General features: G+C 45.2%; 1 protein-coding gene and 1 pseudogene across 1 annotated transcript; both read right to left on the bottom strand.

Annotated features, from left to right (window-relative positions):
- Positions 1-8758: 8758 nt before the first annotated feature.
- On the bottom strand, positions 8759-88545 carry LOC124544633 (dual specificity protein phosphatase 14-like). Its single transcript, XM_047123239.1, has 3 exons — positions 88035-88545; positions 37025-37265; positions 8759-11936 (listed from the first exon to the last, which is right to left on the bottom strand). The coding sequence occupies exons 1-3, from the start codon at positions 88148-88150 to the stop codon at positions 11610-11612; spliced, it is 684 nt and encodes a 227-aa protein (XP_046979195.1). The 5' UTR covers positions 88151-88545; the 3' UTR covers positions 8759-11609.
- Positions 84524-84641, bottom strand: LOC124546148 (annotated as a pseudogene).
- Positions 88546-103473: the final 14928 nt, after the last annotated feature.

The following is a 103473-nucleotide window of genomic DNA, read 5'->3' as shown; positions in this document are numbered from 1 at the left end:
ATATGACGGTTGAGAGTGCGTGCATCTACCACCAATTTCATTCCACCTACTAAGGGAGTATTATAGACACTCATACTCCATTCTATTATATCTTGATCAATCATTTTATTAATCTCCTCCCTAACTGCTTCTTTAAGACTTATAGGTATAGGGTACGGTCGGCAAAAAAAAAAAAAAAAAAAAAAAGCGGTGTCATGTCCTTAATCTTAAATTTGCAAACATAATCGCTAACGGTGCCCGGATTCTCTGAAAATACTGAATGGTATTTAGGCAAATCCTCACTAAATCCGTTTCCTGTTCAATATTTAACACTTCAGATTCACTTACCTTTTTGTGAAAGTCGTCTCGTGGACATGCAATATTAGTTATCTGTATCTCTGGAGACAACCGAGCTGACGCGGTTAATTGGAATCTTTGGTGTTCAGATGTTTGTTTATACACATCGCTGTCCGTCACAAACTTAATGCAATGTTTGTTCTCGGGATCCCCCACATAAATGCAGTTCTCGTCGAAATTTAGTATAACATTAAAATCGGTTAACCAGTCTATACCGAACAATACGTCTCTATTTATGTCTTCCACTACCAGCAATGGTTGTCGAAACGTCATATCACTTATACGGCAGTGTGCCAATGTTTCGTATTTAACAATCTTACATTTCTTTCCAGTTATACCAACTATGTATACCCCAGCTACTGGTAAAACAGGTAAATTACTTTTAGTTTCTAATGTATTAAAGTATTCCTTGGAAATAAGAGATACTTCACTACCAGAATCGATGAATATGTCTACTTTGTGGTTTTCTGTCTCTCCTGTTATAATAGGTTGTGGTGGCGTAGTTATTTTGTTCGTTTCCTCCAGCAGTAGCCCCTCCTTGGTAGGTGCTTCATGCATAAAGGAAACCTGTACCCTCTTATTTAGGCCTCTCAATGTACTTCGACGAGCTGGGCCCCGGCCCTGGGTTCAGATCGCTCCACGTTTTCCTCATGGGTAGCAACCATGGGACGATTTCCAAACGTTGGAACTGCGTTACCCCCTGTTCCACAGCTGTTGCTGGGCACGAATTCCTGCGTAGTTACCGGACCGAGGTTGGACGTTAATGGTCCTCTTGAGCAGCCCCCTCTATTTACATTCCTGCTAGGTCGGTGGACTCGGGCAAGATTGGATTCATAATGCTTTGACTGATCCTCCTAAAAAAATGGTTCAAATGGCTCTGAGCACTATGGGACTTAACTTCTGAGGTCATCAGTCCCCTACAACTTAGAACTACTTAAACCTTACTAACCTAAAGACATCACAAACGTCCATGCCCGAGGCTGAATTCGAACCTGCGACCGTAGCGGTCACGTGGTTCCAGACTGTAGCGCCTAGAACCGGTCGGCCACTCCGGCCGGCATTCCTCCTAAAATTTGGATTTTCTTGCGCATGCACGTTCTCGTTCCTGTTTTTATTGATTGCATCGAGTGCATCTACAAAGAATAACAGTTCCTCCACAGTTTTCCACCCACTGCATAGAATATCTTTTCTAGCGTAAGTCTTATTAAAATTCTAACTAATCCTCTTCCTCCATTGGTCGATCTAAATATTTCGCCCTTGTCCAATGCCAGTCAAAATACTTGTGCAATTTACCCCAGGCATTACTATAGTACACTCCTGCAAATTGAAATAAGAACACCGTGAATTCATTGTCCCAGGAAGGGGAAACTTTATTGACACATTCCTGGGGTCAGATACATCACATGATCACACTGACAGAACCACAGGCACATAGACACAGGCAACAGAGCATGCACAATGTCGGCACTAGTACAGTGTATATCCACCTTTCGCAGCAATGCAGGCTGCTATTCTCCCATGGAGACGATCGTAGAGATGCTGGATGTAGTCCTGTGGAACGGCTTGCCATGCCATTTCCACCTGGCGCCTCAGTTGGACCAGCGTTCGTGCTGGACGTGCAGACTGCGTGAGACGACGCTTCATCCAGTCCCAAACATGCTCAATGGGGGACAGATCCGGAGATCTTGCTGGCCAGGGTAGTTGACTTACACCTTCTAGAGCACGTTGGATGGCACGGGATACATGCGGACGTGCATTGTCCTGTTGGAACAGCAAGTTCCCTTGCCGGTCTAGTAATGGTAGAACGATGGGTTCGATGACGGTTTGGATGTACCGTGCACTGTTCAGTGTCCCCTCGACGATCACCAGTGGTGTACGGCCAGTGTAGGAGATCGCTCCCCACACCATGATGCCGGGTGTTGGCCCTGTGTGCCTCAGTCGTATGCAGTCCTGATTGTGGCGCTCACCTGCACGGCGCCAAACACGCATACGACCATCATTGGCACCAAGGCAGAAGCGACTCTCATCGCTGAAGACGACACGTCTCCATTCGTCCCTCCATTCACGCCTGTCGCGACACCACTGGAGGCGGGCTGCACGATGTTGGGGCGTGAGCGGAAGACGGCCTAACGGTGTGCGGGACCGTAGCCCAGCTTCATGGAGACGGTTGCGAATGGTCCTCGCCGATACCCCAGGAGCAATAGTGTCCCTAATTTGCTGGGAAGTGGCGGTGCGGTCCCCTACGGCACTGCGTAGGATCCTACGGTCTTGGCGTGCATCCGTGCGTCGCTGCGGTCCGGTCCCAGGTCGACGGGCACGTGCACCTTCCGCCGACCACTGGCGACAACATCGATGTACTGTGGAGACCTCACGCCCCACGTGTTGAGCAATTCGGCGGTACGTCCACCCAGCCTCCCGCATGCCCACTATACGCCCTCGCTCAAAGTCCGTCAACTGCACATACGGTTCACGTCCACGCTGTCGCGGCATGCTACCAGTGTTAAAGACTGCGATGGAGCTCCGTATGCCACGGCAAACTGGCTGACACTGACGGCGGCGGTGCACAAATGCTGCGCAGCTAGCGCCATTCGACGGCCAACACCGCGGTTCCTGGTGTGTCCGCTGTGCCGTGCGTGTGATCATTGCTTGTACAGCCCTTTCGCAGTGTCCGGAGCAAGTATGGTGGGTCTGACACACCGGTGTCAATGTGTTTTTTTTTCCATTTCCAGGAGTGTATTTAGGATCCCACAAATCTAAAATCATCTTCTATTGTGCACTTGAAGACCAATATTTTTCTTTAAACTTTTCAATATTTAGTGTGCCCCATTCTGAAGATTCACCCTCCAAATAACCTACCGCAAACCCTATTTTCTTAGCATCCTCCCAACTTTAAAGGTATGTCTTAGTTAAACCGTTTTAAGAAATGGATGGGTTGAACCTCCCCGTCTGTTTTGCATTTAGGAAATTGTCTCGACAAGCCTGAGATTGATCCCCATTGCAAATCAGTTATCATGTCCTTATATAGTATAATATTTTGGGAAAATGTGCCTTTCTCTAGTTTCTCCTGCATAAGCTTGAATTCTTTCCTCAAAGTTTCTAAGTCTTTCTTGGTGTTATATAAATCGGAAGTTATTATAGGCGAAGAGATATCAACAATTAGTTTCTCTTCAGCCTTTCGTCCTATTAATTCTTCTACTTGTTCTTCTAAGCCATTCAAATTTATAAGCTCTGCAATCATTAATTTTTCTTTGAAGTTCTGTTCTACGGTTTCCAACCGTGATTTGACCCCTGAAATTTGCGCATCTACTAGGGGGAGCAACTTATCTTGTTTCTGGACATTGGCTTTTATCGTAGTTAATTCTCGTTCGACCACATCAAATGTAACATTACATACATTTTTCAAAGAGTCTATACAGCTTAAGCGTTTTCTTTGACTTACTTGTTGAAGAATGCTGGTTCTGCTTTCTTGCAGCGCCGATGTCTTCTGCTAGCACCGGACGCTTCTCCGAAGATTTCACCGTTAGGAAGGGGAAATTTTCGCTCTCTCGCTCTCTCTCCTCTTCTTATTTAAAAAATACGCTAGTCTTGGAATAACATTCAATGCGCCAGAACATATTTAATTCCAATTTGTACAAAAAAAAAAAAACAACTAAACTCTATGACGTAAGCCCACACATTACCGGGCACCCAGAATCAGTTAATTACACATTTATGAACACAATTAATACATAGGCATTTATCGTGGCTAACTATCCACGTCCAGTCCACGTACTCTCAACAGCAGTTCAGTGTCTAATAAACAGTCACTATTTCGAGCCTCACCACTTGTTTTTTAACAATACAATGCTACATTACTCTTTGCAGTCGGCCACGGAGCTTCCGGGCCGTATTTGCTTATTCTTGGCAGGTCGCGCTGAACACTTGCCAGCGCCGACGAATTATCTCCCTTCCAGTTTCACCTGCACAAACAATAAATGGGTGCAGTATCCCATGCTCATCCTTAAGCCCTGCTTTAAAATTACGCGTGTTCTAAACGGCTGGAACACTAGTGTCTCCAGACTTTCGTAAGATTCTGGGGCGCTACAGTGAGTCACCCATAAAGTGGCTCCACGGGCCTCTCTTTCCCGGTGGCCTGCCCTCCGGTGGCTATTGAATGGTATTCATACTTATTATTATTATTATTATTGTTGTTATTATCATCATATGCATCAATTACAGTAATACACATTTAGCAAAACAAAGAAATACGTATATATAAACATGAACATGTGAAATTATATACACTACACAAGTTTTAAAACTGCTCACACTACACTCGAAAGTTGATGGACTCGATCCAGCAGAGTGCCTCATAGGATGCTTGATGGTGCTTCTCGATGCCACCACAGAAGCGTCGAATTGGATATTCATTCACAATGCGGTTCATTGTTTGGTTGTCACCACAGTCACACACACTGTCACTTGAAAAGCCCCACTTGTTCTTGTTGTATTTGCACCTACCCTCTTCAGTAAGATATCTGTTTAACTGCTCCCACACCTTCCTTGGTTGGTGGAAGCCTGGAACTGGAACTGTGGGACTGTCTACAAGTTCGTGGTTTTGGGTTCTTGTAGCTTGCCACTCACGTTTCCACTGCGTCCTGGTCGAATCCTGTGGATAGCATCTGGACTCCCATTTTATATGCTCTTCTTCTAGATTTGAGGCGATTCCTGGGCAGTGATAGCAAATTGTCATGAAGAGGGATGGAGTTGTTTTCAGAAACTTGCTGACAGAAGTTGTAAAGAGCAGTCTTTCGACGGAGGTCGGGTGGACAGATATTTGAAAGCACTGGTAGCCAGCAAGTCGGTGTAGACCGAACTGTACCACCAATTGCTCTCATAACTGAGTTCAGTTGGACGTCTACTTTCACTGCGTGAGCGCTTCGGAGCCAAACTGGTGTGCATTATTCTGCTGCAGGGTATACTAGTGCAAGGGATGCTGCTCGGAGGACTGATGTGGTTGCTAGCCATGTACTGCCTGTCAGCTTTTTCACAAGGTTCTCTCGTGTTCGTATCTTCTTGGCCAAGTTGTGTATTTTGTATGTTAAAGTTCTGTCCAGAGTGACTCCCAGGTATCTTGGACTTTCGTTTTATCTGACTGTGCCAAGAGGGCCGAACTGTGGACTGATCCTTGCTGATGAAAGGCGATTAGAGAAGTGGAAAAGGCTTACCTCGGTTTTAGAAACACTTGGTATCAGTCGCCATCTCAAAATACTCATAAAGTGTAGTAAGGTTGGTCGTTAGGTGTTCTTCACATTCAGAAAGGTCTTCACTCTGATATGAAATTGCCAGGTCATCTGCATATTGAAATTTTCGGCAGGTCAAATTCGGCAGGTCAGCTGTGTAGAGGTTGAATAACACAGGAGCAAGAACAGAGCCCTGAGGTAATCCGTCGTTGAGTACATGCCATCTGTTTTCTCTTCTCCTTGATGTGCTTTAAACCGCCTATTGCTTAACATGTTACTTAAGAAGTCTGCCTAGAGTTTTGGAAGGTCCTGCTCTTAAAAATTTCAATAATAGCATCACACCTTGTCATAAGCTGCTGACAGGTCAATGAACACTACTCCAGTTTTAAGTTTCTTTTGGTATCCAGATTCTATATGTGTAGTCAAGGAGAGCACTTGTTCGCAGCAGCTTCTATAAGGTTTGAATCCAGCTTGTTCAGTTGGTATCATAGCATTAATTTGACCTTGGATTCGGTTTAGAATCATTCTTGTGCTTGTAAGCACAGCTAAGTAGAGATATTGGGCCTAAGTGTTCTGCAGCTGTTCCCTCTTTCCCTGGCTTTTTGATAGCGATAATTTTTGCTCTTTTAATTTTTTTTTTTTTTTTTTGGTAATGTTGCTGTGCATTGAATTTCGTTAAAAATGCAAACTAGCATCTTGAAGGTAATTCATGTTGATATTGTGGGTCGGTTTCTTAACTCCTTTTGGCTTGTAGAAGTTCATTCTTTCTTAAAATTTCTTAATATGGTTTGTTGACCATTCACATGCATGTTCGCTATGGTCATGCCGTCTCAAAGTGTTTTTTCTTAGAAGGATTGCCATATACACTTTTGATGGACAATGGCCCACAAGTTATGTCTCAAGATTTTCAAGATTTTTGTACAAAGAGTGGCATCTGGCATGTTACGGCCCTTCCCTTTAATCCCCTGTCCAATGAAGAAGTGGAGCAGCTGATCCATACATTGAAAACCAAGATGAAAAAATATATCACTCAATCTTATCCTGAGGAAGCCCTAGATAGATTCTCGAGTTCATACAGGTTCACTCCAGTCAGCAAACGAAGCTGTTTCATGAATGCAGGCCCTGTACGTTGCTTCATCTGCTCTGGACGATGCTCAGTCACCCACTGCCGCCCATCTCACAATGGTTCCACCTGCACTCCACCGTATGGCCTCGAAGATTGGCCATCGCCCTAAGGGTATACCAGTAGTCGTCTGTAGCAATAGAGGCCACTACCTCTGCATCATGTGCACATACAATTGCTTGGTGTGAGGAAACTATGACCAGCTCCACTAAATCCATCTAAATATGATCGACAGCATACTGGAGAGTCCTCTGACCCACAGCCACCTCTGTTAAGGGCGCTGGCCCTGCAACACAGTGAAGGCCTAATTTCATTCGTGCACTGTCTTTTCTCCGGGTGCTGTTGCTGCCGTTCAGAATAGTCGGTGCTGGACCACTTCTATCTCTGCAGCCCCGGATGCTGCCGCCATCTTCCCCACTGCCTCCATCCCTTACATGGACACTGCAGAGGTGTCACAAGTGCTCCCTTACAGCCTCTCACTGGTAAGTGGACACAGCACCTGCCTGCAGCTGCACCTCCACCACTATTTCTTGGTCTCTATAATGCAAGTTCGTTCTCTTCATCAGGTATGTAACCTAGACAATCAGTTTAATTGAAGTAAGTTTTGTTCCTTTACTTATTTTATGCCCTCAATAAATGTGGAATTTAACTAAAGAAATTACTGTATGCGCTATTTCTTTGTCACATGGCATTTGGTATATTATATTCGCTTATACACAAGCACACGTGATATAGTCTTATGTTACCTTCCTTACCTGTCTTACCCTCACCCGTATTTTCCTCCCCACATCGTGAATAGAGTGTTGCACTTGCCCATTCCACCTCCTGTAATTACAGTATTCCTTTTATAGCCCGTGGCGCTTTTGGGCACCCCTCCCCCCACTTCACCTCCTCCACCCGCCTCCCCAGACGCTTGGTTCCGTTACTGTGACAGCTTTTCCAATACTTACCTGGTATCTTCTCCACCACTTCATCTCTGATTCCATGTCATCCCCTTACCACGTCCCACTCCCTCCTTTTACTTGTTATAGTTATCCTTGACAACTTTTCCAGCACTTTCCTAGCACAAGTCCCACATGCTTTATTCCTGATTCCATTCCACCCCCTTCCCTGCCCACCCTGCCACACAACTCTGCTCCACATTTATTAACATCCAATCATTATTTGAATCGTGCATTTAATACCTTATATTTCATGCAGTATATATCTTCTACAACATATTGGTTACGCTACATAATATTTTAATGGAAAAGTTCAGTAATTTTCTGTACCATGATTATGTACGACACATAGAGTTACTTTATAATAAGATTCGACAGATGGTTGTGTTCTGTTGTGGTTACAATTGTTCTGTAATTCTTTGATGTGTGGGTCTTGCTCGTTTGACATTGATCTTTTGGGACTGAAGGTCGCCGTAGTGGCGTCAAATTGAATGACGGGCACCCGGTGAAAGGTCTGCCCGACGGGGGGTCCTAGCCATACGATTAAATAAATTAATGTAATTTCCTGTTAGATTTTTAGCTATTGTGTAGTTATAGTCTGTATATTTTAACACTAAATTTTTCAGAATCGTTACGTACTAAATCTTATGTGTTGTATGTTTCTGTGGGGAAGTAGGGGTGTAAGTAGTGGAAAAAGAAATGAGCGTCAGATCTCTACATTTTCCTTTTTTGCTTCTCCACAGTCTCGAATCACCTTAGTATTATCGCTGATGATCTCTGTGACGAGTGTCCTTATACTGGTAACTACCAAGCGACAAAGGAAAGTTAATGTTTGTTTTCATTATCTGAACCTGTATACCATTATCGTATCTTCACTGTCTCATTGCGAATGTTAGAAATTTAATAATTATTCAGTAGACAAACATTATTTCACTACAAGAAAAAGTCAATATATTTCGTAAGCTACATTCTGTCTTCTGAAATGATACATCACGAGAATTTGAGGCTGGATATTTTTATTCATTCGACATTCTCGTTTCTGGGATCACTACGATTGTGTACTGCATCAAGGAGCAGCAGCACTTCAGTGTTTCTGGAGGTTTCTTGCATAAATAAATCAACACCATGACAATAAGCAGCTTGAAGAAAGTATTAATTTATTGTAATTAACATCACTTATAAACTAAACAGAAATTAATTTGTATTTTTTGTTAGAATACAAACAAATGTGAAAAAACTTCTACAACTGGAATACCAAATATTATTAGTGTCTTATAATAACTACATCATGAAGTAGATACCTCGGAATGTGCTTCTGCCAAATATTGGCAAATCACTTGTATAAGATAAAAAAAAGCTACAGTGTGCCCACAGAGGCCATTAGAAAAAGAATTTCAGAAAATCTGTGAAGGAACACCTCTGAAATTCTTTTGAGTTATAAAAATAACACACCACTCTTGCTTACTGGAGTGCAGATGCTTCACTAAAGCCAGTTTCAGTTTCGCTCAAATATTCACTGAAGGTCAATCGTTTATGAGAGTATCCTTGATTACTCCCATCACAGGCAGAAATGTTTCGCTAAAGATGGTTGCCCATCAGATAAAGTAGTAGCAAATGAATCAGTCTGTTTTGCACGGACACAAAAAGATTCTGTGGTTGACTTACTCTGGTAAAATGATATCAAAATGCTTTATGTAGATCACATAAAATGTGTAAAGTAACAGGAGATTTATTATATTTCTCTTTCGACCTTTTGTATTTTGTTACTGTCAATCTTTAGATGCATGTTTATGACGACAGAACTCACTGTCTTTTAGATCCAATGGTGTTAACTAGGCTGAATTTCACGTCATACATTCTAAACGCTATTAATGATTTGGCTCAACCAATTAAAAAATATTGGACATCGTGAATCTACATTCAGTTTGATAATACATTTGTCAATGATTCAACAACACGTTTCACAGAAATTGTGTATATATATATTTCTTAGTTCATATTAAAAATTCGAACAAGCAGAAAAATGAAGGCACATTCTGCTAAAAAAATGCACATTATAACTTTCATTTGGTTGATAAAACCGATTGCCTAATAATGCGGATCAGGGGAGACAATGCCTCTCAGATGTTACACTGAAAATGGTGACACACTTCGCTAGAAATGTCTTTTACGTGACTAATCTTTTTTCACTGTCTTCATAGCATTTTAATATTGGTGTCGTAGTTTAGTGTTGTAAATAGGAGGCCTAGCATCACCCTAAGAGAACAAAAGCTGAAAAAATGAGTACAAGGTATAGCTCAAAGGTATATTGCTGTGGGTAGCGTCTGTAATCAGTGCTACCTGCTGACAGTAATTCAGTCATCTGAAATAAAGTGATTATTTTAACAAGATCTTATGACTAATTTGCGTAGTATTTCTCTGTCACACGACTCCGATGTACGTGGCTGATCGTGATCCTGTAAGATGGATCAGACGACAATATTATTTTACGCCTTTCCCCGTGATTTCGTCGATGGTTTCTGATATGTAGTATTTCACTTTCCAGTGAATTTTACGGGATGCAAAGGTCTAAAAGACATTCACTGAACCTCGTGGGTCGGAATGAAAGCTTTCTGCATATACAGGATGTAATGAGTATATAAGTGCCGATTGTTTACATGTGCCATCTTAATATCAGCGTGTCGGCTGTGTGATTTTATTTTTTCATCGATCAGTCTTCCCACAAGCATGTTTGCAAACTTTACGACCTGATGTTTTCTGCACGGTCGTAACTGAGCCTGTAAGTGGATTACGCCTGTCAGTATAGACTAACCATTTTGCGTCCACTGTGCAGGGAAAAATAAGCGTTAATGGTTGGCTCTTGCCTCACGTACATGGTGGTACTAACGAAACTAAAAACACACGACTTGTAATGGCTATAGCTGTAAGACTTCAAATGAGGTCAATACAGATATTTGCTTCAGTATCCAACAGAAATACCAGCACTTATTCCCGTTACCCTTGTATTACAAGCACACAAACCATGAAGTTGGTGCTAAGTGGAAACGATTTCACCCGGCTGGGATGAACACAACATTACATTAATAGACATTATGGACAGAGAAAGCACTTCCTCTCCATTGATTCGAGTGCTGGAGTTTGCCACTACTGAGGCGTTACTTGACTGAGAGGACATTGTAGATATCTTCGGTTGCCAGAATAGGCGCATTGTGGGTAATACTTTGGTGAGAGTGCTGGCGGAGCCGTGGCAGACCCACTCAGAATAAGAGTTCCCATCCCAACCGGATTCATCGTGCACAGTGAGTCGTTCACTAGTGCGACTGGAGTATGGGAACATATTACATTGCCGTCAATAGTGAACATAAGTAGCACGTTCTCATCAATACCCATTGCTCGTGGTGCCTAATACGGCAACGAACAGGGCTCTGCTATAGATGTTAGGTACCACGGATGGTCAGAATAAACACTGCCTAGGGAACAGAGTTGACTTGTCAGTGGCTAGTACAGTACTCAGTCTAAATAGTAACAATATGTTAGGTACAGTGAGCTTAAAGAATAAATACAACAATTTCAACCGTGCACACTGTATGTTGGTATCATAGTACCAGTATTCCTGGACAGAATAACCAAAGCAGAATTGGTATTCAGTTAAGGTTCGGTCTCCAACGATTTCATTGTACTTCGTTGGCATTGCACCGCTGATACTCGATCAGGAGACTGCTGTAGATCCCTCAGATATTGAGTAAGTCCTCCCTGACGGAAAGTAATGTTTAAGGAAGTCATAGGCCCCGTCATGGCGGGTACTGGAGGTACAGACAGGTAGCCCTCAGTTCTCGACACACCCTCCGGGTGTTGTCGGTGGGCACTGCTTCAGCTGACGACGACACTAGGCCTCTCGGACAGTCAGAGTGAAGGCGCCGGCGACACCTGCAAGTGTCTGCCACGCCTACGGAGAGGCTCCGGCGCGGCTGTGCTGCGCGCTCGGCGTCAGTGCCTGCCGAAAGCGCGGCCGGCGCAGTGCTGCTGGAACCAGACGGTGTGGCGGTAGTCGGGCTCGTAGACGTCGGGGATGAGGGCGCCGGGCGCGGCCGGGTGGCGCACCATGGCGACGGAGGCGGCGCCCAGCGCGGCGCGCTCGAAGTCGATGAGCTGGCGGAAGAAGGCGGCGCTGGGCCGCGCGGCGGGGCGGCGGGCGCGCAGGTGCGCGAACGCGGCGCGCAGCGGCAGCCCGCAGTGCTTGACCAGGTGCGCCAGGCACAGCGCCGCGGACCGGCTCACGCCCGCCACGCAGTGCACCAGCGTGCGCCCGCCCGACTGCCGCTCCTGCGGGCACAAGAGCGGCGCGTCCAGCGAAACTACAACTACAACATACTCCGCAATACACCTGATCCTGTGTGGCCGAGGGTATTTCCGGTACCACGTTCCTGAAATTTCAATACCAAATACACTACTGGCCATTAAAATTGCTACACAAAGAAGAAATGCAGATGATAAACGGCTACTCGTTGGACAAATGTATCATACTAGAACTCACATGTGAATACAATTTCCCGCAATTTGGCTGCATAGATCCTGAGAAATCAGTACCCACAACAACCACCTCTGGCAATAATAACGGCCTTTATACGCCTGGGCATTGAGTCAAACAGAGCTTGGATGGCGTCTACAAGTACAGCTCATGCAGCTTCAACACGATACCATAGTTCATCAAGAGCAGTGACTGGCTTATTGTGACGAGTCAGTTGCTCGGCCACCATTGACCAGACCTTTTCAGTTTCTCAGAGACATGGAGAATGTGCTGGCCAGGGCAGCAGTCGAACATTTTCTGTATCCAGGAAGGTCCGTACAGGACCTGCAACATGCGGTAGTGCATTACCCTCTTGAAATGTAGGGTTTCGCAGGCATCGAATGAAGGGTAGAGCCACGGGTCGTAACACATCTGAAATGTAACGTCCACTGTTCAAAATGCCGTCGATGCGGACAAGAGGTGACCGAGACGTGTACCAATGGCACCCCATACCATAACACCGGGTGATACGCCATTATGGCGATGACGAATACACGATTCCAAAGTGTGTTCATGATGCTGTAAACACAACCTGGATTCCTCCGAAAAAATGACGTTTTGCCATTCGTGTACTCAGGTTCGTCGTTGAGTACACCATCGCAGGCGCTCCTGTCTGTGATGCAGCGTCAATGGTAACCGCAGCCGTGGTCTCCGAGCTGATTGTCCGTGCAGCTGCAAACGTCGTCAAACTGTTCGTGCAGATGGTTGTTATCTTGCAAATGTTCCCATCTGTTGACTCAGGGATCGAGACGTGGCTGCACGATCCGTTACAGCAATGCAGATAAGATGCCTGTCATCTCGACTGCTACTGATACGAGGCCGTTGGGATCCAGCACGGCGTTCCGTATTACCCTCCTGAACACACTGATTCCATATTCTGCTAACAGTCATTGGATCTCGACCAACGCGAACAGTAATGTCGCGATACGATAAACCGCAATCGCGATAGGCTACAATCCGACCTTTATCAATGTCGTAAACGTGATGGTACGCATTTCTTCTCCTTACACGAGGCATCACACCAGGCAACGCCGGTCAACTGCTGTTTGTGTATGAGAAATCTGTTGGAAACTTTCCTCACGTCAGCAGGTTGTAGGTGTCGCCAACGGCGCCAACCTTGTGTCAATGCTCTGAAAAGCTAATCATTTGCATATCACAGCATCTTCTTCCTGTCGGTTAAATTTCGCGTCTGTAGCACGTCATCCTCGTGGTGTAGCAATTTTAATGGCCAGTAGTGTATCATAAATGGTTCAAATTGCTCTGAGCACTATGGGACTTAACTTCTAAGGTCATCAATTCCCTAGAATTTAGAATTGCTTAAACCTAACTAACCTAAGGACGTCATACACATCCATGCCCGAGGCAGGATTCGAACCTGCCTCCGCAGCGGTCGCGCGGTTCCAGACTGCAGCGCCTAGAACCGCTCGGCCACCCCGGCCGGCAGTAGTGTATCTCCGTGATGCACAAGCCTTTTCTTGTAACGTTTGCCAGTGGAGTTTGTTTAGCATCTCCGTAACGGTCTCTCGGCAGCTAAACTATCCCGTGACGAAACGCGCCGCTCTTCGTTGGATCTTCTCTCTCCCCTCTATCAGTCCTATCTGATAGGAATCCCAGATACATGATCAATACTTAAGAATGGGGCGAACAAGCGCCGTACAAGCCACTTCTGTCGGAACTACTTGGTTCGCTACTCGGAGAAAGAACAGTTAAATAGTAAGATAATTGGGTGTTAAAGCACATTTAAAAAACGTATAACACGAATCACTTACCAATACGATACTTAAAGTTAAATATAAGAGACAAGCATCTCAACCATTTGAAATAAAAACGCGTTAAACGATCATTCAGCATAGTGGACGTCCATTAATTACGCTAGCTGAGAATGCGGGGGAGGAAGGTGGTATAAAGCAAAATCTCACCAAATCTCATTTAAAACGGAAGGAGACAATGAAAATCTCACATCAATTCACGGAATATAGGATACAGCATATCACTTGGTTTTATGTAATTAATCCCGAGCATACGCAGTACGGAACTCTTTATGGCCTCTCTGGACTGGACTGAGCTCTTCACAAACGCGCATGCCTCGGATTCCCCGATTTGAAACAAGCATCTTTCGAATTCACTCGTGGAATTCTCTCCCGCACTGATCGAACTCAGTGCGTGTCAGTCAACCAGCTATTCGTGACATTCTGCAAAGCATGTAATGCCGATGTTATAATGCTCAACACCAATTTGTGTCAAAACTTTCACAACGCGTCTGTTAAGCCGCTTGGAGCGCACACGTGCAAACAAGAACTTCGTCATTTGTGGAAAGAAGCGAAGTGAAGTTCACCTACAAGAATTCTCTTAGTCACTATTCAAATTAAGGGACTGGAAACCTACATAATCATACAGTTCAAAGCAAGGTACAAACTGTGTTGTCTTTCTTCTGTAAAGTAAGTAAAGAATCAGTGACATGTAATGGATATAACATACCAATAAAAGCTCAACTGTTTAAGGAATCCGTCGAAAGGTTAAAACTTTTTTTCGTACAGCCTTCTTGACTGTCTATCCGCCTGTCTGTATGAATATTACTCAGGACTGGCATGTTTAAAATGCTATTTTGAATCACGTGTTAAAAACACTGGTAATACACTGCGTAGTTTTATTAGTCTTAATAAATGCTTGGAACAAATTTTAAAAATTTTATTCTTACGTGTCTTTACCCACCTACGGGTATACCTCACATGAAGGGGATGGGTGAGGAGTACCACCACACCTCATCAACGGCGGAGGGGCGCTCCAGATTTTAAGAAAACCTCTCACATAGTTAATGGACGTCTCATTATCATCTTTACTCTTTAACTCTGCTTTACAAAAAACTTTGTATTTACTATTTAACTGTCTTTTGTAAAAATATTGCATGCATCTGACATTTGGAGCTAAGAAGTAACAGAACTGCACCAGTAACTCTGGCGAGGAAACCAAATGAAACTAACGTAAACTGCGTCGCTTTTTCAGACGATTTTGCGCTACTTTCAGAAAATACTACACAAATAGTTACTCAAAGAAATCTTCAAGAAAAACAACAAATACAACTGCTCTGAAAACTTCAGCTGAAAAAGTAAAATTCGTGACAACATAAAAAAAAATGCTCAACAATTCACGGAAACACAAATAAACAAACTGGAATGGGTTAGTTAATTTAAACCTTGGTGAAACTAGACGGAACAGGAAAATTAGCAATAGATGCAATAGATGCAAGAGCATATAGTTTGATCAAAAATATCTGCAGCAAGAAATGCGTATCCCGAAAACAGAACTAAAATATTATACCGCTGTGTTAAGACCAGGATTTTTTAAGTGGTGTGATACTTAACGATGAACCATATGCCGGACATAATAGAGGCGCTTTAGTGACGGATTATTAGAAAATTACTGGCGCAATATAAACCACAGTTTGATCAGCATCTGGTACATTGTATAAGGAAGACAATGTATATTCATTAACACAGCTTGGGCTACAACATTTTGTGCTGATATATGGGAGTTAAATGTAACCTAGGAAAGAACTCCAAGGAAACCGATGCACCATTTAGCACTTTAGGCTTCTTTGTCTGTTCACAGAGCTGCACCCAAACTCAGATTGAAACATTGATAACTAACGTTTAAGGAATGGGTTAGATTGTGTCCAGCAAACGGAACCTTCACGGTCACTATGGGATACTGCCCCACTATGGGATACTGCGCAACTCCAGCTACAACACCTGTGTTACGTATGAAACACCGTGTCAGTATATAGGGTGTCCCAGAAACGTTGTGGAAAATTTCGAGTAGTTGTAGGGGATGTCTTGAGGACCAAAATGAGGATAGGAACCGGTGTCCGGAAACATCATGTAACGACGCTACATAACGTAGACGTATATGCGCCTGCGCTTGCCACTAGGCTATACATTTGTCAGCAAACGTAATCATAGGAGACGAGGGCATTGTACACAGCAGCTAGCTCCATCGTGGCAATCGGTAGCGATCACTGAATAACAAACAACACTGAGAGACGTTCCGTCTACGGTTCGTCAGCGTACAAAGTCACGTTTGTTGCGGAACGGGCGGCTTAGCGGCAAGCGCCGCCGCCTATAACGTCGACGCTCTGTACTGTCTTGCATGGCGTTTCTGGACATCAGTTCCTATCCTCTATTTGTTCCTCAGGACACCCTCTAAAACCTCTCGAACTGCGTCGCAACACTTCTGGGACATTCAGTAGGTATGTTAATTAGCAGAGTGGGCGTAACAACCTTGTTTCCGGAAACGAATCGAAGATTCTATTTATTCTGACGAGCCTTCATCAGTGAGGTCTACTGATTTTGGTTTTCCCTCAACAGAACGCTCGTCCGTCCTGCTTCGACCAGCCGTGTATCTTATGAGCTGTAGGCCCACTATTTTGCAATTAAAATATCTTTATTGCTGCCAAAGGAGTTGACTATGGGTGTTGAAAAAGGACAGAGAAGCAATTCCGCAAAAAACAGATCGACAGAGAGTTAAATAACAAGAGCTTTGCTCGACAGTGAAGTGCAGGCAACGCAGTTGTTTCGACACTTCCAGTGAGTGGCGTCATCAGAGGCGACGTAACGCTGTGCCGCTGCCACAAAGCGGCGGGTTGCGTCAGCGGGGCAAACGGCGGTCTTTCAGTAATTTGCCGGCAGTCATTTATCTGGCCTGGCGCTGCCCTCACACTGCAGTGCGCGGCTACTCTACTTCTGTTCCAGCACGGCCGTCGCCGATGGCATCTCCCCGCGCTCGTACCAACACTCTGGAAGGAACTGTTGCCATACGAATCTGTTCACTTTGGTTATTTGCCTTTCTACACACCAAAAATGAAATGGACTGCCTCAGTTTACTCGTACTACTGTGTAACACTTCCTCAGTAGAACATATGGCAACCGTCAATTACATAATTACATTAAATGTATGCATATCCGAAGAAACATTGCATCGTATTCAGAATAACTGTGATACTGTAATATCGTAATTATATGACTGTGTTTTTACCTTCATCTACGATTAATTTTCTTTTTCAGGATGGTGATTTATATTACGAGGTTTGACTGAAAAGTAATCCCTCCACGTTCATAACCGTTCAACAGTTGGCAGCATTGGTATGCGACAGGTACTGGCTTGTTCCGTAGCCCCATCTCTACATCTCCAGTTGGCGAGAAGCCTTACCATTGAACGGTAGGAATATGTTACAGTGTAAAGTATGGAGCCATGCGCAGACGGTCGGTCAATGGGATTAAAGCAACGTGCAGTCATTGAATTCTTGAGAGCAGAATGTGTAACCCCAAAGGAGATTCATCAGAGATTGAAAGCAGTTTATGATGATTGTGTTGATGTAAGTACTGTGCGTCTTTATTCTCGTAACGCAAGAGGAGTTCCTGGCAAATTTCAAGTCTGTGCGCTTTCATTTCAGGAGTCACCATTCGGGGTACCCATCGTGCACAGATCTTCCGATAGCCAAGCAAAGCAATAACGTCACCCACACGTTCCTGTGAAATGCCGATTGTGCTTGCAATTTCTCTCTGAGTGATACCACCATCGTCCTGAATGAATCTGTCAATATTTTGCCTGTGGGACTCGGTGGCTGCTGTCACAGGACGTCCAACTCTTTGTCACGTAGGTCAGACGTTCGTGCTTCAACATCTTTAAAATTACTCCCCCAACGACGCACAGCCATGCGTCAGACCCCTCGACTAACCAGGCGGGCTTGTGGCGGTGTTACTTTTCATCAGTCAACCCTCGTGTATCCAATGCCTGCCTCTGTCTCTCTCGTTTTCTCTCTCGCTCTCTCTCCCTCTCTCACTCATTTTCTGTCTCTCTCTCTCACCCACTAAAACACACACACACGCGCGCGCACACACACACACACACACACACACACACAAACAAACACCTCCCCCCGCGCGCAGACACACGTACTATAAAGGTGTTTAAAAAAGTGTCACATATTCCTACAGAAGGTAGCACTGGTCAAACTAGAAGAAAAGTTCCTTTAATGACATGTCCGTAAAAAAAAAAAAAAAAAAAATGGCTCTGAGCACTATGGGACTTAACTTCTGTGGTCATCAGTCCCCTAGAACTTAGAACTACTTAAACCTAACTAACCTAAGGACATCACACACATCCATGCCCGAGGCAGGATTCGAACCTGCGACCATAGCAGTCACACGGTTCCGGACTGAGCGCCTTAACCGCGAGACCACCGCGGCCGGCGACATGTCCCTAAACAAATACCTGTTCAGCTATGGCCGAATCTGTCCTCCTATACCTAACTGTCTGCTACACAGTAGTAGACACTATACATGTGGCTACTACCCATCCTGCCACATCCTTCAACCTTCCTCAGCAGTGACTCACGCTCTCTGTCAAATACACCTGGCTCTATTCGGATTGTGTTACATATATTACTATATTACTCGCACGTGCCTCCAACATGTGCATACTGCCTATGGGCTTAGAATACACGAACGCCTTTAAATATCGCCATAGCTATAAATCCAACGGATTCAGCTCTAATGAACGGGGGCGGCAGCGCTGCAGGACATCTTCCGCCAATCCATCGCCCACGAAACTTTGCGGTGAGGTTCTGTACTGCCGCAGGGTGTGGGTGGGGTGGTGGCCCGTCGTGCCCAAAGCACAGTCGTTGTCTCTCTGCCAGGGAAACACTCATCGCGCACAAATCATGGTACACAGCACCTTCTCAATCTGTTTTCTAAAGTGGATGGCAGTATGGATCTGCCATCGACAGTTCCAACCCATATACTGGTAGTCAAGCAAACCTGATGTCTCATCTCAATGACTTGCATGGGCCCACACGTGCGTGTTGTGGTAGTTTACTATGCCGTCTCTTGTGAATGCTGCCTACACCACCGAATACTACACATTTCTTGTCGGAAGTAAGATGGCCTGTACCTCAACAGGTACTGTTTTCCAGGCGTATCACTACAGAAACTTCCTTTCCAGGTTTGATTAATACTACATCCTGCAAGAATATGTGACACTTTTTAAACAGCGTGTATAGTTTGTAATTACTGTAATGATGGGTGTGTATTGTATATATTGTCAGGTTATGAGACACGTAACTAACTAATGTTATCTGTTCCATATTTAATTGGCACTTGGAGTGAGTTCTCGTGGCAATCATGGGAAAACAGGAAACTAAACAGGCGCCTCAGCTCCAAACAACAACCAAACAAGACCAGCATCAACTCATATCTTCTCTACACATTATAAATTAAAGCCTCTGCCGTATTTTTTGTTGTTGTCAGTATGTGGAAGATTACCGTAGGAACTACTGTAGGTATTTTGACACGGTTACACTAATAGAATGATTCATGAGGAAGGTACGTGCGTGTAACATAATACCGTTACCCCCAGACAAGGCGTTCTGTCACAGATACGAAGCGTCGCCACTATATTGACATATTTTTTAGTGTTCCGTATTTGAATTGGTAAAAACGCAACCCTTATAGGATCATTGTGAGTACGTCACCTTACTAACTAATTTTTCGCCAAAAGCTATATATATATATATATATATATATATATATATATATATATATATATATATGTCAACACAAGGAATTTTTAGTAAATATATGGAATTGTCATTGGCAATCTGAAACATCACAGAGATATAAAATTCTACAGTATATGCTGTGAATAACTTATTATAAGGAATATGCGTCTTTTGTGTGATACGGATGCCGTTAATGATGGGAAATGCCCGGAACTTCTCCAGTGAAGTGAAACACTGCAACAAGCCAGTTCTCGTCGAAAAATTAGTTAGTCAAGCGACATATATACAAATGGTACACGCTGAAGAGCACGACACCCTTACACTATCACTTTGTTGTCCGTCCGTGTGCTACGATCCCTTTCCCTAAGAAACAGGCAGGGCTATGAAGTTGGATATATATATATATATATATATATATATATATATATATATATATATATATATATATATATATATATATAGGGTGTGTCACCTAACGTTACCACTGGATATATTTCGTAAACCACATCAAATACTGACGAACCGATTCCACAGACCGAACGTGAGGAGAGGGGCTAGTGTAATTGTTTAACACCAACCATACAAAAATGCACGGAAGTATGTTTTTTTACACAAACCTACGTTTTTTTAAATGGAACCACGTTAGTTTTGTTAGCACATCTGAACATATAAACAAACACGTAATCAGTGCCGTTTGTTGCATTGTAAAATGTTAATCACATCCGGAGATATTGTAACCTAAAGCTGACGCTTGAAACCTCCGACGTTCAGTTGCGTGTTGTAACAAACACAGGCCACGGTCGGCGAGCAGCATCTGCAGGAACATGTTTACGATGACGACCGTGTTTACGAGTGTGGCTGTAGAGCACTGTTGTGGTTTGAGAGAGAGAGAGAGAGAGAGAGAGAGAGAGAGAGAGGAAGAGAGAGAGGGGTGGGGGGAGAGAGTGTAAACATTAGTAAAACCAATGGGGGACTAAAGGTTCTACGAATATGTGTCCGAAAACGCTTCGTTGCCACGGTAGATGGCGCTGACGGATGAAAGTTCCTATGACCATGTACCATTTGTTCCTTGTGTGTTGCAGGTTGTGTGATTGACGCATCGTACTGTAAGGAGCAGAATTGTCCGGTATTGATGTCGGCACCAAGTCGAGATGATGTTTGTGTACTGCAAAGCAGATGGTAACGATCGAGAGGCGGTACGGCTATACCAAAACAAGTGCCCTCATGGACAAGCACGTCACACAACATTGCAAGACGTTTTTGGGCGTTGTGTGATCGTGGGTCCTCTCTGGCAGGTGAACGTGCGCGGATGCGGTGGACTATGAGTGCACCAGATGTGGAGGACCGGGTTCGACAGGATATTGAGACGAACCCTAGCACAAGCTCCATGTGAGTGGACAGCTAACGTGGTATAAGTCGAATTACGATTACGTGTATCATGCACGACAATCGCATCCAATGGAGGTCACCTTAATCATCTGTTGTGACGTGGATGCGATGCAGCTCTGTACCCCGTGCCGAGAAGATTTGTTGTTGTTGCACACATTTCCGGTCACATGTTCATAGGACCATTTTTCCTCAATTTCCAGTCAGGAATCCTTCCCTGCAGTTTTTGGGTTTTATTAATGTTCACTCCGTGTATTATTGCTATTACAATACATTTTACCCTTAAGACAGTGATGTTGAATATTACATGTTTATTCAGTTTTCCCCTTTTTCGCCTTCTTCTTCTTTTTATCTTCCGAAAACCTCTTTGTGTTTCCTTTGTTCTGTCCATATTTTTCCTGGTCTCTTCCTTCCTTTTACTTCAAATTTAATGTTCATAATGTTGTTTCTGAATTTCTCTCTTTCATCTATCATTTCTTTATTGATACCTGCTTTTTATAGGTCTTCTTCTATTTCATGAAACCAGTTGGTTTTTTGATTGACTTATTGAATACATAAAAATTCCTCTTTGTGAGTCTAGTGTTGTTCAGTCTGTGTATCTCCCCAAAAAATGTTAATCGACGTTTTCTGATTATGTCTCTGAGTTTGTCTGTATGTTCATATAGTTCTTTGGTTGGCCTCTTCATCGATATATCTGTATGTACTGCTCCAAAAATTTTTCGAAGGATTTTACATTGTATCTTGTCTGTGTCTGTGATGCATGATGCCCCGGTTGTGGTCGTTTCTGATGCAGAGTGGGCTTCAGGTAGTACAACTGTATTGTACTGCCTGAGTTTCGCCTGTCTTGAGATGCTTCTTTTATTGTGGTGCGTCCATGTAAATTTGTACGCTTTCTGAAGTTTTTCTGTTCGTTCCGTATTGGATGCCTTATTTGATCCTCCTGTTTGTATGTATTCTCCAAGATACTTGCATTTTTCCACTCTGTTAACCAATCTGTATTTTGAGTGCGTGTCTTATGTACTGTTGTTCTTTTTCTCCACACATTGTGTTTTCTCGTTTTAGCAGAGACTTCATGTAAATATTTCAGGGCATCTTCTCAATTGTTGCTGACTGTTGCCAAGTCATCTGCAAATGATATGCGTTTTATGATTGTCGTCTTTGCACATGTCCTTCGTAACTGAATTACTTTTACTTTTTGTTCCCACTGCTCGATAATTTTGTCTAGGACTATGTTGAATAGAAGTGGTGAGAGACAATCTCCTTGTCTGACCCCTGTATGTATCTCAAATGGTTCTGAGATTTCCCCAATAAATTTTTTTTTGGATGTGGTATCTGTGAGCGTCTGTCCTATCAGCTTCCTAGTTTTTCTGTCTATTTCATATTGTTCTAGTGTGTCAAAGAGAATCTGCCTATCAATAGAGTAATAGGCATTCTTAAGGCCCACAAGTGTAACTACAGTGCTGTTCTCTTGTCTGACTTCCAAGGGTGTTCGCAGGTTCCAAATTTGTTCAATACAGGACATTCCCTTTCGGAACCCTGCCTGCTATTCACCTACCTTTGTATCCACTTGTGGTTCCCGTCTGTTCAGTAACACCTTGGACAGAATTTGGTAAGTGAAAAAAAATGGCTCTGAGCACTATGGGACTTAACATCTATGGTCATCAGTCCCCTAGAACTTAGAACTACTTAAACCTAACTAACCTAAGGACATCACACAACACCCAGCCATCACGAGGCAGAGAAAATCCCTGACCCCGCCGGGAATCGAACCCGGGAACCCGGGCGTGGGTAGCGAGAACGCTACCGCACGACCACGAGATGCGGGCATTTGGTAAGTGACCGGTAATAATGAGATCCCTCTTTATTTATTAGGGTTGTCCTGTCTCCCTTTTTGTGGTGTGGGTGAATCAGTGCGCATCTCCATTCCCGTGGAATTTTCTCTATCATATTTCCAAGAGAATTTTATGAGTTTACATATATATGTATTATGGAGCCACATCAACTTCAACTTGTCCGTTTGTCTCCCCCTTGAAAGTACCGTAAGCTTTGGTATTGTAGTATTGTTTTTACTACAAGGTAGCTTGGCCATGGCGAAGATGGCGAAACTTGCTAATCGCTAAGTTGTGTAGTAAGGTACGTTCCTCCCCCCCTCCCCCCTCCCCTGGCCGGCTGTCGGCAGCAGGTGCGCGATGCAGCCCCGCCCACAGCAGAGTACTGCCCAACAGCGCGAAGGCGGGCTGTAGAGGCAGGCGTGTGTTTGGCCGCGCTGTCCGTCAGCCGCGACCTCGGCCAACCTGGATGCATCAGCGGCTCCGAAATAGCCGCGCGCCGCGTCGCTCCACTGCACCCCTCCTTCTCTACGCGCCCACTACCCGAGCAGTTGGTCGGCTTCCAGGTCGTTAAACCGCCGACCGGAAGCGCCCGCCGTTTCTGCAAACAGTGCTACTCATCAGCTGTCTCCCATCGGCATTCAAATCTGAAACAGTTTACCCATCTGCGTTCGGCATCCACATGTGCCACAAGGCGGTGGCACGGTTCTCGTTTTTGTCCAGTGAGTCAGCTGCCGAGAAAAGCCCGCACGGAGTTTCAAAGTGAAATCGAGGCGGTTGTCACTGTCGCTGTGCACAGAACCGACATTTGGCCGACGATTCCGGGAGCGACGGCCTTGTCAGCAGGGGCACGGCAGCACGCCACTGCCTTTGAGCAAGTTTCACTAGGAATAACGTTTCGTAATGACACTTGCACCAGGTGTTTAGAAAGTGTTGTCTACATAGTTCCGCGTAGTCAGCGCGTACACAACTTTCCCAATAGAGCGCACCCCGCTAAGCACAACAGCGCAGGCGCAGCGCTCGTCCGTCTCCGCACTACGAGACGGCGCTGTCTTAGAGACGGACCAAATTCTGCTTCCGCCGATCCGCGTATTAATATGTAACGCAGCCAATGAGATTGCTGCTAACGTAGAACCTTTTCTCCTCGCGGATCACACTCGCGCAGTGACACATGAACGCGCGAGGTATTGTAAGGAGTGTACAGACCTCCGATTAGTCAGTCTGCATTTGTCTGCACCAGTCTGCATTTGTCTGCATTAGTCTGTACCAGTCTATAGTCAAGTTTCAGTCTGCGCCTAATAAGATTACCATATTCCTGTACATAGCCATGAAGATCAATGTATAAACACTTTTGTCAAGTATCAGAATACCAAAGGAACTTCAGATTGTCAGTTGTAAATAGTATCCAGAACCAAGTTAAGTAATTTTTATGCTTGTTATTATTGTAATAAATGTGTGTGAAAATTAATCAAGTTCTGTTTAAAGTTGGTCACCGTCAATCTGCTACTCTAAGCGTGAAAGTGGCATTTCTATCGTCTGTCCCAACGGCAGAAGATAAACACGCCACGATAAGACCACGAGACATATTGCTGACACTCGCCTACTTCGTTACAGCGAGAAGTCAAATAATCTGATGGTGTGTGTACCGAAGGTCTTACAGTACGCACACCACAAAAAGTAACCATACAGTTCCATGTTATGGTGTGCTAAGTAATGACTGACATGATTGTCAATTATTAATACAACATTTTCCATTGTTTAACATATTTCAACAATAATTGACGAGGTATTTATATTTGGCCGGCCGGGATGGCCGAGCGGTTCTAGGCGCTACAGTCTGGAACCGCGCGACCGCTACGGTCGTACGTACGAATCCTGCCTCGGGCATGGATGTGTGTGATGTCTTCAGGTTAGTTATGTTTAAGTAGTTCTAAGTTCTAGGGGACCGATGACCTCAGAAGTTAAGTCCCATAGTGCTCAGAGCCATTTGAACCATTTTTATTTGTTCGCAAGTGCGGTTTGATTGACATCATTGATAACATTGTGATCCAGGTCATCATGCTGACCATTGAAAGGAGAGTGTTTCTCGAGGGCATGGGTTCCTCAATGGAGACAAGTTTACGTCAGCAGTAGAAGCTGCATTTGCAGGAATGTTCCCAGGAATGAAGATGCCTAACCGCAATGCTGTGCGGAATCTCATCACCAGGTTTCGAAAGGCCGGAAGCATTCATAGTGGTCCAAAATCAGGCAGGCCATCCACATTGACATCCGAAGAGAAGATGCTGCAAAGTCCAAAGAAAAGCAGGACCACGTGTCCGTCGGTTCCGCTTACAAGATTCTCCGGAATTCACAGTCCGTGTATCCGTACAAAACGTAGGTCGTGCTTGGACTGGGACACACCGATCGCCCGGCGCGTGTGAACTTTTGCATCTGTTTTCTGTCCTTCCTGCAGGACAATGGTGAGGGGATTCTCGACACAACGTTTTCCACGCATGCGGCATGGTTTCACCTCTCCATTTACGTGAATAGCCAGAACAGTCGTGTGTTGACTACGGACAATCTGCATAAATTCAAGGTGTTCCCACTGCATGATCGAAAGGTTCGTGTTTGGTGCGCGGTGACTCGTAAACGCATCATTGGACCGATCTCCTTTCAAGACACCATCAATGCAGAACGGTACCGCATTTGCAATCGGGCCCTTCCTAGGTGAACTGAATGAGAACGAAATTGAGAATGCCTGGTTCAAGCAGGATGGAGCAACTGCAGATACCGCCCACAAGGCGATGAACTTTCTTAAGGACATCTTCGGTGACCGCATCATCTCTCGACGACTCTGGCCTCCGCGTTCGTCCGACTTGTCTCCACCGGATTACTTATTATTGGGTATGTTGAAGGGAAAGGCCTATGAAGGCAATCTGCACACCATACAAGAACTCCAGGCTGCACTCACACGTCACGTCCGGGACATGACTCCCGATGTTCTGCACAACGTCTTCAAGAACATGCAGAAGCTTGTGTAAGTATGTCTTCAAGTTCAAGGGGGTCACTTCCACGACTTTAAAATGGCAAGTTACGAGTTACATAGTTATTTATTGAACACCCTGTAGTATGATGAGCAGTTTAGCAGATTCTCACAGCAGATTCTATTCACGGGTGATCTGTTGCTGCATAAAGGGCGGAAACTTTTATCAAACCATATCAATAAGCTTAGCGATCTAAAATCGTGAGTGATATTGGAGGTGAAATGGACGTACTTCAAGCTACCGGCTTGAGAACCAGAAAATATGTTTAAGTTTAGCGCTCACTTACCCTTTGTTTGAGAGGCTTATTTTGAGGTCAAGAAATGTCACTGACATATTCCGAAAGTCTCCCGTGTGATTTATGTTGTAATGCCGCTCTAAATCGAATTTTATATTTTGTATTTAGTGGGACATAAAAAACGTTCCGATAAAAATATTGCAATCGGCAAAAATATAGAGACGTTCTCATGTGGCATTAATAATAGTTGGGGCTGGCGATCTCCTAACGGAGCTGCTCGCTTAGCCATCCGTTATTTGATAACATGTTCCACAGGCCATGTGAATGATTCTTTTATCTAAGCGTCAAGGAACGAGTCTGTTTAGGGGATTCGTATGTATCATTATTATAACCGTCAGAGAACGTATTACTTTTTAGTGCTACTCATGGAACTACACATAGAAACTAGCGATTTGTTTTTACACGCATCCTATCTTGAAATACAAATTTGTCCACGGTTTGTAAAGATCTGTGAAATGAAATGATTTGAGGTTAGATTTAAAACTGGTTTTGCTACCTAGCAGACACTGGACATATGGTCAAAAAAATTTATTAATTAAAACTTCCGGCCTGAATTGCCGTGGTCCATATATAAAACTGACGTTTCGTTGCCTACTGCGGGTAACATCTTCTATGGACCACGGCAATTCAACCCCGAAGTTTTACCTAATGAAGACGCCAGCCGTGAAAGCTTACATGTTATGATCAGAAATTTTTGTTGCTATACACTGAACTCCTTTCTAAGCCGGCGACAGGGGGGTGATAAAGGCCAATTTTTCCCTCTAGTTTTGTGCATATGGACATCATTATCTTTTTAAATTGTGATGGATTGTTTATGACGGATTTTACAGCGAAGATATGTACTGTGATGATGCAATTAAAATGCCCAACTCCAGAAGAGGTACCTCCATTTCGTACGCAAGTGATCACTACGTATCTGAAAGGTGCCAGGCCGTACGGCTTCTCTCTTTTCACAAAGTATTTATAGTTATGCAGATTCATTGCGAAACTGGTAATCAGTATGTTGCACAGGTACTGAATTTTTAGGAAGCAGAGAAATTATTTATTCGCATTACTCTGGTCGGACATCTCATTTTTATTGTTTCTAATTAACACACTAGAACTTCGTTCTAGGCATTTCTTTTGTTTGTAGAGGCGAGTGCTGGAGAGTTAGAGAGGAAGGGCCTCGCTGGTCCGTGAAGGAGAAGACTGCCCGGCCAGCCTGCAGTGCAGTGAGTGCTAGGTGTGCAGACCGCAGCACGGCGCGCCAGCTTCGCCTACAGCTCTGTCAGGCGCGAGAGCACGCGTCTTTCTGCGACGGCTACTGTTTCAACTGGAGTCTCCTTCAGTGCCGTACTCCATCACAACCAGTCACGGCGACGCCAGTCAGATCATATGAGGGAGAGGATTAGTCCAGCACCTGCGTGTTAAAGAAGGCAGGAATTAAAGTTTCCTCAGACATCGTAGGATGCTAATTTCAGTGTATCAGCACGTACTCAAACCCATGGGCTCATTGATAGCTTTTTATTGCGGTCTTCCAATCACTGTAACAATGTGTACGGGACACTAGCAACGCTCACACTTTAAATTCGTAATGAGCAGTAAAATTCCAATTCCCTCCCATTACTTTGTCAATCGGTAGCTTCATTAATGATTTCAGGTGCTTGTTTTGCAAATCGACATTACTCGAATGTTATGTTGATTTGCATGTTCTTTTATGTGATGCAGATTTTGTGCTAAACCAACTATTTCATTTAACTTCCTTTTGAAATGATGTGCATAGCCACCTCCTCACTTCTATTTTATGCTTTTGTTTAATAACAACGTGTTCCCCCATCTAAAGGCTCACTGCTGGAGATGCGACTTTCATAGCGTTTAAATCCACTACGCGCCTTTTTAGCAGCACGGAATCTTACGGGTCTGTCTGCGTTATGATAAGGTCTAGTTCAGTTAACTTCACTTATCTCACACAAGGGGGATTTCGCATATTATTCTTACTGCCGCTTTTTTGCAATCAGCACGTTCTGAAAAAGTGATTTATTATCCACGAAGATTATTATATAAGAAATTATTGAGTGGAAATATTGAAGGAGGTTCATTCACTTTTTTCCAAGAATGGGAATTATACGAGGATTGTATTGTATTGTATGTTAACCGGGGACCTAGAAACGACGGAGAGGCTCCGTCCCCGCCGCAGCCGCAGTGGTCCACTTCAGGGAACGTCTCACACCAGACGAGTGTGACCCCTATGTTTGCGTGGTAGAGTAATTGTGGTGTACGCGTACGTGGAGAACTTGTTTGCGCAGTAATCGCCGACATAGTGTAACAGAGGCAGAATAAGGGGAACCAGCCCGCATTCGCCGAAGCAGATGGAAAACCGCCTAAAAACCATCGACAGACTGGCCGGTTCACCGGACCTCGACACAAATCCGCGCGGGCGGATTCGTGCCGGGGAACAGGCGCTCCTTCTCGCCCGGAAAGCCGTGCGTTAGACCGCACGGCCAACCGGGCGGGCCTATGCGAGGATTAAAAGTAGCTTAACGTAAATATTTCAGCGGTTCAGTAATATGCTTCTTCCAATTTTCTTCAGTATCGAAAACCAAGAAATTTACAGCATTCGACTGTTTACTGACTGCTGTTGGTATGCTACATAAGTTATCGGTATAATTCTGTTCTTTCGTACAAAACTGAAAATAGTGCATTTTCCCAAAATTTACGGAAAGTCCCACAGCTTTTATAAATCGTGGAAATTGTAATTTGTAACACCTTAACATCGAAACCGGCCGCTCGTAAAGAAAAAGTGAAATGCAGCTTAAGGTAATTTATTTAGTTGAAAGTGTTCGTTATCCAAGATGACATGGTAGGTGGAGGAAACAACAGGACGTTCAGGAGAACGCCTCCAGGACGCTAAAGTCGCCACCTCTTCCGCGGCCGGATCTGCCGTTACGGGGAACTGGTCGGTTTAGTGTGGCACCACGGACCAGCTCCAGGGTCATGTACATACTCGTGTTTTCTTACACGCATTGCTTTACATCTGTACGTTGTGCTAACTTAACCTATGCGAACTAATCTGACCTGACCTAAGCTAATGTAACAGAAGCCAGAGATAAATTCTGCCGAAATTTTTACAAAGGTACAGACGGTGTTTAGAAAGTATAGAGTGCATGCAACCGGTGGTGGAGTGTTCGTCGCTGTTAGTAGTAGCTTATCCTGTAGTGAAGTAGAAGTGGATAGTTCCTGTGAATTATTATGGGTCGAGGTTACACTCAACAACCGAGCTAGGTTAATAATTGGCTCCTTTTACCGACCTCCAGACTCAGCAGCATTAGTGGCAGAACAACTGAGAGAAAATTTGGAATACATATCACATAAATTTTCTCAGCATGTCATAGTCTTAGGTGGAGATTTCAATTTACCAGATATAGACTGGGACACTCAGATGTTTAGGACGGGTGGTAGGGACAGAGCATCGAGTGACATTATACTGAGTGCACTATCCGAAAATTACCTCGAGCAATTAAACAGAGAACCGGCTCGTGGAGATAACATTTTGGACCCACTGATAACAAACAGACTACAACTTTTCGACTCTGTATGTACAGAACAGGGAATCAGTGATCATAAGGCCGTTGCAGCATCCCTGAATATGGAAGTTAATAGGAATATAAAAAAAGGGAGGAAGGTTTATCTGTTTAGCAAGAGTAATAGAAGGCAGATTTCAGACTACCTAACAGATCAAAACGAAAATTTCTGTTCCGACACTGACAATGTTGAGTGTTTATGGAAAAAGTTCAAGGCAACCGTAAAATGCGTTTTAGAAAGGTACGTGCCGAGTAAAACTGTGAGGGACGGGAAAAACCCACCGTGGTACAACAACAAAGTTAGGAAACTACTGCGAAAGCAAAGAGAGCTTCACTCTAAATTTAAACGCAGCCGAAACCTCTCAGACAAACAGAAGCTAAACGATGTCAAAGTTAGCGTAAGGAGGGCTATCCGTGAAGCGTTCAGTGAATTCGAAAGTAAAATTCTATGTACCGACTTGACAGAAAATCCTAGGAAGTTCTGGTCTTACGTTAAATCAGTAAGTGGCTCGAAACAGCATATCCAGACACTCCGGGATGATGATGGCATTGAAACAGAGGATGACACGCGTAAAGCTGAAATACTAAACACCATTTTCCAAAGCTGTTTCACGGAGGAAGACCGCACTGCAGTTCCTTCTCTAAATCCTCACACAAACGGAAAAATGGCTGACATCGAAATAAGTGTCCAAGGAATAGAAAAGCAACTAGAATCACTCAACAGAGGAAAGTCTACTGGACCTGACGGGATACCAATTCGATTCTACACAGAGTACGCGAAAGAAATTGCCCCCCTTCTAACATCCGTGTACCGCAAGTCTCTAGAGGAACGGAAGGTTCCAAATGATTGGAAAAGAGCACAGGTAGTCCCAGTCTTCAAGAAGGGTCGTCGAGCAGATGCGCAAAACTATAGACCTATATCTCTTACGTCGATCTGTTGTAGAATTTTAGAACATGTTTTTTGCTCGAGTATCATGTCGTTTTTGGAAACCCAGAATCTACTATGTAGGAATCAACATGGATTCCGGAAACAGCGATCGTGTGAGACCCAACTCGCTTTATTTGTTCATGAGACCCAGAAAATATTAGATACAGGCTCCCAGGTAGATGCTATTTTTCTTGACTTCCGGAAGGCGTTCGATACAGTTCCGCACTGTCGCCTGATAAACAAAGTAAGAGCCTACGGAATATCAGACCAGCTGTGTGGCTGGATTGAAGAGTTTTTAGCAAACAGAACACAGCATGTTGTTGTCAATGGAGAGACGTCTACAGACGTCAAAGTAACCTCTGGCGTGCCACAGGGGAGTGTTATGGGACCATTGCTTTTCAGAATATATATAAATGACCCAGTAGATAGTGTCGGAAGTCCCATGCGGCTTTTCGCGGATGATGCTGTAGTATACAGAGAAGTTGCAGCGTTAGAAAATTGTAGCGAAATGTAGGAAGATCTGCAGCGGATAGGCACTTGGTGCAGGGAGTGGCAACTGTCCCTTAACATAGAAAAATGTAATGTATTGCGAATACATAGAAAGAAGGATCCTTTATTGTACGATTATATGATAGCGGAACAAACACTGGTAGCAGTTACTTCTGTAAAATATCTGGGAGTATGTGTGCGGAACGATTTGAAGTGGAATGATCATATAAAATTAATTGTTGGTAAGGCGGGTACCAGGTTGAGATTCATTGGGAGATTCCTTAGAAAATGTAAGGTGGCTTACAAAACACTCGTTCGACCTATACTTGAGTATTGCTCATCAGTGTGTGATCCGTACCAGATCGGGTTGACGGAGGAGATAGAGAAGATCCAAAGAAGAGCGGCGCGTGTCGTCACAGGGTTATTTGGTAACCGTGATAGCGTTACGGAGATGTTTAACAAACTCAAGTGGCAGACTCTGCAAGAGAGGCGCTCTGCATCGCGGTGTAGCTTGCTCGCCAGGTTTCGAGAGGGTGCGTTTCTGGATGAGGTATCGAATATATTGCTTCCCCCTATTTATACCTCCCGAGGAGATCACGAATGTAAAATTAGAGAGATTAGAGCGCGCACGGAGGCTTTCAGACAGTCGTTCTTCCCGCGAACCATACGCGACTGGAACAGGAAAGGGAGGTAATGACAGTGGACGTAAAGTGCCCTCCGCCACACACCGTTGGGTGGCTTGCGGAGAATAAATGTAGATGTAGATGTAGATGTAACCTAACCTAATCTAATCCAACCTGTTAATGTCTGCTAAAATTTTATTCCAATAGTTCAAGTACTAGTCGATGCAACGCTCTTCGTTTTTTGACCAATTAATCATCATATCAATATAATAAATGTCATTCAAGACGAAAACGACGTGTTGCAACTGATTTTTTAACTCTTTACACTTCAACCAAAACCACTGTTTAACAAGTACATAGTTAAATGTCACTCGTGTTGAGTGGCTGTTTTTAGTAGGTCTTCTACGAGGTCTGATGACCGTCAGACCGTGGGGGCGAGTTTCGTCTCGATTCAGTCACAGGTCACTCCAGTGTGCCGGTTTGCTGGTGAGGCACAAATCAGAATGTGATTATCCGGTCTCATCTGGGCCCTTATGGGCTGGACTAGTGTTCCCGTTTACTAACAATAATATCATGAAAACATTACAACACTAATCCATAGCTACATTTCAGCGCTCATAAATCCACTCTATATGGAGCAGAAAGTGACAGTTAGTGTATAAAACGACGAAACTGAAGCGTGGGGTATTGAAAGGGGTGTGAGAAAGTATCGCCGTATGTCACAAGCATATTTCGTTATACATACTGAAAACGTAGTCTGTTACGCCTTGCAAAAATAAAGACGGCTTACAATGGGAGGAGAAAGAATAAAACCTATCAAATACGTTGATGATATGACTGTCCTTGCAGAAACGGGGGAAGAGCTGAAAGTAACAATGCTCCATAAGCTGGTCAAGTAACTAAACCGTATCATTCGTTTGGATTAGAAAGCACAAACAATTAATGTTACAAAAAAATTGGGCAGTGGAGGTGCGGGGCTGTTGATAGCATGAGGCTATCAGTACGTGGTGCATGAGCTACACGGATAAATCACTGATTAAACGTCCGAAACCATTCACTTGGCCAACTAAAATGGTTTTCCCCAACAGGATATCAACTTAATACAATAGCCTCATATCTACCTCGAACAATTTGCGAAATCAAACATATTAACAGTTCGAAAAAAAAATAACTTAGTGTTTTTCTGGCGCATTTCTAATTGAGTATTGTCAAATGTCCACCGGGGTCACTTCGTAAGCTGCTCGCGATATCTCGGCAAGCACACTCATTGCCATCTTCTGGTAGTTCCCTTTTTTTGCCTCGGTTCATTCCTTCCGCTAAAGGAGGAAGGGAGGCTATTCCAGTGCTTCACTGCATTATTCACCCAAAGGCTATAACTAGTTTACTCTGTTGGGATACAATTTGGTTTAATGTGTTGCCAAGATGAATAAAGTTCTTCAAGTCCCAGTTGGCAATGGTTCCTGATGACTGCGTCCTATACACATGGACCGCTAGCCCCCCGTCAGTCGGCTGCCGTGGCCCTGGGTGGTGGTGGGGGTGAGAGCCGAGTCTCCTCGATATCGCCGGTGAGCGCGGGCCTCACTGCACGGGAACTCTGCGCTCTTCCTCGGTTGCGTGAAGGGCTCCCTGTCTGGGTGCTTGGAAGGCCGCCGTCTTCCTTAGTTGCACCGTCATGGGTCGAAATTTCAATGACGTCTTTAATAATCACGGAATCCCAGAAGCTGCAAGACTGGCTAAGTACGTCGGTTCTGTTGTACATGACAGAGTGACCAGTTTTTATTGGGGCTGCGTAAACGATACGCGCTTTCGACATAGCCCAATATTTCTCGAAACGCCACTGCGTTCGATACAGCATAGAGCGTATTCGAACAATCATCAAACGTTTGACTTGGGTAGTACGTGTGCAAAGGATACGCAAGCAACTACGCATTAGCCACCACGATACGCTATGGCACTGCATAACTTTGACGATTTGGTGAAACTGTGGAGGAAACAGCATTAAATCCAAACACAGCAAATACTGTTGCCTTTGAGCTAATTTATGAGTTCTCACACAGTACCGTTATGTATCTATGTATAAACGTTTATGCTGAATTGTAAGTGAAGGTAACAGACAAAGACAAAAATTTCGTCCAAAGAATATTGCTCACCTGAACTCAGTATAATATTTCGTTCGTTTATGACAGGCTTTACGAAGTAGGTGGTTAATGAGCAATTCAATCCCTGCTCACATATTTGATAAAATCTTTACCGCATTTTAATCAGTCTGAAAACAAGAAGACAACATTCACGTGAAACAGTTGAGACAATAACTCAAGAATTAAATGCGGAAGATAGAAAATGTACCGTAATAAACTGACTACTTTTTGTCGAGAGAATAAATTGCAGCGGATTCACCCCTCTTCCACATAGTACCGACACAACTAAAAAGCCCGCGGAACGAGCAAAAGCTCGAGCATCGCACAGAATAACGATTTCCATCTTTTATTTATTAAGTAATTGTGATTGCTACGCGTAACCTGCACGCAAGAAGATATTTCAATCCGCGTTTCAGTTATTTTTATTGTTAAAGTCCACACTGCATTAAAAAGGCCGAGACAGGTCATTATCATAGTACCAGCGAAACACACTAGATAGCAGGCCGATCAAAAAGTGGAACAAAACCCGAGACTACCCGATCTGTGACGGAAACTGCTGGAAGAGTTGGAATCTGTTCCGGCGTAGAAGTCAACCACAGGCACGCCTGTAGGCAACGTTAGAGCAGAGAGGGCTGTGAAGAAGATGTCAGCCAATAGCACACGGACCGACCTCTTTCTACACTACTGGCAATTAAAATTGCTACACCATGAAGATGACTTGCTACAGACGCGAAATTTAACCGACAGGAAGAAGATGATGTATATGCAAATGATTAGCTTTTCAGAGCATTCACTCAAGGTTGGGGCCGGTGGCGACACCTACAACGTGCTGACATGAGGAAAGTTTCCAACAGATTTCTCATACACAAAGAGCAGTTGACCGGCCTTGCCTGGTGAAACGTTGTTGTGATACCTCGTGTAAGGAGGAGAAATGCGTACCATCACGTTTCCGACTTTGATAAAGGTCAGATTGTAGCCGACTTTGATAAAGGTCGGTTTATCGTATCGTGACATTGCTGCTCGCGTTGGTCGAGATCCAATGACTGTTAGCAGAATATGGAATCGGTGGGTTCAGGACGCTAATACGGAACGCCGTGCTGGATCCCAACAGCCTCGTATCACTAGCAATCGAGATGACAGGCATCTTATCCACGTGGCTGTAACGGATCGTGCAGCCATGTCTCGATCCCTGAGTCAACAGATGGGGACGTTTGCAAGACAACAACCATCTGCACAAATAGTTCGACGACGTTTGCAGCAGCATGGCCTATCAGCTAGGAGACCATGGCTGAGGTTACCCTTGACGCTACATCACACACAGGAGCGCCTGCGATGGTGTACTCAACGACGGACCTGGGTGGACGAATGGCAAAACGTCATTTTTTCGGATGAATCCGGGTTCTGTTTACAGCATCATGATGCTCGCATCCGTGTTTGGCGACATCGCGGTGAACGCACATTGGAAGCGTGTATTCGTCATCGCCATACTGGCGTATCATCCGGTGTGATGATGTGGGGTGGCATCGATTACACGTCTCGGTCACCTCTTGTTCGCATTCGATCCCTGCGAAACCCTACATTTCAGCAGGAGAATGCACGACCACATGCTGGAGTTTCTGTACGGGTATTTCTGGATACAGAATATGTTCGACTGCTGTCCTGGCCAGCACATTCTCGATATCTCTCACCAACTGAAAACGTCTGCTCAATGGTGGCCGAGCAACTGGCTCGTCACAATACGCCTGTCACTACTCTTGATGAAATGCGGTGTCGTGTTGAAGCTGCATGGGCAGCTGTACCTGTACACCCCATCACAGCTCTGTTTGACTCAATGTCCAGTCGTATCAAGGCCGTTGTTGCGGCCGGAGGTGGTTGTCATGGGTACTGAATTCTCAGGATCTATGCAGCCAAATTGCGTGAAAATATAATCACATGTCAGTTCTAGTATGATATATTTGTCCCATGAATACTCGTTTATCATCTGCATTTCTTCTTGGTGTAGCACTTTTAATGGGCATTAGTGTAGTACGAGAGCCTGACGGCAACGCACTCGACACGGGGAGGACATATGCGCCGGGCAGCTTGGTCGGCGCCCAGTTGAAGACTAGCAATTGGCCGACTTCCATAGCGGGATCAAGAACAGGCACTTGTATAGCACAGACTTAGGGACGGTATTACTTCTCTTGTATTAAGAACTGTATACACTGGAGAGAGTTCTTACTTGTGTCTCACCGTTTGCTTGCGACACATCGTTGTAAATTTTCCAAAATTATTGTCATTTATTTTCAGTAGGAATTCCATATATGACGGGTGGGCAGGACACAACAATATCGTCTTCAAATACAGCCCTAATTTTTTTACCAAAGTCGGGCGCGGCTGCTCTGGCGTCTGTTTTTACGGCACCTTTACAATTTCACACTGTGCACATTGGCGCAATGGTCCGAGAAGGTCTAATTAACAACGACGGCGGCCTAGAGCTCAGTCAGGTGTGGAGTCCAGTTCTATGCCTAGCGCATTCGGGAGGACGACGGTTCAATCCCGCGTCCGGCCATCCTGATTTAGGTTTTCCATGATTTCCCTAAATCGGGAAAATGCCAGGATGGTTCCTTTGAAAGGGCACTGCCGATTTCCTTTCCCATGCTTCCCTAATCCGATGCTTCCCTAATCCGATGAGACCAATGACCTCGCTGTTTGGTCTCTTCTCAGAAAATCCATCCATCCATCCAAGCCTAGAAAACTAAAAGCGTTCCGTGCAGTGAGGTCCGCTCCCGACGGCGATAGAGCGGGTACTGGGGACCGCAGTTAGCAACCGGGCGTCGCCACACCCACCGACGCCGATACATACACACACACACACAATCAGCTGCCGCTGCACTGACAGCGAAAGGAGCGGAGCCACGGAGGGTGTAGAGCAGTGCGGCAGTCATCACGAAACACCTGAAGACGGCAACGAGTGTATTTGCCGCAACATCGCCACAGACGAATGCCGGGGCAGGTAGGAGCGGCAGCGGCGCGCACCTGCTCGATGGCGTCGGCGGCGGCGTCGAGGTGCGGCGCCAGGTCCTCGGAGGGGGCGTCGAGCAGCGCGACGCGCTGGAAGGCGACGCCGGCGGGCAGCGGCGTGTCGGGCAGCTCGGGCGCGGCGCTGAGCACGCGCGTCACGCCGAGGGCGCGCACGCGCTCCGGCCGCACGGCCGCCGCCGCCGCCACCAGCAGCCAGGGCAGCACCTCGCTCACGCCCGCCGCCGCGCTGCAGACAACACGAGCGCGTGAGGCCGCCGCACCGTCTGGCGTCGCGACGACCGCTGCCGCACACAGACAGTGAAACGTCCGGAAGGGAAATGGAGCTTCCCTCGTTGACGGTGTACGTAGCGCTATTTTTGTGGTTACAGAACAGAATCAAATTTGCAAAGAGCTTGTCAGTGTGAGCCCAGTACGACAAGTATCCTGGACACACGCACTGATACGGTCGCATCCTCTTCTCACTCAAGTTGACCCACAACTGTTGTGAACGGCCCTCCATATCGTGGTTACTAGCGCTGAGGTTTGACGTCCGAGCTGGTACCACACACCTATCGCGGACACGTCTCAGGTTCGTTGCTCGCACCGAGGACACCTCAGCATCCCACGGACAGTCCGTAGAGACACGGGTCACTTGTGGAGGACAATTGTACTCTCGCAAAATGCCACCACAATGCTGTCGTCTGTGACGAAATACACGAGGACGCAGTATTTCCTTCACGTACTGTTGTTCCATCGTATACGTTTCCACTGCTTCCACCCCGATGCTTTGTTTGTAAAGCCCCATCTTGAACACACAAATTTTACCGTTCATAATTACCAATATCGGCTACTGCCATCTTCAGATCTATTACATGTACAAAAATGGTGGTGTAACCGGCGAAGTTCAATTAGCTCAAGGAAAACCTATAATAGGCCTGCTGATACATAAGAAAAATAAAAAAGTATTTACATTACTGACAGTCATGCATACTAGCCATATATACCATAAAATATTCTGATGTAGATATCGTCAAAATCCATGCATATAGGTACATAGTCAGTGCTGGATGGATACATCTGCTGCCGGCCGCTCTTGCCGAGCAGTTCTAGCCACTTCAGTCCGGGACCGCGCTGCTGCTAAGGTCGGAGGTTCGAATCCTGCCTCAGGTATGGATGTGTGTGCTGTCCTTAGGTTAGTTAGGCCTAAGTAGTTCTAAGTCCAGGGGACTGATGAACTCAGATGTTAAGTCCCATAGTCCTCAGAGCCATTTGAACCATTTGATACATCTGCTATTTATGCAAATAACTGAGGCCAGCAAAGGGCACTATAGCTGTGACACGAGACTAATCAGTATTCTTAATTGACACTTAAAATGCAGTATGAGTTCTTAATTAAAGTTGCTTCGTATGGCACAATGAGCGTCTGACAATAAAACGTGAAATGGATACAATATGTGGATTTAGATCCATTGTTACAACCTACATAAAAAGTGTAATGAGCAGTGATGGGAACCTCTTAGCCTCGCAAAGGGCGTGAAAATCCAGAATAGAAACTTTAAAAATAACATCACATACATAAATCGAAACTTTTCACCATGACAAAACAATTAAACCAAAACCTTAACTCTAAGGCAACTAATAAAACAGTGACTATTAATTAAAAACTCCCTAGTCGATAACACATCCTGAGTGGGATCTCAGTGGTGCAGCCTCGCGGCTCCTCTGTATGAATTTTTTGTTTTCCTGTGGCGGAGCTGGAAGAGGAAGCCCCACTTTCAAATGGTTCAAATGGCTCTGAGCACTATGGGACTTAACATCTCAGGTCATCAGTCCCCTAGAACTTAGAACTACTTAAACCTAACTAACCTAAGGACATCACACACATCCATGCCCGAGGCAGGATTCAAACCTGTGACCGAAGCGGTAAGTCCCACTTTTCTCGTCGCTGTAATCGATTATCGTGATTTCCATTAGTAGTCTCTGTTTTGTTGATTGTCTTACACTGGCGGTTATGTTTAACTGTTTTGACAAGGTGAAAGTTTTCAATTTATAGATATGTTACTTCTAAAGTTTTTATTATTGCTTTTGCAGAATTGTGTTATTTACTTTGCCAGGCTAAGAGCTTCCCATTACTACTCTTTACGCTTTTTTGTGGATTTTACGTACGGATCTCATTCCACATATTGTATGTCAGTTCATGTTTTATTGTCATACGCTCATTGGGCCACACGTAGTAATTTTAAGTAATGACTACGCATGCTGCATTTTAATTATTAAATTTACGAAATTCGTTACTCATATACTTCACCTATAGTGCCCTCTGCTGGCCTCAATTACTTCCATAGATACTGGACTCACCCAGGCCTTTAGGAACACTTAGTATGTACATACGTGTATAGATTTTTACGTTCATACTACATCAGAATATTTTATGGTATGTATGACTGATATGCAAGGCTGTTAATCACCTAATTTTTTTTTCACTTTTCTTATGTAGCACTAGTCCAGTTATAGATTTTTCTCTAGCCAATTGAACTTAGTTGCTTACACCAGTGCTTTCTTATTTGTAACACAGTCAGAAGGGTGTAAGTTGGAGTAGTTACTTGAAGATGAAGAAGCTTGCACAGGATAGAGTAGCATGGAGAGCTGCCTCAAACCAGTCTCTGAACTGAAGACCACAACAGCAACAACAGATCTGAAGATGGCATTAGCCGAAATCGATAATTACGAATTGCCAAATTTGTGTGATCGAGACGGACCTTTGCAAACAAAGTGCCATAGCATTTAAAGACTTTATCTCTTCAATTAATCATGGCTCATGGCAAGATACAGTGACGCCAAGGCTAACACCACTGTGCCTCTCCAAAAGATTAGAAGAATGGGACCTGTCGTTAGAATGCCGGCATACTGACAGTCGTCGAACATCCGGTGTAGTGCAGAACCGCGACTGATTGCCGATCACAATGCGTTGCCGTTCGTCTACTGTCCACGCTCCCCGGTAACAGAGCCAGTTCAGACGCAGCCGTTTGGGGTTGTGGCATTAACGGCAGCCTCCGCATTGGCAGTAATTCCCTAACTCAGCTCGTGCTAGTCTATTCTCTGACCAGTGCTGAGGAATGATAGAGTGTCCCAGGGAGTTAGTTAGTTGTTCCGGTGAGAGAGGGTCAGATGTGAAGGAGTGGATAAGATGTGCTTCGGGCACAGTACGGCGAACGTTGCTTATGGTGCTCGTACGTGATCGACCTCAACCTCGACGACGACTATGACCACTCTCACTTTCCCATACGGTCCTGTCACATTAGGACGCACCATGAATCTGGATATTGCACGACATATGGAGACTCACAACGAGGCTTCTTTCAAACTCTGGCAGGTGCTGACATCGCTTTCTCACACGAGTACGCGGCATCGCCGCGCCCGTCGCCGGCATCACTGTGCATCTGGCGCTGCTCACGGCCCTTACGTACCCCGCCAACCCGGCAACAACTCTAAAGCACTCTGACGGGCGTTCTACGTCACAGAGAATTTCAACACTAATCATATTCAGATCTTGTCGGTGCTGTATACGCTCATTAAGCTACATTCAGCCAGACCATGTCTTTCGGGTGCTTCACATTCTTTTGTAAGGCAGTGGATCTTTACGAAACAAAATAATGGCAGATTCCATGTGAAATTTATAAATGACAAAAGCGAGCTGATATTTTTCCATGAATAATTCAATTCATACAAAAGTGAGCCACAAAGAAATTGGTTTCTCTCCATTTTCTCTCAACGCTATGATACTGTGTTAAGCGTTTCAGAAGTACAAGTATTATTAATTGTTAGGCAGTGGAAATAGGCAAATAATTCAGTTCAAGGGGAATTGAAAGTTAATAACACAGAAATTCTGCTACCTTGATTGTGTGCTATACAATAATCGTAGATTTTTCATGTATTGTTGATTTTCACACGTTTAAAACGGTATTAAAATTCATTACAGAACACCTACTAAAATTCTCTGCTTACAAGAGCCAGCAAATGCGATGCTAGAAGGCCGAGAGCATGGTTAAAGCCCTGGGATAATTAGGCAATTAGACGTGCAGTACAAAGAGGAAAACGTACCGTGATTTACAACTATATTTTCACGTTGGCAGTCTGTGGAAATTTGTTGCTGCAATGTATACAAGTCCTGTTTACAATCCTGAAACCAGCTTAAACAGCAGATGGATGGAGTCGTGAAAGAGCCGCGGTCCATGCTATCCGAGGGAAGATCTGGGCCAGTAGCCGTTGCCAGCATGGGACAGCTGCCGACTCCACAAATCTCATTCCAATAGGCTGCCTCCCCGGTCTTATCGCTGGACATCAGCATCCATATCCGCTACACTGATGCAGCGCTGTGCACCCAACAATTCGAAACATGTGTGATCGAATTCCGGTAGTGAGAATGAAACACAGTTGTGAAAGACGTAAAACAGATGACACGTACCTGCGTTTTCATCTTCTCACTTAACGCAGCATGCGACCCTAGAACAATATCTCTCAGGACCAATGCAAGAACAGAAATAAAGCGTTGTATATTTTGGCTGATTTCCTACTCCACTCCAATCTTTCAGATATGCACTGATTAATACATCTCTGACGCGCTAGGTGGACTGTTTCATTTTTTCCCATCCGCAATGATATTTTTGTTACGTGACCCTAATATCATTAAGCTGCTACTCATACTAACATATTACACTCCTCACACCGTTTGAAGATTAATAAATACCAAAAGGCTTATTTGGATTTAGCGAGTGGGCGGTAGTATCGTAGAGTGTTGAACTAAATAGTTATAACGACTCCGCGCCGCGATGTTGAATGCGACCTGCTTGCGATGCAGACTCGCTATAAAGGAGGTGTAAAGCACTCCGTCCTCAGGCCACGAGTGGCCCATCGGGACCATCCGACCGCCGTATCGTCCTCATATGATGATGCGGATAGGAGGGGCGTGTGGTCAGCATACCGCTCTCCCGGTCGTTATGTTGGTTTTCTGTGACCGGAGCCGCTACTATTCCGTCGAGTAGCTCATAAATTGGCATCACGAAGCTGAGTGCACCCCCAAAAATGGCAACAGCGCATGGCGGCCCGAACGGTCACCCAACCAACGCTCGACAGCGCTTAACTTTGGTGATATGACGGGAACCGGTGTATCCACTGAGGTCAGGCCGTTGGCTAAAGGAGGTGTGCAGGTTGTTTAAAAAAAAGTGTCGAATATTTTGAGAGGCGGTGGTACCCAAAAAACAAGGAAAAAAGTTTTTAACACCATGAAATAGCGGAGCAGTGTGAATTGGCAATCTTTTTCACGATGATAGGTCTAGCGAATGCGGAAATCCACTAATAGAGGGCACTTCGTTATGGCACTGCATGTCTGAAACAGCGAAGTTAGGCAGGTGTTCGCGTGGAGACCGGGGGCATGCTGTGTAAAACAGGACGGGCGACTACCTGTGGCAGATGCGACGACAAACGTCGGTGCGAGGATGACTCTTTCGGAGCTGACCGTTCAGTGCACATCGTCGAACATGGAGCTCCACAGAAGACGACTCGTACGTTGACCCTACACTATCAATTACGGTAGTAATCAGCGTGGGGATCCCCGGGATTGGAATGAGGCTGAATAGAATCGTATCACCTAGTCGAACGAATCACATTTATTGTGCTGCACGGAGGCAGGATGGTGGGGGCAGTACTGTGCTACAGAGGTAATTCACCTGGCTTCCACGGGGCATAAGGAACTAATCGAAGGCACTACGGCACCTGTGTACTGCACGACTGTTATTTCAGGCCACCTTCGGGGCTGATTTGTGTAACGACGGCGATGGCATCTACCAACAAGATAGCTGCCCACGTCACACAAGAGTAGAATCGTGATACATTGGTTTGAAGAAAGTGATAGTGGACTCACGCTGAAGTCTTCATCAAATTCGCCCGATAGGACCCAGATGGGCAAGTGGGACGCTGCTCGGTGCCGGCTCTGAGCCCGCAAACCACCGGCCTGCTAATTGTTTGTCCTGTAAGTAGACGTGGCCACGTACCTCCGAGCAGTTACCAAGCACTAGGAGAACCCAGGCCATGCGGAATAGGCCCTCTATTGCGAGGGGCGTTCATTAAGTAGAGCAACACTTTCTTATCTCGGCCAATTTCTGTTGGAAACAATGCGGAATTTGTTCTGCGACGTCGTGGAACATTCTCGCTTCACCCCAAAAGCATCATGAAGTTCAGATAGGTGGCGGCGCTATAGGTGGCTTTCAAAATGACGTCAGTAACGGGGGTGGGTCCGAAGCAGAGAGCTATCACTGAATTAGTTTTGGAGAGAAACCAGAGCATCGCAAATATTCGAAGGCGCTTCCAGAATGTCGACGGAGAATTGGAGATGAACAAAAGCACGGCGAGTCGATGACCGATGCGTGTGTCATCATCGCAAACAGGTCGCGCAACTCTGTCCGATCTTCCGCGTGCCGTATGCAGCTGTGACTCGTGCACACAGTCTCATCTGATGTGATCGACAGATCACAATCAAACACCTCACTGCTCAACCGGACGTCTCAGTTCGTAGGGCTGATGCACTCGTCCACCAGTTGAGGCACTCGAAGGTGCGTAGCACCTGGGTTCCTCGCCACCTAACAGAAGACCATAGAGAGCAGCGGAGTTCCTCGAGCATTACGAGGCTAATCGTAACAGCTTTTCATCCAACATCGTCACAGGTGATGGAAGATGCGACCATCACTTCGAACGGCAGTCCTCCAAAGAAACAGTCAAACCTGCACCCTCAGCCGGTGAAGTCATGGCGACGGTCTTCTGGGACTCTGAAGCGGTTGCTCTGTTTGACGTCTTCATGCGGAACTCTGGAGAGTATTGTGCTACCCTCAGGAAATTGTGTTCGTAGCCATAGAAATGCATATGAACTTCTTCGTGACAACCCAAGGCCTCTCGCCAGTATGTGCAGCCGAGAGGAGAACACAACTTCACTGGACTCTTCTTCCTCATTTATCTTACAGCAGTGATCTCGCACCGTTCGACTTCCACCTGTTTGGTTCCACGAAGGATGCACATTCACTCGACGGGGAGCAGTACGTACATGGCGCAGCAGGATGATGGCTCCGACGTCGGCCAGCAGAGTGGTACCATGCGTACACACAGGCCCTCCCAGTTAGGTAGCGTAAAAAAAAAAGCCCGTCGTATCAAACGGAGTTTATGTTGAAAATTAGGATTTTGTAGGCAAAAGACCGGGGAACGGGGATTATGTCGAAAAATAAGATTTTTTCGGAAAAATAGTAGGGAATGATTTGGTCTGCTGGAATCCTGAGTAAAAACAACACTGTTTCAGAAAAAAATTGTGTTGCATTACTTATTGCACACCCCCCGTTCGTTCTAAAGGTGGGTCAAAACGCAACTAAGCAGACTTTGATAACAGTTCTATCAGTGTAGTCCTTACGTATACAGCAATAAAAATTGCCTTATTGCCACTATATTTCACTCGACGCACAGCGATAATCCACGAATCGGTTGACGTCGTAGGGGACGACTGGTAGACTTTAATGCAGCGCATCTAGACATGGGCAAACTCGTTCATTCTTGGGAACTAGTTCGCTGCTGATCGTTCTTTTTTGGGAACCGTTCATTTTTACTCGTTAACCGTTCATTTGTGCTTGGAATATGGTTGTTATGAAAAACTGAAAACTGGTAGTGTAGGTGACTGAAGGATGGAGGGCACCAAGAGGGGGCTCTAGCCTCCCCCCTGCAGTACAGAGTTTTTATTCATTACAGAATTATTACACACTTTTAGAAGTAATTTCTGTGATTCTCTCGTTTAGCCAACTGTGGCCTTGTGTGGCTGATCGCAGGGAAAGAATATAGGGTGGCGAACGGAAAACCGGCCCCGAGTACAGACTGCTCGCCAATTACGGACGATGTGTTGCCCCTTACGAGCAGATACAACAAACAGACATACATATAACAATTAGGCAGTGAAGAAATAAAAGGCTAATGCAAGCAACAATTGCGAAACAATCGATGGCGATGTGTAGAGAGCTGGAGAAGAGATCATGAAAGTCTCACGCGACGCGCATGGACTATAGCTTATGTAGTCTTGTAAAGCTGTTGGTGGCTGTTCCTCAACGTAATAGACCACAAGTGTCTTGTATAAAATTCTTCGTTTCGACTTCCACTACATAGCTACGCTACGTTGTAAACAATAATCGTTTACATCCTATATATACTTCACGTTGTGTCTGAGTTCGTAGGTGAAGTAGATACTTTATGGAAGCATAAAATAAAGTGCAGTTTTATCATACTTGCGTCACACGCTTAGTAAAAATTAGGTTTTTATGTTACACTATTGAAGTTAATGCAGCAATAATATTAATAATTAAGTTCGCAATAATAAAGTTTTTGCGCCGGCCGCGGTGGTCTAGTGGTTCTAGGCGCGCAGTCCGGAACCGCGGGACTGCTACGGTCGCAGGTTCGAATCCTGCCTCGGGCATGGATGTGTGTGATGTCTTTAGGTTAGTTAGGTTTAAGTAGTTCTAAGTTCTAGGGGACTGATGACCACAGAAGTTAAGTCCCATAGTGCTCAGAGCCATTTGAATAAAGTTTTTGGTCTGAGAGCTCCTTCTGAACAAATGTTTTTGAGAAAATGAGTAAATACGATTTTATGGCAATCTATGTCTTTTCAAATGGAGAGGCACCGCTTTTCCTACTGAGCCAAAATGAACCACAACCCAACTTTTTTTTTTTCAAAGAAACCAAACTAGGAGGTAATGCAAATTGGAAACAACCAAACTTAAAAATAATTAGAGCCTTCCTAAATGTAATGTTTTGTATATGAAAGCTACACGAAAACCGTTTTATATGAATTTTCTTACACTCTAAATTAAGCAAATTATTGAAAGTTAGTTGCTAAATCAAGTCGATGAATCCAAAAAATATATGAATAACAAAAAAAAGAACATGCCTTTTTATGTCTTCTGCTGTTCATCGATATAATGAAATGATCTGATATGCCCTTTTGTTACCTGAAAAGACGTACCTGTTACATACAACGCAATTTTTATGTAATTTACGTAACTATAAAAGAACGAAGGGCAAGAACAGTTTGGAACACATGTAAAATGGGCGTGTGCAGTGAACGAAACGAACAACTGGATACTGAACTAACTAGGAGCAGTCGGCAGTGGAACTGAGACAGGTGGTCATGCGAAGAACGGCGAGTGCGGCCGAGGGAGACCGGGACGGAGACGAGCACGCGACCGAGGCTGGAACGAGAACTGTCCAAGTGACCGCCGCGATCGAAGTGAACTAGTGAACTATGAACCGATCGTCCCTCGTTCCCGGGAACTATAAGTAGACCGCCGCGACCGAAGTGAACTACGAACCGATCGTTCCTTGGAATTCGTTCCTCGGTCCTTTCGTTCATATTGGTGAACCGTTCCTTTGGACCCGTTCGTTCGCGAACTACCCATCTCTAGTCGCATCGCTTGGCGTCCCCGTTCAGACGGCGCGGCCCTCGCCTAGTGGCAGAGGCGGACTGGACGGCGTCCAGAGGCGGCCGTATCGGAGCGGCATCTCGCGGCACAGCCTCGCCGGCCCACGAAACGTTGGCGCAGGCCAGCCGGAACGACGGCCGAGCTTCCACCATGCACTGCTGCAGCCGTCTGCCTGCTGACACTCGCACAGGGACAGCTTAGCTGCACGTCGTACAACTTTGTTACAAAACTGCTACGTTCATCAGCTGCACGTTGTCTGTCTAACAGCTTCCAGGGGCAATAAAAATTTAAGTCACGTTTCCACCTGAAATTACTTTAAAATCGTTAAGCACATTTGTAATCTAAACGAACAGCAAACTAGTAGCTCACGAAACAAGTAACAATGCATCTTGAGCGTATTTTTCTTTCTGTCGTTGCACCTATAAAAATTTAAGCATCAGTGCATTCTTGCAACTTCATTAATGACCTAGAAACAGGCATCCGCTTTTTTTTGTGGAACTACAGAAGGGTCCAGAGAAATGTAGACACACTTTGGAGGCCGGCCGGCTTGCCCGATCGGTTCTAGGCGCTTCAGTCTGGAACCGCGCGACCTCTACGGTCGCAGGTTCGAGTCCTGCCTCGGGCATGCATGTGTGTGATGTCCTTAGGTTAGTTCTAGGGGACTGATGACCTCAGATGTTAAGTCCCATAGTGCTCAGAACCATTTGAACTACTTGAATACCCTTTGGAACAAAATGACACTTCGTTGCAATTTTGTGCGGTAGCATAATTTGAAGGCTGCATCGTGGAAAATGTACATTTCAAGATCGCTGCGCGCTATGAAAAAGAACGACCCGGAGCGAAGGACGGAGTACTGCGAGTGTCTTGAAAACATGCTTCACGAGGATGGACGGTTTGTACGGATGGCTAGTCCGACGGGGCGCAATTCAAACTGAACGGTACTGTAAACCATCACAACTGCGTGTAATGGGCTCCTGAAAAACCTCACTTTCACGTGGACGAACGCGTTTCTCTACCGAATGTTAATGTGTGGTGTAGTCTGTCATCGTGCGGTTTGAGTGGCCTATTCTGCTTTTAAGGTACTGAACTGGTCAGGTGTACCTTCATATGCTGCCATCCGAGAGACGTTTGCAGATGAAAGATTTTATCTGCAACAAGACTGCACTTCGCCTCACTACCACATTAATGTCACAGCCTACCTTGACGATGGACAGGTCGCAGGGGGTCTGTTGAGTACCCACCGCGGTATCCAGACCTAACAACTCCTCACTTCTATCTATTGGGGACTTTGAAAAATGAAGATTATCAACGTCTACACTGAACGTGCTACGAGAAACCACCGAGGCGTCTTGTGCGGCAATTGCACCGGCAAAACTGACAGCCGCAGTTCAGCGGCAATTTTGACTGGTAATGGGGGTCACTTTGAAAACATAAGATAACCTCGCCCCGTGCACGGATTGTAAAGGTATATCACTTTGTTCCATTAAAAGCTTCTACGCTTTTCTGTCGATGGGACAAACACGGCGTAAAAGTACACTGAACATTTGAATATTTGTCCTTTCGTCACATGTCTTTAATGGGTTAAAATAATTTGAGGCGAAAAAGTTTTTAAGTTTATAATTCTAGTTGTATTTCACCGAACATAACACGTATAGTGGTCGTGTCGGCCGCGGTGGTTTCGCGGTTCTAGGCGCGCAGTCCGGAACCGTGCGACTGCTACGGTCGCAGGTTCGAATCCTGCCTCGGGCATGGATATGTGTGATGTCCTTAGATTAGTTAGGTTTAAGTAGTTCTAAGTTCTAGGGGACTGATGACCACAGCAGTTGAGTCCCATAGTGCTCAGATCCATTTTTTGTAGTGGTCGTTCAGTGAATATATCACTAGTGAAACGTTCTATGCATTTTGGCGAAGGTTTGTATCTTTCTGCATAGCATAGGCTGCACTGTGTGATTCTCAGTTATGAACGTGATCGTCGACAACTCTGATCTGACCCATACTGTAATTTCCTGAACAGTTTCTCTCACGCTGTAAATTTACGGACTAACTCTTTCGACAGAAGCCTCGGAATAATCTATACTTGTGCCGGAATGAGCATCTGGGACAAAGTTGAAATCTTGTCGTACATTGTTGTGGTTCTTCGTCTTAAGAGGTAAAATTACGGTGACCTAAAAGGCGTCTACTGTCTAAATGTGTAGGATGTGCGTAGGTCGTAATATGTTGTATTCCGTTTTGATGTGGTCAGTTGAGGTTACAGAGTTGTTGAAATTTAGGACCGGGATTCCAAGGTAATGAAACAAGGTTTCCCTAAGTCAATTGTGTAGAACGTAGAGTGGTCCCAATTTTTCTTTTTTTTTTCCATCGTGACCACAGCTTCCTTCCTTGTACGGACATAGTTTGCCCTGTGTTGTCTCCGCGTCGACGGGATGTTAAACTCGATATGTATTGTTACTTGATGTCTAAATGTGCCACTGTTGGCACCACACGACATTCCTGAAGAATTGTGATAATATGGTATAACAGTGACATTCTTTTCTTGGGGATCTCGTAAATGGCAATGAAGTCTTCGTTGCTAGTTATCTACTGGTGCACCACTTACATTCAAGTTCCCTCCAACACAGGCTGCAGCCGCTTCTTCGCTCGAGGCCCGTGGTCACGCGCTGACGTACCCGGAAAGTCTGCGAGCTCAACTGTCTCACTCAGCGCAAGTTGAGTGTATTTAGCACTTTTCACATTCTCCAGATTTGGCACTGGAGACTTCTTTTTGTTTCCTCGCCTTAAATTACCCCTGAGGGGCTCACAGTTCGCAGACATTGCACGTGACGACAGTGCTTCGAGCGATTCCACAGGAAGCCGTTGCTGGCACTTTCCAACTAGAACCAATGCCACAACTGTGTTGTAGCTAATTCTGATTTCTGTGAAGGCCAGTAAAGGTATTTTGTTTTTGAATCTTGTTCTCTTTAATCTGTGAGATCTTCCAGTCAACTTTCCAGATGCAAGTTTCAACAAATGCCTAAATTAAACTCCGTCCGAACAGGCTTCGGAAAGCCCAAAGCTACCGACCGACCGCCGTCTCATCTTCAGATGATAGGCATCACTAGATGCGGATATGGGGGAGCATGTGGACAGCATATCGCTCTCCCTGCCGTTGCCAGCTTTCGAGACCGGAGTTTCTACTTGTCAGTCAGGTAGCTCCTCAATTGACATCAAAAGGGTTGAGTGCACCCAGTTCTGCCGACCAGAACGGTCACCCATCCAAGTGCTAGTCAGTCCCGACAGTGCTGAATTTCGGCGATGTGGAATGAACCGGTATTATCACTGCAGCAAGGGTGTTGGCTTAACAAATGCCTGGGGAATTCTTTTACATGTTAGAAAAAGTAGTGGACGTTTCACATATGGATGGTCTCAATTAATCTATTTAACATTGATCAAAGGCTCGACACATTTATTGGTCAAAAATGGTCAAATGGCTCTGAGCACTATGGGACTCAACATCTCAGGTCATAAGTCCCCTAGAACTTAGAACTACTTAAACCTAACTAACCTAAGGACATCACACACACCCATGCCCGAGGCAGGATTCGAACCTGCGATCGTAGCAGTCCCGCGGTTCCGGACTGCAGCGCCAGAACCGCTAGACCACCGCGGCCGGCATTTATTAGTCTTACTAGTATTTTGCTTTTGGATACCTGACAACAACTGTGGACAGCGTCAGTATCTTTTCGAAGTCCGAGACTGATTACCCGAGCGAAAGCAGCCCTTACATAACGCACACATATAGCGCAATTATCCAGACCATCAGGTTACGCGCACCAAACAGACGATCGCGTTCGATGTAGGTCCCAGCAGGAGCCCGTTACATCTATGTAACCATTCTGCACTGATGAGAAGACCACTTGGTTGTGTTGATCCATCCGTGGAACAGAATACATCACTTATTCTCCGTGGCATGGATTCGACAAGTCCTTGGTAGGTCTTCAGAAACGCATGTCAGCAGATGTCAAAACAGAAGTCCCATAATTGTCATAAATGATGGCCGATAGTTTGTGGATGTGGGGCTGGTGGTGTCCGATAGCGCCACGAAATGTATTTCACTGGGTTCATATCAGGCAAATTTCGTATCCAAGACATGAACGTGAGTCCACTCTCATGCTCCGCAAATCACTTTAGCACGATTCGGGACCTGTAGCATGAACAGTTGTCCTGCTGGAAGATGCCTTCGCCGTTGGTGAAAACATCAACCATGTAGCTATGCAGGTAGTCCGAAATAAAGTTCACGTACTCCACAGTTGTCAGTTTGCGTTAGATTACTACAAGAAACGTAATTCGTCTGAACTCGTCATACTTTTCCGTTGATCCTGTGCCCAACCACATTCATCCCGTAGCAACTGTAACGGTAACTGACGATGTCGTTAGGTCAACATGGGAATATGAAGATGTCGTCTGCTGGGGAACGGCACGTTCAAGTATTGTGTGCTGAACGGCGTGGTGCTAAACACTTCTGCCTGCATCAGCACTGTACAGTGTCATCAGATGTCACAGACCGCGACCTATCCCACTTTACAGAGGGCATAATACTCCGGCCTCCACGGACCTTGTCGTAGCGTGGACGTGCAACATGTTGTCGCCTATTCGTGGTTTCAGGCTCATTCAACCGCTTTCCGGGCATCCTCACAACAATAGTAGGCGAACAGCATCGGCGTTTCGGAGATGCTGGTTCCCAGGTGCCACGCCATAGCAGTATGCCCTTACTCAGAGTCGCTTATGCCAGTGGAATTCCCCCATCTGCGGTCCATATCGTGGCTCGAATGATTCCCCATTCGTCTCTGCTCCTATACTTCCCTTACTGTGTCAACTGCCTGCAACGCCACCAGGTTGATCTTACTGAAATATGCCAAAGCTATTACGAAACAGTTTCCAGAAATTAACAGGCTATGGAATGCAGTAACAAATTATAGACGAAGGCTGACTTTTCAGGAAAACTTCGGTTCCTGGTGAGTCACCCAGGTTAAAATTTTCCATGACTTCGCTAAATCGCTGAAGCTGAATGCTGGGCTGGCTTTTCGAAAGAGAAAGGCCGATTTCCTCTCTAATTCTGGCCTACTGCTAATGTGGTAAACGGGACGTTAAGTGCTAACCTGCTGCATCGTGGGCTTACGCCTATTCTACCAGCAACACGCATTGCATCCGTGTTACACGGAGAGCTGGCTTCTCAGGAGACGAAACACAAGGACGCCGACCTAGCGGGGACAGAGCTCTCTCCTAGACCAGCCACGTGAGAGGAAGCAAGAGCCGCCTGTATCTGGGGCCCGTGGGCTGTACTTGGGTTGGTGCACGGGCACTGGGAGGTCAGTTCACTCCGTGTGAACTTCCCAGGTCAGGTGCTGAATGCACTCGCATTTCATCCATCAGGAACTCTCAGCCGGCAAGCACTACACTATCACCGCAGTCTGTACCAGTCTCCTCAACCCGGCACCTCCGACTTGGCATTCCCGACAAATGACGCAGACACTATCGCCGGGACCGGCCTTTGGGCTCCGTAATATTTCCTCCTGTTAACCACTGAGACCACGCCATATCTTGCGAACATTGACTGCGGCCCGTTCTCTAGGGTCGTTAGCCAAGCACACGTTTCTTAGTGACAGTGGCAGTGTGATTTCCGTACTAGAAGTGCTTGCACGCGACGTTCTAACTATCCAAGATACTGCGTCAGTGGCAATGACCTAATTTTCTTTAATTATACAACAAGTCTCTTGGTTCCGTAAGTGTATCACCACAAACTTACGTGAAGATAGTTGCCGGCATTGAGCCTTATGTTGTTCTGTTAAGCGAACGTAAGTAACTTATTGAAGTCAGTTTGTTCATTAACACTTAGCGTGCTCTGGCGTAATATTACTGCGCTTGCGGGAAATGGAAATGTGCGGCCGACGTTTCGTAGGCGTTAGCGGACGTTCACGTTCTCTTTGTTTCGTTCGTTTCGTGTACTTTTGTGTTGATTTTGTGTTGAAAATGTGCAATGAAGAAGAGAAACGTCTTTACATGTCTGCAGATGATGAGAACGAAATATTTGAGTACGATTCAGATTAGACGTTTATCGTATTACTTTCGGAGTCTGTGTTGCTATGAAGCATTTTCCTACGGGTAAATCAGGAAATCAGACCGAGAATATGATTTCAGTGAATCTCTCCATGTTTCAATTTACATAACGCTGTGCTTCACAAAGAACGCTAAATTTTGTTTTATTCTTGTGTTCTTTAGATGTAAATGAGCTTTAAAAGAAATTTAAACAGAAGGATCACTTGTTTTCTCTGAATACCAGAACATCTTGTCAGTTTCTTTCAGCCACATTAAATTGAAGTTCCTCCTATGGATTCAGACTTAACACTAGCAACACCAGAATACATATAATTAAAGCGCAAAGTCCAATGAACGCAAAAATATTTTGAAATTCCAACTACATACTTGTACATACGAGTTGGTACTCCAAAAAAACGATATATTTTACCCAGTCCATAAGTAATGGCAGCTACGTACTTGAGCAGCTCTGTAAGTGTTAAATATCCAAGTCTTACAACAATGAAAGTCAGTGTTTTTGTGTCAGATACATATTCGAGGCTTCGCCTTATTGAAGTACGTGTATTCAATATTCCCTCAAAATTTTTTGAGTTTATAAAATTTTTGAGCTTATTCTGCCTGGGTGTGATTTATCTGTGCCGCCTTCGGTGGGTGAATAATAACCCTTGTCCCTAATCGGGAAGAGACCCTTACGTATCCAGTCCTGTAATGTACGCACTAAGCGCTGCAGCAGTGACCACGTCCTACTCCCCCCACTTGGATACTCGTCTGAACACTGCTGTCTGTCGACTGTTACTCCTGTCAGAAGAAGCCGAAATTACTCCATTACTCAGCGGCAACATTTCGAAAGGCAGCTGCAGAGCTCCTTTTAACCTGAGGAAATTGCCACAAGCTATGGGAGTATTTCGGGCCGCGCACCTGTCGCTGCCAGGAGAGAAGACGTTACGGCGGGTGAGCGGCCAGAAAGTCACTCACAGCGAAGCGGCCCTATTGTCGTATACGGCTTAAAAAGTACCGCACAATGGACGGCACGGCGCGCCGCAGCTGTCCCGCTAATCTGCTGCTGCTAATTGCGGTCAATTACGCCCACCTGCGGCGGGACGGGATTTAGTGCGCCTACACCTGCCAGCAGCGCCCGCCGGCGTCTCCTCTGTGACTGCCCGGGGCGGGCGTCGAGCCTCGGCGCCTGCATTCCGGCCACTGAGGAGCCAGCCACCAGCCGACTGAGCACGTGTGTGTGCCCCAGGACTGAGCCTCCGCAGTGTTTACCACGTTTCACGGTAGGACCTGTAGGAAGCAGACCACAGTGTCGCTCCGTTACGACCGCCTGTTACAGTTAGAGCTGTTTGGAGTTAGTCGAGGCGAAGGTGACACAGTCAAGCGCTAACAGGTCTTGGCTGCTTTCCTGACTCTTGCTGTACGCAATACTTTCAACAACCAGGGTAGGTTCGGGAGAGCACAGACGGACCAGTGGCGTTTTTCACAAATGCGCCGCTAGAGAGCAGCTCCCTCTACTTGCGAGGAAGCTCTTTCGTGAACAAATATATTACAGGAGTGTTGCTGTCATTTTCGAGTTCTGCAGAAAAGTCACTTTCTCTGTTCTGGTAGGCCGAAAAGTTTTATCATGTAGTTTCATAATTTTAGTATTAACACCTAGTTTGTACAACACTGATGGAGTATTTTTACTACGAGCTTGACAAGTGTATAGGCATGAATGTAACCTAAAATGGCCACTGAGTTGTCTACGTATAGAAGTCGGAGTGGTCCATCTCTCCGAGACAATCGGCAGAGATCGACCACAATTAAATTTAACTTCAAGGCATGTGTGATAATCCCACTGAAGATGGTCGCAACAACATACTATGCTTATTTGTTGGAAGATACGTCTCTGCCAAGGAAATGGAGAGCAGAATCTCATACACTGGCTGAGCAACCACTCCAACCTCATCAAAAGACCTACTAAGCACGAGCACATCAAACGAGCAGAATTACCTGTACAAGTCAAATTCCTTCACTTACACAAATTCTGACGCCGCTTCTTCTAAACGTAAAACTCCTGATTACCATCCAAAACTAACTGCTCGTAATCCAATTTACCCAAAACTTTTGGATAAAAGATCACCTGTTTCTTTTGTTGATAAAACCAAAATTTTAAAAGGGAAGGCAGCAGTTGTATCTAAATGGCTACACTCTGCTGAAAATACTGAGGCTATAAAGAAAAAGAGCCGTAAGAAGACAGGAAACAAAAAGTGCACGAAAAGAGCACCAACAGGAAATATTAGTGAAGAGAAAAGTACAATGAAGAATCTAAAAAGGAAAAATACTGCAAATACCTCCCCGCTTTCATCAGACGCAGACATTGCAGAAGATTTCGAAATAACTTTGCTGAATAGGATGAAGAGTGTAAACTCTTTCATTACTAGCGACCTGCCCTGGCTGTGCACAGACACAGGCACCAGCCCGCAGCTGTAAGTCTCGTTCACACCCGTCCCTCCAAGCAAGCTGCCCTTTCTCACACACTCATTCGGCCCCCGACTCATTGTAATTATATCTCTGTCTCACCCTGTGCTTGTCTCCTGTGTCATAAGCACAGTCCCATTCATCCTGACCTACTGCTACGGTCACAGGTTCGAATCCTGCCTCGGGCGTGGATGTGTATGATGTCCTTAGGTTAGTTAGGTTTAAGTAGTTCTGGGGGGCTAAAGACAGATGTTAAGTCCCATAGTGCTCAGAGCCATTTGAACCTGACCTGCTACTACAATCTCTTGTCGCTCCCTCTTGCTCTCTCCTACTGTTACTATCTCATTCCTCTCTTCCTAATGCTGCTGTCTCTTCTCGCTGTCACTTCTTCTCTCTTCCTCATTGTACTGTATATGTCGTTGTCAACGGCTATGGCCTACTTCCATTTTCTGGTTCTCTCACTCTTTATTCCTCCTCCCGTCTCCTTCATCCTTTTCCTAGCACTATTCTGTCACTCTCAACTGTGTTCCAGTGACAATGTGCTCCTCTTTTTTTCACACTTTACAGCATATGTCTCCGTACTACGCCACTTCATAAACTACGTTTTCGCCTCACACCGGATTTTACGTGTATTTTACGTGTAGAAGAAGGGTAGTTTTGAACTTCTGTATCTCGGAAACGAATAGGATATGAAAATATGTTTTCAAAATAGCTCGATGTCGCGATCTTAGAAACACATATTAAAAATTACAGCCATTTGCTGTACATAGCCATCTCGGAACTCGCGGTTGAACTTTGATACCAAAACAACATGTTTTTGGGGTGTTTCTATAAAAGGGTGAAGATATTTCAAAACGGGGAAACGATTCTTCTAGATAAATGCCTAGAGAATATACCCATTTAAATTTGATCAATTTGATCTGGTTATTTATTATTTAGATCTTGGCTCAGACCTGATTTTACGTGTAGAAGTAGGGTATTTTTGAATCCCTGTATCTTGGAAACAGATAAAGATATCAAGAAAATTTTTAAGGTAGTTCGAGATCGGAAACTTAGAAATACATCTATTGTAAAAACGTCATTCATTTGCTGTGCACAGCCGTCTTGGATTCTTCGGCTGTGTTCTGGTGCACTGCTGATGTAAAAATGGCAAAAAGGTTTTTATGAATTTTTCCGAGGAACTGCCCATGATCTGATGGTACCCTATAGGTTCTATCAAGACCACCATGAACCACATGAAATGGAAAGAGAATCCACCGGTTTCCTAAATTTGCCTAAGTAGGAGGAGGTTGTAATCGTCATAACTTGACCATGTACTTTAGCTTAGTGTCACAGAGACAATCGTTCTGTCGAATATGCAAATGGTCCCTAGTCCAAGGGCTATCCAAAACACGTGACCCTACCTCTTACTCACCAATAGAACCTGAAGTATGAGCACCGGAAAATCCCGTTTTTATGCACGGTATTCTGGAGCATACACTGACGGAAAAAAATCGCCACACCAAGAAGTTGTGCGACATAACCGAATACTAGTAGGCGTTTTTCTACATCTGAAAGATGATGGCTGTATAAATTTCGCTCCAGGTGCATAAGAGTGGTCCTAGAAGTGCTAGTACGAGCATACGGAGCAGGTTTGCTTTAAGTACACGTTGTAACGCTCGTGATGTGATGTTAGGAGTGCCTTTAAGGTGACAAAGACACCACTGTCAACATCTCACTGAGTTTTAACTGCGACGTGTAATAGGCCTACTGGTAGCTGGACGTTCCCTCTGCCATACTGCACAAAGACTTGGCAGGAATGCTGCCGCTGTACATGATAGCTGGCGGCGGTAGTCACGAGAATGTAAGGTCGCAAGAAGACAGAGCTCCGGAGGGCCACGTGGCACTAGGGAGAGGGAAGACCGCCGAGTTCGGCGCATAATACTCCATCTGCAGCAATACTCTGAGCAGCAGTTGCAACCACAGTGACGCAACGAATTGTTACAAATCGGTTACTTCAAGGGCAGCTTCGAGCCAGACGCCCTGTAGCACGCATTCGACGACCCCAAACTACTCCCATTCGCGACTTCAGTGGTGTCAAATGAGAGCTGATTGGAGATATGTAGTGTTTTCTAAGGAAAGCTGGTTCTCTCTCGGTCCCAGTGACGGCTTGTGTTGGTTTGTAGGAGGCCAGCTGGGGGCCAGCAACCAACCTGTCTGCGTGCTAGACACACTGAACCTACACCTGGAGTTATGGTCTGGGGTTCGATTTCGTACGACAGCAGGAGGACTCTCTTGGTTATGCTATGTACTGCATCTCCAAATTTGCACGTCGATCTGGTGATTCGACCCGTGCTGCCGTTTATGAACAGGGAGAGTTTTCCAGCAGGATAACGCTCGCCTATGTACCACTGTTGCAAACCAACGTGGTCTAGAGAGTGTTGTCATTTTGCTCGTCCAGCTCGATCATCAGGTCTGTCTGTAATTCAGCACTCGTGGAACATCGTTGGACGACATCTCCAGTATCATCCACAAACGGCACTAAACGTTCCTGTACTGACTGACCAAGTTCAACAGGGATGGAATTCCATCCTAGAATCTGACATCCAGCGCCTGTACAATGCATGCACGTTTGCGTTCTTGCGTTCAGCATTCTGGCTGTTAAGCCAGTTATTGATGTAGCAGGATTTCGCTTTTGCAGTGGCCTATTTCACGCTTACATTAACCTGTAATCTTGCAATGTTACCGAGACAAATGTATTCCCGAAATTTCACTACTGTACATTAATTGCTTTTTGGAGTTGCGATTTTTCCGTCAGTGTATTAGTGCTCTCCGAGGCATACCAATACACAATTTAGCATCTCAGCTCGAATAACGTAGCAAACGCACCAGCAGTAGTGACAACTTGCGAAGGTTAGGTTAGTGTGGTGCAGCAGTGAGAGCTGAGGGCCCACCGACCTGCCACCGGCTGGCGGACTGCGCGCTCATCGGCGGAGGTGCAGCAGCGACAGGTAGAGCAGCGAGAAGGCGGCGACGGCGAGCACCAGGCCGGCCGCCAGCCCGGCCGCGCTGAGGGCGGGGCTGTGCTGCTGCGCGCGGCGGCTCCTGGGGCACATGGCGGCGGCGCGCGCGTCGCCCCTCAACTGCCGCGGCCGCCACCCGACGCCCTGGCGCACCCGCTGTCGCTAATGTTAGCCCAGCGTCGCTCCTGAGCGGCGCCAGCTACAGCGCAGAGGCGGTGCGCCGGTACCGAGAGGGATCCTACCACGCTAATCCACTCGGAGTGAAAAACCGTTATCCGTTCTCCCACTTCCCAGGTGTGTGGCGATTATTTCACTAAATACGGGATCACTGAAAAATCCCTTAACGTTTCCTTGAAACTGCTAACCGATGCTTCTAATTTTTTTGCAGATACTCCTGAAGAATGCTCACAATTGGAGAAAGAATAGCCGTTGTTTCGTCTCGACTGAGAGCGGTTGATATACCGAGAGGTCCAATGGGACTGCTGAGGGAGTTCGGAAAGTCAGGTCCATCTAGAGAAGCTGTCAGAGATTTTGCGAATAAGTTCAAAAGAACAGGCACTGTTGCTGATCGAGTATGTTCTGGGAGGCCAGTAACATCACCAGAGTCCACAGACGCCATACAGAATCCTAACAACCACAGTCCAACTGCCTCAAAAAACATGTTCAAATGTGTGTGAAATCTTATGGGACCTAACTGCTAAGGTCAACAGTCCCTTACACACTACTTAACCTAAATTATCCTAAGAACAAACACACACTCCCATGCCCGACAGAGAATTCCAACCTCCACCGGGACCAGCCGCACAGTCCATGACTGCAGCGCCTTTGACCACTCGGCTAATCCTGTGCGGCACCAACCGCCTCAACAAGACGGATCAGTAGGGAGTTAAATGTCCCGTGAACGACTCTGTGGTAGACAGTGAATTCTACGTTGAATTTACCCTGAAGACAATGCTGCTCGTGTTGCCATGTGTGCAGACCTGCTACAAGCAATTGGGGACAAAAATTTAATAAAAAATGTTCTAAGCAATTCACATTTCACACGTGTGGCAATATGAATTGTTGGATGAACAGCCAAACGCAGTTCAGGACTGGGAAAAAAAATCGTTCAAATGGCTCTAAGCACTATGGGACTTAACATCTGAGGACATCAGTCCCCTAAACTTAGAACTACTTAAACCTAACTAACCTAAAGACACCACACAAGCATCCATGCCCATGGCAGGATTCGAACCTGCGACCGTAGCAGCAGCGCGGTTCCGGACTGAAGCGCCTAGAACCGCTCGGCCACAACGACCAGTTGGACTGGGAAAGTGAGACACCTAAGTGAATCTGTGGGAACACCAAAAGAAAGGTAAACGGATCTTTCATGTTAGCCAAAAAGACAATTACAGGGACAAATTATCCAGGCACTCTTCAACACTATCTGCAATTACAACTGGAACTGGATGGGATAAAAGACTGTGTTGTTTTCCAACAAGATGGCGCACCTCTGCACTTCGCAATCGTTGTTCGGGAGCAAGCTCGTCCACAACTGGTCTTTGATATCCTGAATACCAGCACTGGGCTGAACTTTTCGTCCGAGCTGGCCCCACTTGTGTTCTCTCAGGCACAGATCTGGGAATCCTATTAGGCACTGGAGGGTCACAACGTTAACTCGTGTTCCGTCAGAATTTACTCAATTCCAGCCAGTCGTAAGCTGAAACTGGAAGTCGGAGACCTCTGCCAGGTCGTCACTACACTCGCCGACAGTGGCCAACCGCGTAGGGCGGCCAGGAGAGCGGTTAACCGCTGTGCACAACGCTACGCCGCCCGTCGTCGTTCTATACTTCCCAGACGAATCCAGTTGTGTTGTAATTTTAACGGTAGCTTACACGCGCAGCGGTAATTCTTTAGTCTGGTTGCTGACAATCTCTGACCAGTGATGTAGGATGATACAGAATGTTGCAGGGAGTACTTGTTCTCAGATGACTCGTCCAGATGCGAAATTTTGCGACTCTTCGCTGTGGCGGTAAGATACAGTCGACTGGAACCTTGACGACGCACATCCCTTCCCTCACGTTTCCATGCAGTCCAACATTTGGCTACTGTCGCATCTGAATGGCGCGTAAATCTGGACATTGAACGATTCGACCAGATGGCCAAATGAAGACGTGCAGTGAGGTCCCTTTCAGACTCTGTCAGGTCCTGATAACAGTGTCTCACACGAGTGCACGGCATCTCTGTGTCATTCACACTGATCATTCAACATCTGACGCTGTTCACGTCCCGTATGTAACTTACCAAGCGTGGTAACAACAGTACCGCGACGAACCCTAATGTACTCTGCAGACAATTCTACCTCACACACAGGATTGCAAGACTAGTTATTTACATATCCGTCGATGGTGCGTACGTGTACCATGTTGTATTAACATCTGGCCATGTCTCCTAGGTGCATCAATTTTTTTTCTCAGGCCGTGCATTATGACCTGACATGACATGGAACCTTTTAGATATCGAGAAACTATAAATTACTCAAGATTCTTACAGTATCGCGAAAGAAGGACGACAAACAACAGCAAGAAAATTTGTTAAAAATAATGCTGTTAATGGGATAAAGAATTTTAACTGTGTAACGAGGTGTTGGGACACACGCAGACAGAAATAGCCTCAGAATACCAGCAAAGACTCGCACTACCAGTGGTGCGGAGCCGTACGTAAGGCACCTCAGTGACTGGTGTAAGAACGCGGGTAATGACTGCTGCCGGCGCCATAGGGTCGGCCCAGTCCAGGCTGCTGGCGCGCCACAGAGTGATGTCGACGCCCACGCAGTGCCACAGCCGCCACTGACTTGACTTAACGTAACCACTTGCTGATAAATGTAATGCACTGCAACACTCCCGTAACTGTACAAAGGCGACCCTTATATGATTTTTAACACAGTGGCCACATTACTTTTCATTTTTTTTTCTATGTATACTGAAAACCAGCATTATTTTTCTCTTGTAATTCTCTACCAATATCATATGTCATAAAATCCCCTTTCCATTTGAAAATCACGAATTGTAGCCAAGATGGCGGCTTCCAAAATGGTCCCCATCATGCCCCCCCCCCCCCCCCCCCTCACCTTTCCAGTCTCATACCGCTTCAAATTTCGGTTTTACAGTGGTGCTGCCACATCTATGTACCACAGTATACATGAACGATGTATCAGGTAGGGTCAACAGTAGTATCAGATTTTTACTGACTAATATTTCGCCGAACGATCGTGAGCAAATGCAGACGGAATTGGACATAAATTACGGTTGGGATAATGAATGACAAATTGATGAAGGAATGTAAGCTCCAAAACAAATGGAAATAAATCGAAAGAGTCCGATTTCAAGATTATCGGTGAATACCTGGAGGACATCACGTCGTATCGACATTTAGAAGTATTTGACTTTGTACATCTTGACGTAGCTCTGATTGCAGACAAAATTACTGGATTTCAAGTTCGCCTGTCATACAAACAACTGTTTTAAGAGGAAGCCCCGAAATCCAGTAGTTTAGCAGTAAAAGTGAGAGGCGATGTGAAATGGGACGATCACATCAAATGTATAGAAAGAAAGGTGAATGGAAGACATAGTTTGTTGCGAGGGATTCTGGGAAGGCGGGAAAGCGTACTGGACTGTACAGTAATACACAAGGCGGGGGAGAACCAGTCATACAGTATAGCTCCAGCATATGCAGTTCTTATCAAGAAGGCATGAGAAAAGATATCCAGTGAAGTGAGAGACGCGCTGTTGGGGTCGAAACGGATCGCAGCAGCCCGTACGAAAGTGTAGCACAGATGCTCGTGGAGCTGAGATGAGAATCTTTGGAATAAACCTGACGATGATGCTTATGAAACCCTGTTGGGTAAATTTCCAGAAACTACTGGTACATTCAAAAAAACACTGAGCGACGATTCTGATTGAAGATCGTACATGTCACGAAAAATAATGAAAATAAAATTAGATGACTACAGAGTAATCCCTTAGAACAATACGCGAATAAAGTAGAATAAAAAATAGTTAATACTGGTTCTAAGTGCTGTCCCCTACGCAATCAACAATGACTTGCGTATTGTAGATGTAGATGCATGTTGTCCATACCAGTTATCAGTTGTTATTTATCGCCGAAAGGAGTATATTGTCTTCGAATCTCAAAAATTGGATTTATTACCCTCATATCACTATCTGAAAATTTCTTTCCTTCTTCGTACTTCTCCTTCAGCTCAAAATGCAAATAAGCGTTACAAAAATGTGTAATCCTGTCTTTCATAGTTATTTAAAAAATAAATAAGCACATAATTTCTTCGGTTAACTAATTCCATTTTTGATTTATGTAGCTGTTGCAGATTTCTCACCACTGTCGCTGTCATGTGTCGATTGTTTTAAGTGGAGCAAATTGTGTCATTCCATCTTTATAGAAAGCTTAAAATTTTAGTAATTTATTTTTCTGGTAGCTGTACTTGTTCAGAATTAAAGTGATGTTCTTCTTGTTTTCTTCAAGTTCTTCTTTTTCTATTATTCTCATTTTAGCTCGCAAATTTGAAGCTCGTTCATTCATTGTCTAAAACGGCCGCGTGTCCTCAAAGAGGCGTGTGTGTCCCCAGGACGCACGTGGCGATCTCCAGGATAAGGTATCACCGACTGTGACGGCTAATTCCACCAGTCTACAGTGAGGTGTCAGGCTTGCAAGGCATTTTTGTGTGTTTACTTTAAAGTTTGGAAAACTATTGAAAACTGCGTTCACAAGATTTCGACTGGTCGTAATCGAATTCTTTTGGAGAATGAAAACTACGAGACACAAAACAAAAATCTTTACAGTAAGGAAGGTAGCAAGGCTAGGTTTTAATAACCCCTTGACGACAAAGTCATTAGAGGTGGAGCAGAAGATGAAGTTGGGAGTGATGGGAAAGGAAATGACACTTCTTCAAAGGAAACATCCACACATTTGCCTTGTGTGATCTAACAAAACGATGAATGGCCAGTCCATTGTCTAACCATTGCCTCAGCCGCCTAACACCTCACAGGTGTACCCACATGCTGTCATCCACAGCGAAGTAAAATGCGACGTAAATTAATTATTGAATAACAGCAGGGTGTCACGTAGAATTACTGTAACTGTTTGTGCTACACCGAGCGAGGTGTACAAACTGATCAGATGTTACTTGAGCATTACTCTTCGCAACTCATTTTTTTTCCTACCGCAAAATTTACGGAACGTATACTGGGTAAATACACTCCTGGAAATTGAAATAAGAACACCGTGAATTCATTGTCCCAGGAAGGGGAAACTTTATTGACACATTCCTGGGGTCAGATACATCACATGATCACACTGACAGAACCACAGGCACATAGACACAGGCAACAGAGCATGCACAATGTCGGCACTAGTACAGTGTATATCCACCTTTCGCAGCAATGCAGGCTGCTATTCTCCCATGGAGACGATCGTAGAGATGCTGGATGTAGTCCTGTGGAACGGCTTGCCATGCCATTTCCACCTGGCGCCTCAGTTGGACCAGCGTTCGTGCTGGACGTGCAGACCGCGTGAGACGACGCTTCATCCAGTCCCAAACATGCTCAGTGGGGGACAGATCCGGAGATCTTGCTGGCCAAGGTAGTTGACTTACACCTTCTAGAGCACGTTGGGTGGCACGGGATACATGCGGACGTGCATTGTCCTGTTGGAACAGCAAGTTCCCTTGCCGGTCTAGGAATGGTAGAACGATGGGTTCGATGACGGTTTGGATGTACCGTGCACTATTCAGTGTCCCCTCGACGATCACCAGTGGTGTACGGCCAGTGTAGGAGATCGCTCCCCACACCATGATGCCGGGTGTTGGCCCTGTGTGCCTCGGTCGTATGCAGTCCTGATTGTGGCGCTCACCTGCACGGCGCCAAACACCCATACGACCATCATTGGCACCAAGGCAGAAGCGACTCTCATCGCTGAAGACGACACGTCTCCATTCGTCCCTCCATTCACGCCTGTCGGGACACCACTGGAGGCGGGCTGCACGATGTTGGGGCGTGAGCGGAAGACGGCCTAACGGTGTGCGGGACCGTAGCCCAGCTTCATGCAGACGGTTGCGAATGGTCCTCGCCGATACCCCAGGAGCAACAGTGTCCCTAATTTGCTGGGAAGTGGCGGTGCGGTCCCCTACGGCACTGCGTAGGATCCTACGGTCTTGGCGTGCATCCGTGCGTCGCTGCGGTCCGGTCCCAGGTCGACGGGCACGTGCACCTTCCGCCGACTACTGGCGACAACATCGATGTACTGTGGAGACCTCACGCCCCACGTGTTGAGCAATTCGGCGGTACGTCCACCCGGCCTCCCGCATGCCCACTATACGCCCTCGCTCAAAGTCCGTCAACTGCACATACGGTTCACGTCCACGCTGTCGCGGCATGCTACCAGTGTTAAAGACTGCGATGGAGCTCCGTATGCCACGGCAAACTGGCTGACACTGACGGCGGCGGTGCACAAATGCTGCGCAGCTAGCGCCATTCGACGGCCAACACCGCGGTTCCTGGTGTGTCCGCTGTGCCGTGCGTGTGATCATTGCTTGTACAGCCCTCTCGCAGTGTCCGGAGCAAGTATGGTGGGTCTGACACACCGGTGTCAATGTGTTCTTTTTTCCATTTCCAGGAGTGTATTATTACGACCGACAAACTGCAGAGACGGATTTCGGACTGGAAGTGGAGGAAAAATGTTGTATGAACATGTGTCCGGAAATGCATTGTTGCCACGGTAGATGACGCTGGCGAATGAAAGTTCCTCAGACAAAGTGCCGTGTCTGTAGCCCACAGATGACGATCAAGCAAACTGATGATGCCATTTCTGGTAAAGGTTACTTTTTGGTGAAGAAGTCTGATGACAGAAATATCATAAATGTGTCAGTTTGATGAGAAAGCCTCGACAAAATTCTTCCCGTAGAGGGAAATCCACTGTTTGTAATCCTTGTTGCAGGTGAAAGTGATAGTAGCAGTTCTCATGCTGGATGCACATAATCGTACTTTGGCACACACCTTCCCAGGGCTTATACTAGTGTTCGTCTCAATATGCCATGGACCCTGTCCTCGAATCCGGGGTACGCACAGTCAGTCTGTCTGAAAGGATCCATGATCTCACACAAACGCCCAAAAAGGGCTTTAAATGTGTTGGTTGGAGTCTGTGACGGACCCTGTTTTTGTATAGCCGTGCTGTTTCTCGAACGTTTCCTTCTGCTTGACCACACACAAACACCATCTCGGCTAGTTCCCACCATGAACACCGGACCTTCTTGCTGCTTACAGTACGATGTGTCAGTTACACAACATGTAGCAAACAAAGAACACACGGAACTTGGTCGCAGGAAATTTCATTCCTGAGCGCCATCTCCTGCGGCAACGATGCATTCCCGGAAGACCGTAGCACCTTTTTCCTTACATTTCCGGTCTTGAATCCGTCTCTGGAGCTTGTCAGTTTTATTAATGTTCACCCTACATATCTTTCAGAATTATTGCTACTTCGTGATTCTTCTCTACAGCTTGGAAAACAGTGCGGGTATTGTAAGTATAAGGACTGAATGGGACTGTAGAACTATATGTTAAGAGATTTTGGGTGTATGAATGGAATGACAGCAATCTAGAGACATATGTTTGAGAAAAATTGCATTAGCTGCAAGCAAAGAACTTTTAAAAATACAAGAGGGTACATCCCTTGAGAAATTTGATTTGCTGGAAACAAAAGTAAGCAAGAACGTCCATCCAGACACTCAGGCATGCATTGGAAGTGGAGCAAATTTCCTACAAATTCCACTTGCGTAGAGGCTGAAAATGACTGACACACACGAGGAACCCAGCTCTCTTTCCTAGATGCTCTCCGAAGCTTCCACTGCGATCCCCACCTCCAGTTCCTCCCACTGTGTGGCGCTGTTCTGCCCTGCGAGACGGCGGACTGGCAGGAGGTGGCTGGAGCCAGCCAGCCAGCACGCAGCACCTCTTGGCGGCCGGCGCCGCCTTTGATGTCTTCTGGCGAGAATCTATTCCTCAATTAGCTCCTTCAAGTCGCCTGTGTAAACCAATTCGTTTCCTCGTGAACTCAGCCGAAAACCTGACACATGCCCAACACTGGTAGGAAATGACAGAAAAAATAGCACTAACGTAATTCCTTCGACAAGCTTTGTTTTAATGTGGTTGTAACTCCATTGGTTCTCGCCTTTGTAGTGTTCCACTTTATAGTTCTTGCTTGTCATTCCAGATGAGGAAAATTACAGCCACAAGTCGATACCCTAGCTAAGTTTACGACACTCCTCAGGTCGTGTTTGAATTGCCGCTTAAAGATCGTAGGAAAGCTATTGCAGAGCAACAGAGGAGGTAATATCGTACTGTATTTTCGGTCTATGGGCCCTGTGCTCATTCGAATCTTCTTTCATGATGAAGTAAGTACACACAAATGTACATGTACATGCTGTACTTTAGCATAGCACCGTCTGCAGAAATAATAGCTGTCCAGAGGTACATCTACCGATCCTGATTTTGCGTTTATGTCAGTAAGACTCTATTACACTCCGGCACTTATCAGCGAACAACATTATTAGAGAAACAAATTATCAAAAAGTCAATAAAGTCAAACAGTCCTGGAATAAATGCGATGTTCATGCCTATAAAAACCATACATACAAATGACTAACAAGCCGCTGCTCAGTGAAGACGATATTGCAGGTTTTTGCCATGGCCAAACTAAAACTGCACTCACCCCCCCCCCCCCCCCCCCCCGCACACACGGGAGCGCGGGCGCAGACACGAATTCTAGCAAAATCCAGACATGTGCAGTAAAACACTATATGTGTAGAAGATTTTAATCTGAACCATGGAATGTAGTACAAATGAGAAAGAAGATATCTGTTCATTTGCCATTAATTTTTTTGTTTTTTAAGCACGTTTTTCAAGTAATATTTTGCTTTGCGTGAGTAATCCACATAGTTACCAGATTATGCAGTGTGTAAAAGAGTAAATGGTAAATTGAGCATGCTACTGAAAGTGAAGCACTGGTTGTGGGAAGGGGAGAGGGAGGGGTGTAGGACGAGGTAAATGAATCGAAGCAAGATACAAACGGTCGTAAGTGAACAGTGTTTGCTGGCAGTCCCGACTGGTCATTTACTAATCATAAAGATTTTTCTTCCTGCGCACACGGTAAGGTGGGCTGAGTTGCGTCTTGAACGTATCTGTTGATTGTAGATGAGTGTGTAGTGTGGTGTGATATTTGTGTTGTTAGGATACGGATGAAACCCGGGGCTGCCACACAGGATAATTCTGTCGAGCAGAAACAAGGGGGCCTGTAAGCTTATCTGACGGGCGAGTCACCATCAACAGTGTGCCACGCCCTTACATGATGTGATGCTGTGGAGCGGTTTGGGATTTAATCCAAGACGTTGGCTCAAAGTGTGGTGATGAACTTTGCGGCTGCATCTCTCCTCCTAGTTGTGGAAACATCTTCGCCACCAGCATTCAAACTAGCCACCATCATGTCGAGCCCCACCGCACGGACCTGCAGCCTAGTAGTTACTGTGACCCAACAAGGCAACGAATTCTGTCTAAAATTTATGATACACACATCAAAAGAAGTTTTGCGTCACCATTGTTCCCAGAACTCCTGAAGACAGATGTTGACTGTGGATATTGTATCACAGACATAGTCCCTTTGACTGTTAAGAGATGTCACTAAACCCGCCCATAGATGTAAACAACCATGCATGAGCAGCGCCTACTAGATGGAGGGGGTCCGACAGCCGATCAGTTCCAGTCATTCCACCAGGAAGGAGGTACACGGCTCGTGTTGTCTGTAGTTCAACCATGCCTAGACGGTCAATACCGCGGCTCGATCACATGCGCATCGTGACTTTGTACCATGAAGGGCTCTCAACAAGGGAAGGCATCTCAGAGTGAACCAAAGCGTTGTTGTTCGGACACGGAGGAGATACAAAGAGACAGGAACTGTCGATGACTTTCCTCGCTCAGGCTGCCCAAGGGCAGTGGATGACTGCTACCTTCAGATTATGGCTCAGAGGAAACCTGGCAGCAACACCACCATGTTGAATAATGCTTTTCGTGCAGCCAGAGGACGTCGTGTTCCGACGCAAACTGTGTTCAATAGACTGCATGATGCAAAACTTCACCCCTGGCGTCCATGGCGAGGTCCGTCTTTGCAACCACGACACCATGCAGCGTGGTACAGATGGGGCCAACCACATGGTGAATGGACCGATCAGGATTGGTACCACGTTCTCTTCACCGATGAGTGTTGCATATGTCTTCAACCAGACAAACGTCGGAGACGTGTTTGGAACCAACCCAGTTAGGCTGAACGCCTTGGACACACTGTCCAGCGAGTGCAGCAAGGCGGAGGTTCCCTGCTGTTTTGGGGTGGCATTATGTGGGGCCGACGTACGCCACTTGGGGTTATGGATGGCGCTGTAATGGCTGTACGACACGTGAATGGCATCCTCCGATAGTGCAACCATATCGGTAGCATATTGGCGAGGCATCCGTCTTCATGGACGACAATTCGCACCGCCATCATGCACATCTTGTGTATGACTTCCTTCAGGATTACGACGTCTCTTGTGGCCAGCACGTTCTCCAGTCGAACATGCCTGGGATGGATTGAAAGGGGCTGTTTATGGACGATGTGACCCACCAACCACTCAGAGGGATCTGCACTGAATCGCTGTACAGTGCCTCGATAGCATGCCATGACAAATACAGGCTTGCATCAATATAAGAGGATGTGCTACTGTGTATTAGAGATACCGGTGTGAGTAGTGGAGCTAGGCTGTTGCGAGCGCATTTTGTTAATGTGGATTGCCTATGTGAGGAGCAGGTATGCACTCAGGGGCAAACTTACTGTTCTCCGTTGATTTACAGGCACTTAACCTATTGTTCTCTTTTGATTTACAGGTACTTAAATTATCGTTCTGTTAAGTGCTTTTCCTTGTCATACCCATTTCCTTTTCATTGACAGGCATTTAACCTGTCGCCCCCCCCCCCCCACCCCATCCCCTCCCACAATCCTCTTACCCCCTTGTTGCTACAGGTACACTTTCAGGTTCGCATGACTGCACGGGCTTTTTAGCAGTGTCAACGTTTAACGTTTCTGAGATGTATATTGACGAGGACGAACATTTCGCTGCAAAATGTCAGTATAACAGTCTAAGGACTTTCACATGCCGTCGGCAGTGCTCCTGTGGTGGCTCACGCTGGCTGGCCCTGATAGCTGCAATTGATGATAGTTCTAAAGCGTTCCTTACAGGCACTGAATGTTTGTGCACTGGACTTTTTCCCTGCTGTTTAAGTGCTGTGAGCATTAGACATGAAATATGGTTTGAGGATTTAGTAGTTGTTTTGGTGTTTGTTGCATTATTTAGTGAACGGGTGTGCAGTGAATGATTTCGAAAGTAGACAATTAGCAAGCATGTTTGGGGAGTCCTTTAGATGGAGTGGAGGTGCACACGCCCTTGGGTCATCTCTGCTCTGCAAATATGTCCTCGCTCGCGTGAAGTCACGTCAGCAACGTTGCCTAGGTGACCACGTATTTCGAGAGTGATTTCTGGGGTGTCAAGTACGAAAAGGGTGCCACCGCCTCATGTTCGCAGCTCCTGTGCATCATTTCACAGTGGCTGCTAGTGCATCTCGAATTCTGGGAGTGTGTGTGGTCCAGTGGACATTGGGCGGCGGGCGGTGCCTGTGGGTGACTGTTGCATTATTTTGCGAGCTGGTCTGTAGGCTGCACTATGTGTTATTTGGACAGGTTACAAGTACTGAGTGTGTCTACACGTCAGTGTGCTGCATTATATAGAACCAGTTTCCAGGTCTGTCCCGAAATTATTTTGGTAATTTAGGAGTTGTTTGTAGTGCATTATTTAGGAGTAGTTCACAGGTCCATGGGTTACGTGGCATGACCCCAAGCATGCCAGAGCATGTGTTTTGTACAGTGTGATACTACTATCCTTCAAAATCCATCCCTAAATAATTGGTTCCATAATAAATAAAGTACACTCCTTCTTCTCTCTAGCAGCCCACCACTGGCTGAGTCATTTTCCCCTCCAAACAGCCATCTTGGTTTATGTAATGGAACAGACGGAAGTGCTCTCTGGTGGCAGTACTGTGTAGACCTTATGGCAAACACTGTTTTCCACCATTTTCACCCACTGTATTGGGTTACATCACGGAAGGTCTGACATGTCCTCTAGTGGTGGTACTGTGTACTAGGCCTGGACCTTGTGGTGAAGCGTCCTGTCTTTCCAGCCATTTTCTTAGGTTTATAGAGATAGCCCTAGTGACCTATCTTCCCTCGAAAATTCAGACTTCCCGCCAATCCCTAGGAAGAGGTGGTGGTCGGATGACTTAGGTTAGTGGATGTACCCCAATTGATCTATCTTCCCGCCATTTTTCTTAGGTTGTAGAAATCTGTTGCATTATCCTGATGGAGTTTGAAATTCTCGCCAGGAGTAGGGGTGTGGCAGGGCGGTGTGTCACTTTCCCGATAGAGAGTTTAAATAATTGATCAATTTAATTAAGTAGTTAATCAAATTGATAAGAATGAGAGGGGGCCTATTCCAATAACTGAGAGCTGAAATGTACTTGTAGCAGCGACAGGGGGAAGGATTTGGAGGAGGGGAGGGGATTGGGGGATAATAGATTAAGTGCCTGTCAATCAAAAGGAAATGCGGTGACATGAGAAATCACTTAACAGAACAATAGGTTAAGTACCTGTCAATCAAAGGAGAACAATAGGTTAAGTAACTGTCAATCAAAGGAGAGCAATAGGTTTGCCCCTGAGTGTATACCTGCCCCTCATGTAAGCAACCCGCACTAACGAAGTGCACTCACACTGGTCTAGCTCCACTACTGGTGTGTACAGCAGTCTCGATTGCCACCTCTGAAGGTCTCACTGTATAGTGGTACAACATGCAATGTGTGGTTTTCTTGAGCAATAAAAAGGGGGGAAATGATGTTTGTGCTTATCTGTATTCCAATTTTCTGTATAGGTTCCGGAACTCTCAGAACTGAGTTGATGCAAAACTTTTTTTGATGTGTGGATATGTAGGCTATTTTTTTCCACCTCTTATGAGTCACGAAGTTAAAACCACATTGAAAATATGGTGAATCTTTGCATGGACGTGTTGCACAGTGCCCCTAATATGTTTGTCTGTCGCGTCACGTGGGTGCACAGTGAGTCACGTGAGTGCACAGTGGACACATAAAGATGCATAGAAAATAACATCTCGCACTAAGTATGAGTTCCTGCTTAGAGGTTTCGTTTGATTTCATGCAGTACACATAACGTAACTGCCGCACGTTTTCTGCTTCGTGATAATTTTCGGCAGCACACTGCAGGTTCAACGCTTTCGACGGGAAGTCTTCATTACTCACCATACAGGTCGAAACTGGTTCTCTCTGATTTTCACCTGTCGATCACATGAACCCCTGGCTATGAGGACAACATTTTGGCACCGATAAACGACATGCAGACCAGTGAAGGGAATTGCCCATAATCATAGTCGGCTGTCTTCTACGACGAGGGTAGTGGAAAGCTGGTACCACACTACGACAAATGTCTAAGATGGAGCGGCGATTATGTAGAGTAACAGATGGAAGATGCTGACGTAGCAAATAACAGAATGACATACAAATAAAACTCAAACGTAGGAATGAAGTTACTGAGATGACGAGTAGAAGAAACATCTGTATAAAAATGTTATCATGCTAACCCATAATATGATTGAAAAATGAGTTGTTGAACTGCATCATGGAGAGGATGCAGCATCACACTAAAGTCTGTGTGGCAATTACGGTCCCCCATATCAACATTTTACCATTTACTTGTGAAATTTTTGATATTTGTTTATTAATATGAAATAAGTTTCTTCACTGGCAGTCCTTGATAACCTTTTTCTATGATTTTCTGAATAAGCTTTAGATTGCTGCGTAGCTCATCTGATATGTCGTGCAGTAAGTATACTCCGGTTTTTTGACTACGCTCATTTGTTCCTGAGTAGTGTGAGGCAGACAGAATGTGATCGACCTTTAGCTTATTACTCCCAAAAGAGTAGCGTTTCTTGTCGTGTCAACGACGTGCATACTTCTCCATAAAATTTCTTCTTGTCTATCGATTCCGTGTCAACGTTGTTCAAAACACAATTATCTGAAAACAGAAGAACGTTGTGCCGCTTGCTGTGTGCTTAATAAGTTTTATTGTTTCTCTACGTAATCAGCATGCCACCCTCCTCCATAGCGGAGATCCGTAACGGACGCCTATACAGTGGAGATGGGCTAGGAGGGAAGCGGTTGAAATCCAGCTGCTCTATGGTATTTTCACATCCAGCATTTGGCCGGATAGTGGAGGACAAAGAAAGCGGAGGACAATCATAAGACTTAGTGCCAAGCATCTCCACAGTGTGTCATAGTGGGTTAGCACGTGATCCTGTTGATACTATTGTGCACATCAGATTGGGTCTTTAAAGCTAGGCTACTTCCTTCGTGCTATGAAGAAAAATATGTAATGTATTGGGACCGAGTTTTATTCTCTTCCTTCTCACATCAACATACAACACAAATATGATAGCACATACTCCACAGTCACTTACATCAATGATTCCTTGGACCACCTGCTAGAATAGTATGCTGGTCCACCTAAGGAACACATTACAGGAGGGATTCCGCGTGGCAAGGATTTGACAAGTCCTCAGTAGTTTCTGGAGGTACGTGGCGCCATATATCTATGTACAGGTTACGCAATTCCCGTAAATTACGGACCGCTGGTCTGTAGCATCGCAGACGTGGTGCATCTGGTTCAGTTCAGGCGAATTTGGTGTCCAAGATACCAACCTGTGTTGAGTATCAAGCTCCTCACCCTTTACTGCGGATGATCGCTATAGGAAGCAGAAGTCTACTAATACAGGTTTTACGGCCCCTGTTTTGATCACAACCGAGGTAGCATCTTCCTACACGTCGGGCAGGGGCCTGAAGATGGCGTAGTAAAACGCTGAAACTGATAGCCAAATAAAATAGGTTTAATTTTACATCGTGTATGCCGGCCGAAGTGGCCGTGCGGTTAAAGGCGCTGCAGTCTGGAACCGCAAGACCGCTACGGTCGCAGGTTCGAATCCTGCCTCGGGCATGGATGTTTGTGATGTCCTTAGGTTAGTTAGGTTTAACTAGTTCTAAGTTCTAGGGGACTAATGACCTCAGCAGTTGAGTCCCATAGTGCTCAGAGCCATTTGAACCATTTTTTTTTTTACGTCGTGTATCGAACAGCCGAGTCCCGCAACCGTCTCAAAAAACATGGACATAGTGAAGAGACTTTAGAGCAGAAGGTGGCCATGTAGCACAGTCAGTTATGCTGCTGGAATGTAGTTGCCACTGGGGGAAGTCATCAAGCATGGATGGATGCAGGTGGTCCGGAATAGTGTTCGTGTCGTCCACAAGCATCACAGTACTTTTGATTATTACCACAGTCCTACTGAAGCCCAAACGAATGTCCCCCAACAGCCTAATACTGCCTCCACCAGCGTGCGTCCGTAGCGCAGTGCACGTTTCGATCAACTGTGCGCCAGGGTGACGGCGTGCCCGGACACGATGGTCAAAGTAGTGTTACAAGAAACCTGAGTCCTCCCATCAGGCGTCAAGTTAACACTGATCCACGGTCAAATCTCTATAATTCCTTGTCCACTGCAGTCGGAATTCTCCAAGTTCCAGGTCAACATAAGAACATATAGGCTAGGAGTCTTTGCTGTGGAATCCCCACGTTCAGTGACTCAGCCGAACAGTCTGCTCCGAAAGACACGTGTCTACACCAGCATTATTCTCTGTCGTCAGGTCTGCCGCGAACATCTCCTGTCTTCCTCCACAGAGCGTGTAAACCTCCGACCTCTAAGTTCTGTGATTAGGCGTGGAATTCCAAGACTGTCGCCTATTCCTAGTTATGATGTCCTTCAACCAATTTTCATCGATACCACAGCATCACGCAAATGGCCGACCTGCTTCTAGGTTTCCAAAATGCTCAGTCCCAGGCGCTTGGACATACAGCGTTTCCACTCGAAGTGGATTTTCGCGCACGGGCCTCGTATTATACTGGAATTATTGCCGATTCCTCCATGCTCTGCTTGTACAGAGTGATTCGCGCGCCCCTACCCCTAGGTTTCATGCAACCCTCAAGGCCTTCTAACGCCGTAAGCAAGATTTTCATATTCTCTCGTTCACTATGTGTACTGTTAGTCCTGCAGAAGAAAATGAACAATACCTTTTTGTATGAAATCTAATGCAGGTGAATTTTGTAGAGTGGTATGTTTTCGCTAGAGACTGTAGTTGTCGGATTATCGAAGAAAAACAGACGAAAGTGACCTCCAAACGAGGTTTTCTTGAATAACTCGAAAACTGGACCTCCAGCGAAAACGTATGCAAGGGGCAAATGTTAGCTACATTAAATCTCCTACGAAAAGGTTCTGCTCATTTTTTGCAGTAATAATACACTTAGTGGGCCAACACGACGTGACATGGACTGGAAATGACACCATGAATCCTGCAGGGGTGTCCATAAATCCGTAAGAGTACGACAAGGTTGCAAGGCATCCCAGATATAATCAATAATGTACATGTCTGAGGAGTTTTGTGGCGAGCGGAAGTGTTTAAACTCAAAAGACTGCTCGTGAAGCCACTCTGCAGCAATTCTGGAGACGTGTGGGATGCCGCATCGTCCTGCTGGAAATTCCCAAGCCTGTCGGAATGCGCAATTGACATGAATGGATTCAGGTGATGAGACAGGATGCTTACGAATGTGTCACCTGTCGGAGTCGTATCTAGACGTATAAGGGGCCTCATTATACTCCAATTGCACAACCATTATAGGCCCTCCACCAGCTTTAACAGTCCGCTGTTGACATGCAGGGTCCATGGATCAATGAGGTTGTCTCCATACCCGTGCACATCCATCCGCTCGATACAATTTGAAACGAGACGCGATCGCCAGGCAACATGTTTCCAGTAAGCAATAGTCCAATGTCAGTGTTGACAGACCCAGGTGAGGCGTAAAGCTTTGTGTGGTGCAGTCATCAACGGCATATGAATGGGCCTTCGGCTTCGAAAGCCCATATCGATGATGTTTCGTTGACTGGTTCGCACGCTGACACTAGTTGATGGCCCAGCATTGAAATTTGCAGCAATATCTTAAAGAAGACAGAGCAAAGAGGAATACAAACGGACACAAGGTAGGTAGTTCAGAACGGGGTTTGCAGCACTGGCTCTAAATGCAGCCGGCGTCCTCTGCGACTCTCCGTGCCCGGCGTGCGTCGGGAACTTGGCCGCCGTATCGATAGGCTCTGTGATTTCGCGCGCGCGCTTTTAGCGGTGCAGAGATAGGCAGCCGTGACCAATTAGACGGCGGTACAAATCAGCTCGCCAACAGGCGGAGACGGGCCGGCGAAGGTCCTCCTGAGGGCGGCTGGCGGGCTGCCAGCGGCAAGGCCGGCCGCTGCCGAACCGTGGCCGGCGTCTGGGACCGACTTGCCAGCGCCGAGTGCGCTGGCTAACCACCAGAGGTCCCCAGCACCGGGGTCCGCTTCTTGAAACTATCTGTGTGCTGATGTAAGTTAAGGTCCCTGCAAACATGGTTTGCGAGTAACTGTCGAAAATAATTTCGGAATATTCGGTGATACTTTAATTTTTAAAATTGGGCTGATCTGATCGTAGTGCTAGAGGATGTTGGTTCTAAATCTTTATCGAAACGTTTCTTATAATTTGTTTCATTGAGGTGACTGGTTTAAATACAATTTTCTAAATTTCTGTTTATTTGTCAAGTTATTTAAATCACAGTATTAACTTTTCCATTTGCTCTGATTGATAATTCCCATCATTCGTTTCCCCTTTAGATTGTTAGTGCATGTGAAGTTAATTATTTAAATATTGTTATTCATCTATGACATTATCTAAACATTTGAAAATGCCAAACTGTCGGTTAAGAAACAAAAGTCGACGTAACGTATTTGTATGGGCAGTGATGTGTGTAAATTTTCGTGGATGGTAATTATCATGCAAGCATTTAAAACGAAAATGCTTGTTGGACAGCGGACAAAATAACACAGATGAAGATTTAAATGAAAGAAGGGATTATACTTACAGCGAAATTCAAGCAAAACGAGGAGTGTAAATAATGAATGCGATAACATGAATGAAAACACAGCATGACGAAACTGTGGAAATTAAATCGACGTTAGTACATAGTGATAGTTAAAATCACGTACACAAAGTCCCCCCTCCCTGGAAAACGAATGATGGCAATTAAAAATGAAAGCAACTGAATAATTTAATACGGTGATCAAAATTACATGACAAAGCAATAAAGATAAAAAACCACATTTAAACCAATTAACTGAATAAAAATAATTATCGAAGTCATTTCTACATTTTAAAAATAAACGATTTCAAAGTACCTAATGAGATTCGAACCCATAACGCCTCCTGCAGACGAGTCTCGTACTACAACCATTACACTACGCTTTCACCTTGCGACTAATTCCTATTTTCAAGCATCACGCAAAATTCCAAACTATTTTTTCGTCAATTACTCGCAAGCGGTGCCCGACCAGGGCGAATGATTGCAGAGAGTAATACCAGGACCTTAACCTACATCACTGTATGGACTATTCTGAAAAGTCTATCCCACCGCTTGGGACCTCTCCTAGTAAGTGTCTGACTTGCTCGGATATGCCAGCACAAAGTAGATAAGGATAACACCAACCACATTCAATACACAACAGCCGGTTTCTCATTCAAGAATCGCATCTGGATGCTGATTTTTTGCGAGACAATCATGGAAGGCCTCGTGTAACGAGGAGAAGCGTCTGCCGGCTCGTGTGTCCCACTGAGACGGCAGGTTGTGCTTCCGCGGCATTGTCCTCACGGTAGTCAGCTTCCGACGACCGTTGCGTCAATACGGAACCAATGCATTCAGGACGGCCACAACGCCATACGGGATCTCAACGGCCCCTCGCGACTAGCGCCTGAAAGGACACATATGCTATTCGTTCGTCACATGTTTTGAACTAGAAAATGGGTTTCTTTGCGGCTGACATCCCCGAAGAATGTCTTGTCTCTGCCATTTCGGACCTAGTTCAACTTTTGTCTTGCTCTCTCTTCTTTATAAACTTCATTATTTTCCGTATGTCTTTGATGTGAACCTTTTAATTACTGTCCACTAAGTGGCAGAGTATCAAGAGAGCGAATATTCAGATTTGGATTTAATTTATTTCTGGAACCTTCTGCTATTCTGCTGGTTTCATTTAAGTTTGTAAATATACTGTCTTCTGTATATTTTATTGCTGATAATGTGCTGCTGTTTGCTTCACTCGATTAGGTTTTCGATTCATTCCATTGTCTGTAGTATTTCCTCCCCGAATAAGATCTGATAACGTAAACACGTACAGTTACACTGATAACTGAAGCTAAAGACCACAGACTGTCATAACAATGCCCAGAACATTTAGTCGACAGCAGATTCTATTGAAACCCCAGTAAGACAAGGTGATGGACGGTGAAGTGGCCAGTGAAAGTGCGGTATTATTAGTGGAAAAAGTAATTCCCACACTTTAACCTCAGTGAGACAGTGCGCAAGGGCATGGGGAGAATGTCTTGAACGAAGCCTGTTGATTCTGAGTCAGGCATGTCACAATGCACCAGTAGTCCAGTGTTTGTTGTATTCTCTGATGTAAACTTCATTCCTCCGGAAATTATGGGATAGTATGTGATTCAGGACAGGACGTCAGATTGTTGATCCATTGTGGACATGGGACAGCAACTGGTCTAGTATTTAACAATGCAATGCGCCAACAGCTATGCAGTTGAGATGTTATTTCATGTTACTTTTGCTATCAGTTTCGATATTCCATTACGCCATATTCAGACCCCATATACATCCCTCAAAAATAAACTCAGTACCATATGGCCCAGTATGCCAATATCGTTTATTTTTCAGAGATGCCTATGAGGCCTGAAGATGTTGTTATTATTGTGGTCTTCAGTCCAGAAACTGGTTTAGTGCAGCTCTCCATGCAACTCTATCCTGTGCAAGCTTCTTTATATCCCCATACCTACTGCAACCTACATCCTTATGAATTTGGTGAGTGCATTCATCTCTTGGTCTCCCTTTACTATTTTTACCCTCCACACTGCCCTCCAATACTAAATTGGTGATCCCTTGATGCCTCAGATATGTCCTACCAACCGATCTGTTCTTCTAGTCAAGTAGTGTCACAATTTTCTCTTCTCCCCAATTCTATTCATTAACTTCCTCATTAGTTATGTGATCTACCCACCTAATCTTCAGCAATCTTCTGTAGCACCACATTTCGAAAACTTCTATTCCCTTCTTGTCTAAACTGTTTATTGTCCACGTTTCGCTTCCATACATGGCCACACTCCATACAAATACTTTCAGAAACGACTTCCTGATGCTTAAATCTATAATCGATGTTAACAAATTTCTCTTCTTCAAAAACACGTTCCTTGCTATTGCCAGTCTATATTTTATATCCTCTCTACTTCGACCGTCATCAGTTATTTTTCTCCACAAATAGCAAAACGCATTTACTACTTTAAGCGTCTCATTTCCTAATCTGATACCCTCAGCATACCTGATTTAATTCGACTACATTCCATTATACTCGTTTTGCTTTAGTTGATGTTCTTCATATATCCTCCTTTCAAGACACTGTCCATTCTGTTCAGCTGCTCTTCCAGGTCCTTTGCTATCTCTGTCTGAATTACAATGTCATAGGCGAACCTAAAAGTTTTTAATTCTTCTCCATGGATTTTTAATTCCTCCTCCGAATTTTTCTTTTGCTTCCTTTACTGCTTGCTGAATATATAGATTGAATAACATCGGGGATAGGCTACAACCCTGTCTCACTCCCTTCCCAACCACTGCTCCCCTTTCATGCCCCTCGACTCTTACAACTGCCATCTTGCTTCTGTACAAATTGTAAATAGCCTTTCGCTCCCTGTATTTTACCCGTGCCACCTTCAGAATTTGAAACAGAGTATTCCAGTCAACATTGTCCTAAGCTTTCGCTAAGTCTACAAATGCTAGAAACATAGGTTTCCCTTTCCTTAATCTTTCTTCTAAGATAGGTCGTAGGGTCAGTATTGCCTTACGTGTTCCAACATTTCTACGAGATCCAAACAGATCTTCTCCGAGGTCGGCTTCTACCAGTTTTTCCATTCGTCTGTAAAGAATTCGTGTTAGTATTTTGTAGCTGTGACTTATAAAACTGACAGTTCGGTAATTTTCACATCTGTCAACACCTGCTTTCTTTGGGATTGGAATTATTATATTCTTCTTGAAGTGTGAGGTGATTTCGCCTGTCTCGTGCATCTTGCTCACCAGATGGTAGAGCTTTGTCAGGGCTGGCTCTCCCGAAGCTGTCAGTAGTTCTAATGGAATGTTGTCAACTCCCGGGGCCTTGTTTCGATTTAGATCTTTCAGTGCTCTGTCAAATTCTTCCCGCATTATCATAGCTTCCATTTTATCTTTGTCTACGTCCTCTTCCATTTTCATAATATTGTCCTCAATTACATCGCCCTTGTATAGACCCTCCATGTACTCCTTCCACCTTTCTGCTTTCCCTTCTTTGCTTAGAGCTGGGTTTCCATCACAGCTCTTGTTATTCATACCAGTTGTTCTCTTTTCTCCGAAGGTCTCTTTAAGTTTCCTGTAGGCAGTATCTATCTTACCCCTAGTGAGATAAGCCTCTACATCCTTACATTTGTCCTCTAGCCATCCCTGCTTAACCATTTGACCCTTCCTGTCGACCTCATTATTGAGACGTTTGTATTCCTTTTCGCCTGCTTCATTTGTTGCATTTTTGTATTTTCTCCATTCATCAATCAAATCCAGTATCTCTTCTGTTATCCAAGGATTTCTATCAGCCCTCGTCTTTTTACCGACTTGATTCTCTGCTGCCTTCACTATTTCATCTTTCAAAGCTACCCTTTCTTCTTCTACTGTATTTCTTTCCCCCATTCCTGTCAATCGTTCCCTAATGCTCTCCCTGAAACTCTGTACAACCTCTGGTTCTGTCAGTTTATCCAGATCCCATCTCCTTAAATTCTCACCTTTTTGCAATTTCTTCAGTTTTAATCTACAATTCATAACCAATAGATTGTGGTCAGAGTCCACATCTGCCCCTGGAAATGTCTTACGATTTAAAACCTGGTTCCTAAATCTCTATCTTACCATTACATAGTCTATCTGAAACCTCTCAGTATCTCCAGGCTTCTTCCATGTATACAACCTTCTTTTATGACTGAACCAAGTGTTAGCTATGATTAAGCTACGCTCTGTGCAAAATTCTACCAGGCGGCTTCCTCTTTCAATCCTTACCTCCATTCCATATTCAGCTACTACGTTTCCTTCTCTTCCTTTTCCTACTATCGAATTCCAGTTACCCATTAAATTTCCGTGTCCCTTCACTATCTGATAATTTATTTTATCTCATCATACATCTCATAAATCTCTTCGTCATCAGCGGAGCTAGTTGGCATATAAACTTGTACTACTGTGGTAGGCATGGGCTTCGTATCTATCTTGGCCACAATAATGCGCTCGCTATGCTGTTTGTAGTAGCTTACCCGCATTCCTATTTTATTCCATTATTAAACCTACTCCTGCATTACCCCTATTTGATTTTGTATTTATAACCCTGTATTCGCCTGACCAAAAGTCTTGTTCCTCCTGCCACCGAACTTCGCTAATTCCCACTATATCTAACTCTAACCTATCTATTTCCCTTTTTAAATTTTCTAACGTACGTGCCCGATTAAGGGATCTGACATTCCATTCTCCGATCCGTAGAACGCCAGTTGTGTTTCTTCTCATAACGACATCCTCCTGAGTAGTCCCCACCCGGAGATCCAAATGGGGGATTATTTTACCTCCGGAATATTTTACCCAAGAGGACGCCATCATCATTTAACCATATAGTAAAGCTGAATGCCCTCGGGAAAAATTACGGCAGTAGTTTCCCCTTGCTTTCAGCCGTTCGCAGTACCACAACAGGAAGGCCGTTTTGGTTAGTGTTACAAGGCCAGATCAGTCAATCATCCAGACTGTTGCCCCTGCAACTACTGAAAAGGCTGCTGCTCCTCTTCAGGAACCACACGTTTGTCTGGCCTCTCAACAGATACACATCCGTTGCGGTTGCACCTACGGTACGACTATCTGTATCGCTGAGGCACGCAAGCCTCCCTACCAACGGCAAGGTCTATGGTTCATGGGAGGGGGGGGGGAGGCATCTGTGTTGACTATTTGTCAATAAATCGTCTTCTCCGAGATAGTTGATAATGTTGGAACAAGTATATTCTTCCAAAAATTACTGCAAATCGACGCTATAAAAATGGGTCTGCAATTGAGTGGATTACTCCTATTTCCTATCATAAGTACTGGTGTGCGACATGTAAGTTTCCGGTCTTTACGAAGGGATCATTCGACGTGCAAGCGGCTGTATATGATTGCTAAGCATTTATCTATTGTACCAGCGTATCTCATATAGCATCTGGAATGGCCGCCTTGCCTTTATTAAATGATTTAAGCTGCTTCATTGAACAGTGGACGTCTCCGTCTAAGTTACTCATGTTGGCAGTTGTTCTTGCTTCGTATTCTGGAACAGTTACTTCGTCTTCTTTGCTGAAGGAATTTCGGAAACTTCTGTTAAGTAACTCATCTTTAGAGCCGCTGGCGTCAGTAACATTTCATTGTTATCACACAGTGAAGGCATCCATTGCATCTTACTGCTGGTGTACTTTGCGTACGGGAAGAATGTCATTGGGATTTTGCAGGATTTAGAGACATAGTTTCATTGTGGTAAGTTTGTGTGTAAGTTTCAAGCTTCTGTAAATCTTTGCCGGATTTTACAAGCATTTTCTCGGAGTGGTTTACGGAAACCACGGAAAACCTAAATCTGGATTGCCAGATGATGGCTAAAGGGATCTTAATGCTTTCAACTACGACAGAATTGGCTTATTAGTTTAACCACGAAAATTTTACAATTTCTCTTCCGCATCATTTTCGCATTCTATCCTCGCAGCAGTTCATTTTCATTCACCCTTCGTTCTCTACGTTTCTCAGAAAAATGACTCTGCGGCCACGGTGCACGCGTTCCGAGCAGCTGACTCTGGCTCTCCGCATCCATCAGTCTTTCTGCATTGGTTCACTACAGTTGTCTGAACGAACTTGCCGTCACTATCGGAGGGCCACGTGACCAGTTGTGCTCTATCTACAGCGTCTCCCAGCTAATATTTCAACTGGTGAGCTTACAATCACAGGAGCAGATACTCTGCATAGAGTAAAATAATTATTTCCAAAGAGAAAATTATCAGTGGAAGCATTATGGCCATCGACCAAAGTTAGTCGCTTCCACACATAACAGATGCTGTTCACTGAAGAAATATTCTACATTTTCTCGGTATAGGTTAGCAGGTGTATCCAGAAAAAAAAAAAAATCAGACGTCTGCTCTCAAAAACACCAAAATCTAGCAGATTAGAAGGAGGCGATTTGTGAGCTTCAAGCTGACCGTCAGTGACAAACCAGATGTAGTCGATGGGGACGACATACGGTGAATGTTGTCGTCACCGACTGAGGCATAATTCTGCGGCCGACCGGTGTGGCCGAGCGGTTCTAGGCGCTACAGTCGAAAAGGTCTGTAAGGAAGCAGAGGATTTCTATCGTCGAGGAATTGGACGATTAACAGAAAGTTTCGACCATTGCTTACAGAGATTTGGTGACTATGTCGAATTTTTGGTGTCACGTATCTCTGTCACTTTCAACTGTAGTGCAGCTTTCAATAAAAGCTACTTTGCCCGCAACAGTAATGTGTGATTTATTTTATGGAGTCCCCTAATAACCATCTTCACTGTCTAGTATAGCAAAAGTAGTATGAACATCCTTTTCTTCCTCGTGCTGGAGAGCCGCAATGAAATTACGATGTCATTCTCTTCTTGTTGTTGTAAAATGCGTAAGTACTTTACAGCAAATTCCCATTTTGCATGTTATCCTCCATCATGTTACGCAATGCCAGCAGGGTCTCTGCTGAGCCCAGGTCTCCTGCTGAGGGACAAACAGAGAGTCAGTCAGTGTGGTCAGTGATATACGGCTTGAGCAGCGACTGTACCTCGGCCTCCTACGTCGCCCAAACTCAGTTCTCTGGATTTTTCTGCCTGGAAAAGAAGTGTACAGCACGTCCATTGGTTAGGTTGAAGAACTGGAGCACCGAATTGTGCAGTCTTGACAACATTTGCGAGATCAGCTGGGGCAGTCTGAAAGCATTGCTAACTCAACTGCAGAGACTAGTGAAGTATTGTATTCAAATTCTTGATAGGATTTTGGACTCTTGCATTCCATTTTGACCTGCTCAACGCAGGGAAATCCGGGTCTCCATCTAAAATGTTTAGGCCCACTCTTCCATGAATTACCAATCTGACGATGTTTCCTGTCAACCGACCCCTTCTTTCAGTCAAGTTCTATTAATGTATTTTCCCCAATTCGATTCAGTATTAGTTATTCGATCTAGCCATCTTCAACATTCATCTGTAGCACCACATTCTAAAAGCTTGTAGTCTCTTCGTGTTGACATCTCACTTCTGGACGCAGAAACCATCAAAAACAAATTCCGCCAGGGTTCTCTCCAAGATTTAAATTTGCACTACATCTTAAAGAATTCCTCTTTCTCGGAAACATTTTTCTTGCTACTGCCATTCTGCGTTTTATATCCTTTTTACTTTGGCAAAACTCTTCAATGGATTGTAGTGTCTCATTTCCTAATCTAGTTCTGTCAGCAACACCCGATTTTATTCGACTACATGCCGTTACCCACGTTTTACTTTGCTGATGTTTATCATGTAGCCCATTCCCAAGGTACTGCCCATTAAGATGAGCTGATATTCCATGTCCTTCGCCTTCTCTAACGGAATTGTAATGCCGTCATCAAAACTCAGTGTTTTTATTTCGTCTTCCTAAACACTAGTCCAGTTTCCTAAGTTCTCCTTAGTTCCCTTAACCGCTGGACCATGGTACAGACTGAATAACATGGGGACGAAGATACAGTCACACCTTACTGTCCTGGACTACTGCTCCTCTTTCGTGGACTTCGACTCATACAACTGCAGTTTAGTTTCTATGCAAAAAAAAAAAAAAAAAAAAAAAAAAAAAAAAAAAAAAAAAAAGCACTCCGTTTCAGGCCACAAGTGGCCCATCGGGACCATCCGACCTCCGTATCATCCTCAGCTGAGGATGCGGATAGGAGGGGCGTGTGGTCAGCACACCGCTCTCCCGGTCGTTATGATGGTATTCTTGACCGAAGCCGCTACTATTCGGTCGAGTAGCTCCTCAATTGGCATCACGAGGCTGAGTGCACCCAGAAATATGGCAACAGCGCACGGCAGCCTGGATGGTCATCCATCCAAGTGCCGGCCACGCCCGACAGCGCTTAACTTCGGTGATCTGACGGGAACCGGTGTATCCACTGCGGCAAAGCCGTTGCCAGTTTCTATACAGCTGTAGATAATTTTTTACTTCCTATACTTTATTCCAGCTGCCTTCCGAGTTTCAGTTAAAATATTCCAGTCAACAAAGCTTTCTCTAAACTACAAATGCTATAAACTAAAGTTTGCCTTTTTTCAATCCAACTTGTACGATATTGTTTACAATGTATAAAACGTGTCTATCATTAAAAAGAGAAGAGAAAAGAAATGTTCTAATTTGTATCTCACTGCCCGCAAAAGACCTTTAAGTCCGGTACAAGGATTTACGAAAAATAATGTTTTGCTTGTCTCTCAGCAATTTATCAAATGTTTTGTGCGACTACTACTCTCATACTGCTGGTACTTGAGTTCAAGCGTACAGCCACTGTGAAACAGCGTAATCGATCATGGCAGATATACAGAATCTGCTACGAGACTCGAGGAGCCGTTCGGTGTCAGTCACAGTTCGTTAGCTGGAGGACTGAAGTGGCGATGCAGACCTAGATGTGCGGCAGTGCGGGCCTCGACTGAACGATGCGCGGTAGCTTCGAAACCAACCGCTCACAGTGTTTCTACATACATAAATATTACTGAAGGAAAAGTTAATATTTCTCTACTTGAAAATATTTTAGCTGACTGGTGGAATAGACGCAGTATCCTTAAAGACTTGTTGGTACAACTCAGCAATAAATTTTCGATACGGCTAAAACATTTCGTGCACCGTACTTTACCAGAAATTTTAAGACATATCTGATGCTGTGCCGTTCTCAAGACCAACACTGGCAAGCGCCAACTCAGCTGACTGGTTCAAATGGCTCTGAGCACTATGGGACTTAACAAATGAACAAATGGCTATGAGCACTATGGGACTTAACTTCTGAGGTCATCAGTCTCCTAGAACTTAGAACTACTTAAACCTAACCAACCTAAGGACATCACACACATCCATGCCCGAGGCAGGATTCGAACCTGGGACCGTAGCGGTCGCGCGGTTCCAGACTGTAGTGGCAAGAACCGTTCGGCCACTCCGGCCGGCGGGACTTAACATCTGAGGTCATCAGTCCCATGGACTTAGAACTTCTTAAACCTAACTGACCTAAGGACACCACACACATCCATGCCCGAGTCACGATTCGAACCTGCGACCGTAGCGGTCTCGCGATTCCAGAGTGAAGCGCCTAGAACCGCTCGGCCACTGCGGCCGGCCTCAGTTAACTGCTTCACATTATTTTTTCTTAACGAGGTTTATAAAACCTTATTGGATAGGACTGTACGCAGTTGTACGGAATACATTTAACATAGGCGTCCAGCTGATATGTCAAATTTGTAAACAAACCATGGGAACTTAATATAAGTTAAAAGACTTCCTAGAAATTATTCCCAACAGTTTCCAGTCTTTCGCTATTCATAAACTATCAACGTATGTATGTATGTATGTCTGCGTGTGTGTGTGTGTGTGTGTGTGTGTGTGTGTGTGTGTGTGTGTGTGTGTCTGTAAACTGCAAATGCTTTATTTTTGCGTTTGTTCTCCATCTGAGTGCTGAGCAGCTACTGCCAGACGATTTACCCAATCTAAAGCCCCTAATGAAAGAAAACCAAGACTGAGATCCTGTCGATGACGAGGTCACCAGCGGCAAAACGCAATCTCGGATTCGGGACGGACGGGACAGGTAACCGGCCGCGTCCAATTCAAATGCATCGTCCCAGTATCGGCCTTAAGCAATTCAGGGAAACCATAGCAAATCGAAATATGAGTAACCAGACCAAGATCTGAACCATCGTCCTCCCAAAGCGAGTCAAATGAGTTGCCTCCTAAAGAAGAGCTACTTCATGAAATTTTGAAATGTTGTGGGACCCCACTTGGACACAGTTTATCTCAGGAAGCGATGGGAGCTTCTACTGTTCCCCTATGTTAGAAGCGTACGTTGTGGAACACAGAGAGAGGGAAATCGGAATGAAAGGGAAAGCCGATTTGCGCGCCTGGGAAAAGCGAGCGCCTGAGCGTGGCGCACTGTGTAGCGAGGATATCGATTGCCGATGGCGCGGCGGTAGAAGCCGACGTAACAACGCGACGCGGGCGTGCCTACACGTGAGCGCCGGTTCTCAGGCTTCGCTCGCACTGTAATCACCAGCTGTGCGTCCAGTGCGAAGTCTGAGTCAGTGTGCGTGATACAATTGCGTGGGCACTGTAGCACGGCCGTGCGATACACGTATTACAGGTAGGGCCCAAACATATTGCTCGACCTGCGCACAGGAATTTGTCTACACGGACATTGCTCTGCTTGCCTGCGTAATGCGTACTGCAGCTAAGCCTACATGTAGGAGGGCTTCACAACCGTGCCCTAGACAATTTGCTGCGAGTTTTCGCAGCTTGTTGGAATTTGACGCTATGTGTAATTTACTGTTTAGTGTACTGTCTGATTACAATATAAGAACCGTGAGGTGTTTTCATTACCACTGACCACTCACGACTGCGCTCTAAATTCAGCAATGCCACACGTAACTTCTTTTCATACATCAGCATTCAGCATGAAAGTCATTTCTGTTCAAAGTATCACGTTTATAAACAGAACACGCGAGGCAAGACATTGTCATGGGAAACTTGTTTGTAATAAATACGTATCGACAGTTTTTCTACACTATCTCTATGCAGATTGAGCCACTATTGTCAGTCTAATAAGAAACACTTGCCACCACAATGTGCAAACTAAATAAGACAGACAAAGCAGCCTCAATTTAATGTGGCCTGCAGGCATACTTTTGAAATAATGTAATACTACAAGTTAGGGAAGAAAGTAGTCCTTTGGACAGGTAGCAACACGGCACATATGTTACGGAGGTAACCAAGTAATGAAGCGCCACATCTATGTACATTTTCCACTGGCAACCGCAACTTTTTCTGTACGTGATTATTGATCGATCAGATATCAAGAAAAAAATAAGACATTCTGAACTCATAATATTACTTTCAAACACATAGACAAATATTGTTTTACTACGTGAAACCCATAATATATACGTAGATGTTATCAAAAACAAGACAGCATTCGTAACGAGTTTAGCTATATTTCGTACAGTGTGCCCGTAATTGTTTAAGTGAAAATTGCCCCAGAACACGCTGGGCGTGTATTGGTTGGAGCCAGTAAGCTCTTTTCAATATGGAAGCAGCGTGATTCTGATATTTTAGTTTAAGCATTACTTTCAGACCGCTTTAATTCTACATAGAAATCAATGACAGGCACAACACGAAGATTGCTGTACCAGTAGGCCATATGTTACATCACGTGACGAAGTATTCGAATCAGAAAGACTATTCTGCGGCTAGAACCGCTTATGGGATTGAAACGAAAGGTAGAAACTCAGAGAGCTGGATTGCCGAAGTGTCCGGCGTCTCTTAAAGCTGGCGCAACTTACTTGTCAGACTCGCCAGCTGCGGACACGCCGAGCCGCAGCAGGCCGTTCTGATCCTTGGCGATGATGCAGGCGTCCGCATCTTCTATCTTCAGCACGTCCTCCTGTAGTACTTTCATCGTGGCGGAGAACGACGCTCACTTCAGCCTGGGGAGTACACCGTGTGCCCAACTGTTCTCGAGACCCCGGCGACTGGACTGGGCTATAATCCCAGATCCAGCGATGGCGAGGGTGTAGCAACTAGTTAATTCAGTTATACCCGATGGTGAATTAAGTGTTTACGGCACTGCGGACTGATGGAAACCGTGACTTTACCGCCGTGCTCTCTAGACAGAAACGATCCGCAGCTCCTGCTGTTTCAGCTGTACGCGTTCCTGCAATGGCGAGGAACCCTGGACTGAGCAGAGCGAGTACTTGTTAGAAGCGCCAGGACCGCTGCGGGGGACTGAAGCTCCCTGAACGCGTGGACGCAGCTAGCACGAGCTCTGTGGCGTCTCACGCTGGCTTCGCGACTGGGGGGCGTCTGACTCAGTCATTGCGGCGCTCACCTGTTTTCTCGCTGACGCGGGGATTCCTTTCCCCCTCCACCGCGGCCGCGCCGCCCAGCCAACCACGGCCGCCCCCCCTCCCCCCCTCCACCCAAAACCCGTCCACGATGTCACACAGCCGCGAGCAGTCAGTCGGTTTGCGGCAGCCGTGGGGTGCAGGTCTCTCCGGCTGTCCCTCGTTCCGACTGCGCAGGCTCTCTGCTGCGTAAACATCTCTCGACGAAGACGGCTTTCGGAAGCGTGGCTATTCTGGCACGGCGTTGTCGGCCGGCGACGAGAAACATTTGGTGCCGTGCTAGTGTTCTCCCGACTGGAATGCGCATCATCTTTTCTCGCACACGTTTGCGAAATATCACACGTAAACAACTGTGACGTAATCACGTGGCACAGTTGGCCGGCATTCTCTTTCTGTACAGCCGGTGTACACTATTCTGTTTTTAGGATTTGTTAATATCACCAACAATTAAGGGATTCTTATGATAAAAGATCTGTTGGTAACAAAATATCGGCAGTAAAATTTTTCCATCATCTTCGATTCGGAGCAAACCATCTGCCAACAGAAATTATGTTGTCTGTGGCATGATAAACTGAGCAGGAAAGGGACAACAGTCTGTAAATACTGGAATTAAAAATTGGGTTGCGATTTTCTTGTATTCATTTTCAAAAATATTGCTTATATTCTGGAGGTATTCTGTTCTGCACTTTCAGGAAATACTATTACGCTTTTGTTTAAACAGCCTATTTATTGACTGTTTGTATAATGCGTGTAAAAATATGACTGAACTTAGCATGATTCATGGTTCATGACCAGAATCTTTAACTGAATGCTGAACCTACGTATATTAGATTATTATATTTATTAAATTTTCCATAGCTGCCGTTCTAGATTACTATAACTAACTCAGCAATGAGCTATGCTTCACTGTGTTTCTGATTTCTGCTCTTTGACACATTCTCGTTTTCAAAATGTTAAGCTAAATACGTTGTTTAATATGAACACAACGAAACAATAAATGATTCCGTTATCTATGGCGAGAGTGTGCCCCGACAGTCAATAGGTAAAATTCAACACTGAAAATCTAAAGGCTGAAGCGATTGACTCACAGTGTGGCCTGACATTATACGTGTCACGTACCGCTTCTTTCAGCGCTAGCAATGTCTGTTAGCCTTGAGCTGTAGGTCCTACTGTAACTGGCTCGGCGAGTCAGTGCAGAGGTTGGCAGAGAACAAGCAAGTACCCACACCCCGTAGTGGAGTCTCAGCTGGTAAAGCAGTGCCGATCAGTTGTAAACCTTATGGCAAGAGTAATAATATGATAAGTGATACAGTCCGTGGACTGTGGCGTTTACAATGAGATGAACAACTGCTTTGATATGTCAAAAACGACTAAATAAAACGAATGTACAATGTGGAGCCGCATTCCATCAATAACATCGACGTTTTTCAGGGATAGTTTTGAATAATCTTCTATAAGGGACCTGAGAGCTCTTGTGGCTCCTTGCAGGGTAATAATGTAATGATTTGTTTTGTTTGTTACCCCCACTATTTCTGTTTCTGTGAAAACAGCTTGACAACAGCCAAAAAATGCGTAATACGCAATCAGAGAAACGTATTATTCAAGACATAGACTGATGCTGTGGTGTGGTTGCCCTGCTTTCCGGGAACAGCTGGCATTTCATTTCATGAAGGCAACCAAAAGTGTACGAGGTGCGCTTCCGTCAACTGGTCAATACGAAGTTAACCGTGCTGGTGCGTATAAACATAAACCTACCTCCAGCATTGTCGGATAAAGAAAACCGAGACAGAACAGAGCAGTCGCTAATGTAAGCTTAAATAAGAAGAGTACAGTGGCCATTATGTTGCCAACAGCAAGTAACCTCAGTGAATGGAACAAGTCAGTTTCCAAAAAGGACGTACTGCGCATTCCACTGACGTATACAAAAATAAATGACTCTAAGAAATCAGACGTAACGGAATTGCCCTGTAACGACCGACAGGTGACAACGTGTCTGTCACACGAAGATAATCAGAAAATGTTTATGAAAAGCCATCGAAATGTTGTCGTCAGCCTTAGGGTTCTCCCTGTGCAGCTCTACAGTGAAGTGACAGCCGTAGAGAAACTTCTCAGCAGATTAAAACCCTGCGCTGTTGCGGGTCTCACGCCCAGACCCAGACCCAGACCCTTGCCTTGCTTGAGAAGAGCCCTCACCACGTGAACTATGCAGGCAATCCTCGCCACTTGGGTCCGCCAGTGCCTGTCTGCCCTACTCCTCACTCACTATACAGACGTTTTTGTGCACTTTCCTACTCTCATCGATGGTGTTGTCACAATCTATGAAAAGTTGCTCTACCTGATGGTAGCTCAGCCATGAAACATAACAAATCCAGGTGGGTTGAACGAAATTTATGACAAGATATCTGTAACCCAGTGGATCAGAAGGACATCGTTATGAAAAAAATCCACACTTTAATAATGAATAAATAATTATATTGATAAATTACTTGTTGGAGCTTAGAACGTTATTAAAGTGAATAGTCGAGATGAGGTTGGCACAGAAGGGTAATTCGTGGCAGGCAGCATCAAACCAGTCAGAAGATCGATGTTGGTCCGCAGCTTGTGGTCGTGCGGTAGCGTTCTCGCTTCCCGCGCCCGGGTTCCCGGGTTCGATTCCCGGCGGGATCAGGGATTTTCTCTGCCGCGTGATGACTGGGTGTTGTGTGATGTCCTTAGGTTAGTTAGGTTTAAGTAGTTCTAAGTTCTAGGGGACTGATGACCATAGTCGTTAAGTCCCATAGTGCTCAGAGCCATTTGAACCATTTTTTGATCGATGTTGAAAAAAAGGTTGAGATCGGACCCTCCTCTGTATCCTAGGTTTGTGAGCGAGATATTTTATTGTTTAAAATTAAATGTTTGCTGTCTAACACATCGAGATATATGTGTACTGCACAGCATGCTGAAGCTAAGCTCAGTTCACGTCGCTATAGATGAGGCATTGCGATGTAGCTTTCCCTTCGTTAACCAAAATTATTCGTGATGAATGCAGGGACAGCCCCTTTGACCATTCGCTAATCGCATAATTCTGTGAGTTGCAACGGTGAACAATGTTTTTCTTCTGCGCTAAATCATTAAGGCTGAATGCTGTGCTGGTTCCTTTGACTTGGCCACTAATGCTAATCATTCTTTATGTTATCGCAATATTTTCAAAATTTAACCTCTCTCCTTGAGGTTAACGCGTTCTAAACTACTAACTGACTCCCACCAGAGATAGCTGAGCTCGCTAACGCGAAATACGAGAAAAACGGAACAAAAAAATGCAGGACTCGGCGAGGCGTCCGTCCTACCGATTAACGAGGAAGGCTGGTGAGTCTGGTAGCCAGGGCGTGGTTTTTAGGCGTTCTTTCACATCCCACTAGGCGAATAACGCGCTGGTAGCCACGTTCTGCCTCAGTTACACGATTCCCAAACACTTAAAAAAGATAACCACGCTTGAGCTCTAACACTGGACGGAGGGGCATCCGGCTACCAAATACTACTAGCCTTGCTGTGTTAACGAAACGGCAAAAGGCAGCAGGGAAAGAAGAAGACTACCGACCAGAGATCACCATAGAACATATACGTAGAAAGATTTAGCTGAGGTCATATCAAACTAACAGTTCCACACCTCACCTGCAGATCTTCTTGAGGGAAGACTTTTGCTGAAGAGGTTGTAGAAATCGTAAGAACCTTTCATTAAGTTCACCACAGATGCTTCTTTTTTCACACATATGTGTAGAATGTAAGATGTTATACGATCACAGTTTTTCTGTGCGACTCTAGCAAGAGAGGCACTTTCAAAATGCCCAAGGTGATGATATTAACAAATAGCTAAAGCATGAATTATTTCAATAAATTCAGGAAAATGAATTCCGTCAATAAATTCGCTGCGGCCGTGGACCCACGTTTGCATCAGACTATTGCCTGGAGAAGTCTGTGCCCGCCCACGGATCCAGAAGAATCGAATTTCGACGCCTGGAGTTGACAGTGAGAGAGGCGGCGGCGGCGGCGGCGGCGGCGGCGGCGGCACCTGCCTCTGGAATGTGTCGATATTGCGTAAGCCGCCGCGCCGCCCCCCTACTGGCTGTTGGGAAACCAACGGCGGCAAAAATACGGCGCCTCCGGAACGCGGACGACTTCCCCTCCGCGGCCGGCGTCCAAGTGCGCGAAAACACGGCCCGGGGGGCGCAGGTTGCGCGCGCCCGCCGACCTTGCCTCTGGCTGTGCGGCTGTCGCAACAGCGACGGAACGGGACCGGCAGAAAACTACAGAAAATATAAAAATAAAGGCCTTTCGCAACACTATCGCTGACTGGTGTGCCGCAGGCGTTTCGGGTAATCTAGGAGACAGCGTTGAGTCAACGCTATGTCCTAGAAGGCTAGCGCGTCTCGCAGGCCGTAAGTAAATAAATAAGGGTAATTTCCTAGACAGATTAAACTAAGGCGTTGTTGTGTCTCCCTGTAGACAGGGGGGATACCGGGCTTGCCAGGAACCAGCAACATTATAATACTAACATCACCGGTCTATAGTACTTTTCGTACAAAAAATGTGAATGGTGTTCTTTGCTACGTTGTATGTGGTGAGTTCGAAAATAAAATCGGTTTTTGGTCATCTTTCTCAGTTTTCGTGTGACATACTACCCCGTTTATATGCTATCCATCAAAAAATGTCCCAGCTTCAACAGTACATTATAACAGTTTAATCTGATATATGAAAATTAATGTTTGTTTATCTATTCATTCGTAGTTTATGTGCTGCCATGCGTTAATGCTATTGCGATAAAACTTTGTAAATTTATTGCTTGGACTTGTGCAAAGGTTATAGGCATAGTGCAGTTAACTTTTAGTTGGTGGCGCGTATGTGGTAGTGGCAAATGTATTTAAATGACGTTTTTGAATGTGACGAAACAAACAGATCAGCGTTTTATTGTGTCTTATTTACCCATATCAACACCAGCTGATGAGCTCCATGTTTGGCTCAAAACACAGCATCTTTGGAGACACATGCGAAATCTCACACTGAAGACCAATGCGCGAGTGCATCTGCAGCGCGATGCGTCGGTAGCCAAATTTTAAAACATCAAATGGAACATTACTGAAGGAAAAGTATTTAATTTAATTTCCATCGAACTTTTGCGTTATTGTGTCATCTATCGAAAAACTCATTCAGAAAGTTTTTCCGTGAATCGTCATCAATTTGCGAGCGTGTTATTTCGGCAGCAAAAAAGAGAGACGTCAATGCGATCGAGCACGCAATTCAAGAACAAAATGCAGGAATTTCTGTTAGCAACAAATCGATTGACAACCTAATGAATGCGGACGAATTTATTAATTATAAAATCGAGTTTCTAAATTCATTGGTGCTTCCTGATGTTCCACCGCACAAATTGCCACTCGACGTCGACCTGCCAATTATTCTCTTGCAGAGCATTGATTCACGCCGATTGTGTGATGAGACAAGACTCGCTGTGAAGAAACTGATGCTGAGTGTCACCGAGGCAACCGTTCTGAACGGAAAGTGGAAAGGAGGAGGTGCGCTCATTCAACGCATTCCCATCATTCCAATCGACATGCCATTTGATTTCAAACGACTGTTGTTCGCCATTCGACTTCCATTCTCAATGACTATTAACATGCCACACTGTCAATCACTTCAAGTCTGCGGATTGAATTTAGGAAATCCATGTTTTGCACATGGCCAGTCGTATGTTGCATGCTCAAGAGTCGGACAACCAAGAAATTTATTTCCTTTTGCTGAAGACAGAAAAAAAGTATTGCCCACGATAAAACACTTGAATATAAAGTCAATAAAATAGAATTAATATCATTTATACTTCTCCGTTGTACATCATTCAATTTCAGTAAATACACTCCTGGAAATGGAAAAAAGAACACATTGACACCGGTGTGTCAGACCCACCATACTTGCTCCGGACACTGCGAGAGGGCTGTACAAGCAATGATCACACGCACGGCACAGCGGACACACCAGGAACCGCGGTGTTGGCCGTCGAATGGCGCTAGCTGCGCAGCATTTGTGCACCGCCGCCGTCAGTGTCAGCCAGTTTGCCGTGGCATACGGAGCTCCATCGCAGTCTTTAACACTGGTAGCATGCCGCGACAGCGTGGACGTGAACCGTATGTGCAGTTGACGGACTTTGAGCGAGGGCGTATAGTGGCATGCGGGAGGCCGGGTGGACGTACCGCCGAATTGCTCAACACGTGGGGTGTGAGGTCTCCACAGTACATCGATGTTGTCGCCAGTGGTCGGCGGAAGGTGCACGTGCCCGTCGACCTGGGACCGGACCGCAGCGACGCACGGATGCACGCCAAGACCGTAGGATCCTACGCAGTGCCGTAGGGGACCGCACCGCCACTTCCCAGCAAATTAGGGACACTGTTGCTCCTGGGGTATCGGCGAGGACCATTCGCAACCGTCTCCATGAAGCTGGGCTACGGTCCCGCACACCGTTAGGCCGTCTTCCGCTCACGCCCCAACATCGTGCAGCCCGCCTCCAGTGGTGTCGCGACAGGCGTGAATGGAGGGACGAATGGAGACGTGTCGTCTTCAGCGATGAGAGTCGCTTCTGCCTTGGTGCCAATGATGGTCGTATGCGTGTTTGGCGCCGTGCAGGTGAGCGCCACAATGAGGACTGCATACGACCGAGGCACACAGGGCCAACACCCGGCATCATGGTGTGGGGAGCGATCTCCTACACTGGCCGTACACCACTGGTGATCGTCGAGGGGACACTGAATAGTGCACGGTACATCCAAACCGTCATCGAACCCATCGTTCTACCATTCCTAGACCGGCAAGGGAACTTGCTGTTCCAACAGGACAATGCACGTCCGCATGTATCCCGTGCCACCCAACGTGCTCTAGAAGGTGTAAGTCAACTACCCTGGCCAGCAAGATCTACGGATCTGTCCCCCATTGAGCATGTTTGGGACTGGATGAAGCGTCGTCTCACGCAGTCTGCACGTCCAGCACGAACGCTGGTCCAACTGAGGCGCCAGGTGGAAATGGCATGGCAAGCCGTTCCACAGGACTACATCCAGCATCTCTACGATCGTCTCCATGGGAGAATAGCAGCCTGCATTGCTGCGAAAGGTGGATATACACTGTACTAGTGCCGACATTGTGCATGCTCTGTTGCCTGTGTCTATGTGCCTGTGGTTCTGTCAGTGTGATCATGTGATGTATCTGACCCCAGGAATGTGTCAATAAAGTTCCCCTTCCTGGGACAATGAATTCACGGTGTTCTTATTTCAATATCCAGGAGTGTATATTAATTGTCGACATACCATAAATATCATTTCATCAATCCTAGTTAAACAAGATAACTCTTCCAAATTTCAAACGATATTTCTACAATTATTTCTGGTGCGGCAACAAAGTGCTGGGTACCAGCTACTTTAGAATGTGTACAACAAATCACACTTCAAATAGAAGGTAAATTGACCTATTTTTTCTAACAACCTTTTACAAAGCTACAAAGGAAAAAATCAGATGTCGTGACGCCATGTGAACGTGGAGACCAACGGAAAACAGCTCTGTCGTATTGACCACCACGGCCAAACTAGTGTCTGGGACTTGACCGCTCAACAACTCTTCTACAGAAAGACGTTTATGAGTAAGGGCTCCATCTTGGGTCAAAATAGAGTTTCAGGTGGCACTTTTGAATGGGGAAAGAGCCTTCTTGCAACACATCCCGATAAGTCACCTCTGTTACAGTAACTTTGGCGAAAAAATTATTCCGAACGCTTGACGTCTGTACTCAGCGCAGAAAACGTTTAATTAAAGTTCATGAGAAAGCCCTGACCCCGGGATACGAACGTTGTGTTACATCCCACTTAAACGAAGATTTCCCTCGTGACCGAATGCCACACAATGAAGTAACTCATCTTCGCGCTGCAACATTTCAATTGCAGAGTTGCAACGTACACTACGCTCATCTACCTTTATGTCATGTACCGACTGTAACCGGTACGGACACATGGTTAAACGTTTTCGTGAAACCCTCCACACTCGCAGCTGAAGTTGAAGACCTGCTTTCCGAACGGACTTCTTAGGGCCACGAAGGTAGGATGCTCTCACACAGTCAACATCCTCTTCACGCGCTTTGGACGTTCCGTGATTTTACACACACATCCAGTAGTTCTGAACTGACTGTTTCATTAGCGGATGTTTTTGCCACATGGTAGATTTCAATTAAACTTTAAACAAAACGCACAATAAAATGAAATTACAGATTCACTGCTGAACACTTCACGCTTTACACCCAGGAATCACCGTTTTTGGGTATGCAAGCGCGAAAACAACAATACAGAAAGCAGTACTCGCGCATGCTGTTATCTAAAAGTGCTCGAGTGACTCTTCAGTTGTAACATCGAAGCAACACTCTACAACGCTTGCAGTTGATCTGAAATTTATAGCCGGGACCTTCCTTTTATGGACACCCTGTGTATTGAAAACCTTGAAAGCAATGCAATTCGGTTATTCTTCCGTGGCTCAAACATTGTGCAGATTTAGGTGTTGAAAAATAATCGAAATATTTGCAACGACTTACAACATACGACATTCAGTTGAGAAAAGCAGAAACAGAGATTTAAGAAGACCGAAACGCGGATGGATAGAAAACTCTATGTAACCACCGAGCGGAAGTGACACAATTTAACGGATAGCGATGGCCGTGGAAGCAGTGCTGGCGACAGTTGACCTGCTACTCAGACTGGTCTTTCTTTTTTAACCCAGAATGTAATGGGTGTGACAAAGGGAACGAGATTTAATTTTGCAGTGTTCGGCAACGTGTACACTGAATTTCAGACTGTCAATCAGTTATACAGCTGGAGGAGCTACCTTGTGATTGAATACGAAGTTTAGCACATGCCTGATCTGTTTGTTACTAGAGAAAACTGTGCAGGGAGCTAGAACAAGTACGCGACATAATATACGCCCAAGCGTTACATTATCCGGACGGAGAGAGAAAGAGGGTTGCCACGAGCTTCAATAATTTGCCTGTGGCGAATTTTCGCCTCATGAACTGTACCAAACATGAATCCTTGAACGTCTGTGTATAGTGAATATGATAAATGGAAAATGCATCTTGTGGCTACCGATGAAATGTCTTTTAAACTTTATCTAGTTGCTATATTTTTAAAAAAGGATGTTTTTCGCAAGATAAATACATATGATTTAATAGAGTACATATTCGACTCCTACTGAGAAACCGCCAGCAGCTAACCAGCAGTACAAGGTCTTCGGAAATTCCCATTACAAACTTCTAGGACTTGTAGAGGGGAGTAAGTACGTAATATTCTGAATGGGAACCTACGTCAGGAAATGTACAGCTTCCGTGCTACAGCCGATGTTCGCTAAGTAGGTACGCAACAAGGTAGTTGTGGTGAGTGGTCATTTCGTAGGATCGGCTGATGTCATCTGCAGTATGTATACTACCCCTCTTACCTGGTTTGAGCCTCATTGATGTACGTGTGAGTGTCAGAGCAAACGGTTAAGTACGTGTTTGCAGAATACAACGACATGACAGTTGTGAATGGGGGAGCTAGTAAGTGGGCAAGGCAGTTTGTGGCGCATTTTGTTAGTCAGGGGCAGGTATGCAATCAGGAGCAAACCAATTGTCTTCGTTTGATTGACAGGTACTTAACCTATTGTTCTCCTTTGATTGACAGGTACTTAACCTATTGTTCTGTTAAGTGCTTTTCCATGTCACCCCCATTTCCTTTTCACTGACAGGCACTTATCCTATTGTCCCCCTGTCCCACTGCAACCCCCCTCACTGCTACAAGTACACTTTCAGGTCTGAGTTATTGGAATAGACCCCCTCTCCCTATTATCAATTTGATTGACTACTTAATTAAATTGATCAATTCTCTCTGGTGGGAAAGTGCCAAGCCCCCCTGCCACTTCCCACTGACGGGAAGTTCAAATTCCATCAGGACAATGCAACCACTAGTAACCTAAGAAAATAGCGGGAAAATAGGTTACTTTGGCTACCTCCACTGATCTAAGTCATCTGACTTCCATATCTTCCTAGGGATTGGAGGGAAATTTGAATTTTGGTGGTAAAGAAAGGCCACTTGGGGTATCTCTACTAACCTAAGAAAATGGCAGGAAAGAAAGAGCACTTGGGCTACCTCCATTAACCTAAGTCATCCAACCACCACCTCTACCTAGGAAATGGTGGGAAGAGGACTCGACCTGTGCTGGACATAAGTCTTTATTTTCAGTCTTCATTTAAACAATTAGAAGCAGCACCTCCATCCCATGTGTTAACCACAAGATCTGGAGTCCAACTGACGTAGTACACAGTACTGACACCAGAGGGGTCTGTCATCCATTCTGTGATGTAATCCTAGATGGTGGTCTGGTGGTGCAGAGGAAGGGTCTCATAACAGGTAATTCAAGGGTATATTGTTTATTTATAAAAAAATCAGTTTGTGGGGGTTGGATTTCTCTTGCTCATCATTCTCTGCTGTTTGGAAACATGTAGGTCTTGTAAGAAGTAATTACATGGAGCAAACATGTTGCATAACCGAATGTTTGGCACTGTATTTTGTGTGTCTTAACCTGATATTTTCCCCTTTGCCGACACTTAACCTATCGTTCTGTTAAGTGGTTTTCCATGTCATCCCCATTTTCTTAAAATATTGTACAGCCGTTCATACCAAATTAAGTAATTAGTTATGTCCTCCCACCATTTTCTGGTACACTTTTCGAATTTCACATACTTTTGAACGCCATTTCTGGCACATTCTTCTTTGTCACGCATCCCCTTAAACTACTGTACTGCGTTTTAAATAAAAGTTATGCAAATTAACGTAGAGCTCTGCACATAACCTGCTGTTCTGCTCTATGTCATCCGCTCACACACAACCTCCCGTTAACTGTTGTACCACTAACACCATGTTGATATAAAAAAAATATGCAAATTAATTATATCGATATTTTTCACATGTATGGGATATTTTCTTTAATTTGCAGCGTCCTATTGCTCGGTGAGATCGATGGAATACAGTTTAAACAAAAGATCGCTGATAAAAAACATATCCTGCCACTCGATGCCCGACGCTGCCCCCGCCGCCTCCGCTGCAGCTGCCGCTGCCCCTGGCCTCGACCCTGCCCTGGCCGTGGCTGCCACAGCATTGCTCTGGCGTCCATGGGCCGCCCTTCCTCAGGCTAGCAGGTTAGAGCTGCAGCAACCAGGCTACTCGCAGCAGCCCGATTCCGAAGTGTCTCCTTCTCCGCCGTCACGTCCTCGCCGATCACGTGAGGTACAGCACACACCCCTGTCAATCTCGCCAGAGAACTCCAAGGTGCACTCATACGCCAATGCCAGACGCGAAACACCTCCAGGCAGCACATGTGTTAACCATTGCTGACGCTCTACCTGTGGATACTGACGTCACAGATCGCGCTATAGAAATCTGTTCCAGAATAGCACAGGCTTCTTTCTCCCTAGCGATCCTAACGGGACATATGAGCTGCGTCCAGCCATGCTTACTTGCCCCAGCGCGAGTGACGCCTCGATGCGGAACGGCCGTGTGGCGACTTGCCATCTAAAAGGTTCTCAGTGTTATACTAACATCATATAGCTACGTAAAATGAGAGCCAAGTCGACCTCTCGGAAATTGTATAGTGTCCCAGAAATAGTTAACGCTTGCTTTTATGACGTCTAATGTTGTCTACATGGAAATTCTTGTCCTAACAGAACCTTTTTACGAAAATAGCGCGGAATAACGCCGATGCATTCCCCCTGATGGTCCTTACGTGGCACCACGTCCATCACTTCTTACCCTTCCTGCTTTCAACATACACATACGGTTTTCACCACTATGTAGAGACTTCTACATCCCAGCACAAAGGTTGTCTTGTGAATGAATGTGGGATTATGATTGGCTCCTATCGAATTTACCCGCAGAATTACTGATGCCACAGGTGTGGCAGCACCATCCGCCTATTTTTTCCTTTCTGCAGATGAGACTTTCAACTGCAAAAAGCTATCTTATACAGACAACCATATTGCACCGACAGTAATACCTTGCAAAGTGCCCTACATATTGTCAAATACAGAAGAACTCTCGCTCAATTACACTGCTATCCGGCTGAGGACAGGAGCTTGATTATTAGAGTGCAAAACCGATCTCCAACCCAGCAATGTATCACCACATACCGTATCGATGTAATAAACATACAGATCGTACTTTGAGTCATACAAAATCACCCCTTTTACATCATTCTTACATATATAGTGAAGACAGACAGCACAAGCACAGGGACCATAGGTATACTCATAGCAATAGATATTTCCTGTGAGGTCGGGCAGTCATTCAATCCCAACGTGTGACCAGAGCACACTCAGTGGATCTAAGTCACTCTCAGAACTGTTGCGCAAAGACTGACTCGCTTCCCCAACGGCACAAACGCGTTACTGTTTCTGGTCTGGACCTGCTTGCTCGCTCGCATTTCTATGCACATCTACAGACTCGTTGATTGCAAGAACACATGTATTTTCGCATGCTTTGTCATTATATCATATCATTTTCGCGGTACTTCTTGATATCAAATACGTATCTATATCACTGGCATAGCAGTATCATTCGCACAATATAATTCCGAAGATATTGGCTGGAAATTATTTCTCAAGAAAACTGAAACTTTAGCTACGTGGAGCGTGCTGTAAGCCACAGAGTAATTAGAAACGTATCCCATCCGTAAGACCTTTATGCGAAGAAGCCCGACAAAAGAATAATAGATTAAACTGATATTTCCACTCGCTAATAACGATGTCGGTGATGTAACAGATTCCAAATCATACCTATAATTTACAAAGAACGTGTTTCTCATGTCTAGAGAACCAGCAAACATGTCTTCCACCTGCTAGATGCACACACCACAATCGATGTACTCGCTTCTAAATGTTGATGTTGTGGTCTTCAGTCCTGAGACTGGTTTGATGCAGCTCTCCATGCTACTTTTTCCTGTGCAAGCTCCTTCATATCCCAGTACCTACTGCAACCTACACCCTTCTGAATCTGCTTAGTGTATTCATCTCTTGGTCTCCCTCTACGATTTTTACCCTCCACGGTGACCTCCAATGCTAAATTTGTGATCCCTTGATGCCTCAAAACATGTCCTACCAACCGATCCCTTCTTCTAGTCAAGTTGTGCCACAAACTTCTCTTCTCCCCAATTCTATTCAATACCTCCTCATTAGTTACGTGATCTACCCACCTTATCTTCAGCATTCTTCTGTAGCACTACATTTCGAAAGCTTCTATTCTCTTCTTGTCTAAACTAGTTATTGTCCATGTTTCACTTCCATACATGGCTACACTCCATACAAATACTTTCAGAAACGACTTCCTGACGCTTAAATCTATACTCGATGTTAACAAATTTCTCTTCTTCAGAAACGCTTTCCTTGCCATTGCCAGTCTACATTTTATATCCTCTGTACTTCGACCATCATCAGTTATTTTGCTCCCTAAATTGCAAAACTCCTCTACTACTTTAAGTGTCTCATTTCCTAATCTAATTCCCTCAGCATCACCTGATTTAATATGACTACATTCCATTATCCTCGTTTTGTTTTTGTTGATGTTCATCTTATATACTCCTTTCAAGACACTGTCCATTCCGTTCAACTGCTCTTCCAAGTCCTTTGCTGTCTCTGACAGAATTACAATGTCATCGGCGAACCTCAAAGTTTTTACTTCTTCTCCATGAATTTTAATACCTACTCCGAATTTTTCTTTTGTTTCCTTTACTGCTTGCTCAGTATACAGATTGAATAACATCGGGGAGAGGCTACAGCCCTGTCTCACTCCTTTCCCAACCACTGCTTCCCTTTCATGCCCCTCGACTCTTATAACTGCCATCTGATTTCTGTACAAATTGTAAATAGCCTTTCGCTCCCTGTATTTTACCCCTGCCACCTTCAGAATTTGAAAGAGAGTATTCCAGTTGACATTGTCAAAAGCTTTCTCTAAGTCTACAAATGCTAGAAACGTAGGTATGCCTTTTCTTAATCTTTCTTCTAAGATAAGTCTTAAGGTTAGTATTGCCTCACGTGTTCCAACATTTCTACGGAATCCAAACTGATCTTCCCCGAGGTCCGCTTCTACCAGTTTTTCCATTCGTCTGTAAAGAATTCGCGTTAGTATTTTGCAGCTGTGACTTATTAAACTGATAGTTCGGTAATTTTCACATCTGTCAACGCCTGCTTTCTTTGGGATTGGAATTACTATATTCTTCTTGAAGTCTGAGGGTATTTCGCCTGTCTCATACATCTTCCTCACCAGATGGTAGAGTTTTGTTATGAATGGCTCTCCCAAGGCCATCAGTAGTTCTAATGGAATGTTATCTACTCCCGGGGCCTTGATTCGACTCAGGTCTTTCAGTGCTCTGTCAAACTCTTCATGCAGTATCTTATCTCCCAATTTGTCTTCATCTACATCCTCTTCCATTTCCATAATATTGTCCTCAAGTACATCGCCCTTGTATATACCCTCTATATACTCCTTCCACCTTTCTGCCTTCCCTTCTTTGCTTATAACTGGGTTTCCATCTGAGCTCTTGATATTCATACAAGTGGTTCTCTTCTCTCCAAAGGTCTCTTTAATTTTCCTGTAGCAGTATCTATCTTACCCCTAGTGAGACAAGCCTCTACATCCTTACATTTGTCCTCTAGCCATCCCTGCTTAGCCATTTTGCACTTCCTGTCGATATCATTTTTGAGACGTTTGTATTCCTTTTTGCCTGCCTCATTTACTGCATTTTTATATTTTCTTCTTTCATCAATTAAATTCAATATTTCTTCTGTTACCCAAGGATTTCT

This window comes from Schistocerca americana, chromosome 8 (assembly GCF_021461395.2).
Source record: "Schistocerca americana isolate TAMUIC-IGC-003095 chromosome 8, iqSchAmer2.1, whole genome shotgun sequence".
NCBI lineage: Eukaryota > Metazoa > Arthropoda > Insecta > Orthoptera > Acrididae > Schistocerca > Schistocerca americana.
The sequence above is the reverse complement of the archived record's forward strand: the minus strand, read 5'-3'. Positions and strand labels throughout refer to the sequence as shown.

Coding starts and splice junctions, on each gene's coding strand:
- LOC124544633 (XM_047123239.1), bottom strand. CDS start 88,150: ATGAAAGTACTACAGGAGGACGTGCTGAAGATAGAAGATGCGGACGCC. Junction 37,266..88,034: donor GCAGCTGGCGAGTCTGACAA/GTAAGTTGCGCC, acceptor TGTTGTCTGCAG/CGCGGCGGCGGGCGTGAGCG. Junction 11,937..37,024: donor CCATCGAGCAGGTGCGCGCC/GCTGCCGCTCCT, acceptor CAGGAGCGGCAG/TCGGGCGGGCGCACGCTGGT.